Here is a 144,179-nt window from a genome sequence, read left to right as displayed (position 1 = left end):
ATTCAACATGGCTGCATCTAGGTCTTAACTTGATTCCTGATAGTATAGGCCTAAATCCACATCAAAGCAAAGCTCTATAATGGAAGGTAACAATGTAGGAGATGATTTGGGAGTAACCCAGAGTTAAGTAGAAGTAAACCAACTTCATTCTCTGCATGTCTGCAAAAGAGTACAAAAAATAATAATCATAACTATTAGACAGTCCCCATTGCCTAGATCAGGGGTGTCAAAATAATTTTGTGCAGATGTATTTACTGATTGCCGGAAACAGTGAACACAATTGAACACATGTATCTTCTGATGAAAACAATGTGTTAATACTCTGTGAACAAAACACTTAACAGGGAATTTTGTATTCACTGATGACATTTCAAACCAAATAAAATGTTATTAGTCACATGCGTCGAATACAACAGGTGTAGACCTTACTGTCATGCCCTGACCATAGAGAGCCCTTGTTTCTCTATGGTGTAGTAGGTCAGGGTGTGACTGGGGGGTATTCTAGTTTATTATTTCTATGTGGGGTTCTAGTTTATTATTTCTATGTTGGTGATTTGTATGATTCCCAATTAGAGGCAGCTGGGAGTTGTTGTCTCTAATTGAGGATCATATTTAGGTAGCATTTCTCCCAGCTGTGTTTGTGGGATATTATTTTGTGTTTTGTGTTTGTGCACCACTTAGGAACGTTTCGTTTGATCATTTATTGTTTTGTGCGGTTCACTTAAGTAAATTATGTGGAACCCAGATCACGCTGCACGTTGGTCCGAGTATGCTTCCAGTTCGTACGACGAGCGTGACACTTACAGTGAAATGTTTACTTACAAGCCCCTAACCAATAACGCTGTTTCTAAAAATACAGATAAGAGAAAAGTGACAAGTAATTAAAGAACAGCAGTGAAATAACAAAAGCGAGACTTTAAATAGGGGGATACTGATACAGAGTCAATGTGCGGGGGTACCGGTTATTTGAGTTAGTATGTACAGTTGAAGTCGGAAGTTTACATACACCTTAGCCAAATAAATTTAAACTCAGTTTATCACAATTCCTGAAATGTAATCAGAGTAAAAATTCCCTGTCTTAGGTCAGTTGGGATAACCACTTTATTTTAAGAATGTGAAATGTCAGAATAATAGTAGAGAGAATGACTTATTTCAGCTTTAATTTCTTTCATCACAATCCCAGTGGGTCAGAGGTTTACATACACTCAATTAGTATTTGCTAGCATTGCCTTTAAATTGTTTAACTTGGGTCAAACGTTTCGGGTAGCCTTCCACTAGCTTCCCACAATAAGTTGGGTGAATTTTGGCCCATTCCTCCTGACAGAGCTGGTGTAACCGAGTCAGGTTTGTAGGCCTCCTTGCTCGCACACGCTTTTTCAGTTCTGCCCACAAAATGTCTATAGGATTGAGGTCAGGGCTTTGTTATGGCCACTCCAATACCTTGACTTTGTTGTCCTTAAGCTCCTTAAGTTGTCCTTTATTGTATTTATGCCATTTTGAGACAACTTTGGAAGTATGCTTGGGGTCATTGTCCATTTGGAAGACCCATTTGCGACCAAGCTTTAACTTCCTGACTGATGTCTTGAGTTTGGTTGCTTCAATACAGCCACATAATTTTCTTTCCTCATGATGCCATCTATTTTGTGAAGTGCACCAGTCCTTCCTGCAGCAAAGCATCCCCACAACATGATTCTGCCACCCCCACGCTTCACAGTTGGGATGGTGTTCTTCGGCTTGTAAGCCTCCCCCTTTTTCCTCCAAACATAACGATGGTTATTACGGCCGGACAATTCTATTTTTGTTTCATCAGACCAGAGAACATTTCTCCAAAAAGTACGATCTTTGTCCCCATGTGAGATTGGAAACCGTAGTCTGGCTTTTTTATGGCGGTTTTGGAGCAGTGGCTTCTTCCTTGCTGAGGTGCCTTTCAGGTTATGTCGATATAGGACTCGTTTTACTGTGGATATAGATACGTTTGTACCTGTTTCCTCCAGCATCTTCACAAGGTCCTCTGCTGTTGTCATCTCTAGGAGACTTCCTGAGCGGTATGACGGCTGCGTGGTCCCATGGTGTTTATACTGGCATACTATTGTTTGTACAGATGAACGTGGTACCTTCAGACGTTTGGAAATTGCTCCCAAGGATGAACCAGACTTGTGGAGGTCTGCAATTTTTTTCTGAAGTCTTGGCTGATTTCTTTTGATTTTGCCATGATGTCAAGCAAAGAGGCACTGAGTTTGAAGGTAGGCCTTGAAATACATCCACATGTACACCTCCAATTGACTCAAACTATGTCAATTAGCCTATCAGAAGCTTCTAAAGCCAAGACATAATTTTCTGGAATTTTCCAAGCTGTTTAAAGGCACAGTCAACTTTATGTATGTAAACTTCTGACCCAGTGGAATTGTGATACAGTGAATTATAAGTGAAATAATCTGTATGTAAACAATTGTTGGAAAAATCACTTGTGTCATGCACAAAGTAGATGTCCTAACCGACTTGCCAAAACTATAGTTTGTTAACAAGAAATTTGTGGAGTGGTTGAAAAACGAGTTTTAATGACTCCAACCTAAGTGTATGTAAACTTCCGACATCATCTGTACATGTAGGTAGAGATATTAAAGTGACTATGCATAGATGACAACAGAGAGTAGCAGTGGTGTAAAGGGGGGGGGGCACTGCAAATAGTCTGGGTAGCCATTTGACTAGATGTTCAGGAGTCTTATGGTTTGGGGGTAGAAGCTGTTTAGAAGCCTTTTGGACCTAGACTTGGCACTCTGGTACCGCTTGCTGTGCGGTAGCAGAGAGAACAGTCCATGACTAGGTGGCTGGAGACTTTGACAATTTTTAGGGCCTTCCTCTGACACCGCCTGGTATAGAGGTCCTGGATGGCAGGAAGCTTGTCCCCAGTTATGTACTGGGCCGTTCGCACTACCCACTGTAGTGCCTTGCGGTTGGAGGCCTAGCATTTGCCATACCAGGCAGTGACGCAACCAGTCAGGATGCTCTCGATGGTGCAGCTGTAGAACCTTTTGAGGATCTGAGGACCCATGCCAAATCTTTTCAGTCTCCTGAGGGGGAATAGGTTTTTGTCATGCCCTCTTCACGACTTTATTGGTGTGCTTGGACCATGTTAGTTTGTTGGTGATACGGACACCAAGGAACTTGAAGCTCTCAACATGCTCCACTGCAGCTCCGTCGATGAGAATGGGGGCGTAATCGGTCCTCTTTTTCCTGCAGTCCACAATCATCTCCTTTGTCTTGATCACATTGAGGGAGAGGTTGTTGTCCTGGCACCACACGGCCAGGTCTCTGACCTCCTCCCTATAGGCTGTCTCATTGTTGTCGGTGATGAGGCCTACCACTGTTGTGTCATCAGAAAATGTAAAGATGGTGTTGGAGTCGTGCCTGGCCGTGCAGTCATGAGTGAACAGGGAGTAAAGGAGGGGACTAAGCACTCACCCCTGAGGGGCCCCTGTGTTGAGGATCAGCGTAGCAGATGTGTTGTTACCTACCCTTACCACCTGGGGGCGGCCCGTCAGGAAGTCCAGGATCCAGTTGCAGAGGGAGGTGTTTAGTCCCATGGTCCTTAGCTTATTGACGAGCTTTGAGGTCACTATGGTGTTGAACGCTGAGCTGTAGTCAATGAATAGCATTCTCACATAGGTGTTCCTTTTGTCCAGGTGGGAAAGGGCAGTGTGGAGTGCAATGGAGATTGCATCATCTGTGGATCTGTTGGGGCGGTATGCAAATTGGAGTGGGTCTAATGTTTCTGGGATAATGGTGTTGATGTGAGACATGACCAGCCTTTCAAGGCACTTCATGGTACAGACGTGAGTGCTACGGGTCGGTAGTCGTTTAGGTAGGTTACCTTAGTGTTATTTGGCACAGGGATTATGGCGGTCTGCTTAAAACATGTTGGTATTACAGACTCGGACAGGGAGAGGTTGAAAATGTCAGTGAAGACACTTGTCAGTTGGTCAGCGCATGCTCGCAGTACACGTCCTGGTAATCTGTTTGGCCCTGCGGCCTTGTGAATGTTGACCTGTTTAAAGGTCTTACTCACATCGGCTTTGGAGAGCGTGATCACACAGTCTTCCGTAACAGCTGGTGCTCTCATGCATGTTTCAGTGTTATTTGCCTCGAAGCAAGCATAGAAGTAGTTTAGCTCGTCTGGGAGGCTAGTGTCACTGGGCTGCTCTCGGCTGTGCTTCCCCTTGTAGTCTGTAATGGTTTGCAAGCCCTGCCACATCCGACGAGCGTCAGAGCCGGTGTAGTACGATTCGATCTTAGTCCTGTATTGATGCTTTGCCTGTTTGATGGTTCGTCAGAGGGCATAGCTGTAAGGAGTGACGGGGAGTCAAACATTTAATAGGGAACAGACATAGAACAGGACAGGAACAGCGTCAGAACACAGATAACACAGACATATGACAATCAATCCCGAAGCAGGGAACAGAGCTTGGGAACAGACAGATATAGGGAAGGTAATGACACAAGTAATTGAGTCCACGTGAGTCCAATGATCGCTGATGTACGTGACGGGGGGAAGGCAGGTGTGCGTACTGAGGGTGGCTTGAGTGCGTAATGCTGGGGAGTCTGGCGCCCTTGAGCACCAGAGGGAGGAAGAGTGGGAGCAGGCGTGACAATAGCGGGATTTCTTATAAGCTTCTGCTCCTTGAAAGCGGCAGCTCTAGCGTTTAGCTCAGTGCGGATGCTGCCTGTAATCAATGGCTTCTGGTTGGGGTATGTACGTATGGTCACTATGGGGACGACGCCATCGATGAACTTATTGACGAAGCCAATTGGAGTTTTTAGGGAATTTTTCCTAGCCACCGTGTTTCTACACCTGCATTGCTTGCTGTTTGGGGTTTTAGGCTGGGTTTCTGTACAGCACTTTGTGACATCAGCTGATGTAAGAAGGGCTTTATAAATACATTTGATTGATTGATTGAATGACTGATGTGGTGTACTCCTCAATGCCATTGGAGGAATCCCGGAACATATTCCAGTCTGTGCTAGCAAAATAATCCTGTAGCTTAGCATCTGCTTCACTTCCGCGTAACTCATCGATTTTATTGTCCAAAGATTGCACGTTTGATAGCAGAATGGAGGGAAGTGGAGGTTTATTCGATCGCCTGCGAATTCTCAGAAGGCAGCCGGACCTTCGGCCCCTCTTTCTCTGCCTCCTCTTCACGCAGATCATGGGGATCGGGGCCTGTTCCCGAGGAAGCAGCGTATCCGTCGCGTCGGGCTCATCAGAGTCGTGAAAGGAAAAAGAGGATTCTGCCAGTCCGTGGTGAGTAATCGCAGACCTGATGTCTAGAAGTTATTTGTGGTCATAAGAGATGGTAGCGGCAACATTATGTACAAAATAAGTAAAAAAATAAGTTACAAACAACGCAAATAAGTGAAGAAAATAACACAATCGGCTGGGGGCGTGTAAAACGTCTGCCATCTTCTCCGGCAACCTTTATTCCTCCTTACATCTGTATTTAAAGTTTTGCAAAAGGTGTTCTAAGATATGCAAGCCAGTTACTACGAAAATGTATTCACTCACAGAGTGTATGCTAAATTACTTAACTGTAAACTGTAGCAAGAAAATTATCAGAAGTTCTGTAAATGTATCTGAGCATATGATCACTGTTGTTCCTCTATCCATACATTTCAACACAGATCCCTCCCCAAAAATGTACACGATCGAGAAAAACTGTAACTCTTTCATTAATTCACTGGGTAATTCATTATTATTATCGACTCAGGCTTGGCTGAAAGTACCAACTTTGTCAGAAAATAGCATTTTGTTCCCAGGCAAAGTGCAATGTCACTTCTACCCTCCCCCCATCCCCCACCACCATTCTCTATTCTCTCTCTTTCAATCATCCCTTAGAGATTCAAATAGAGAGTTGCTGATGCTGATAATGTACAGTAGACCAAAAACATTTTTTTTTTGCTCCATGGTTTGTTTTTCTGCTCTCACACTCCTGGCCAGCCTATCACCTTTCCCCAGGGCTGTAGAAGGATACCATCAGCGAAATCTGGCTCCTGCTCCTCTCCTTACACTAACACCACCGTATCAGCCCTTTGATCCAGTGAAATCTCATTGTGGGAACACAACATTATACTTTTCTTTTACAATCCATTATCAAGCAGTGATATTCAACCTGGAAGAGAACAAGAGGATGAGAAAAATAGAAGACTATCTCAGACGAACTAACTCTTTTCCTATAATAGTCTATCTCTATCACCATCTCCTTGTGTTCAAAGTGCCTTTTTTTACACCAATTGTAGAAAACAGCTCATTGCCATTAAAGCAATGGGATCTGACATTTGGCCTGGGGAGAAAATGGCACTTGAGTGCTACTCTCACTGCCAAAGAGTAATCTGTAAGAAGAGTTGCCATGACTACCTTCACATCATTTCTGGCAAACAAAAGAGATTGAAGGCTTCTCAAATGAAGGGTTTGTGCACGCTCCACGCTTGAGTAGCAGTCGGAAAGCTTAACGAAACACTAGTCTAGATGTGAAGCGATCCTTCTATTTTTCTCTGTTTGTATGCAGTGCACTTGTGTTGTGTATCAAATTCAAATATGTGGTCTTAATATATGAACCTGAGAAAGCTGAGAAACCATTCATTCCCCAGCTCTCAATTAGTTAAGACTCTTTTTGAGAGCTCAATGCCGTCTTCTCCTGTCCCAGAAATCGATTTGATACCCAAGGAGAGGAGAGGAGACAGAAAATCTGTAGATGAAGGACTTCAGAACATGAGTGTGTAAGCGATGGAAGGTCAGAATCTAAATGTATGAGAGAGGAGCAAGGGAGCATGGGAGAAAAGAGAGGAGGATAAAAATACAAATCACCGTGACAAGGAGTCAGAGCTGTATCAGACTCCATTTACTATTCATGGCAACGTGACACATCGTCCCTGCTAAGCGCAATGGATGGCCCTCACTCCAAAACCCATTCCATCCACAACCACTAGCTGTTTAATGCTGAGTGGAATTGAATTTCTCAAAGTCGACCTGACTACAAAAGATCAGCTTTATATCACGTGTAAGTGTACTTTCTGTGTCTGCAGCAGGAAAACACACACAAGCACGCACGCACGTACGCACAGACAGATACAGACACACACACACACACATAAACTATGTCCATGTCGTATTATTTGAGACCTAGCCAAGATCTGTGTGTGTTTTCGATGTGGCTCTGGGCTATATGGCTATATGTGCACTACATAAGGAATAGGGTGTGATTTTAGAAGTGTCTCTGTGTCTTGTTGATGTCATGAAGCTGACTGGCTGGTGGTGTTCTGTTGGATGAATCATGATAGTGCAGCTCAGCCTGCTGAACATAATCCCTGACATGAAACCCAGTGCTGGAACAGAATGGTATTTAAATGGAGGAGCAGAGGTGATCCCACTGATACTTAATAGACATTGTGCAACCCACATATTGTACATAGTCAAAATCAAATGGGCTCAGCTTTTAAAGCATTAAAGACATTAAAAGATATTCAGACATTGACCTTGCTTATATTGGGCATTATATAAGGCTCAGTACTGAAGACATTACTTTAAATTCATGATAACGATAACTACGAGATTATACTGTCCAAATTCATTTGGTTCACAGTCCCATCTTCCATGCCTATACTGAATATCAAGGTTTTAGTGTAAGCCTCAGCTTATTTAGCCTGAAAGCTATTTCCAACTCTTTTCCCTGAACCCACTGCTCAAACCTCTTCAAAGCATGCATGTATTCAACAGAGACCCACACATACCCACACACACAAGAGTGTGTATGTAGAATCGAGCTGGGCAGGTATTAACAGTGCTTACATTAATGACATTCTTAGCAGAGGTGTGTGACTAGTGAGTACACACACACACACACACACACACACACACACGTATGCATGCAAGCACACAAACTCCCCGAGCCCTGCCTCTCTCAGCCACAGAGTTTGTAAACAACTGGACAGGTTGAAGTTTATACCCTCAGCTGATGTACCTCATGTATGACAGTGACGGGTACATTTAATTTGCCACATTTACTCTATTAGTCTCTCACATTTTAAAGTTCCATGGCTATCGCAAATGAAGAAACACTTTATAGATACAGGTAACTGCCAACATAATAGGGCGTTAGGCCACCACGAGCCAGAACAGCTTCAATGCACTTTGGTATAGATTCTACAAGTGTCTGGAACTCTATTGGAGGGATGCGACACCAATTATTCCATGAGAAATTCCCTAATTTGGTGTTTAGTGGATGGTGGTGGAAAATGCTGCCTCAGGAGCCGTTCCAAGTGTTGAATTGGGTTGAGGTCTGGTGACTGAGACGGCCATGCCATATGGTTTATATTGTTTTCATAATCATCAAACCATTCAGTGACCACTCGTGCCCTGTGGATGGGGGCATTGTCATAGCCATGGTAGCCAAAATAATGGGCAAAATAATGGTCTGCCCAGTATTTTTATATATGACCCTAAGCATGACGGGATGTTAATTGATTAATTAACTCAGGAACCACACCTTTGTGGAAGCACCTGCTTTCAATATACTTTGTATTTCTCATTTACTCAACTGTTTCCATTATTTTGGCAGTTACCTGTAAAAATCTCGACGGTATGCTGACTTGCACAAAACTTGACAATATTCTGCCTCACCATGACAAGTTTGAAATCATTGGGGGATGAGTATTGACTTGCCAAACTAACTTCACAGACCTATAAAATGTCAGCGAGAGCAGGTGTTGTGCTGAAGTGTGAAAACCAGTAAATTCCCGTGAGCCATGTAATCTCAGATTCTTATCATCAAAGACCATATCTGAATAATAATTATTCTAGAAAGTCCTTGCCCCTCCTAGGTATAAAGCATGAGTCAGAGAGCTTTTGGCTGTGTGAAACGGAACATATCACCAAAACAAGTAGTATTGGCTGATATGTTCCCAGGGTGTATCTTCCATAACAAAGCCACAAAGTCAGCCCATGGCAAACAGGTACACAACAGCAACCGAGATTCCGAAGAAAGGAGAAGAGAAGACAAGAGAAGTGTGGGGAAGAGAAGAAAGGTTTCACAGCTATGTGAAAAGGAGAAAGAAATGTCATGTGTGCTGACTATGTGTCTTTAGACATCTACATGAAGCATGTGCTGTTTACCTTCAGGCAGAATTCACAACTAGGAAAACATCACCACCTGAATGTCACAATGTTGTGAAAAATAAACACCAAGTAACAACTAAATAAACAGCCATTGTTTGGTGCACTATGTAGTGGTTCTTCGATGCTTTGATAAAGAAAGGCATTTTAGAGTATTTGGCCATCTCACTGCCTGAATGCTGCATTGTTGTGGGAATAAAACCAAATAACAACCAAATAAGACAATCATTTGTGGTATGTACTAATATACAGACGCTTGCAACGCCAAGGGTCGTGGGTTTGATTCCCGCTGTGGCCACCCATACGGAAAATGTATGCACACATGTCTGTAAATCGCTTTGGATGAAAGTGTCTGCTACATGGCTTATGTCATACACTATACGTACACATGTCATACACTATACGTATGTGGACACTCCTTTAAATGAGAGGATTTGGCTATTTCAGCCACACCCGTTGCTGGCAGGTGTATAAAATCAACTACACAGCCATGCAATCTCAATAGACAAACATTGGCAGTAGAATGACCTTACTGACTTTCAATGTGGCACTGTCATATGATGCCACCTTTCCAACAAGTCAGTTTGTCAAATTTCTGCCCTGCTAGAGCTGCCCGGTTAACTGTAATTGCTGTTATTGTGAAGTGGAAACGTCTAGGAGCAACAACAGTTCAGCCGTGAAGTGGTAGGCCATACAAGCTCACAGTACGGGACCGCCAAGTGCGGAAGCGTGTAGCACGTAAAAATTGCGTGTCCTCGGTTGCAACACTCACTACCGAGTTCCAAACTTCCTCTGGAAGCAATGTCAGCACAAAAACGGTTCTTTGGGAGCTTCATGAAATGGGTTTCCATGGCCGAGAAGTCGCATACATGCCTAAGATCACCATGCGCAATGCCAAGCATCGGCTGGAGGGGTGTAAAGCTCACCGTCATTGGACTCTGGAGCAGTGGAAACACATTCTCTGGAGTGATGAATCTCACTTCACCATCTGGCAGTCCGACTGACAAATCTGGGTTTGACGGATGCCAGGAGAACGCTACCTGCCCGAATGCGTAGTGCCAACTGTAAAATTTAGTGGAGGAGGAATAATGGTCTGGGGCTGTTTTTCATCGTATGGGCTAGGCCCCTTAGTCAAGTAAAAGGGAAATCTTAACGCTATAGCATACAATGACATGCTAGACAATTCTGTGCTTCCAACATTGTGGCAACAGTTTGGGGAAGGCCCTTTCCTGTTTCAGCAAGACAATGCATCCGTGCACAAAGCGAGGTCCATACAGAAATGGTTTGTCGAGATCGGTGTGGAAGAACTTGACTGGCCTGCACAAGGCCCTGGCCTAAACCCTATCAAACGCCTTTGGAATGAATTGGAACGCCGACTGTGAGCCAGGCCTAATCGCCCAACATCAGTGCCCAACCTCACTAATGCTCTTGTGGCTGACTGGAAGCAAGTCCCCGTAGCAATGTTCCAACATCTAGTGGAAAGCCTTCCCAGAAGAGTAGAGGATGTTATAGAAGCAAAGGGGGGACCAACTCCATATTTATGCCCATGATGTTGGAATGAGATGTTCGACGAGCAAGTGTCCACATACTTTTGTTTTTTTTGTAGTGTATATACTTTATACTGTAATTTGTAGCATACAGATAGCCTTGATTCAGTATTTGGTCAACTCACAACCTGAATGCAGCCATGTTGTGGGCAAACAAGAACAACAACAGTATTGGCCTTGGTCTGTGTCCAACGGCTCTTGCAGTGTCTCTTCGTGGCTTCATCACACAGGATCCTCCCTGGTGGGACTCATCTCTCACCCCTACAGAGACCCAATCTGGAGAGAGAGGGGCAGATAGGGGGAGGGAGAGCGAGAGAGAGATGGATAGAGAGAGACTGAAAAAACATCAAAACGTTTCCCTTTTTATCTACCCGAGTCCTTATACTCAAGTTGTTTGTTTTTTTGCCTGAGGCAGCAGAAAAACATGTTGCTGAAAAAACAGACACTCTACTATAAATTAATGTCAATCATATTATAATCAATTCTAATACTGTATTGAATCGACAGCATGCTGCTTTTCCCAGACTACTGTCTGCACTGCATTAACGTCCATCCCCTGAGTTGGACAGGCTGAACAAATCAAGCATTTCTGAAACATTCTGTCCCCTTTTGTCTGGGTATTTGGGGCAGGATATACTATTCAGTCTCAAATCTGTTCCCCTCTAAAACACACCCTCCCTCCCCTGAACCTCCCTTTCCCCAACTGTATAATTCATTCATGCGGTGTTGTGTTTATTGTGCAAACCTAGAGCTCTGGAGTCCATGTTAGGTAAGAGTGGGCTGTGACGTCAAACACCTTAGGTCTAGCAGAGAGAGAGAGAAATAGCTTAAGCTCGACACAGCTGCTTTGTAAGAGCACAGAGCCACAGACAGACAGACAGAACTGGGCCATTGTGCAACAAAACCACTCACACAGTCCCACAGACCATGACCTTAAAGCTAAGTTTCATCATAGGAAACGCTATAGCTGGTAGCCTAAGGAACTTTAGCCTACTGTTTTACAGTGAAAGGTTACACTCACACATAATATCCTATTTGCTAAGCAAGGACCCAATCTGCATCTTTTGCTCTAATATCCATTCATATCACAATATCCATTCCTCTCTTGCACTCCTAAGGCTTAGGAAAGAGAGTTCAGTATAACCCTGTAACTTCAGATAGGGGCGTATACAGTTCAGAGAGTGCTTCCCAATCAGTAGTCACAACAAGCCAAGGCATATCAAAATGTCATTGGAAAGCTCTACAGCCTGTACAGCCAATGATCCAAGTACATAAGTGAACCTCAGCCACCCGAGCCATGGATTGTTCACCTCACTACCATCTAGAAGGCGGAAACAGTACAGGTGCATCACAGCTGGGACAGAGAGATTGAAAAACAGCTTCTATCTCCAGGCCATCAGACTGTTAAATAGTCATAACTAGCCGGCCTCAGCCCAGTACCCTGCCCTGAACTTAGTCACTGTTACTAGCCGACTACCACCCGGTACTCTACCCTGCACCTTACAGATTGCTGCCCTCAGTGCATTCAGTATTCACACCCCTTGACTATTTACAGTGGATAAAATAAAAATAATTGTGTCACTGGTCTACACACAATATCCCATAAAGTCAAAGTGGAATTACGTTTTTAGAAATTTTTACAAATTAATTAAAAATCAAAAGCTGAAAAGTCGTGAGTCAATGAGTATTCAAACCCTTTGTTATAGCAAGCCTTGATAAGTTCAGGAGTAAAAATGAACATAACAAGTCACATAATAAGTTGCATGGACTAACTCTATGTGCAATAATGATTACCTCATCTCTATACCCCACACATACAATTATCTGTAAGGTCCCTCAGTCGAGCAGTGAATTTCAAAAACAGATTCAACCACAAAGACCAGGGAGGTTTTTACAATGCCTCGCAAAGAAGGACACCTATTGGTAGATGGGTAAAAATCTAAATAAATCTGACATTGAATATCCATTTGAGCATGGGGAATTTATTAATTACACTTTGGATGGTGTATCAATACACCCAGTCACTCCAAAGATACAAGCGTCCTTCCTAACTTAGTTGTCGGTGTGGAAGGAAACCGCTCAGGGATTTCACCATGAGGTCAATGGTGACTTTAAAACAGTTACAGAGTTGAATGGCTGCGATAGGAGAAAACTGAGGATGGATCAACAACATTGTAGTTACTCCACAATAGTAACCTAAATCACAGAGTGAAAAGAAGGTAGCCTGTACAGAATAGAAATATTCCAAAAACTTGCATCCTGTTTGCAACAAGGCACTAAAATAAAACTGCACAAAATGTGGCAAAGAAATGAACTTTATGTCCTGAATACAAAGTGTTATCTTTGAGGCAAATCCAACACATCACATCACTGAGTACCACTCTTCGTATTTTCAAGCATGGTGGTGGCTGCATCATGATATGGGTATGCTTGTCATCGGAAAGGACTAGGGGGTTTTTAGGATAAAAAGAAGCGGAACAGAGATATGCACAGGCAAAATCCTTGAGGAAAATCCTGGTTCAGTCTGCTTTCCAATTGACACTGGGAGACAAATTCACCTTTCAGCAGGACAATAACCTAAAACACAAGGCCAAATATACACTGGAGTTGCTTACCAAGATACCATTGACTGTTCCAGAGTGGCCTAGTTACAGTTTTCACTTAAATCGGCTTGAAAATCTATGGCAAGACTTGAAAATGGCTGTCTAGCAATGATCAACAACCAACTTGACAGAGCCTATATTATTCTGAAAAGAATAATGTGCAAATAGTGTACAATCCAGGTGTGCAAAACTCTTAGACTTACCCAGAACGACTCAAAGCTGTAATCACTGCCAAAGATGATTCTAACATGCATTGACTCAGGTGTGTGAATACTTATGTAAAATAGATATTTCTGTATTTCATTTATAATACATTTGCAAAAATGTCTAAAACCATGATTTTAGAAGTAACACAACAAAATGTTGAATAAGTCAAGGTGTATGAATACTTTCTGAAGACACTGCACATAGTCATTGAACACTGGTCACTTTAAATATGTTTACATACTGTTTTACCCACTTCATATATATATATATATATATATATATATATATATATATATATATATATATATATATATATATGTAGGCTGTAATATATATCATTTTTTATTTAACCTTTATTTAACTAGGCAAGTCAGTTAAGAACATATTCTTATTTACAATACTGCACAGGAGGTTGGCGCCACCTTAACTGGGGAGTACAGACTAGTGGTACTGGCTGGAGCAGTATGAGTGGAATGGTATCAAATACATCAAACACATGGTTCCCACGTGTCTGATGCCATTCCAATCGCACAGTTCTGGCTATTATTATGAGTGATCCTCCCCTTAGCAGCCTCCTGTGATATACTGTATTCTAGTCAAGGTTCATCCTATATAACTACTGCTGTACACACATTTTGCATTGTTAGGTATTACTTCACTGTTGGAGCTAGAAACATGAGCGTTTCGCAGCACCTGCGATAACATCTGCAAAATATGCGGCCGCGACCAAAACAACTTGATTTGAACAGAGCAAATTCCTACACGGTGACATATGTCCTTCCGCCAAACTGTCTGTGCACTACTTCTCCCTTTCTACATACTTTTTGGCACAACGTCTCACAACGCTTATTGAATTTCCGAAATAATCATACACGCGTAATCTTTGGCCATAATTAGAGCAACTACAACAAATCATTGTCTCTGATATTTGAGTCAATATATCTAACCCGTCTCAGTGTCAGTTGGTTTGCTATACAAATTAGGTTTCTTCGATTTACTACTTTCATTGTACATAAAGCACCAAATAAGTTATTTATGTTCAGTATCTCAACAATCTTCATTCAACATTATGACAACAATATGTAGTCCCAATGAACATGAAAAGCTTACCACTATCGTAACAGACCATTACTATTGACTGACTTGCAGAACCTACAATTGGAACGTAAGATGAAGTAGTTCACGAATGACGAAAGACGAGTTTGGCCAATAGAATAGCGCTATTTGGTGTTGACCTCTGAGAGCCATATCACCGCCTACTTTATGTCCGTGGCGGAGTACAACCTATATAAACAAGACAGTCCGCAATTTAAAGGGCAGAGTTGTAAAAACTCCCAGGCAGTAGGGAGTTAGCAATATCGCAGAGATAACAGATATATTCCAAAACTCCAATTGACCTCCACATAACTCTACTGGAATAATCATTTCAATTTATAGTTACAGCAGTAGAAGATTTTGTAGAAGAAGGAAGTAACCGTCTCGCTATTTTGTTACGTTAGCAAGTCATTCAATCGGTCTTCAGACAGTGCAAGGACCTGATGTGAATTTGTTTAACTTTAAATGTAAGTATAATCCTCTTCATCAGTACAATATAAGTCGTTAGTAAGGCAGTAATCAAGCATTAGCTTAGCTTGTCTCCAGAGATTTGACAACGTTAGACCGCATTCTCTGTCTTGTTTTGGTTGGGTAGCTAACGTTAGGTTGGTTAACGTGATAGCTACTAGCTAACGCGTTAACTTCTATAACTAACGACAGTGTGATATCTAGACGGCTAGCTAGAAACCCATAAATCAGTCTAATTCAGGCTAAAAACCAGAACCAGCGTTTTAGCTACCTTGGTGGTAATTGAACAACCGTAAAGGATATTCGGGGCACATTTGGGGCAAGCCAACACACCTTATCCGATGAGCGTGAATCCCCTTCACTGTATTTATCAGGCTAAAACCTCCGGTATGCCAGCTGCAGTTTAGCCTACATCCCCTTCACATCCTGGTTGCGTAGCTTTAACGAAATGGTTAGCAAGCTATCTAGCGACGTTATTGGTTGGATTCAAGTGATGATAAGGATTTGGATTGGACGTTTTGACTATTCGTATAATCTCAGATAGATATAGCTAGTATTACCAGTCATTTCTAATATAGGCATCTAGCTAGCTATGGTCGTGATTAGAAATTCAATGAGGATTACGTAACAAGGCTCTCTGCGATTGCAGCTAGTTCAGATCACCAGCTGCTCGCTTACATTCTTGCCAATGTTTGTGGCTGGTTTCTCCTGTTACCATCACTAACCAACGTTATTCTTCCATCTCATCATATCAAATGAATTGGGGACGTGAGTGTACAAATTGTTGCTCAAATAGATTATATCGGGTGAGGATACAATGTCTCGGATCATTGGCTAAATTGCGTTAAAAGGGGCCATGAGCCACCATTGTCCAGAGGTCAACTATGCTTGCCTTTAGTTGTCACTAATGCTAGAAAACCGCTGGGGAACACAGCCCTATTTATAACTGCTTATGTTGTACAGCCTACCTAGACACAGCAATGCAGTGTACAGGGAAGTGAATGGCTGAACTGTAAATGCAATCAAGCTTATAAGGCCAACAGCTTTCCAACTGAGCTAAAATAATATGCCATTTAGCAAACCATATCCAAGGTAACTTATTCATGCGCGCATACATGTTGTTGTTGTATGGGTGGACTCCTACATATTACTTGAATGAATATGCAGTTATACTACTGTACAGTAGATTTAGCTGTATAGCATATAATTTTTAAATGTTTAATGTCGCTTCCCTCTTATTCCAGGTTTAGGAACCCTACCCTGTGAAAGGAAGGATATCTTTTTCAGCAACCAGCACTTAATCAGTGTCCCTGTTTAGCCCAAACTGATTACCACTGCCTTGGAGGTTTTTGCAACACTCAGGAATACCAACTCAATAACGAAAAAACAACCTGCCGCAACCGTGAAGCAGCTATGCAGCTTGAAATCCAAGTAGCCCTCAACTTTATTATTTCCTATTTGTACAACAAACTCCCCAGAAGGCGTGTGAACATCTTCGGTGAGGAGCTCGAGAGGCAGCTGAAGAAGAAGTATGAAGGCCACTGGTACACTGATAAGCCATATAAGGGCTCTGGGTACAGGTGCATCCACGTAGGGGAGAAGGTGGACCCTGTGGTGGAGCAGGCAGCCAAGGAGAGTGGCCTAGACATTGACGATGTCCGGAATAACCTCCCTCAGGACCTTAGTGTGTGGATTGACCCCTTCGAGGTGTCCTACCAGATTGGGGAGAAGGGGCCGGTCAAGGTATTGTACGTGGACGATAACAATGAGAACAACGGGTCCGAGCTGGACAAGGAGATCAAGAACAGCTTCAACCCAGAGGCCCAGGTCTTCATGCCCATCAGTGACCCTATTGGGGCCTGTTCTGAGTCCAGCTCTCCCTCACCACCCTTTGGGCAGTCTGCGGCTGTCAGCCCCTCCTTCATGCCACGCTCCACCCAGCCTATAACCTTCACCACCGCCACCTTTGCAGCCACCAAGTTCGGCTCCACCAAGATGAAGAGCTCCGGCCGCAACAACGGTAATGGCGGCAACGGAGGAAACTGCAACAAGGTGGCCCGCACCTCCCCCACCAACAACCTCGGGCTGAATGTGAACACCCTGCTGAAGCAAAAAGCCATGTCCACCTCCATGCTCTCTCTGTACGGCCTGGGCCAGCAGCAGAAGGCCTCGGCACTCTCTCCTAATGCTAAGGAGTTTGTGTTTCCAAGCCTCCAGGGTCAGGGGAGCCCCAGTGGAGTGTTCCCCAGCGAGGGGGCACTCAGCCCGCTGCAGTACAACAATGCCTTTGATGTGTTCGCGGCCTACGGCGGACTCAATGACAAGTCCCTCATGGATGGGCTGAACTTCAGTCTTGGCAACATGCAGTATTCGAACCAGCAATTCCAGCCGGTGATGGCTAACTAAACCTGAAACGACGACGTGATGTTATTTATGAATGACGACGGTGGCTCGAAGAGAAGGAAAAACGCACACATTAAGAAGAACTGGACTTTCAAGGAAATCATGACGAGGGTCCTCTGAGGAGCTCTGTCTAGTCAGTGAAGCAGCATGTGCCCAAGGGTGTCTTTTTTTTTTATTTTTATTTTTATTTTTTTTTAACCCCCTTGAGTTTTTTGCTTAAAGCTTGTTGTACAAATGCGTCCAAGCTTGGTTACTTAAATTCAACATGCATTGTGTTTCTCTTTTCCTTTTTGCCAACCAAGCACAATTTTTTTACTATGTTGGGGAAAAACAAAAAATGCTCCATAACATGAGAAGAGAAAAAAAGAAAAAAAATTACAATCTTCAAGTTCAGGCCTCACAGTATTTTACAGGTGGTAAGACATGGCTGATTTTTATGAATTGGCACTACTACATGGGGTTACTTGGTCTTTTTCTAACTGTATAATTTAGTACAGAGTTTGTAAGATATCAGAGTATATTGTTTCTATGACATGGTATTGCATTTATATCTTTTTACTACTCCAGTGATCTGTGATGGCTGCAGCAGCTTTTCGTTATGTTTGTTTTTTTTAAAGATAAAGAAATCATCTTTAAAATGCATCAAATATTCTAAAGATTGTGTACATAGTATTCCTTAGTGTTGGAATTCAAAGTGTACGAGTTGTATTTTCTGTTAAGAGTTGAACAATTTTTGCTATATTATGGACAAATGTAATCGTATAAATTAATTTTGTACCAACATTGTGCAATACTTGATAAAAATACAGTATAAAAAAAAAGTATTTTGAGTCAGTGTCTTACATGTCAAGAGGGACTGAGAGTTTATATTAAGTTTGTATTAAAAATGCTTAAATTATATGCTTGTCTTTATTTTTTTTAATTTCATATTTGCACCCTGGTCTTTTTAATAAAATAAACTAGTCAATGTGATTTGTGGACATTGGATTTATTGATAAGGACAGGAAGCACGCTTGCATTTAGACTCAAAAGCTCATTGGTCACCTTGCTACAAATAACTTATTACATAATTAGGCTCAATCAGGGCAAGGTCTGACTCCTCACTATACCAGGGATGGTGTTGGTGTTTTCCATTGTAGTAGTCCATCAGTAAGGCTGATCATTTCACATCCACCTTCTGAATGAACAACCTTGGCTGTTGGGCAAGCCTTGGCCCTGGACAGATAAAGAAGGCTAATGATAACCATGTTAGTGTAGAACCATGTCTCATGCCCAATGGCAGTTTAAGATATAAAATGCACGAAGCCAATGGACAGAATTAATTGCCAGTTTATCTCTAAAACCATACCCAGAATCTACCCTTCATATGGCCACTACTCCCAATGTTGTGCATGTGAACTCGCAGTTATGATTATGGAATACCAGTTCCTTCAGAGGACCCAAAGTCCATGCCCATCACTGGGTAGCTTAGCATGTGATTTATGACAAACAGCTTGAGGGGCAATTTGTGTCACTTGTCAAATCAAGATTTGATTTCTTTCTCTCCCATCCAATCTAAGTTTACAAGGTTTGTTTTGGGGCTCTTGTGTTACTTGGACTTTTAAGGGGGAAGCCTATCTACCGATATGTTTACAAGTTCAGTGGAGTGAAGACGAGCTTTAAGCCCTGCACTATAAGCGTGTAGACAAGGCTACACAGTAACAACACCTGCCTGTGTGTTGGCCTGAGATCTCATTAGAGACTATGGGGAGTGTCACGTAAAGTGAATTGGAGCTCATTTAAGGCTAGAACAGGCCAAACATTCACCATGGTTTAGTGCTTCAACAGCTTTACTCGCCAAACAGATAATCACATTTGCAATTCTGTATGTGGAAAACGTAGCAGCAGGGGAATATCTTGTGTTAATGCTTCAAAGACCTCCTACTCCTCTCCCTGTGAAGGGTCTTATGGTCTATTAGGCATGTGGACAGGCCTGTAATCATATGGCTTGGGTATTTCAACTCCCAAAGTGTGCTTTGTTAATGCAGCTTAAGTGTAAAGCCCACTTGTGAGAGGGCTCTGTGGAGGATTGAGATTACATTTGGTGGCATTCACTGAGCATGTTTGTGTGAGTTTGATGTGTGTGCGTGTGTGCCTGTGTCCACGTTTGCAAAACTAGTACAGAACTGTATGAACGTGACACACACACACACACACATTTGAGTAAATAGAGCCACAGATGGTCCTGTGTCCCACCAGCTGGTCGTCTCCCAGGGTGTGTGATGTTGCCTTGCTGGGGCCCCATCTAGTCCAGGCCACAGTGTATTTTCAAGAAAGATACCTCTCTTATTTAATATACAGTGCATTCCGAAAGTATTTAGACCCCTTGACTTTTTCCACATTTTGTTACGTTACAGCCTTACTCTAAAATAGATTAAATATTTTTTTTCCCTCAACGATCTACACACAATACCCCATGATGACACAGCAAAAACAAAAAACTGAAATATCACATCCACATAAGTATTCAGACCCTTTATTCAGTACTTTTTGGAAGCACCTTTGGCAGTGATTACAGCCTCGAGTCTTCTTGGGTATGATGCTACAAACTTGGCACACCTGTATTTGGTGAGTTTATACCATTCTTCTCAGTCAGGTAGGATGGGGAGCATCGCTGCACAGCTATTTTCAGGTCTCTCCAGAGATGTTCGATCGGGTTCAAGTCCGGGCTCTGGTTGGGCCACTCAAGGACATTCAGAGACTTGTCCTGAAGCCACTCCTGCGTTTCCTTGGCTGTGTACTTAGGGTCATTGTCCTGTTGGAAGGTGAACCTTCATCCCAGTCTGAGATCCTGAGCACTCTGGAGCAGGTTTTCATCAAGGATCTCTCTGTACTTTGCTCCGTTCATCTTTCCCTCGATCCTGAATAGTCTCCCAGTCCCTGCCGCTGAAAAACATCCCTACAGCATAATGCTGCCACCACCATGCTTCACCGTAGGAATGGTGACAGGTTTCCTCCAGACGTGACGCTTGGCATTCAGTCCAAAGAGTTCAAATCTTGGATTCATCAGACCAGAGAATCTTGTTTCTCATGGTTTGAGAGTCCTTTCTAAAAACCTGTTTGCGCTTCGTCATTATGGGATTTTGTGTGTAGATTGATGAGGAACATTTTTTATTTGATCCTTTTTAGAAATAAGGCTCTAACCTAACAAAATGTGGAAAAAGTCAAGGGGTCTCAATACTTTCCGAATGCACTGTAGATGTAATATAAGTGTTCCACGATGCATAAAATGCAACCTGTTCCTCAGCCTCTTGTGGACTAGTGTTGGGTTATTGAAAATGGCAGAGATAGCACTGTTGATTCTATTTTTGCATATATCTCCTGCTTCTCAACCTTGATAGATGATAGTAGAGACAGTTCCATGGACTAGAATGTAATTGAATCACAGACCATAGAGAGAACACAGTATTCTGTATCTGGCCTTTGTTATGACTGTGTTGGCTTGACTTTGTGAATGAGAAGAGCAAGATGCAAGTTCCTTGTTATTACGTTTGGCCATTGCAGTGTGACCATTGACCAATTACATGTAAAGTGGCTTACAGTCCAAAGATACCATATGGCACATGCGTGCCATCACCAAACATCTTTCATTAAACATTACACAGTTTATTGGAAAAAGAAAGATGAGAGAGAGAAAAATACTCCAGTGTTATTGAATGTTAAATAAATCCATAGCCGAGGCTCTTAATAAAACAGTAATATCTACAGCCTGTGTTGTTTGGCTGAGATTGAACCTCACTCCATTTTCTGCTTTCAAGTGTTGCCAAGTCATTTCACTGCAGATCATCCTCTCAGACCCTGTTCTTATTCCACACCAGACAGTCATTCAACTTTTAAAAGCACCACAGCCCAGCAAAATTGGACAATAATCCATATTTCACGATGACTCAAGCTCAAGAAGAGCTGAGTTGAACACTAAATATGTTCTACCACAGCAGACTGTAGTCTCCCTCTCTTTCTCTCTGTCTCTCTGACTCGCTCTCTCTCTATCCATTCTCTCTCTTCCTTTATTTTGTTCTCTGTCTCTCTCATCCTCCGTCTCCCCCTCTCTCTCTATCTCTCCCTCTCTGTGTTTGTTTAGGTTTGCGTACTGTACATAGTTGAAGGTTATGGTAACGAATGGGTGTCTTTGCACACATCAATAGGTTTAAATATAGAATGTACAGGCTCTTCTGCGTCACCATCAGAGGAGAATCCTTTCTCTCCCTCATTCCATCCCTCTCTCTCCCTCTCTCTCCCTCTGTGCATCCCTCTCTCTTTGCTCTCCTTCCTTCCCTCCCTCCCTCCCTCCCTCCCTTGTGAGGGACTATCTGTATGCAAATACTGTAGATAGGAAACATTCTCCATGCACTTGCATATCACTCAGGACCAGATTTTACTTAACACCTCATCACAAATGGATGTCTATTGAGGTACAACATGACTTGAGACTGCCTCCAAGATGGACGCCCGTTTTCAACGTAATCTACTCAGGTTCGTATACACTGTTTCGTGGTCACTGCCTTCTCTTTTACAGAGCCGATAACGCCTGTGAACTGGAGCAAGCACGAGCAGCGACGACGTCATCAAGTCATCCAGAAGCATGGCAGACATTGGGTGAATATAACATTTTAATAGCTTTGGCTGTGAGTGATCAGAAAAAGATTGGCCTCGAATACAATTACTGGAAAAATTCTATGGCTATCTTTAGTACCCTAGCACTACACAGCTGATTCAAATAATCAAAGCTTGATGATGAGTTGGTTATTTTAAAGTAGGGTGGTTGGTCAGGTTGGATGGTTAGGCGTATACAGCGAACATCTAGCAACCCAAAGGTTGTGTGTTTGAATCTCATCACGGACAACTTTAGCAACTACTTACTACTTTTTAGGTTATCTTAACCCTAACATTAACCCATAACTCTAACCCCTAGCCTAGCTAACGTTAGCCACCTACAGTAGCTAACATTAACAACCAAGCCACCTAGCCACCTAGCTAACGTTAGCCACAGCAAATAGGAATTCGTAACATATCATACTTTTTTCAAATTCATATCATATGAATTGTAATACGTGACGTACAGTATCAATGAAATGGATGATGGATATCCACAAATGAATACATACCACACGAAACGTCTACCCCTGACTCCAGGTTGACAAAGGTGAGAATGAAAGTGCCTTTTTAGGAATTTTAAAATTTGAGTTCTCTATGAGAATTGTCCTTTTTGTCTCAGCTTCAGCTAAACTACAGTACTGAAAGTGTCCTCTGAGCACAGTGGAAAGCGTGCTTCCAGACCGGAACCCTGACCCCTGTGAGTGTCCATTCTGAGGCCTTGGGTGGGTCTGCTATGTCAGTGTTTCCCAAACTTGGTCCTGCCCCCCCGGGTGCACGCTTCGTTTTTGCCCTAGCACTACACAGCTGATTCAAATAATCATCATCAAGCTTTGAATCAGCTGTGTAGTGCAGGGGTAAAAACCAAAGCGTGCACTCATTTACATTTTAGTCATTTAGCAGACACTCTTATCCAGAGCGACTTACAGTTAGTGCATTCATCTCAAAGCTAGGTAGGACAACAACATTAATCAGTCATAGTAAGTACATATTCCTTCAATAAAGTAGTTATCATCTAACTATCAGATAGCTAGCCAGACAGGTAAGTCATGGAGAAAATATAGCGACCTGGTGGGTCAAAATGTGAACAGTTGATTGTCCCTCTAGTAGGCTACAGTTAAATGTCCTGAATAAGGCAGTATCTGGGCTTCCACTGTAGCATCTGTCAGACAAGACGGCCCTTATTATTTTCTGATTGCCTAGTCACTTTTACCCCTACCCACATGTACATACTTACCTCAATTACCTCAACTACCTCGTACCCCTGCATATTGACTCGGTACAGGTAGTCCTTGTATTTGGGCTTGTTATTGTTTTTTTTAATTTAGCAAATATTTGTATTTTTAGCTCGACACTGTTGGGATTGGGCTGTTGGGAGTAAGCATTTCACTGTAAAGTCTACGCCTGTCTTATTCTGCGCATGTGACCAATACAATTTTATTTTATTTGATGTGTGGAATAGAGGGAGAGAGGGAGAGAGGGAGAAAGGGAGGAGGGAGAGGGGATATTGAAAGGGGTTTGTTTACAGTTTTCAATCTGCTGTAGTCCCCTCTTCATCTCTCCACAGTCTATTTAGAGGACTATGCCTCTGCTCATCCTCTTCCCCACCACTCTCTCTCCCTCTGCCATTCTCTCTTTCCATACCAGAGTCTATCCCTCTCCCCAGGCATCTGAAACTTTCTCTTGTATTTGATGTTCTTAGTCTGCTGTGTAATTTAATCTGAGTGATTCCCTGCAGCCGCAGTATCTCTCCCTCCCTACCTCTCCTCTCCTCTCTCTCTCCCTCTCTCTCTTTCCAACCATTCAGCCTCAGCTCTAATAATAGGATACCCAGGCAGTCTCCCCTCAAATCTCCTTGCCAGTGTATGTGTATGCGTGCGTTTCTCCTTGCCTCTGCATTAAGGCTTTGTTTGTTTTGGCCACTCAAAGCGCAGGCTAACTTCCACTCTGCTAATTGTAATAGTTCAGTGATGTACAGTATAGGGAGACAGATATAACAGGAACCAGACCCCCTACACATTTTATGTTTAGTGTTACTTTAACACATTATATGGTCTATACTTGGCATGTAGGTTTGTCACTTATGGGTGGCACAAATTGGGATATGGGGGAGGGGAATGGGCAGGGTATATGCAAATTAAATAATGTCGTATTTACTATAGTTAAAAAGTGTTTTTGCGGACTGTAGTGGTTTTGCAGACATTAGTGCAGCATTTACTACAGTGCTTTTTTTGGGGTGGGGGGATAATACTGTAGTATTTACAATAGTATACTACAGTATTCAACAGGCTTTTCCGTTGTGCCGTCGCCAAAGATCCATCTGCTGGCCAGGGCCCGCTAGCTTTCTGAATCTCCGTGTCTCCAGCTCGCCTAGCGCAGTAGCGACTACCAAACGGCCCCCTGACTCACCTATTGCTGCTCATTGGACCCTATGATCACTCGGTTACTCATGCCTCTCCGTAATGTCAATATGCCTTGTCTACTGCTGTTTAGGTTAGCTATTATTGTTTTATTTCACTATAGAGTCCCCAGCCACGCCCTAAATGCCTTAGATAGTTCTTTTGTCGCACCCTCCACACATGCGGAGACCTCACCTGGCTTAACTGGTGCCTCCAGAGACGCAACCGCTCTCATCGTCACTCAACGCCTAGGTTTACCTCCACTGTACTCACATCCTACCATTCCCTTGTCTGTACATTATGCCCTGAATCTATTCTACCACGCCCAGAAATCTGCTACTTTTATTCTCTGTCCCTAACACACCAGACGACCAGTTCTTATAGCCTTTAGCCGTACCCTTACCCTATCCCTCCTCTGTTCCTCTGGTGATGTAGAGGTTAACCCAGGCCCTGTTGCCCCCAGCACCACACCTATTCCCAAGGTACTCTCATTTGTTGACTTCTGTAACCGTAAAAGCCTTGATTTCATGCATGTTAACATCAGAAGCCTCCTCCCTAAGTTTGTTTTATTCACTGCTTTAGCACACTCCTCCAACCCTAATGTCCTAGCCGTGTCTGTATCCTGGCTTAGAAAGGCCACCAACAATTAAAAAATGTCCATCCCCAACTACAACATTTTCTGACAAGATAGAGTTGCAATCTACTGCAGAGATAGTTCTGTCATACTATCCAGGTCCATGCCCAAAAAATTCGAGCTTCCACTGTTAAAAATCCACCTTTACAGAAATAAGTCTCTTACCGTTGCCGCTTGTTATAGATCACCCTCAGCCCCCAGCTGTGCCCTGGACACCATATGTGAATTGATTGACCCCCATCTATCTTCAGAGTTCGAACTGTTAGGTGACCTAAACTGGGATATGCTTAACACCCCGGCCGTCCTACAATCTAAGCTTGATGCCCTCAATCTCACACAAACTATCAAGGAACCTACCAGGTACAACCCTAAAACCATAACCATGGGCAACCTCATAGATATCATCCTGACCAACTTGCCCTCTAAATACACCTCTGCTGTCTTCAACCAGGATCTCAGCGATCACTGCCTCATTGCCTGCGTCCGTAATGGGTCTGCGGTCAAACGACCACCCCTCATCACTGTCAAACGCTCCCTTAAACACTTCTGCGAGCAGGCCTTTCTAATTGACCTGGCCTGGATATCCTGGAAGGATATTGACCTCATCCCGTCAGTAGAGGATGCCTGGATATTCTTTAAAAGGGCTTTCCTCACCATCTTAAATAAGCATGCTCCGTTCAAAAAATGTTGAACTAAGAAAAAATATAGCCCTTGGTTCACCAGACTTGACTGCCCTTGACCAGCACAAAAACATCCTGTGGCGTACTGTATTAGCATCGAATAGCCTCCGCGATATGCAACTTTTCAGGGAAGTCAGGAACCAATATACACAGTCAGTTAGGAAAGCAAAGGCTAGCTTTTTCAAACAGAAATTTGCATCCTGTAGCACTAATTCCCAAAAAATTGGGACACTGTAAAGTCCATTGAGAATAAGAGCACCTCCTCCCAGCTGCCCTCTACGATAATCGATCATTTCAATAAGCATTTTTCTACTGCTGGCCATGCTTTCCACCTGGCTACCCCTACCCCGGCCAACAGCTCTGCACCCCCCGCAGAAATTGGCCCAAGCCCCCCCCCCCCCCCCCCCCCACTTCTCCTTTACCCAAATCCAGACAGCTGATGTTCTGAAAGAGCTGCAAAATCTGGATCCCTACAAATCAGCTGGGCTAGACAATCTGGACCCTCTCTTTCTAAAATTATCCGCCGAAATTGTTGCAACCCCTATTACTAGCCTGTTCAACCTCGCTTTCGTATCGTCTGAGATCCCCAAAGATTGGTCATCCCCTTCTTCTAAGGGAGAGACAATCTAGACCCAAACTGTTATAGACCCATATCCATCTGGCCCTGCCTTTCTAAAATCTTCAAAAGCCAAGTTAACAAACAGATCACCGACCATTTCGAATCCCACCGTACCTTCTCCACTATGCAATCTGGTTTCCGAGCTGGTCATGGGTGCACCTCAGCCACGCTCAAGGTCCTAAATGATATCATAACCGCCATCGATAAAAGACAGTACTGTGCAGCCGTCTTCATCGACCTGGCCAAGGCTTTCGACTCAGTCAATCACCGCATTCTTATCGGCAGACACAACAGCCTTGGTTTCTCAAATGACTGCCCCGCCTTGTTCACCAACTACTTCTCAGATAGAGTTCAGTGTGTCAAATCAGAGGGCCTGTTGTCCGGACCTCTGGCAGTCTCTATTGGGGTGCCACAGGGTTCAATTCTTGGGCCGACTCTTTTCTCTGTATATATCAATGATGTTGCTCTTGCTGCGGGTGATTCTCTGATCCACCTCTACGCAGACAACACCATTTTGTATACATCTGGCCATTCTTTGGATACTGTGTTAACAAACCTCCCAACGAGCTTCACTGCCATACAACACTTCTTCCGTGGCCTCCAACTGCTTTCAAATGCTATTAAAACTAAATGCATGCTCTTCAACCAATTGCTGCCCGCACACGCCTGCCCGATAATGGTTGGTTCTGACTGGATGGTTCTGACTTAGAATATGTGAACAACTACAAATACCTAGGTGTCTGGTTAGACTGTAAACTCTCCTTCCAGACTCACATTAAGCATCTCCAATCAAAAATTACATTTAGAATTGGCTTCCTATTTCACAACAAAGCCTCCTTCACTCATGCTGCTAAATATACCCCCGTAAAACTGACTATCCTACCGATCCTTGACTTCGGCGATGTCATTTACAAAATAGCCTCCAACACTCTACTCAGCAAATTGGATGTATTCTATCACAGTGCCATCCGTTTTGTCACCAAAGCCCCATATACTACTCACCACTGCAACCTGTCTGCTCTCGTTGGCTGGCCCTCGCTACATATTCGTCGCCAAACCCACTGGCTCCAGGTCATCTACAAGTCTTTGCTAGGTAAAGCCCCGCCTTATCTCAGCTCACTGGTCACCATAGCAACACCCACCCGTAGCATGCGCTCCAGCAGGTATATTTCACCGGTGATCCCAACAGCCAAAACCAAGTGGCCGCCTTTCCTTCCAGTTCTCTGCTGCCAATGACTGGAACAAATTGCAAAAATCACTGAAGCTAGAGACTTATATCTCCCTCTCTAACTTTAAGCATCAGCTGTCAGAGCAGCTTACCGATCACTGTACCTGTACACAGCTCATCTGTAAATAGCACACCGAACTACCTCATCCCCATATTGTTATATATATTTTTTTGCTCTTTTGCACCCCCATATCTCTACTTGCACATCATCATCTCCACATCCATCACTCCAGTGTTATTGCTAAATTGTAATTATTTCGCCTCTATGGCCTATTTATTGCCTTAGAAAATAAAGGAAAGCCGCACACTCTAAGAGCTCAGATGCAAATTTTTTTTATTATTTCTATTTATTGCCTTACCTCCCTAATCTTACTACATTTGCACACACTGTACATATACTTTTTATATTGTGTTATTGACTGTACATTTGTTTATTCCATGTGTAACTCTGTGTTGTTTTTGTCGCACTGCTTTGCTTTATCTTGGCCAGGTCGCAGTTGTAAATGAGAACTTGTTCTCAACTGGCCTATCTGGTAAAATAAACAATAAAAAAATACTACACAATTCTACAGTAAGTATTACACAAGATTGAGGGATGCTATAGTGTGTAATATTTTACAGTATAATACAGTTTACTACAAAATTCTATAATAAATGCTGTAGTATTCTATAGTAAACTGTAGTAATTTGTCATGTGGGTTTCCTTGTCTCCTTCCCTTAATTTTGAGATAATTAGACAGACGAACGTAGGTGGCTCAGTGGTTCCCTCGACCTAGAGCAGACCAACGTCAGGAAAATTCCTCTCTGACTCATATACAGACCAGTGGAATTCCGGTCAGTCAGGTGCTACGAGGAATGTTAGGAAAACCATCCATCACCATCCATCTGTTTTTCGTCTCTTTCGCCCTCCCTCTCTTTCCCCCTCTCTTTTTATTGGCTGAGGTGGGAAGAGATATGAGTTCAGGCATACTGAGAAGTAGGTAGAAGAGGTTGAAGTTGCCCCAACCTCTGGTCAAGTGTCAGATTGTATATATCACCCCTTAATAGTTAAGGTACCAACTTAGTGGCCTTGTGGTTAGAGTGTCCGCCCTAAGGTTGGGGGTTTAATGCCCGGCCAAGTTATACCAAAGGCTCTCAGCATTAAGGAGATGGATTGGGGGTAAGGCCCTGCGACAGATTAGAGTTGTGTCTGGGGGGGGCGCTTGTACATCAAGCTGACTCACGCTAAAGAAACAGGAGATAGGCTCCTGCCATATGGACTGTTCTGGCTCAAACAAAGCTTACTTGTCCAAGGCGTACTTTATTACTGGTTAAGGTTAGGATTGGTACTAGGGCTATCCTACCACCTGATCCTAGATCCTACCTCGAGCTCTGAGAATTAGGTGTTTGAAGCATGAAAATACGTACTATTTTTGTCAGTGTCAAAGCAGTGTTGTTTCCCCATAGCCATGTTTCATTTATGGCTCAGATCAAAATAGAAACGGTGAGATGGTGAGTGCTGAGCTGAACTGTCATCCATCAACCTGCTGTGGCTGTGTGACTGTGTGCTGCTGCTGTTGTATTGTGTTCAGAGAAGGAAGAGAGGAAGAAGGGGGAATCAGTGGCGCTGCAGCACTTAGAGCAGCGTTGGTTTCTCCTGCATTTAAATATTTCAGCAGCACAGAGAGTAAATGGCAGTCTGATGTGCTGCTATACCATATTTACTAAAAAGTCAAGGTGGATGGAAAAATCCAACATCTGGGCTCGTTACCCACAACTCTAGGAGGAGAATCGGTCTATCTGCTGGATGGAATTAAGCCAGCCTCAGATGACTTTCAACTGTTAGTCCACAATAGTGGATCTTCTATTCCCAAGCGTTTTGTCGCCATTCATAGCAAGTAGCTCTCTCTGATACTCACATGTAGGCCTAGTACTGTATTTATAATGGGTGGTTCCTTAAAGATAACAAAGGAAAACAAACGTAGATGTCATCTATGGAATGTTGAAACTCCTAGCCTTAGCAAACATGACCAAATTGTTCTCTTTGTGACACCCTCATCTAGTACCTTTTATCGCGTTACAGGCATGCCTCTGGGACTATTTGTTCAGTGCCGAGGCACACCTATATTCTTCAGATTCCTTCTAGGGCCAGCAACATTATCTTCCATCTGATGGCGTCATTTTAACATGAAACGCGCTGCCAGGTCAGTGCAAATGGCCATCGTGCTGTCTGACGTAAGGCAATGGGGCCAGCAATAGAGAATACAATATGGCTCTGGTTTCGACACAGTCCTTGAAAGATGGATGTTTTTGGTTGCCATGGCTGCTGTTGTATTCTTAAACAGCATGTAAGTAATAATCAACATCATTCCGTGATCAGAATCAAGGTATTCCAATGCTAATCAGTTAAAATGATCAAATTGTCCAGGACTAATATCATGTTTGATATGAAGAGTACATGAACTTTCCAGCATTGATCCAACACATAACTTATAACCCAGTCGTGCAGACCCACAGTCTGTAGAGTATTGATGTGAAACTTCAGGAGGATTTGGTCCTCATAGCTCTCTGCTGTCAAAATTAGCTCAACATGGAGTATGAATCTGAGATTGAGTTGGTAGTGATGACCTAGAATGGCGAGCTCCTCTTAGACAAACAGATGTGTGGAATTTCAGATGGACCCGAGAAGGCACGGAACGGCTGAAATGTTTGGAACTGTAGTTGGCTCTTCTTCTCTGTCTCTCTCTCTCTTTTTTCTGTCGTTCTCTCTCTCATTACTCTCTCTCTCAATCTCTGCTCTCTCTTTCTCCCTCTCACCTCTCGGTGCTTCAAGGATGTACACTGTACACACACTAAATATAAACTGAGTTATGTGACAGAAATGTCACCCCATTTAATGAGCGTTCAAATTCAATGTTTATCACTTACAAGCTCAATTTAACATCCGTGTGAGTTGTTTGCTTCTATAATTTAAAAAAATATACGTGCTGGAGAAGCCTGCATGCAATACAGCCGCAACAACACTGAGTAACAGTCTGAAATTGCACGTTTAAATTGCACGTTTAAAATCAGCCCTAATGCAGCAGCGGAATTCCAAAACAGACCAGATCAGAAACGCAACTGTAAAGTCACTCTTCCAAAGCGTGTGAATTTGTCTGTCCTTCCAGCCTGTGTGCGTGTCCTTCAGCTCTGTGTCTGTGTGTGTGTGTATGCGTGTGTGCTCTTAATCGTTCCCCAGCGTTAAGATTCTCATTAGATCACCAAGTCTTTCAGCCCAGGGTTCAAATCACCGCCCAGACAGATAGACCCATCGACGGGGGGTGGAGAGGAGGAAACTGATGTCAGATGTCTCTCTCTCTCTCTCTCTCTCTCTGAGAATGTTTATCAGTGCACTGTTATTTTTTGTCTCCTGTCCGCATGCCTCATGTGCGTTGGCCTTTTCTCCAGCAGGTTATTTGCTCTGTGTAATGGAGGATAGTTCATGCTTTGAAATCAATACACCTTGTTGGCCACTGCATGGCTGCTAATGGTCTGTGTGCATATGTGTGTGTACTCCTACTCTGGACCTTGTCCTGAGCCAGAGGATTTGGGCTCTGCTCTCACCCATAGAATTAGGATTCTTCTCTTTCAACCTCTCTCCAGCTTCATCATTGTCATCTTTCTTTGTGACATGTGCAGTGGGAGTCAGGAGGTGTCACATTCAATTTGGTTCCAGGTAGAACCCCTTTTGGTTCCAAGTAGAACTATTTGGGGTTCCATGTAGAACCCTCTGTGTAAAGGGTTCTACATGGAACTCAAAAGGGTTCTACCTGGAACCAAAAAGGGTTCTTCAAAGGGTTATCCTATGGGGACAGCCGAAGAACCCTTTTAGGTTCTAGATAGCATCTTGTAGGACGATTTCCTCAAACTTTATTATCAAGAACAAAGAGGTCATTGAAACAGGATACAGAGACCTAGACCTAGAAACATGGCCTCTCTCTCTCTGACCAGGAACTGTGTTCCATTACTTTGTTTCCTACCCTAGGATTTGATCATAGGGAGAGCAATGTCTTTTAAAAGTTATCAAAAATCCCTCTCTTTCTTGTCTGACTGGTCTGGCATTACGTTATTGGTTTGTTTTGGTAACTACGGTTACGCAGTTCAGTCAATATATTTGTGTGACCATCTGGGTTTCAAACCTGGGTCTCCTGCACGCCACAAGTCTGTGTTATCGAACTGAACTAAAACCTAGGCCTTGGCACGGGTGCTAAAACAAGTTTTCAGGTCTCATTTGTCATCACAGATTTCCATATACAGTAAGACAATGTACACATGCAATGTGCACTCAACGGACCTTAGTTAAGCAGAGTGCATTTGCACCACCCAAGTCCACAATCCCTTTACATTATGTTGATTAACTGTTGTGTTTGTTTATGTGTGCTGGTTTTTATTGCACCGGTCTCGGTATAAAGTGACCTTGTTAGTTTATTGATGTAATGCTCTTCACGCTTTTATGGAGTGTAAAATGAATGAGCTGTCAGCTGCGTGTGTGTGTGTGTGTGTGTCTGTGTATGTGTGTGTGTTTCATGCGTGGGGGCCGTTGAGTGCGCTGCCCTGCATTCTAAAGTGATGTCACATGCTGTGCAGACCAGCATGCATTGGGCTCATGGAGTGGCTTGACGCCACAGATGGCATGACTAGCTGGGATCACCGTTTGGTAAAAACTCAAAAGACACAAAACTTCCAAAGGTTTACAAGGTTTAGATTAATAATGATTTATAAAATTCATATTCAGCAATATTATTCAACATCACTCAATTTTGTATGCATAATGTTAGTATTCAACGAAGTACATTTCATATGTTATATGGAAAAGTAAGAACTACATTATACTGATTTAAATGATTAACTCTGCTAGTTTACTGCTTGAGGAAATACCAAAATAAAATCATAAAAACATGATGTAATTGTAATTACAATAATTGCTGCCACAATGAAACTATGTCTTAAAGGCAAAACAATAAAATGCTGAATAGATTACGTACTCTGTAGAAAACCATGTTTAATGCAGGAGATTTGGTACCCGTATGAATTAAACATTAGTGCACCTTGTTTATTCCCATCCTTCAACCACAACTCACTTTTTACATAATTTAATTCAGTTCCATTGCAGACCGTGCATCTCAAAGCTTTTTAAATGAAGCCTTTTAAATTAAGGTTCTGGTGCATCTATAAAACAAAAGCAATTTAGGTCAAAAGAATCCATATTAACAAAGGAAATGGAAGGACTAACAGTACAGATAGATAGCAATACAAACTGTACCATAGAGGCTCAGAGTAAGTTAGAGGAAGAACAAAAAGAAATGGAGGAACTTATTCAAGAAATATATTATAAAAATAAAGCGAACTGGATGGAATATGGGGAAAAATGCATCAAATTATTTTTCAATCTTCAACATAGAAATGCTACCAACATTTTTTTATTGAAACCTGTTACAAATGATGGAGTCACTCATGATTCACCAAACGATATTTTGAAAGAGGAAGTAAAGCACTTTAACAATATGTTTTATTTTCAGTCTCCTCCATCTCCACTAACCAAAGCTAATTGTATGGATTTTTTCCTATCAATAATGTAAAATTAACATCTGTACAGGAAGCCTCATGTGGAGGCCAAATTACAGAGGAGGAACCTCTTGATGCAATTAAAGCCTTTACGTCCGGGAAAACTCCAGGGCTGGATGGCATACCAGTGGAAGTATACCAAACGTTTTTATATATACTCAGAGGACCATTATTAGCATGTTTTAACCACTCATATATAAACGGTAGATTATCGGACACACAACAAGAAGGTCTGATTTCATTATTACTGAAACAGGATCCAAGTAGTTTAAATAAAGATCCAGTCCTTTAAAAAAATTGGAGGTCTCTTACACTTCAGTGTTGTAATGCAAAAATTCTAGCTAAATGCTTGGCGCATAGAATTAAAAAGGTTTTGTCAGATATTATTCATCCTAATCAGACATTTTTTTTTACATGGACGATAAATTGGAGATAATATAAGACAAGTACTGGAAACAATAGAATACTATGAAATATCGAGGAAACCATGCCTGGTTTTCATAGCTGACTTTGAAAAGGCTTTTGATAAAGTACGACTGGAGTATATATATTAATGCCTGGAATATTTAAATTTTGGATAATCTCTTATAAAATGAGGGTAGGTGGCACCAAATCGTCCCACCTACGTAACAGCCAGTGGAATCCTGTGGCGCGTTATTCAAATACCTTAGAAATACTATTACTTCAATTTCTCAAACATATGACTATTTTACAGCATTTTAAAGACAAGACTCTCGTTAATCTAACCACACTGTCCGATTTCAAAAAGGCTTTACAACGAAAGCAAAACATTAGATTATGTCAGCAGAGTACCCAGCCAGAAATAATCAGACACCCATTTTTCACGCTAGCATATAATGTCACAAAAACCCAGAAGACAGCTAAATGCAGCACTAACCTTTGATGATCTTCATCAGATGACACACCTAGGACATTATGTTACACAATACATGCATGTTTTGTTCAATCAAGTTCCTATTTATATCAAAAACCAGCTTTTTACATTAGCATGTGACGTTCAGAACTAGCATACCCCCCGCAAACTTCCGGCGAATTTACTAACAATTTACTAAATTACTCACGATAAACGTTCACAAAAAGCATAACAATTATTTTAAGAATTATAGATACAGAACTCCTCTATGCACTCGATATGTCCGATTTTAAAATAGCTTTTTGGTGAAAGCACATTTTGCAATATTCTAAGTAGATAGCCCGGCATCACAGGGCTAGCTATTTAGACACCCAGCAAGTTTAGCCTTCACCAAACTCCGATTTACTATTAGAAAAGTTTGATTACCTTTGGTGTTCTTCGTCAGAATGCACTCCCAGGACTTCTACTTCAATAACAAATGTTGGTTTGGTCCCAAATAATCCATAGTTATGTTCCAACAGCGGCGTTTTGTTTGTGCGTTCAAGACACTATCCGAATGGTAAATAAGGGTTACGAGCACGGCGCATTTCGTGACAAAAAAATTCTAAATATTCCATTACCGTACTTCGAAGCATGTCAACCGCTGTTTAAAATCAATTTTTATGCAATTTTTCTCGTAAAAAAGCGATAATATTCCGACCGGGAATCTGCGTTTAGGTAAATAGACGACAGAAAATAAAGCACGGGATCGACTCGTGCACGCGCCTAAGCCCATTATCCTCTTATCGGCCACTTGCCAAAAGTGCAAATGTGTTTCAGCCTGGGGCTGGAATGACATCATTCAGCTTTTTCCCGGGCTCTGAGAGCCTATGGGAGCCATAGGAAGTGTCACGTTACAGCAAAGATCCTCAGTCTTCAATAAACAGAGACAAGAACAACAAGATCTTGTCAGAGAGGGCACTTCCTTTAAGGAATCTTCTCAGGTTTTTGCCTGCCATTTGAGTTCTGTTATACTCACAGACACCATTCAAACAGTTTTAGAAACTTTAGGGTGTTTTCTATCCAAAGCCAATTATATGCATATTCTAGTTACTGGGTAGGAGTAGTAACCAGATTAAATCGGGTACGTTTTTTATCCGGCCGTGTAAATACTGCCCCCTAGCCCTAACAGGTTGACCTCTTGAGGACCCCTTCGAGATACAATCCCGCTAAAGGGATTGGTTGGACAACAACCAGTGAGATAGCACAGCGCGAAATTCAAAAGAAAATCATCTCAAAATTAAAATTCAAGTATTATACGGCATTTTAAAGATACTCTACTCGTTAATCCAATCACATTGTCCGATTTCAAAAAGGCTTTACGGTGAAAGAAAAACATTAGATTATTTTAGCATAGCACCTTAGCAAAAAAAAAGTAAATTTCCAAGCACGGATAGCCATCACAAAACCAGATATACAGCTAAAATTAAGCACTAACCTTTGACAATCTTCATCAGATGACACTCCTAGGACATCATGTTAGACAATACATGCATTTTTTGTTCGATCAAGTTTATATTTATATCCAAAAACCCAATTTTTACATTGGCGCGTGACGTTCAGAAAATGTTTTCTCCCCATTACCTCCGGTGAATAGGCACATTTAATTCACAGAAGAACTCATAAACGTTGATAAAATTTATAACAATTATTTAAAGAATTAGAGATAATCTACTCCTTTATGCAACCACTTTGTCAGATTTCAAAATAACATTACGGAAAAAGCACATTGTTCAATATTCTGAGTACAGAACTTAGCCTTCAATGCTAAGCTATACAGTTAGCCTACAACCACGGCGTCGACAAATCTCTAACAATATGTTCGAAATATTTACTTACCTTTGCTGATCTTCGGCGGAAATTTTTATTTGTTCTGCAAAGTCCATCATTTATGTCCAAATACGTCCGTGTTGTTGACCCATCCAGAACACTTTACAATGCCATGTGGCGTGGACGCAAATCCATAGACGAAATGTTCAAAGTTCCATTACCGTTTGTAGAAACATGTCAAACGATGTTTACAATCAATCCTTTAGGGTATTTTTTAACGTAAAATTGCGATAATTTTACAACCGGGCAATAGGTATTCATCCCAGAAGAAAAAAAAAAACAACGAAGTCACGTGCACGCGCGTCATAAGACACCTCTCCTCAGACTGGCCAGTGATTGACTGAGCCATAATTGTCTGCCCGGTAACAGGTGACGGTTGAAACCAGTTCCTAAAGATTGTTGACAGCCAATGGAAGAGTTAGGAGGTGCAACGTAAATCCTATGTCACTGTAGTTTTTCAAGGGATTCAAAACAAAAACTACATTTCTAATTTCTCCCACTTCAATTTTTCTCAGGTTTTTTGCCTGCCATATGAGTTCTGTTATACTCACAGACACCATTCAAACAGTTTTAGAAACTTCAGAGTGGTTTCTATACAAATCTACTAATAATATGCATATTCTATTTTCTGGGCCAGAGTAGTAACCTGTTTAAATTGGGTACGTTTTTCATCAGGCCGTGAAAATACTGCCCCCTAGCCCCAACAGGTTTGGGATTAGAAATCCATGGCTTAAAAAAAGGTGTCATTGTACACTCCTGATTCATGTTTTCTTTTCAAACCACAATCTAGATACTTTTTCTAACCACTGGATTAAAACCAAATTATGATAACCAATATTACGTATTGGATCACAAAAAAATGCAACTTTTACATTACGTGTAGTTTACCAATAAAATGGTCTGACGGGATGTGGACATGCTCGGTATACATATCCCAAAAGAAAGAAATGATCTCACTCCAATAAATGTTTTTAGAAAGTTAGCAAAAATAGATAAGATCTCACTACCATGGAAAGGAAAATACCTGTCTATTTGTGGAAAAATCACCCTGATTAACTCTTTAGTCATATCACAGTTTACCTATTTGCTTATGGTTTTGTCTACACCTAGTGACCTGCTTTTTAAATTATATGAACACAAAATATTCAATTTCATTTGGAATGGCAAGCCAGACAAAATGAAAAGGGCCTATTTATATAATGAATATGAATTCGGAGGGCAGAAATGATTAAATATTAAAGCATTAGACCTCTCACTAAAGGCATCAGTCATACAAAAGTTATACTTAAACCCAAAATGGTTCTCTAGTAAATTAGTAAGTATGTCTCACCCCATGTTCAAGAATGGCCTTTTTCCCTTTATTGAAATTACAACTGCTCACTTTCGGTTATTTGAAAATGAAATCATCTCCAAAATATGATCTATTTTTTTAACAAGCCTTAGGAAGTTGGTTGCAATTTCAGTTTAATCCATCTGAAAATACAGAAAAAATAATACAACAAATACTGTGGTTAAACTCAAATATACTAATTGATAAAAAAACATTTAATCTATAAAGTGTTTTAAAAAGGTATAATCTTTGTAAATTATATCATAAATAGGACTGGTGGAGTTATGTCACACATGCAGCTAGCACAGACATATGGAAATGTCTGCTCTACCCAAAATTACAATCAACTAATTGCAGCATTACCACAAAAATGGAAGCGGCAAGTGGACGGGAGAAAAAGTAAGGAACTTGTCTGTCAGCCCTGCATTAAAGACCAAAAATGGTTAAAGAAAATTGTGATAAATAAATATATATACCAGTTTCATTTAAGGACCAAAGAATTGACAGCTGTGCCATATATATTGCAAAATAGTTGGGAAGAGATTTTTGATATACCGATTCTATGGCACATAGTTTATGAATTACACCCAAAATGACACTGGATTCAAAACTTTAAATCTTTCAATTGAAATTATACAAAATTCTTCCAACCAATAGAATGTTATATACAATCTTCCCAGCTCTGCAGATTCTGCTGCGAGGAGTCATTGGATCATTTATTTTGGTACTCTCCATATGTAGCTAATTTATTGTTCACAGGTCCAGGAATGGCTGAAGAATTGCAACATTATCTAGAACTAACGTCAATGTCAATCGATCAATAATGTCATAATTATTTTAGAATTTTTTTTAATCTTTAATTTACAATCTGTAGAAACTATAAGAATAGAAAGGTTCACTACTTTTGTGAAGCAACACAGCACATTTGAAAAATATATGGAAAATAAAAATCCAAACTGGATGTTGTTAAGAGATAGATGGGATGGGTTGAATGGAGCTGAAGGGTGGGACTAATAACAACAAGATAGCAAATGTAAAACATACGGGGTCTGAAATTGTATCACAATTCCAGTGGGTCAGAAGTTTACATACACTAAGTTGACTATGCCTTTAAACAGTTTGGAAAATTCCAGAAAATTATGTCATGCTTTAGAAGCTTCTGATAGGCTAATTGACATCATTTGAGTCAATTGGAGGTTTACCTGTGGATGTATTTCAAGGCCGACCTTCAAACTCAGTGCCTCTTTGCTTGACATCATGGGAAAATAAAAAGAAATCAGCCAAGACCTCAGAAAAAATTATAGACCTCCCCAGGTCTGGTCCATCCTGGGGAGCAATTTCCAAACAGATGATGGTACCACGTTCATCTGTACAAACAATAGTACGCAAGTATAAACACCATGGGACCATGCAGTCGTCATACCGCTCAGGAAGGAGATGCGTTCTGTCTCCTAGAGATGAACGTACTTTGGTGCGAAAAGTGCAAATCAATCCCAGAATAACAGGAAAGGACCTTGTGAAGATGCTGGAGGAAACAGGTACAAAGTATCTATATCCACAGTAAAACGAGTCCTATATCGACATAACCTGAAAGACCGCTCAGCAAGGAAGAAGCCACTGCTCCAAAACCACCATAAAAAAGCCAGACTACGGTTTTCAACTGCACATGGGGACAAAGATTGTACTTTTTGGAGAAATGTCCTCTGGTCTGATGAAACAAAAATAGAACTGTTTGGCCATAATGACCATCGTTATGTTTGGAGGAAAAAGGGGGATGCTTGCAAGCCGAAGAACACCATCCCAACCGTGAAGCGTGGGGGTGGCAGCATCATGTTGTGGGGGTGCTTTGCTGCAGGAGGGACTGGTGCACTTCACAAAATAGATGGCATCATGAGGTAGGAAAATTATGTGGATATATTGAAGCAACATCTCAAGACATCAGTCAGGAAGTTAAAGCTTGGTTGCAAATGGGTCTTCCAAATGGACAATGACCCCAAGCATGCTTCCAAAGTTGTGGCAAAATGGCTTAAGGACAGCAAAGTCAAGGTATTGGAGTGGCCATCACAAAGCCCTGAACTCAATCCTATAGAACATTTGTGGGCAGAACTGAAAAAGTGTGTGCGAGCAAGGAGGCCTACAAACATGACTCAGTTACACCAGCTCTGTCAGGAGGAATGGGCCAAAATTCAACCAACTTACTGTGGGAAGCTTGTGGAAGACTACCCGAAACGTTTGACCCAAGTTAAACAATTTAAAGGCAATGCTACCAAATACTAATTGAGTGTATGTAAACTTCTGACCCACTGGGAATGTGATGAAAGAAATAAAAGCTTAAATAAATCATTCTCTCTACTATTATTCTGACATTTCACATTCTTAAAATAAAGTGTTGATCCTAACTGACTTAAGACAGGGAATTTTTACTAAGATTAAATGTCAGGAATTGTGAAAACTGAGTTGAAATGTATTTTGCTAAGGTGTATGTAAACTTCCGACTTCAACTGTATGTACACTACTGTTCAAAAGTTTGGTGTCACTTAGAATTTTTTTGTTTTTGAAAGAAAAACACATTTTTTTGTCCTTTAAAATAACATGAAATTGATCAGAAATACAGTGTAGACGTTGTTAATTTTGTAAATGGCTATTGTAGCTGGAAACATCTGATTTTTAATGGAATATCCAGATACTCCAGATACTCAACCAGTCTAAAGAAGGACAGTTTTTTTGCTTCTTTAATCAGCACAACAGTTTTCAGCTGTGCTAACATAATTGCAAAAGGGTTTTCTAATGATCAATTAGCCTTTTCAAATGATAAACTTGGATTAGCTAACACAAAGTGCCATTGGAACACAGGAGTGATGGTTGCTGATAATGGGCCTCTGTACGCCTATGTAGATATTCCATTAAATAATCTGCCATTTCCAGCTACAATAGTCATTTACAACATTAACAATGTCTACACTGTATTTCTGATCAATTTGATGTTATTTTAATGGACAAAAAATGTGCTTTTCTATCAAAAACATGGACATTTCTAAGTGACCCCAAACTTTTGAACGGTAGTGTATGTATGTATATAGATGTATATATTTACCCCAAAAAATATATGGTGGATTGGAAATGATGCAGACAATTACATTGATGGAAGCAACAATCTATCCGCAATATTAAAGCTGATCCACCCCCGAAACCTTTTTAAATAATAATAACAAAAAAATAGATTCTGTTGCATCTCATTGTGAAGAAAAAGTAACATAGGCCCATTTCACTTCCTTGTTGTGGACCAATCGACAGGAGTCAGAACCCAATCTGACCCAGTCAGGGTCATGTTCTGTCTGTGGAAAACCAATTGAAACGGAATGAAACGGTGAGGTAGCCTACTATCTGAACTTGTCCATTGTGTTAAGTTGAGTTTGTAATTGAAATCACCTTTGTGGATGGAAAGTGCTGTATTTGCATCTTTTCTATCACGGCAAGATTGAGATGACCTATTCCCTTGCCCCTTTATTTCCCATACCCCCCTCTCTCTCTCGCATTCTCTCAAAGCCTCTCAGTCTCGCTCTCTTTCTCTGTGTGTGAGAAACTGGCTGTGTACCAGCTATTCAAGCTGGATGAATTACACAATAAAATGCACTATTCAACCCACACTCTTTTTTACCTCTCTCTCTTTCTCTCTCTCCATCCATCCCATGTGTGAGGGAGATTTGGTCCATTGTGCAGAGGTGCTTATACAAGGCCATGGCCTCTCCATATGGCAGCAGGCAGGCAATCTGACAGGCCATTAATGATTACATGGAGCCTCACGTCCGTTCTCTAACACAGAACAGGATACATTAGCATTCTTCTGTTCTAACATTAGTATTCCATCTGAACAGGAACATTTGTTCAGGGGCTCCTAGTGTTCAAAGGCCGTATAATGGATATTAGGTATGATGAAAACAGGTATGCGTCATCAACGACGAGGCCCATTTTTTTTTAGCGACGACCACTGTACACAACCCTATGACTTTAATCATTAAACCCTCACTAAACCCTCTCTCTGGCTAGGACATTATAGACAAACTCTGCGTGACTTTTACTGCTGAGGTAGGCCACCATCCCCCATCTCAGCCTGACCCCATTGTCCAGTGGCATAGGCCACTTCCCACCTCTATGTTAGGGACTAGGTTGCCAGGTTACTAAGTCAGCTGACCTGGTCAGCCAATCACAAGCCATATCCGGTGGAGTAACATATCCATATTCCTGCCTGTTCTTTAGTTGGAAACAGGGCTGCAGAGAGACATCCGGCTAGAAGAACTCTGCACCACCTCAACACAACTCACCACAGGACCCTTCCTACAAGGACAGGCCTCCACCCTGGACCTCCTAACCATGTGTAAGTGAGTGAATGCAAACAAACAAAAGGTGTAATGGGTCCGCACTCAAAAAGATGTTGCATAAAGCTTACTTCATTTTTGTTGTTTTACTGCATCAAGGATAGTGTACACAGACGTTTCGGCTTTGCAGCCTTCTTCAGCGTGTAGGTACAATTTTATTTTAATTAACTTCTCTGGGTTAGGTGGGATGTGACCGTCCCACACTATTCAACAGCCAGTGAAATAGCATGGCGCGAAATACAAAACAGCACTAATGTCATAATTTCATTTTCTCAAACAATCAACTATTTTACACCATTTTAAAGATAAGACTCTCGTTAATCTAACCACATTGTCCGATTTCAAAAAGGCTTTACGGCGAAAGCATAAAATTAGATTATGTTAGGACATAAACTTCACAAGAAAATCCACACAGCCATTTTTCAAGCAAGGACATGCATCACAAAAACCAAAGGTATAGCTAAAATATTCACTAACCTTTGATGATCTTCATCAGATGGCACTCAAAGGACTTCATGTTATACAATACATGTATGTTTTGCTCAATAAAGTTCATATTTATATCCAAAAACAGCATTTTACATTGGCGCGTGATGTTCAGAAAATGTATTCCCACCAAAACCACCGGTGAATGTGCACATCAATTTACAAAAATACTCATCATAAACGTTGATAAAATTTACAACAGTTATTGAAAGAATTATAGATACACTACTCCTTGACGCAACCGCTTTGTCAGATTTCAAAATAACTTTACGGAGAAAGCACATTGTTCAATATTCTGAGTACATAGCTCAGCCATCGAAGCAAGCTATACAGCTACCCGCCAAGTTCTGGCATCAACAAAACTCTGAATTAGTATTATAAATATTCTCTTACCTTTGCTGATCTTCGTCAGAATGCACTCCGAGGACTCCTACTTCCAGAAGAAATGTTTGTTTTGTTCGAAATACTCCATATTTATGTCCAAATACCTCCGTTTTGTTCGTGCGTTCAGATCACTATCCAAAGGCATAACGCGCGAGCGCAGTACCAGAGAGGAAAAGTCAAAATGTTCCATTACCGGTCATAGAAACATGTCAAACGTTGTTTACAATCAATCCTTAGGGTATTGTTAACATAAAACGTCGATAATATTCCAACCGGACATTAGCGTATTCATTCAAGAAGAAAAAGAAGGAGGGGTGCGCTGTCGGGCTCGCACATCATCAAGCCCTTTGTCCTCAGGCAGTCCACTCATTGACTGAGCTACTATTCTCTGCCCAGTAACAGGAGAATGATGGAAAAACTTTCTGAAGGCTGTTGACAGCCAATGGAAGCCTTAAGAAGTGCAACGTGACCCCACAGACACTGTAGTTTCGATAGGGATCCAAAAGAAGAACTACAATTCTCAGATTTCCACACTTCCTGGTTGGATTTTTCTCAGGTTTTACTCACAGACATCATTCAAACAGTTTTAGAAACTTCAGAGTGTGTTCTATCCAAATCTACTAATAATATGCAAATATTTGACTCTGGGCCCGAGTATTAGGCAGTTTACTCTGGGCACGCTTTTCATCCGAAATCGAAAATACTGCCCCCTATACCCTAACAGTGTATGCCTGTCTTGTGTGGCAATAAACGTGTTTTGTACTGTCACGCCCTGACCATAGAGAGCCATTGTTTCTCTATGGTGAAGTAGGTCAGGGTGTGACTGGGGGGGGGTATTCTAGTTTATTATTTCTATGTGGGGTTCTAGGCTATTATTTCTATGTTGGTGATTTGTATGATTCCCAATTAGAGGCAGCTGGTAAACGTTGTCTCTAATTGGGGATCATATTTAAGTAGTTATTTTTTCCCACCTGTGTTTGTGGGATCTTGTTTTTGTGTAGGTGCCTATTTGCACTTCACTGTCTTCACGTTTCGTTTGTTCATTTATTGTTTTTGTATTTTGCTAAGTTTCACATTATAATAAAGATGTGGAATGCTACTCACGCTGCGCCTTGGTCCAATTATTACGACAATCGTGACATGTACACCTGTCTCCTACTGGTCTTTTCCGTCCTCTTACCAGGATCCTGGGACAGTTGCTCCTATAATCTAAACCAGCACCTCTATCAGAGACCGCCACATGGTGGCGCTCTTTAAAAACTACTGGTGGCACTCTTTTAAAACCACTAAGGGTAAAGAAATCTTCAGAACGTTCACTTACATCACCGGCTGGCTAACGTTAGCTATGCATTATTTAACCAGGTAGGCCAGTTAAGAACAAGTTGTCATTTACTAATGCGACCTGGCCAAGATAAAGCAAAGCAGTGCGACAAAAACAACACTGAGTTACACATGGAATAAACAAACGTACAGTCAATAACACAATAAAAAAATCTGTATACAGTGTGAGCAAATGAGGTAAGGCAATAAATAGGCCAATAGAGGCGAAGAAATTACAATTTAGTAATTTACACTGGAGTGATATATGTGCAGATGAGGATGTGCAAGTAGAAATACTGGTGTGCAGAAAAACAAATACAAATATAGGGATGAGGTAGTTGGTTGGTTGGATGGGCTATTTACAGGTGAGCTGTGTACAGCTGCAGCGATCGGTAAGCTGCTCTGACAGCTGACGCTTAAAGTTAGTGAGGAAGATATAAGACTCCAACTTCAGTGATTTTTGCAATTCGTTCCAGTCATTGGCAGCAGAGAACTGGAAGGAAAGGCGGCCAAAGGAGGTGTTGGCTTTGGGGATGACCAGTGAAATATATCTGCTGGAGCGCGTGCTATGGGTGGGTGTTGCTATGGTGACCAGTGAGCTGAGATAAGGTGGAGCTTTACCTAGCAAAGACTTATAGATGACCTGGAGCCTGTGGGTTTGGCGACGACTATGTAGCAAGGACCAGCCAACGAGAGCATAAAGGTCGCAGTGGTGGGTAGTATATGGGGCTTTGGTGACAAAACATATGACACTGTGATAGACTGCATCTAATTTGCTGAGTAGAGTGTTGGAGGCTATTTTGTAAATGACATTGCTGAAGTCAAGGATCGGTAGGATAGTCAGTTTTACGAGGGCATGTTTGGCAGCATGAGTGAAGGTGGCTTTGTTGCGAAATAGGAAGCCAATTCTAGATTTAACTGTGGATTGGAGATGCTTAATAATGTGAGTCTGGAATTAGAGTTTACAGTCTAGTCAGACACCTAGGTATTTATAGTTGTCCACATATTCTAAGTCAGAACCGTCCAGAGTAGTGATGCTAGTCGGGCAGGCGGGTGCGGGCAGCGATCAGTTGAAGAGCATGCATTTCGTTTTACTAGCATTTAAGAGCAGTTGGAAGCCACGGAAGGAGTGTTGTATGGCATTGAAGCTTGTTTGGAGGTTTGTTAACACAGTGTCCAAAGAAGGGCCAGATGTGTCCAGAATGGTGTCGTCTGCGTAGAGGTGGATCAAAGAATCACCCTCAGCAAGAGCGACATCATTGATATATATATATATATATATATAGAGACTGCCAGAGATCAGTCAGGCCCTCCGATTTGACACACTGAACTCTATCTGAGAAGTAGTTGGTGAACCAGGCGAGGCAGTCATTAGAGAAACCAAGGCTGTTGAGTCTGCCGATAAGAATACAGTGATTGACTGAGTCGAAAGCCTTGGCCAGGTCGATGACTACGGCTGCACGGTACTGTCTTTTATCGATGGTGGTTATGATATCGTTTAGGACCTTGAGCGTGGCTGAGGTGCAGCCATGACCAGCTCGGAAACCAGATTGCATAGTGGAGAAGGTACGGTGGGTTTCGAAATGGTCGGTGATCTGTTTGTTCACTTGGCTTTTGAAGAATTTAGTTAGGCAGTGCAGGATGGATATAGGTCTATAACAGTTTGGGTCAAGAGTGTCTCCCCCTTTGAAGAGGGGGATGACCGTGGCCGCTTTCCAATCTTTAGGAATCTCAGACGATACGAAAGAGAGGGGTTGCAACAATGTCGGCGGATAATTTTAGGAAGAGAGGGTCCAGATTATCTAGCCCAGCTGATTTGTAGGGATCGAGATTTTACAGCTCTTTCAGAACATCAGCTGTTTGGATTTGGATGAAGGAGAAGCGGGGGGGGGGGCTTAGGCCAGTTTTTGTGGGGGGTGCAGAGCTGTTGGCCGGGGTAGGGGTAGCCAGGTGGAAAGCATGGCCAGCTGTAGAGAAATGCTTATTGAAATTCTCGATTATCATGGATTTATCAGTGGTGACAGTGCTCTTATTCTCCATGGACTTTACAGTGTCCCAAAACTTTTTGGAATTAGTGCTGCAGGATGCTAATTTCTGTTTGAAAAATCTAGCCTTTGCTTTCCTAACTGACTGTGTGTATTGGTTCCTGACTTCCCTGAAAAGTTGCATATCTCAGGGACTATTCGAAGCTAGTGCAGTACGCCACATGGTGTTTTTATGCTGGTCAAGGGCAGTCAAGTCTGGAGTGAACCAAGGGCTATATCTGTTCTTAGTTCTACATTTTTTGAAAGGGGAATGCTTATTTAAGATGTTGAGGAAAGCACTTTTAAAGAACAACCAGGCATCCTCTACTGACGAGATGAGGTCAATATCCTTCCAGGATACCCGGGCCAGGTCGACTAGGAAGGCCTGCTCGCAGAAGTGTTTTAGGGAGCGCTTGACAGTGATGAGGGGTGGTCGTTTGACCGCAGACCCATAACGGACGCAGGCAATGAGGCAGTGATCGCTGAGATCCTGGTTGAAGATAGCAGAGGTGTATTTAGAGGGCAGGTTGGTCAGGATGATACCTATGAGGGTGCCCATGTTTACGGATTTGGGGTTGTACCTGGTAGGTTCCTTGATAATTTGTGTGAGATTGTGGGCATCTAGCATCAGACACAGGTGGCAAAACAACAGCAGTAAATTGACCCATGCCATGGTGTGATGAGAGGAGAGGATACTGTGGAATGTAGGAGTCTAGCGTGACACACACAGTCACACACATGCACACACACACACACACACACACACACACACACACACACACACACACACACACACACACACACACACACACACACACACACACACACACACACACACACACACACTGGAGCGTGCTCTACTAACTCTCTTGAGTGCTAGCCCAGGCAGGTCAGGTGTCAGTAGGTGTCAGGTGAGGTAGGAAGTAACCAGAGAAGAGCAGGTTCAACAGACACCGGCTCAGGTCTCAGCTGTTTAGGTCAATGTTTCCACTCATGCCCCAGCCCTTCACTCAGACAGTACACCTGTTAGTATGTATTCAGGAACAGGTGAATTCAGGTTGTGAGCCCTGTGGTTCTGTCCCATGGTCAGTTTAGTATAACCTGAATGCAGCCGTTTTAACACGGAGATATTCTTTGTCTTTAGTGATACTAACATTTAACACAGCCTCCAGACCTGATAGACTGTTATTATTCTGGCTGTGACTGAAACATTTCACACCACAGTTCAACTGCAAGAGGCAATTAAGTACTAATTTATACTTGTTAATTTGAAAATCCAGAAGTCGCATCATGCGGAAAAAAACAACACACATACTGGCGCATGCACAAATATACGTGTGTGTGGGTGTCAATGCCTACGTGTGTGTCTGCCTGTGCGTGTGTGATGTAGTTGGGGGGCAGAGCATGTCACATGCGAGTCCTTCACATAACCCTGTGTACTTTTTCAGGCTCCCCAAAATAGAACTGTACTTGTGTCGCCCCTCAATGCCTCGTTATTTTAAGGGTAGAAGACATGGGCTGCAGGGAGGTTCACACACTATCTCAGAAGCCTCTATCCCTCAGTTCTTTCTTGCCTCGATTTACTCTTTCCTTCTCCTTTCCCTATCTATCAATCTCTCTCTCACTCCCTTACCCTTTCTTTTTTTAAATTCTCCTTCTCTCCCTTGCCCTTTTCCTCGCTCGCTCCATATTCGCTATAGCAGCTGTGATTTCTCTCTCTCTTTCTCCCTCCCTCCTCTCTCTCTCTCTGTAATATTAGCAGGCCAGTTGGCTGCAATGTGATTAATTGGTAGATAGACAGACAGGCTTCTGGTTGTAAACAGAGATGTTGTACCCTCCTGTTTGTTTCCTGCGTTGGGAGACCAGAACGAATCACAATGCAAACTGAACACTGAGCAGCAGGACACAGGACAGGTGCTTCAAGCCATACGCACAGATGGTTGGGGATTCAATCTGATTGCTCGTGATAGTCAATGCGCCATTTAAAGGGTTAAAGGTACTTTCCGATTGAGCTGACGTCTGCAGCCTTTTACCGTGAATGCAATCTCCACTAATGCGGTAACACTGCCTTTATGAGCCACGATCGGGTTAAATCCCATTCTAGGAACACTGGATATACAATAGAAACATTTCTCTATGAGAAAAATGATGGCTGTTAATCCTTTCTATTAAGATATACCAAAACAATAAAGGAGTACCTTTGAATCCAAAGAGCACCCTCTCTACTACCATCTAACATTATGAGCTAAGTAGCACTTCTACCACCAACAATTCTGTACAGAAACCAGCCACGCTCAGCTCCATGTACGACAGTCAGTTAGTGTATAATGTATTTTAGCCCTGGAGGTGGCCATTATAGACTGCTATCCCAGACTGCAGTGCCAGCAGGCCAGCGGTCGACACAGGTTGTTTTTATTCATGAATCATGGGCCTGAATATACTGTCAGTCCCATGACTGACTGACTGGCAGGTGGTGTGTGTATCCTGTTTCAAAGGGGATCCCATTTACACCAACACACACAGTACCTAGTCCGAAAACAATACAGTAAGTCAACTAGTAGCAGAAGGGATCCATAGTTTCCTATATATCCATATAAGGGCGTATCTTTACATGACACCTGATACTGTCAGAAATTTGATCATGTGATGTAACGGACACCGAGAAATGGCAGTAAAATCCTGAAAATATATATTCTGGTAAATATAGACAGTCATACTGTACATAGCCATATGTCTATTAGGGCAAGGTGTGAGAGGAGAGAGCGAGGAAGATCAGAAAGAGAGGGAAAGAGAGAAATATAGAGAGAGAGTAAATATGGAGTTTGTCTTCCTACTCTGATGGATCAGGGGTACACTGGATTACTGTTGTTGAGTTCCTCTGCGAACATTTGAAGATGTCCCCTCTAACCCCTCACACAATCCCCCCTCCTGAGGCTCAAGTTTGTGGTCCGCATGTGATGTGTGAGGAGTTTGAAATGGTGGTTGCGTGGGCCTGCCTGCTTGGCCAAAACGCCCTAGCAAGCCGCCGACCTAGTTGAAGGTAATGACTCTCACCCTTGACCCGAGTGCCGGTTTTGAATGCAATTCTAGACGTTGTTGGAACCTGGAAGGACGTCTAACTTTGACTTCAAACTAGAGTGATCTCCCTGGCATGGGGCATCAGCTCTTCACTGGCACCACAGCAGCTGTAAATGTGTGAGATGTGTGCTTGTTCTCTCTCTCTGTGTGTGTGTGTGTCTGTGTGCGTGTGTGCGTGTGTGTGTGTGTGTGTGTGTGTGTGTGTGTGTGTGTGTGTGTGTGTGTGTGTGTGTGTGTGTGTGTGTGTGTGTGTGTGTGTGTGTGTGCATGTTAATGTGAGAGAGGTACAGAAATAGAGTTGCTGTTGTTGACCAGAGATGTCCATGAATCACCCTCTGCTCTCCCTTCAGTTTTACATCAACTCTCTCTCTCTCTCTCTCTCTCTCTCGCTCTCTCTCTCTCTCTCTCTCTCTCAAACCCTCCCCTCTCTGTTTCTGTGTCTCTCTCTCTCTCTCTCTCTCTCTCTTTCTCTCCCTGGAAAAAAGAACCTAAGACACCACTTCACTGCATCATCACATGACGGGTAAAATAAGAAGTTGCTGCAGTAGACTGGTCTAGGGTATGGCCATGATTGTGTCAGTAGCAACCCTACACCTCTAAAGACACAAACTCCACATAATTCTCCCTCAGGCACATTGGTTTCTATATGGTTTACAAGCCTGAAAAGATTGTCTTTGAATTCTTTCAGTGTAGCTCATTTAGTGAAATGGGATTCCAGCCCAGCTGAAAAACAAGTAGAGTCAATCAACTATAAACACACAATCTTTCCATAAATTGTATTTCCGTTCTGCTGAGCCCAGGGTTCCATGGTTAATTCGCCCAAACAAGATGGAAGTATCAGTGGCGTTCACTGTATTGATTAAACTGTCTGATAATTACAGCCAAGGACTCTGTGTTTCTGTAGTGCAACTCTATGTATTTCTTATAGTCCAATTTATAGCATGGCTTTACCGCAATACCACTTACCAGCACAAACTGTGGATGGTAACAACATAGTTTACCGACGCAGTACGCAGGTGAGGAACTATGCATCTTTCTCTTTGATGCTACAGCTCCCATATGCTTCACATACTGTATGTTTATATACCGTACTGTAGCCTGAGACTCCATTTAACCACTGTGATTGGAAGATTAAGTGTGTGTCAGTGTAGTGTTCTGTTGTATACCATCTCCTTTGCTTTACTCTGTACAGAAGGTGGCCATAGGTCACTACAGAGTACAGACTCTGTCTTGAGGAAACACTGGCTAATTATATCACCACACAATACAAGCTCAATCAAGCGTTAATATCAAACACACACGCACACGCACACACACACACACGCGTACGCAAACACACACAGACACATACAAGGACACACACGCACAGCCTTATCCATTGCGGGAACTGGAAATTAAGCCTGATTTGACCCTACATTTCTGGAGGGGTTCTATAAAAGGGAACACTCCTCCTGGAGTTGCTGATGAGATTGCGTAATGTCTGTGATGTCAGCACTGTGCTCGTCACGGTAACCAGTGACGTTGAATGGCAAGAAAAAGCAGAGAGTGAAACACACACTCAGATGGAGAGACAGAGAGAGAGAGCGAGAGTGCCTGTGAGGTAGATCAGTGAGTTGTATATAGTCAGTAATCTGTATGGGTTAATGAGCTAAGCTGAGCGTGGTTAGCCATGGCTGCTGTTCAGTCTGACTGGCCACTGACACCACAGAGGAAATCTTCTATAAGAATGTGAACATCACTGACTCAGCATTCATTATGAACTCTGTCTCTCATTCTCTACAACTGTGTTGAAACGATAGTGTCATATACTACATTAAAACCGACAACTTATCTGTGTCGTATAAATTTATTGCTGTTATATTAGGCAAAGTCAAAGTGCATACATGTTTGAACTCAGTGAAATTTAGACTGAAGTTGTGAAATTGTGTAAGGTCATTTAGATTGTTTGAGTGCTGTGGAGATCAACATTGGGTCTTATTAAGAAAACAGCTTTTTTTTTGTCGACTGGTTTTGCACCAGATAAATAATCAAATTCTCACTGTGTCAGGAGAGACAAAGCATGCAGACACGCATAAAGAAAAAAAGAACATATCATCATTCTGATATGTTGCTAGTCATCATTAAAAAACTTCTGACCACAGCCAAGTTACAAGAAACTTGCAGAACATGTTTCATATACAGATGTAGGATCTTAATTTGAGCCAGTTTGCTACAGCAGGAAAGTAATCCTGCCTCAACAGGAAATGTGAATTGTTATGTGGATTATACTTAATGGACATTTTTGTAGGGGTTGATACATTTCAAGTCTGAATTTTCAAAGTGGAAATGACTAACTTCAGAAGCATTTTTAAACCTCAAATACACTACAAGTTTTAAATGTCCTACAATGTTCTCTTGCAACAAGGTTATTGAATTAAGATCCTACATTTGTGCTTATATGACAAATCGTGTGTATGTACCAGTATGTCACAATCCCCTGGTGACACAAACAGTAGAACTAATCCTTTTTATGATAACTATGCATCCAATATAACCACACAAAAAAAGCCAGACAAATATCTAAACCAAGTAGCATTGTCATGAAGTGCTTTGTGCCAAACAAGTGACGTAATCACTGGATTGAACACCCTGATGACAGCTGGTTGAGTAAAATGCCTATTTTCCCTGTGTACGCTCAGTAATCTCTCCATCTCTATACCTCTCCACTCCTCTCCTCTTCCCAATTTGAATGTTTGACTGAAAGCCTAGAGATAAATCCCAAAATAGAAGGGCAGGAGAGAGGGATGAGTGAGTCATCCAAATCATCTGCACTGATGTGTGTGTGTGTGTGTGTGTGTGTGTGTGTGTGTGTGTGTGTGTGTGTGTGTGTGTGTGTGTGTGTGTGTGTGTGTGTGTGTGTGTGTGTGTGTGTGTGTGTCAGGGGGGAGAACATGGTGTACCCTGATAGTTTTCCTGGCCCGTGTTCAGCTACAGGAGTCTGCATGCAGCTATGTGCCTCGGGGTCACCGACACTCACGTCCTCACCCCTCTCCCCCATCTCTCCCCCTTCCTCTGCCATCCTCCCCATCATTTCCCCTTTCAACCCCCTGCTCCCTCTCTCCACCTCTAATTTTTCCATCCCCCCTCTACTTACCCCTACTACTTATCTCGCCTTCTCTCTCCCTCTTTGTCTCTCTATCTCCTTCTCTCTCCGCCGTGTCCTCTAGTATCTGAGTGGTGTAGTGGAATAGGTCATGTGAGGAGAATGTCGTTTGCTGTGCCAAGCTTGCAGGCTGGCGCTGGTAGCACAGAAACAATGCTTAAAACTTTTCCACCAGAACACCACGCACGCATGTGCGCACGCACAAACACAATTATGTGAAGACCTGGCATAACCTAAACACTCTCTCTCTCTCTCTCTCTCTCACACGCACGCACGCACGCACGCACACACACACACACACACAACTTCCACCAGCCAAGGACTCTGTGGGAAGGGAACACACTGTTGTAGTCTAACCAGACTCTAACATGGGAGCATGAGGTGTGTTGGTGAGTACAATCTGTGTACCTTCTGTTATGGCCTTATGAAGCTGTATGGAGGCCAGTATTAACACTTATGAAGCTATATGGAGGCCAGTAGTAACACTTATGAAGCTATATGGAGGCCAGTAGTAACACTTATGAAGCTATATGGAGGCCAGTAGTAACACTTATGAAGCTATATGGAGGCCAGTAGTAACACTTATGAAGCTATATGGAGGCCAGTATTAACACTTATGAAGCTATATGGAGGCCAGTATTAACACTTAAGGTCCAATTCTATGAAACTAGAAGGGTGGTCAATTGTTTGAATAAAGCATCTTTATATTGTATTAAATTACCTGACAGTCCCAAATTGCCCCTTTTAAATGAACTGACAATCCCCAAAATAAACTCGGTTAAAAAGGGAAAGAAAATCCATGAAACAACTTGGATGGAACCTCTAAGCGACGCCTCAAGTTTTTGGTCCATTTTCAGCCCCATTCCACAGTCATGCTTCTGATTCCTCTAAAGTCTCCCACTCTCTGTTCTTCAAAGCCGGCAATACCCTCCTCAGTGTGTGTGTGTGTGTGTGTGTGTGTGTGTGTGTGTGTGTGCGTGCGTGCGTGCGTGCGTGCGTGCGTGCGTGCGTGCGTGCGTCTCTGCTCAGTGTGATCACTCAGAAAGAGGCTGTTCACCTGTTCAGAATTCTTATGTAATTCTACTTCAAAGCTTCTGATCCGAATGCTTCTCCCTCCTCTGAGCCCACTCTCTGGTCCCTAGACAAGACTAATAGGGAGGGAGGGAGACAGAGGGGTAGGGTAGTGAGTGATATAGAAAGATAGAGGGGGGAGAGGATGAATGATGGATGAACAAGGGAAATCAGGGTTTAAGAGCTTTGCTGTTCTTTAAAGGGAGCAAATTATATGTAGCCTCAAAACAGAGAGAGAGAGAGAGAGAGAGAGAGAGAGAGAGAGAGAGAGAGAGAGAGAGAGAGAGAGAGAGTCAGTCAGTCAGCCGAGAGTCAGCCGAGATGTGACCATGTAGGAATTAATGAAGTTCTTAGACAGACGATACACCAGTGAGGGATTTTACAGGCTAAGAGCCGAGCCTGAGCCCCACTCCTATAATTGTATTTGGATAAAAATGTCATATTCCTTTGCCTCAGATCTATTTTGCTATTATAATTACTGATTATAAATAATGATTTTTGTCATGTAATTATAACTGTGGAAGTCCATAAAAGTTGACTTATTTAGTTACCTAGGTACTAAGACTCAATTTGTATTATTTATTCATACTTCATTCACACAGCCTCGAATCAGACCCTATGACACTAGACCAAAGATAGCAAATACGCTATGTTATACTGTATACCGCTATTCACATTCATTGCCATCACCCAAAAAGAAGAAAAATCAAGAGGAAACAAGAGGGTCAGTTGATACATACGGTATGCCTGTGCTTCATACATATCAATTAACTTCAGATCTCAAGGAGTCCCTGGAGGTGACATTGTAAACACATAAAAACATAAAACACAAAAAAGCGTTAGGAGATTATTGTTGTGGTAGCTAGGATATGTTAGATTTCTCTCCATTCTAAGGCTTGACTGACAGATAATCAACATAATGAAAATGTTCTAGTCTGAAGAGACAAACAAAACAACACATCTGTGAATTCCAAGGAAAGTGATACAGAAGCAATAGAACTGTAAGTAGAGGAAAATTGGTCTGTATTAGACTGAGCAGGACCTACAACAGGACAGATAGATTACTGTGTATTAATTGTATCCTCTGTCTCTCTCTCTCTCTCTCTGTGTCCCCCTCCCTCTCTTTATCTTGTGCATCAACACCAACAACTGATAAAGCAGATTGCATAATGCATGGAACAGGAACAGGGGCAGTGGAGATTTAGAGCAAATCTCTCTCTCTTTCCCTCCATCCCCGCTTCTCTCTCTCTTTGTTTGTGATGGAAAGATTACATAAGAGAGGAGTAGAGATGGATTCAGGTCGAGGGGTGGAGTGCTGGTGTGACTGATTAGACCAGACACCCAAATGGACAGGCTCCGGCTATGGGAGAAGGGAGCGAGATTAACCTTGTCCTGCCCAGGGCCAGAGGCACTGCTGGTTGTACGAGCTGTTCGGTCCATTCCACTCTACTGGACTGTTCTATCCTAACCCCTGTGCTGCTCCAAAAATAAACACCGTAAAGGAGAGCGAGAGTAATCACATATGCACCCACACACACACACACATATGCATGCACACAGGAACACACATATGCATGCATACAGGAACACACACACACACACACACACATATGCATGCACACAGGAACATACACACACACACACACACATATGCATGCACACAGGAACATATACACACACACACACATATGCACACACACAGATACATACACACACACACACACACGCATATGCACGCACGCAGGTACATACATATACACACACACACATATGCATGCACACAGGAACACACACACACACACACACACACATGCATGCACACAGGAACATACACACACATATGCACGCACACAGATACATACACACACACACACACCACACACACACGCATATGCACGCACGCAGGTACATACACACACACACACACACACACACACATATGCACGCACGCAGGTACATACATACACACACACACACACACACACACACACACACACACACACACACACACGCATATGCACGCACGCAGGTACATACATATACACACACACACATATGCATGCACACAGGAACACACACACACACACACACACACACACATGCATGCACACAGGAACATACACACACACATATGCACGCACACAGATACACACACACACACACACACACGCATATGCACGCACGCAGGTACATACACACACACACACACACATATGCACGCACACAGGAACATACACACACACACACACATGCACGCACGCAGGTACATACACACACACACACACACACACACATATGCACGCACGCAGGAACATACACACACGTTGTGTTCTATTGAAACGGTCTCTTTTGAGGTAGCATCTTAGAGCAAAACTTAAAGCAAAAAATCCCACTAAGAGCCACACTCACACTCTAATTTCTACTGCTCTCATAAACACCCATACTTAAATATTTCCCTGGTACTTCTGTGATGTGTTTATGTAATAGAGCTTACTGTAGCAGCTTTGTTGATGTAGTCCTTGACTGTTCAGTGGATCACCACGCATGCAAGGCCTGCTTCATGATTCACTCATGCTTGAAAATGCTCTTCAGATGTTGATGAAACGTCACAACTATGAATTTTGACATGCGATTTTAATGCCTTGGTGTTGCTTTATTAAGCTAGTAGCTTAACTACATAAGTTAAACCAAATGTCTTACATGTATTTTAATTCACTGCTTTAGTTGTAATCCTTTTCTGGTTAACTAATGTGGTTGTACAGTAACTAAATGGCATAGGATCATGTTAAAGTGATGTCCAAATCTCGGACTAAGTTTCCCCCAGTCATTGTTTCTAGTACTAAAGGTCGAGGGCAGTTGTGTGTGTGTGTGTGTGTGTGTGTGTGTCTCCGTAAATGCGTTAGCGTATGTGTCAAGCGTGTGCGCCGTGTGCGTGTGTGTATGTACGTGTGAGACAGAGAGTGTTGTTTAGGTTATGCCAGGTCAACACATAATTCCATAATAAGGACAACACCAGTGAAGTGGAAGTGACCAAGGGCTCATTAACTTAAAGGGCTTAAATAGTGAGGTCCTTAGGCTGTGTTTACAAAGGCATCCCCATTCTGATTATTTTTCCATTAAGAATTGGGCTGACTGTGTAAACGAAGCCTTATGGTGTCATCTATCGTCTGCGTACACAGAATACATCAGAATACATCAGTCCTACACTGACACCTAGTGGAGAAAAATCCTCATTGCATCACTCTACTGTACGTCAGAAAGTTCTGCGTTGTAGCTCGATTGAAATGTGAAGGCAATGTTCGCCCGTTCGCGGAGACGTTCACAGTAAACCCTACATATGTCCGCTCAATCTTGAAATTACCTCTACAGTTTAACGAGGATCTTCCGCGATACGGATTGAATCCCAGCACTTAGTTGACTTAGGTAGTACTGTTAAAATATTCTAAATCATGTTTGATTGTTAATTAAATATACACAACAAATAAGAGGAATTGTATGAGTATTTATGGTGAGGGGGGGGAGTTCTCTACAAACCAAACTCTTTAGGAGCCTCTCCAACAATCACTAGAGCAGGGGTCGCTAACCTTTTCTAACATGAGAGCTACTTTTTAAAAAATGAAACATGTTGTGAACTACTCTTTTTTTTCTAGCTTTTAAATAAAAATCTGTGATTTTTTTCTTCTTCTAGCTTTCAAATAAAAATCTGTAATTTTTTTTTTCTTCTCAAATTAGGTTTTACATTTCCCAAAGATGTATTTTTCCTGATCTTGATTTTTTGTTTTTCACTCCCCAAATTACAATTGTTCATAGAGAACAACGAGACTGGATATTCTGAGTCCATGTCAATAGTTAAATAAATCACATCAGAAGGCCTGTTTTTTGTTGGTCTGGAGGAAAACTAACAAATATATATTTCATTGTAATTCCCCTTTAATTGTGCATCTGGCCCTTAATTGCGTGAGAAATGTGCCGTCTAATGTTGATTCTGTACTACTGCTGCTCATTTCATGGCAAAGTTTCCAAACAACAAATAATAGATACATATTATATACTTACTCATGGTTGCAGTTAAAATGTCATTGAGAAGGTTTTGGGGAAAGTATTTCTGTCAACCCACAAGACGGTCATCACATCAACTGGCTGCACACAGAGTGGTTGACAAACGCGCCCACCACATAGACATACAGAGTGGTTGACAAACGCGCCCACCACACAGACAGACAGAGGCAATATTGCTGGAAATGAATAGGCAGATATTGTGTTAGGTTTGTCTTTTTAAGCCAGTAGTGGCTAACCAGGGGTGGGATAATGTCAATGTTGCATTGATTATAGTAGCTGGGACCTTGCGGTGTTGGATACTTGTGAGATTTGTTTTAGACAGTTTGCAATGGAACACATGAAAAATTGCATGTACTTTCGGAATTGTTTGGCGAGCTACTTGTAGAGCTACTGGTAGCTTGCGATCGACCTGCTGGAGACCCCTGCACTAGAGGATGCTGTGGAACCAACTCTCTCTATAGTCAGACGACAGCACCAGCAATACATTATACTTAAGCAAAAAGGCCCGAGGGGGTGTGGTATATGGCCAATATACCATGGCTAGGGCTGTTCTTAAGCACGACGCAACGCGGAGTGCCTGGACACAACCCGTAGCCATGGTATATTGGCCATATATCACAACCCCCTGAAATGCCTTATTGCTGTTATAAACTGGTTGCCAACATAATTAGAGCAGTAAAAATACATGTTTTGTCATACCCATGGTATACGGTCTGATATACCATGGCTGTCAGCCAATCAGCATTCAGGGCTCGAACCACCCAGTTTATAATTAAGCATAACCCTAACCCTTTCTTTTGTTCTTCATTGTTCCACCAAATAGGATTAGAAATGGATCCAATTTGAATCTAATTTAAACTGTACCTGAGTAACATTAGCTACTGTACAGTATATTCTCAGTAGACATCATTTTTCTGTACCTTTTCAATATTTCCTAATATGGCCATACCAGAGGAGTTAACTACAGTATCTTTTCAACAGAACTTGTCAGTAATATGGCCATACCAGATGTAGATGATGAATCTTGGGGGCCAAAACCACCCTGCTAGTTGATCTGTTCTGCAGACACTAACATATCCCAGTGGAGAATGCAGAGGCAGATAGAAATATACAGGTCAGAGAGGACATGGCTATCAAATCTTCATGACAGCCAATCATGTACATTTTGTTTCATCTTTATCTGTGATGTGCCTCATTAAATTAGAATACAATACAAGTTTATTAATATCCTGGGGGTAGTGTTCTGTTCTTTCATCTTGGTCCTGTAAACCCACACAGGGTGTGCAGGCTTTTGTACCAGCCCGCACTAACTAATCTAATTCAGATAGCCTCCACACCCTAGAACTTGGCTGGAACAAAAGCCTCCCTGTGGATCCCCAGGACCACAATTGAAGATTACTGCTTTAGAAATGTTTGTTTCAGGGCAGGAGCATCTTTTACAGCCACATGGCTATGCACAGATACTTGCAACAACATTGGCTGCGTTTACATATGCAGCTTAATTCAGATCTTTTCCCTAATTTGTAAACAGAGTAAAACCCATGGAATCTGATATTTTGACTTCCGATTTATACCGATCTGAATCTTGATACAAACCTGATCCTCCATATGTGACCTCTGTCTGGACACTCAGATCAGATTTTTTGTTCTGTGTTTTTTTGTTGTTGTTGCACATGACCTGTTGTTACCATGACAACCACCCCAAAAGGAACAGTGACAGAAAATGAGCATTGCGTCTGTGTGCTACTTCAGAGGCTACATCAATGTGAATGCGCAAATCTGATAAAGGTCCCATTTAAAACAGTGTGGACAGTCAGAAAAAAAGATTGGATATAGATTTGGGTTCTAAGGGTGGCTGTGTAAACGCTGCCAGTGTGCCTATGTCTGAGTTGCAGTGGGCTTTTGAACCCAATCAACCCAATAGGAGTTGCTAATGATTATTACAATGAGACCACTTCAAACCTAGCATACCAAAACATAACAATAACTAAATCAGATGTAGAACAAATCACCTGCAGAGAAAATAGTAAAAACAAGGCACTATAAAAACAAGGTTCACACGTGTTCCTCATATGCCGTCCTTTAATTGGAAATAAATAGTGCTATTGTAGATCCAAACTATGCATTTTTGTTTTTGAAAGTGTTGTTTTAACTGACGATTTGGAAAGAGAGAAGGATAAAAACATAATTGGTGGTGGTTTTACAATTGTTCTTTCTGGCTCACTGGCTACATTGAACTGGTTTACCCTTCAATAGGTTCCCACAGTGCACACACTGGATAAATCAACGTTGTTTCCACGTCACTTCAATGAAATTATGTTGAACCAACGTGGAATAGATGTTCAATTCACATCTGTTCCCAGTGGGTTGTTCCCTACATGTTCTCCAAAATTCCCATAAATGCTATATAATTAATTATTTGGTGTCGATCCAACAAAGTGTGGCTTGTTAGGAGATGAAGTATATACACAATAAGTGGTTTCTATAGAATGGTATGTATCCTTAAAGAGGTTGCATTTGGGGGAAGGTGGGCGGTGGGGAGGAGGGGGGGGCAGGAAGGAGGGTTGCTCAATCGATGCTCTAAGTATGGCAGGTGGGGGAGAAAGAAACTTGTAATGGTGGGAGGGAGGATAGGTGGTTGGCGGTAGAGGTGAGGGAGGGTGAGTGGTAGGGGGACAGCCAGGAGGGATCTCATTATCTTCCTGGCGGGTGGAAGCTGGGGAGTGGGGGTTGGGTTGGAATGGGAAGGGAAGGAAGGTGTTCTTATGGTCTTCCAAAATGTTTTTCTTTTTCACGCATGCTATGACTAAATTGTACCATTTGTAACATAAAACAATGTACCAAACTGTGCCTTTGTACAGTACCAGTCAAAAGTTTGGACACACCTACACATTCAAGGGTTTTTCTTTTCTTTTTACTATTTTCTACAAATACCAAGTCCATATTATGGCAAGAACAGCTCAAATAGGCAATGAGAAATGACAGTACATCATTACTTAAAGACTTTCAGTCAATCTGAAAAATTTCAAGAACTTTGATGGTTTTTGCGACTGCACTTGAAGAAACTATCAAGCGTTAGGATGAAACTGGCTCTCATGAGGACCGCCACAGGAAAGGAAGACACAGAATTACCTCTGCTGCACAGGATAAATTCATTAGAGTTAACTGCACCTCAGATTGCAGCCAAAATAAGTGCTTCATAGAGTTCAAGTAACAGACACATCTCAACATCAACTGTTCAGAGGAGACTGCGTGAATCAGACATTCATGGTCGAATTGCTGCAAAGAAACTCCTCCTAAAGGACACCAATAAGAAGAGACTTGCTTGGGCCAAGAAACATGAGCAATGGACATTCGATCGGTGGAAATCTGTCCTTTGGTCTGATGAGTCCAAATTTGAGACTGTTGGTTCCAACCGCTGTGTCTTTGTGAGACGCAGAGTAGGTGAACGGATGATCTCCGCATGTGTAGTTGCCACCGTGAAGCATGGAGGAGGTGTGTTGGTGCTTTGCTGGTGACACTGTCTGTGATTTATTTAGAATTCAAGGCACTCTTAGCCAGCATGGCTACCACAGCATTCTGCAGCGATACGCCATCCCATCTGGTTTGTCCTTAGTAGGACTACAATTTATTTTTCAACAGGACAATGACCCAACACACCTCCAGGCTTTGGAAGGGCTATTTTACCAAGAAGGAGAGTGATGGAGTGCTGCACCAGATGACCTGGCCTCCCCAATCACCCGACCTCAACCCAGTTTGAGATGGTTTGGGGTGAGTTGGACTGCAGAGTGAAGGAAAAGCAGCCAACAAGTGTTCAGCAGATGTGGGAACTCCTTCAAGACAGTTGGAAAAGCATTCCAGGTGAAGCTGGTTGAGAGAATGCCAAGAGTGTGCAAAGCTGCCATCAAGGCAAAGGTTGGCTACTTTGAACAATTTAAAATGTGTTTTAACACTTTTTGGTTACTACATGATTCCATATGTGTTATTTCATATTTTTGATGTCTTCATTATTTTCTACATTGTAAAATAATAGTAAAAATAAAGATAAGCCCTTGAATGAGTAGGTGTGTCCAAACTTTTGACTGGTACTGTATACTCTGATGTTTCTCATGATTGGTATCAATAAAATATTTAAACACAAAAGAATTACTGAGGTAAGGAGACAGTATATCTTTCAAACATAAGCTGTCAGACTATTATTATATGTAACTTGTACATTTCTCCCTTGGGGAACATGGAATTGTGTCTGCCAAGACATTCCTCAATGTATAGGCTATCCTTTTGCTGGTTTTGCTGATGGAATTGAGAGATATTTGCCAGAGGGGGGACATTATCATCAAGTAAGTGGTATTTATATTGTCATCTAGATCCAGGTGCTTCTGTAAACTGTGTTTTCAGTGCTACTGTAGCATCCCTATATACCCCACACAGATTGGGTTGTGAAATTCGGATGTACATGCATTGTAATACCAACGCATATCCCAACGGTAGAGAGGACACTATTCTCAACATCCGTTGTAATAATTCCATACACACACAGAGAGAGATTTGTTAGGGCAGTCTTTCCCAACTCCGGTCCTCGAGTACCCTCAACAGTACATATTTTAGTTGTGGCCCCTGACAAGCACACCTGATTCTAATTGTAATTTAATCATCAAGCCCTTGACCATTTGAATCAGGTGTTTTTGTCACTAAAACTAAAATGTGTGCTGTTGGGGGTATTCAAGGACCAGAGTTGGGAAACACTGGCCTAGTGGTTAGAGTGTTGGGCCAGTAACCAAAAGGTCACTGGTTCAAATCCCCAAGCTGAAAAGGTAAAAATCTGTACAGTAGATGTGCCCTTGAGTAAGGAACTGAGCACTGTACAGAAAGCTGCTGTAGGTCACTACAGAGTACTGACTCTCTCGAGGAAGCAATGGCTAATTATGTTGAGTTCCAAAAGTATTGGGACAGTCACACATTGTTTGGGCTCTGTACTCCAGCACTTTCAATTTGAAATTACACAGAAAGTGCAGACTGACAGCTTTAATTTGAGGGTATTTTCATCCATATCGAGTGAACCGTTTAGAAATTACAACACTTTTTGTACATAGTCCCCCCCCCCCCCCCATTTTAGGGGATCAAAAGTATTGGGACAAATTCACTTGTGTATTAAAGTAGTCAAAAGTTTAGTATTTGGTCCCATATTCATAGCACTCAATGATTACATCAAGTTTGTGACTCTACAAACGTTTTGGTTGCATTTGTTGTTTGTTTTGGTTGTGTTTCAGATTATTTTGTGCCCAATAGAAATGAATGGTAAATAATGTATTGTGTCCTTTTTGGAGTCACTTTTATGTAAATAAGAATATAATAGTTTTCTAAAGACTTCTACATTAATGTGGATGCTACCATGATTATGGATAGTCCTGAATGAATCGTGAGTAATGGTGAGTGAGAAAGTTACAGCTGCACAAATATCATACCCCCCCCCCCAAAAAAATGCAGGACAAAGTAAAAAATAAATAACAATAATCCCTGTCCCAATACTTTTGGTGCTCACTGTATATCACCACATACACAAGCTCAGTCAAGGGTGAAAATCACACACATATACACACACACACACACACACACACAAAAATCAACAAGCAAAAGTTTGTTTCTTTGTGACATTTGGTAAAATAGTTTAGTTTTGCCAGAACCATTGCACATCTGTTTTTGAGCAAACACACTCATCAAAACATTGGTTGTCCAGTTCTGTGGTAAATCCGAATTCCAACACCAATGTGTACGAACGGGGTCTATGGAAGTGTACCACAGCCTTTGCAGAGAGGTCTGGACCTTTATGGCACAGAACATCAGGTAAAGTGCTTGTCCTGCCGTACTGCTGGTTCAATCTCAGCTCTTTGAGTGGGCTGTGAATAGTGTGCAGAACAACCACAGTACATCTCAAATCATATCAATGTTTTATTATGTCAATGGTGAGAATGAAAGAAGGCAACAGCTAATAGATCCTGCATATATCTTCCTGATAGATCGCTCTAAAGCTCACCATCTACTTGTCCTTCTCTAAACCAACAAAAGCAGTTACACAGTAGGCCTGAGGTCCCAGGTGATTCAGCCTGTAATGGAACACCCTACCTGGGGATATCTACTGCTTCCCTCCCTCTCTGGGCTCAGAGCTGAGATGGGAGAACCAGAGGAAGGCAGGAGTGGAGGAACACCCTTGTCGAACCCCAGGCCCAGAACAGGCTTCTGGCAGACCTTGAAAGACATCACTCCTGAATGGGAGTGGACCTGAGGTTTACGGCTTAGCTGCTCTACCCAATTACACAGGAATTGGAGAGGCTAAACAAAACACAGTGGAGTTTTTACTATGCCACTGGGGGCTGTGTGTGTGTGTTTGAGGGGGAGGGTGGGAGTCGAGGAAAGAGGGCGGAAAGAGGGGCGAAGGAGAGGAGCGAGGGGAGCGACCAGGGTGGGCTGGGGACACGCTATTCCCCTCTCTCTTTCATCACTCCTGTCAGACAAACCACCCAGGTACAGCACTTTTACTGTACAGACGCACGCATGGTCTCTGTTACTTTACAGTCTGAGTGGCTCATGGTGGTGGAGAAAAAAACAACTGGAGAAATGCTGTATCAGGGTCTAACTGCTACCTCGTTTCACCTTTACAATGTATACATGTGGCGGTATATATAGAGTACAAGTCAAAAGTTTGGACACACCTACTCATTCAAGGGTTTTTATTTATTTTTACTATTTTCTACATTGTAGAGTAATAGTGAACACATCAAAACTATTAAACAACACTTACGGAATCATGTACTAACCAAAAAAATGTTAAACAAATCAAAATATATTTTATATTCTTCAAAGTAGCCACCCTTTGCCTCGATGACAGCTTTGCACACTCATGGCATTCTCTCAACCAACTTTATGAGGAATGCTTTTCCAACCATCTTGAAGGAGTTCCCACATATGCTGAGCACTTGTTGGCTGCTTTTCCTTCACTCTGCCGTCCAACCCATCCCAAACCATCTCAATTGGGTGGTTTGGGATGTGTTTTGAAGGTGTGTTTTGGGTCATTCTCCAATTGAAAAATAAATGATAGTCCCGCTAAGCGCAAACCAGATGGGATGGTGTATCGCTGCAGAATGCTGTGGTAGCCATGCTGGTTAAGTGTGCCTTGAATTCTAAATATATCACAGAGTGTCACCAGCAAAGCATCCCTACACCATCACACCTCCTCCTCCATGCTTCATGGTGGGAAACGTCATGCGGAGATCATCCGTTCACATACTCTGCGTCTCACAAAGACACAGCGGTTGGAACCAAAAATCTCAAATTTGGACTCATCAGACCAAAGGACATATTTCCACCGGTCTAATGTCCATTGCTCCCGTGTTTCTTGGCCCAAGCAAGTCTCTTCTTCTTATTAGTGTTCTTCAGGAGTGGTTTCTTTGCAGGAATTTGACCATGAAGGCCTGATTCACGCACTCGTCTGAACAGTTGATGTTGAGATGTGTCTGTTACTTGAACTCTGTGAAGCATTTATTTGGGCTGCAATTTCTAAGGCTGGTAACTCTAACTTATACTCTGGGTCTTCCTTTCATGTGTTGGCCCTCATGAGAGCCAGTTTCATCATAGCGCTTGATGGTTTGTGTGACTGCACTTGAAGAAACCTTCAAAGCTCTTGAAATGTTCCGCATTGACTTGCCTTCATGTCTTAAAAGTAACGATGGACTGTCATTTCTCTTAGCTTATTTGAGCTATTCTTGACATAATATGGACTTGGTCTTTTACCAAATAGGGCTATCTTCTGTATGCCACCCCTACCTTGTCACAACACAACTGATTGTCTCAAACGCATTAAGAAGGAAAGAAATTCCACAAATTAACTTTTAACAAGGCACACCTGTTGATTGAAATGCATTCCAGGTGACTACCCCATAGAAGCTGGTTGAGAGAATGCCAAGAGTGTGCAAAGCTGTCATCAAGGCAAAGGGTGGCTGCTTTGAGGAATCTCAAATATATTTAGATTTGTTTGACACTTTTTTGGTTACTACATGATTCCATATGTGCTATTTTATAGTTTTGATGTCTTTACTATTCTTCTACAATGTAGAAAAGAGTGAGAAAAAAAAGAAAAACCCTTGAATGAGTAGGTGTGTCCAAACTTTTGACTGGTACTGTATACTGAACAAAAATATAAACACAACTTGCAACAATTTAAAAGATTTTACTGTGTCAAAGTTCATAGATGGAATCAGTCAATTGAAATAAATTAATTCGGCCCTAATCTATGGATTTCACATGACTGGGCAGTGGCGCACCCACTTGGGGGGCCATGCCCAGCCAATCAGAGTGAGTTTTTCCCCACAAAAGGGTTTCATTACAGACAGAAATACATCATTGTGTTGTGTGAGAAAACTGCAAATTTTACAGTGGCCTTTTGTCCCCAGCACAAGGTGCACTTGTGTAATGATCATGCTGTTAAATCAGCTTCTTGATATGCCACACCTGTCAGGTGGATGGATTATCTTGGCAAAGGAAAAATGCTCACTAACAGGGATGTCAACAAATTTGTGCACAAAATTTGAGAGAAATAAGCTTTTTGTGTGTATGGAACATTTCTGGAATATTTTTTTCAGCTCATGAAACATGCGACCAACACTTTACATGTTGCGTTTATATTTTTATTCAGTATAATTATAGCTGAAATGTGTGAAGGTATTTCCTCATTCTCTCCTGTCATTTTCCCCTTTACTTCCTGCGGTATATTCCAATAATTTCTTTCATTTTATGAAACAGTAAAATATCAAAGTAGAGACAGAATCTAATATTTTATTATATATTTACATTACAACGCAGGGATATGGATATCCCCGTTTGATCTTATACAAAACATAAAATATTACACAAAAGACAAATAAGGAACATATGTTCCAACAAGAAAACAAATGAAGAGAATGTGCTTTGGGAATAAGTATAAAAGCAAGTCAACAGCAGAGCAAAAAGATGACGGTACAATAAATAGCAACATATCAAAAGGAAGCATTAACGTGCCTTATTGTTAATAGATCATTCTGATTCTTGGAAAATGTAGCAATCGACCATTGAGAGAATATATTACAACTTAATCAGGTGACAAATCTTAATCATACAGTATATTACACAGACACACTGTCGTCGGTTCTACCAGAGAGGTAAGGAAAAAGCTTTATCATCCACAGTGAAAGATCAATAACACGAAAACAAACATTAAAACAACAACAACAACCTTAAAGTAAAGTATATACTACAAACATTAGAACATTGTGTTTCTGTGCAGTGCTTCCAAAGAGCAAAGTCTGCTTGGTCGATTTCCAGATGCACCAGGAGAGGCGGAGGGGGAAAAGGCCCGAGTCTATAGGGAATTAGACAACTAGAGGGTTTGATGAATGTCTCCTCTGTTCTGATACATGGTTTTTCAATTAGAAGCCAACAGTCAGACCACAACAGAGAGCATTGGGCTAAACAGACAGGTTGGCAGGGCGCTTTAAGAATGTTTTGTTCAAGTGAAACTCTCAGAGCAAGGTACATTATGTACAGAGCTGTGTTAAATGTTTCTGTTTTTATTTACTTTCTGCTTTGAACTTTGGCGTCTTGCGTTGAATGCAATCTTTTGGGGAGGAAAAAGGATAAAACATTTCAATTAAAAATAAATGTATGTGTGTGTGTATGTTCAATTGTCATCAAAGCACCCCCATCCCTCTCCCCCTGGTCTACTGAATGGCGGGGAACTCTTTGAGAATGTCACAGGTGTTCTTAGTGATGACCTCTCTGAGCTTCCGTACCCGGCGTGTGTTCGACGCTCCCACATAGCTGTCCGCCTGCAGCACGGCCATGCCGTCCCTCACATCTCCCATGACGATGACCTGACCTTCGCTGATGTTGGGACATTGGCAGTTCCAGTCCATGTTGGTGAAGGTCACCTCCAGAGGCTCCTTGCCGAAGAACCGGAGGCCCATCTTCTCATCCTTTAGGATCTCCTCCACTGTGACTAGGGCTTGGCCCGAGTCCCTCTCCTCCATCAGTCCAGACAAACTCCCCAGGATCACAAAGTCACTCTTACAGAAGCTGGTCACCATCTTGCCTCTGGGTTTACAAGTTTTACAGTGGTGGTTCTTAGGGAAGGGGCACATCTCCTCACAGGCCTCTCTGGACTCAAAGTTGTTGTCGTTGCCACTGCAGCCTCCGTAGATGAAGGACTGGCACTGCCTCTGGGTGCTGCTGTAGGCCCAGCGGGGCTCGTAGGCCTTACAGGGACCCTGCAGGCTGGGCAGGCCACAGGGGGCAGACACCTCCGGACCACAGCACAACATACACGCCTCATACGTCTCAAATGGTTTCCTGTTGCTGTTACAGCTGCCATGGGTGAAGGAGAAGCAGCTGTTCCTTTTGGGCTCATAGTACCAGCTCACCCTCTCCTTCCCACCACACTCCTCCACTGTGTCAGGGGGCCTCTGGCACTCCTCGGCCGGGCAGCGGGTCATGTTCCTGGGCTCTTCTCTCCTCAAGGGATCCCTGGGCACCACGGTGAGGGCATGGTGGGCATGGGCCGAGCCAGAGGGGTTGTTTGCAGTACAGGTGTAGACACCAGAGTCCTGAGGCTGGGCGTTGTAGATCACCAGCTGGCCAATGTTGGTGACTACCACATTCCCCCTCACGTGATTGGGTCTCATCACAACCCTCTCCCTTCCATCTCCCTCCACCTGGTGCTTTTGCCAGCTAATCTCGGGCCGCGGGTGCCCCGTGACGTCACACAGGAAGCTGGCCGTGTCTCCCACGGTAACCAACTGTTGTGATGAGCTGCTGGCCATGACTGGCGGCTGGGGTTCCGTCGGGAGTGGGGGCGTCTCCTGGAGGGGGGCTGTGGTTGGTCGGAGGGTGGTCTCCAGGGGCAACGGGGGGCTGGTGTTGGGCCAGGTGAGGTGGAAGCGACAGGTGACCACAGAGAGGGCGATGCCCTTGGAGCAGGCCTCAGCATCCATGTAGCACTTGTTGTAGTAGGTCATGCCGTCGGAGGCGCAGGTGAAGTGAGGTTCTCTCTCACAGCGGTCCCTGCACTTACACACAGGCTGGCCTTCCCAGATGTCACACTGAGAGCCCTGCTGGGTGCACATGAAGCTGGCACAGGTAGCTTCTTTGGGCATGCCCACTGGACCCTTTTTCCCATTAACGTCCATGTAGCGTGCCGCCACGCAGCTCTGGTTCCCACATACGTTGGGACAACACTTCTCAAACTTCTCACACTCCTGTAGGAGAGGGAGGGATTAAAATGATTGGTTACTGTAGAATTGTAAGTGTTAGAGAAGCAATTGTAAAAATATGTATTAAAATTATTAGAATAATAATAATAATGTTTATTCTCATTTAATACAAAAGCAGGTGTTGAGTGACAAATTGCAATGCACTTTTTGAATTATACATCATATAGAATTACAAATGACTCATATTCCATCATGAATTAATTATTTTAAAAACAATAATTTAACAACTTGAATTAAAACAATAATATGTTATTTCTCACTGAGTAGAGTAGGACGTGATGACAGGGAACACTCACCTGGTCAGATTCGCACTCCCGCATGCAGGTACTCATGGCGTCTACCCAAAGGTTGGGGTTCATCTCGTTGGGGCAGATGCCGGCATGGGAGTAGGCTACTCCGGCTACAGACATGGCCCTGACCCGCTGGTCCAACCACAGAACCAGGCACTGCCCCAACAAGAACCAGATCCACCGGGGAAACAGCATCCACCACATCGCCAGCGTGTACCAGTTTCAAAGAAAATTTAGAGAGAAAAATGGATGTAGCCTATTTATTGATACAAAAATTATAGATTTTTCAATGTCTCCGCCGATTATTGAGATTTGAAATTCAAAGTTCAAAAGATTCAAAGTAAACAAGTCTCCAGTAACCTACAAGTTCAATTGAGTGAAATTAATCTGTCGAGTTCCTGTCGATCAGGTATCTGAAGTCTTGAGAGATGAAGATGCTCTATTTATACTTCAGAACTTTGCTCCAAAATATCCAATCGGCTTCTTCCCCGGCGATCTCCTGACCACATAACTCGCCCTTGCTCGCAAGTGACAGTTATGAATTGCTTGTGAGATGTTGAAAGAGTGGTAAAGCTGGGCTGGGACTGGCGGGGCACCTGTCTGTTAGAAGGATTGAGCTGGTATCCCCATTTAACCCAGTATGCGCCTTGTATGCACCGGGATACAGACTTGCGCACTGGAGGAAAAAAGACGCACGAGTTACTTGAAGAGATTGAAACTGTAGGCCTACTTCTATAATCTTAACAAATGTCCACTCTGTGAATAATTTATTTTCTAAATAAAATACATTTTGCTGATAAGACTATTTGTTCCTTGCGTGTGACTGCTTTTGCTAGTTTTGATGACAGGTAGCCTAAGTCTACATGAAACTACCGTCATCCCCTCTAACCGTTAATGCCAATACTTCTGCGATATTTGAATAGTCAATTATTTTGTATAAAACTTTTAGTGGTCGAATTCGTTTACATTCATTTGACTAACAATTACTGTCAATGCGAAATTATGACCTTTGTGTAAATGATCCATTTGAATACAGAACAAATGGACATACTTTTTGCATTTCTTGAATCCATTTTAATGCATCGACTAGGCCTACTGTGATTTATTTTGGCGAGAGAAGAAGGACTACTAGTGCTTGTCATTTCTCTATGAGGAACCTGAGTGCTTTTCACAGTCATCTCCATCTCCAAGCCCAGAAGTATGAGGCTGGTGGATATCAGCACTCAAATGTGTGTGGATCAGGTATAGCACTAGGAGCTGGCATTATTAGTGCAGACACACACACACCTAAAATGTATTTCGATTCAAAATTTCCCTAACCCCTAACCCCTAAACCAACCTTACCTCAATTCTAACCCTAAAATAGACTATCCTTAGACCTGGGAAATGTCCCCATGAGGGATAATTGTCCTCCTTCTGAGGACTAGTGGAGTGTTCCGGTACACACAACGATAGTAAAACAAGCCAGGTGGAGTAATACAGGCAAAGTTCTGCTGAGGACACTGGATGGTGCCCATACTTGTTACTCATGGATATTTTTTACTCTCCTTTTGAAAGGGATTACATGTGCTTTGTACACCATGTCTGTCCTGTCTGTTGCTTTATTGATGGATTGTTTATGATATCCAATCTATGACCTTATAAGGTAATATTGAATGTTTTGTAACTGATGTTTAGCCATGAAAATGATTATGTTCTCCTACAACCTTGATGCCTTAAGTGTCTTATGTGTGAATTAGAATGAATTATCATGATCATTTGAGGGGTTTAATTGGAGATGCGGCTGTGTACCGTTAAATAGCACTTGTTGTACTGGGTTGTGGGTTTAGTGTCCGAGCCAGATCGTACGTGACTCACATTGCCTAGCCGTTTGAGATGAAACTCCCTCAAGAACATTGTGCTCCCTCCAGTTTACAGTACACACAATACATCCTCCGAAACCTGCCTTTTGTGCCGTGGATCAGGCGTGCTTCTAGATAACACCATCCGTCCCTGTTACAGGGCTTCCTGGAACATGACTTGTCCTTAACACCTTTCTGAAAAACAGCTAACTGTACTTCTGAGAGAGAAAATATAAACTTCTGATCTGTGATGCTCAGAGTTGACACGTGGACAGTGGCAGCCCAACAGAGGTGTTACTATAATCCTATCAGGCAGTCTGGTGTCTGCATAATACAGATTATCATTCTTACTGTCGGAGTCTAGGTAGAATAGCACTTTGGTAATGTGATTGCCATCAGGTGAGGCTGGAAATACGATGGACTACTTGCTGAGTTGGATGAACCTCTTGTCAGGACAGCTTGATTCACAAACAGAAAGATACGGGGACAATGTTTCTGTCTCTCTCAGGGGAGGAAGTCACAACACAGATATAGATGACCCACAAACCAACAAATGCTCGTCACCAACAATGGCATTGATGTAAAATAAATGTTCTAGGAATGCACATTCAATTCCCTTAGAAGTGTCAACTATTCAGGCTGAGTTTCTACACAGTCATGCTAATAAGAATACAGGGGCCACATGAGTGCATTTTACTGCAACAAAAGTCAGCCCTAATGTGTATTTAATCAAGCCTTAGCTGCGTGCCAGTAAGAAGAATTATAGTAGGTCTAACCATTGTAATCCTCTAAAATAGATTGTAGTGTTTACAACCAACAAACATATTTTGTTTTTCCCCAATTCAGCAATTAACAATTATAATCTACAGTCTGATGTTCTGAATGAGAAATCTAGGCTGGTCACATATCATTTCAATGAGTTTGGCCACAGGTACTGTGAACAAGGTTCAAGTTCAGGCCAGAATGGCCTAAAGCAGTGATCTGGCACATTTCTGAAGCAAGAGGGTGTGTGTGTGTGTGTGTGTGTTTGGATGGGGGGATAGATGTGCTGAAACACCCACTTTCACCAGTCAAAGCAACTCAAAGTGTGATTGATGGATAAAGAGGAAGCAACAACATAGTACAATCTGTCACGTACCACACATAGGAAAGATCTCTTACCTTACATGCCCTCCTCTACTCCATCTGTCAGTGACAAATGCAATGTTTCATTTGGAGCCGAAATTAATAAACTCCTGTCATACAGGTGAGGATGGATGGATCTTGAGGCTAAAACAGGTATATAGGGTGATTCTTTATAAGATATGAAAAAGTCAACACAGGCAGCTTTAAATGGAATGAAACTCTAAATAGAATAAAATCATTAGACATCGCTCTAGCAGCTAGAAGAGGTTATTTAAGGTGCTCAGAACTGTGCATTCGGAAAGTATTCAGACCCCTTCACTTTTTCACATTTTGTTACGTTAAAGCCTTATTCTAAAATAGATTTTTTTTTAAGTCTCATCAATCTACACACAATACCCCATAATGTCAAAGCAAAAACAGGTTTTAGACATTTCTGCAAATGTATTCAAACTAAGAAACAGATACCTTAGTTACATAAGTATTCAGACCCTTTGCTATGAGACTCAAAATTGAGCTCAGGTGCATCCTGTTTCCATTAATCATCCTTGAAAAGTTTCTTCAACTTGATTGTAGTCCACCAGTGGTAAATTCAAGTGATTGGACATGATTTGGAAAGGCACACACCTGTCTATTTAAGGTCCCACAGTTGACAGTGCATGTCAGAGCAAAAACCAAGCCATGAGGTCAAAGGAATTGTCTGTAGAGCTCCAAGACAAGATTGTGTCGAGGCACAGGGAAGTGTACCAAAACATTTCTGCAGCATTGAAGGTCCCTGAGAACAAAGTGGCCACCACCATTCTTAAATTAAAGAAGTTTGGAACCACCAAGACTCTTCCTAGAGCTGGCTGCCCAGCCAAACTGAGAAATCAGAGAAGGGATTTGGTCAGGGAGGTGACCAAGAACCGATGGTCACTCTGACAGAGCTCCTCTATGTGAGAATCTTCCAGAAGGACAACCATTTCTGCAGCACTCCACCAATCAGACCTTTATAGTAGAGTGGCCAGACGGAAGCCACTCCTCAGTAAAAGGCACATGACAGCCGACGTGGAGTTTGCCAAAAGGCACCTAAAGGACTCCGGTCAAGATTCTCTAGTCTGATGAGACAAATATTGAACTCTTTGCCCTGAATGCCAGGCATCACATTTGGTGGAATGCTTGCACCATCCCTATGGTGAAGCATGGTGGTGGCAGCATCATGCTGTGGGAGACTAGTCAGGTATACCTGGACTTGAACCAGATTATACATCTCTGGAGAGACCTGAAAATAGCTGTGCAGTGACATTCTCCATCCAACCTGACAGCACTTGAGAGGATCTGCAGAGAAGAATGGGGGAAATTCCCCAAATACAGCTGTGCCAAGCTTGTAGTGTCATACTCAAGAACACTCAAGGCTGTAATCACTGCAAAATGTGCTTCACCAAAGTACTGAGTAAAGGGTCTGAATACTTAAGCAAATGTGATATTTCAGTGTTTTTTTTATCTTTATAACTTTTGCTAAAATTAAAATAAAAACATTTAAAAAAAGTTTTTGCTTTGTCATTATGGGGTATTGTGTGTAGATTGATGAGAAAAAAAACAATTTAATCAATTTTAGAATAAGGCTGTAACGTAACAAAATGTGGAAAAAGTCAATAGGTCTGAATACTTTCTGAATGCACTGTACACTCACTTCCATTTGGACAGTGAGGCTATACTTAAATGTGGCTCTATATTCCAGTAAAATTAGGATTGTTCTTAATCATGCCATTATTAGGATTCATTTAGAGGTGTTGAGAAACATCTTATCCACTCAAAGAAAATTACTCCAGTCATCATTCACCATTCAGTTCCTATTGGGCAAAAAATAACCCAAAACACAATCAAAATAAACTGCAAATACATCCAACAAGTTTGTAGAGTCACAAGCTTGATGAAGTGATTTCTAGGAATATTGGACCAAATACTAAACTTTTGCCTACTTTAATACACTATAGGCATAGGTGAATTTGTCTAAATACTTAGGACTTTTCAAATGGGGAGAGAACATGCATAAAGTTATTTTATTTCTAAACGGTAAAACAGATATGTTTAACAATAGGACATTCTGTACTGTTGCCTCATATCAAACATTTGATTTAAAATCCAAAATGCAATCCTGCCAATTTTTGTTTCTCCCTAAACTAAATTGATCGATGAATGACAGATTGCCTAGACTAGAGCGTGCATATACCTGGTTTACTAAGTCTCTCAATAAAAGAAAATATCAAAATCCAGACACTGACTGCGTCCCATGACAGCGAGAGTTCTACACAGTACACGTGTGAGCTATACTTGGAACACCTGATTAAGTTATCACAGACAATGGTGCACAATTCACTCAATTGTCAAGCTTCTGATAAATACTTTAATCCATCAACTTCCCCTGTGGCAATATATGTCCTATCAATATCAGATCCTGCTAAAGCAATATGTCTGCAACTGTCAGTGTCCTTACACCACCACCTCCACCTGGGAGGCTTTCAGAAAGCAGCTCTTTGATCCAAAAGCAGCCCAGAAACTATCTACTGTGCCAAAAGCTGACATATTGGCATTTCTCTGCTACCACAGACATCCTATATTTGGCAATACACTGACAAAGCAGAGAAATCAAGGCCTTAGAAAAACAAGCTTGGCTTTGTTCGATCCCAGATAAACTTCTTGCTTTGTCACCACTTCACTTGAGTTGTTTTCAATCTTGATCTCACTTCTGACTCTAGTGCCTGAGGTGTAATCTCTGTGGTGGGTAGCGAGGAGTGGAGTTCCAAACCAGCTTCTCTCTCATGTGGTTTTGCCCTATAGGCTGAGACGTTACTCAGCATCCTGATTCCTGGCACCCTGAGCTCATCCATCGTCAGCTAAACCAATCACCTGTCAGCGTTTGGTGCGGCTTTTCTGCCCTTAGGCACAGATCTAGGATCAGTTTACTCTCCCCAAATCTTTAGCATAACAATTAGTGGGAGAAGCTCTGGAAGCAACTTCATCCTGAGTGACCACATCAACCATCCATCACACTGCAGCAGTCATGACTAAGGTTAATTATAAAAGAGTAAAAATAGCAGCTGAGCTCTCAGGATGATTGTGGGGCAGATTCAATTTCATTGCGCAAATATACTTAATGAAATGCTTGACATTTCAAATGACTGTTTATGTTTATTGGGTTATTTTCTGCATTCAAGACAATACTGCTGCGGAGTCTTTAAAGGGTAAATGTGGTCCTTTGTGGCTCAGTTGGTTTGCACGTGACACTAGCAACGCCAAGGGGGAACATTTCAGTTGAATGCACTCAGTTGTACAACTGACTAGGTATCCCCAATTCCCTTACTCAGACAACACCAGCTCCCATCAGTACTGAAGCCTGAGTCTGAGGAATGATGTAGCGTGATTTAAGATCCCCCTCTAGTGCTTAGATGCAGTAACTTTAGCATGAATGTATTTACCTCACTGGTCGCCAACCCTGGTTCCGGAGAGTTACAAGGTGAGAAGGCTTGGATAATACCTTTTGACGCTAAAATTAATCAAACTATCAATTATTATGGTGGTTTTGGCACCACTACTTCACCTTTGAGTGACAACAGCCTCTCACTTTGCTTGTAACAAGGAGTCCATTGTACTAGTCAGTGAGATATTCCATGCAGAAGGCTTGTAGGTTCGCTAAAATTTCTATGTTAATCTAGGCCAGGGCTATTCAACTGGCAGCCCGCAGCCAGATCCGCCCCGTCTTATTAATTTAGACTGGCCTTTTGATCAATTCTGAACATTAATAAAATATCTGCAAAAAAATCCCCGCCAAAATCCTAAATTCAGGGCCAAAATGATAAGCACTTTGGTGGTTGTCTATACTGTTGTCTATATGTAGCTTAGTGTTTTGCGTTTTCTAGAGCACATGTGGCATGTTGACTATTTTTCCTTCATATAAATTTGGCTCTAGCGTTTGAACGGTGTAAGCTACAACATATTAGGACCCCATTTCTGAAAGCTATGACTCTCAGGAACATGTACCTGCCTTCTGTTCCCTTCTCTGATGCTCACACAGACTCTTTAGAAGGGAGGTTGACAAAAAAAATGCACCTAATGACTGAGGGAGATGAAATCAAAGCATACTCCCTTAAGACTGGACTTTGGCATTACCTGATTTAACATACCTTTGTTATTTATTGAGATGCTTAGTTTTCAGATGATTTTAAAATGACCTAATTACTTTTAAGAAACTTTTAATAGTTGTTGAATTAATAAATAAAACGCAAGCTTTGCGCCTTTTTCTTTTTCAATTATGATAAAATTCAGATTTTCGTAAGAACATTCAGCAACATTTAATTTGTAGAAAAGTGCTTTATTGGTGTGTTGCTTTTTTATACAGTTCTTCCATAATAATAATAATAATACTCTCTGGTCCACGTAAGAATATAGTTGAATAGATGTAGACCATACGTTCTATGTATGTATGCTCTGTTGTGTTGACAGGCCATATTTATCAAACCTTAATCCACACCGCGAGTCCTGTTAATTCCTATCTTTCAGCTAAATGTTCTACATACTTAATATTGTTTACCTCCTACATTGCTAACTATGTTTCGGTTGTAGCGTAGGCTATACCAGAGTAGTTAACATGTACTATGATCATAAATGTATATAATAAATTAAATGCTTCACAAAAACATCTAGAAGGCAGTCTTAATGTCTTTCTTTTTTTAATAAAGGCATTACCATCTCTCATATTTTGGTAGTACAGAATTCAAGTTTTTACAGATTTGGTTCACAAAGGAATCACACATCGAACAGAGCAAACTTCCCAATCAGACAACTCTTAATAAAAAAAAGTATAGCTTAAATAATAAAAATGATACAGTACAAAAATAGCTGGATTCATCCTGAAACTCACTTGTGGAAATTACAGTGACACAGTTTTTCTGTCTTTTCTTTTTTAGAAAAAGTAACATTTAAAAAAAAAAAAAAAGTTTTTATCCTGGTTTTGCAGCGGACTGCAGAGTATAAAAGGATACATTCACTGGCGCTCTGTGTTCTGACACAAGGCACTATAGGTTTTATGTAGGTACAGGGCTGTGTGTGTAGAGGAGAGGAAGTGCTATTGTGCCAGTCCTGCATCTTTAGCCATACCATAGAAGATTCCTCTCCGGAATAAGAGGTTTGTAGGAGTGTCAAATTCAGCAATCTGTCCCTTGTCCAAGACCAGCACTCTGCAAAGAGGTGAAGAGGGGTTAGTAGAATGTTTCATAACTTTATTAGGCTTCTGGAGAGAATAAGACCAAACACAATAACATGTCATCTTAGATCAAAATATGTATTTCTATGTCTGTCTGTTGGTATATGTGTGTGTGCATGTGTTATGTATTGTTCATTACCTAGTATAGTCCATGATGGTGTTGAGTCTGTGAGCGATGGTGAAGACGGTGCAGTCCTCAAACTGTGTCCTGATGGTTGACTGGATGAGGTCGTCGGTCTCTAGGTCGATGGCAGCTGTAGCTTCATCCAGGATCAGGATCCTCGTCTTCCTCAGAAGAGCCCTGGCTAAACACACCAGCTGCCTCTGGCCCACACTGAACACACACAAAGGCATTACATTATTTTTCAGAAGAGTAAAATATGAAAGATATAAAAAGCTAAAAGAAATATTCAGAGAAGGAATACGTTGTTAAGAGAAAATTCTAATAAAGACATGTTGGTATTCCACATGTTTTCAGTGTTTAATTCCCACCTGAATATACAGGTAAAGGCCTTGTACAGGTGCAAACATGTGTGAATGCAAATAGGTATCAAAGCATGCAGTTGTTAAGTGGTTAGGATTAGGTTACCTAAGGTTCTCTCCTCCCTCTGAACACTCCAGCTCCAGTTTAGCCGGCTGGTTGCTGACAAACTTGTTGAGGTGGGATAGTTCCAGAGCCTTCCATACCTCACCGTCACTGTACTTCTCAAAGGGGTCCAGGTTCATCCTAAGACTGCCAGAGAACAGCACAGGCTCCTGGGGAGGGAGAGAGGGTAGTGAAGGTGGAGGTGAGGACGGTGTAGGGTGTGTGTGTGTTGTGTGTGTGTTTACCTGTGGTATAATGGTGAGTTTAGATCTCAGGTCATGCAGTCCTATCTCTGATATCTTGACCCCGTCGATGGTGATCTCTCCCCCTGCCGCCTCCAGAAGTCGAAACAGGCACAGTGTCATAGAGGACTTACCAGCCCCAGTACGACCCACAATACCTATCTGTAAGGCACACACAAGGCAACTGTTAAATGGGTAATAACTACTGTCCCCCCTCACACCTACGCTGCTGCTATAATGATTATTGATGAGATGTATTACTACTGCTATGCTGCTGTCCATTTCTTTCCATTACCATTAGTATATATTTATCCTGCTACTGGTCACTATTACTCCCGTTTACATGTATGCAGTGCATTCAGAACGTATTCAGACCTCTTTACTTTTTCGACATTTTGTTACGTTACAGCCTTATTCTAGAATTTATTAAATTGTTTTTTCCCCCTCATCAATCTACACAAAAAACGGAAACATGACATTTATATAAGTATTCAGACCCTTTACTCAGTACTTTGTTGAAGCACCTTTGGCAGTGATTACAGCCTCGAGTCTTCTTGGGTATGACGCTACAAGCTTGGCACACCTGTATTTGGATAGTTTCTCCCATTCTTCTCTGCAGATCCTCTCAAGCTCTGTCAGGTTGGATGGGGAGCATCGCTGCACAGCTATTTTGCCCAGTATATCCGTCTATCATATCTACACTGTCACTCTTGCACACATACTCACCCACCCACCACTTATGCTGCAGCCATACTGTTTACTATTATTTATCCTGATACCGGTCACTTTCTCATAATCCCTGCCTACACGTATATAGCCTCCTCTCTTATTTTTTGTGTTTTCTTTATTATATGAATTTTGTATTTTGTTTGTTACACTATTTTGATATGTATTACTGCAATGTTGGGTAGAGCTGACAAGTTAAGCATTTCACTGTACTTGTGCATGTGACAATAAAACGTGAACATTTCCTGCCTTTCTAGGGAGTTTTTCCTAGCCACTGTACTTCTACATCTGCATTGCTTGCTCTTTGGGGTTGTAGGCTGGGTTTCTGTATAAGCACTTTGTGACATCTGCGGATGTAAAAAGGGCTTTATAAATACATTTGATTTGAATGAAACCCTGCAAAAAAACTGCACGCTGGAGACGCACCCATACTCAGTGTAGTTCATCGTAGTTCACCAGTCTCAATTCAAATACTGCTTCCAGATAAATAAAGGTTAAATCATTTTTTTCTGGATATCTGCATGCTCGATACACACATCAGTGCCAGCTCTGATAAAGTTAATAGAACTTTATCCGTGTATAAAATGTGTATGAAATGTGATGGCAGGAGTACAGCGTTCTTTCATGGGGGTACATTCTATAAAATAGTGTGTTAAACAAGCATTTAACTTGTTCTGATTGCTTCATATGCCAATGTTTTTCACCCCAAAATAAACATCTGCCAGGTGTTTGTGGTGTCAAGTTTCTCTGTTCGTTTGTGACTAAAATGAAAGCCTTATTGCAGCATCTGCAGTACCAGTCCAAAATTTGGACACACCTACTCATTCCAGGGTTTTTCTTTATTTCTTTTATTATTTTCTACATTGTAAATATGGAATCATGTGGTAACCAAAAAAGTGTTAAACAAAATCAGAATATATTTTACATTTGAGATTCTTCAAAGTAACCACCCTTTGCCTTGATGACAGCTTTGCACACTCTTGGCATTCTCTCAACCAGCTTCATGAGGTAGTCACCTGGAATGCATTACAATTAACAGGTGTGCCTTGTTAAAAGTCAATTTGTGTCCTTCTTAATGCGTTTGAGCCAATCAATTGTGTTGTGACAAGGTAGGGGTGGCATACAGAAGATAGCCCTATTTGGTAAAAGACCAAGTCCATATTATGGCAAGAACAGCTAAAATAAGCAAATAGAACTGACAGCCCATCAATACTTCAAGACATGACGGTCGGTCATTCTGGAAAATTTCAAGAGCTTTGAAAGTTTCTTCAAGTGCTGTCGCAAAAACCATAAGGTACTATGATGAAACTGGCTCTCAGGAAGATCGTCACAGGAAAGGAAGATCCAGAGTTACCTCTGCTGCAGATGATAAGTTCGTTAGAGTTACCAGCCTCAGAAATTGCAGCCCAAAAAAGTGCTTGAGTTCAAGTAACAGACATCTCAACATCAATTGTTCAGAGGAGACTGCGTGAATCAGGCATTCATGGTCGAATTTCTGCAAAGAAACCACTACTAAAGGACACCCATTAGAAGAAGAGACTTGCTTGGGCGAAGAAACACGAGTAATGGACATTAGACTGGTGGAAATCTGTCCTTTGGTCTGATGAGTCCAAATTTGAGATTTTTGGTTGTTTCAACCGCTATGTCTTTGTGAGACGCAGAGTAGGTGAACGGATGATATCCGCATGAGTGGTCCCCACCGTGAAGCATGGAGGTGAAATGGTGTGGCTTTGGTGACACGGTCAGTGATTTATTTACAATTCAAGGCACACTTAACCAGCATGGCTATTACAACATTCTGCAGCGATACGCCATCCCATCTAGTTTGCACTTAGTGGGACTATCATTTGTTTTTCAACACACCTCCAAGGTGTGAAAGGGCTGTTTTACCAAGAAGGAGAGTGATGGAGTGCTGCATCAGATGACCTGGCCTCCACAATCACCTGACCTCAACCCAATTGAGATGGTTTGGGATGAGTTGGACCGCAGAGTGAAGGAAAAGCAGCCAACAAGTGTTCAGCATGTGTGGGATCTCCTTCAAGACTATTGGAAAAGCATTCCTCATGAAGCTGGTTGAGAGAATGCTAAGAGTGTGCAAAGCTGTCATCAAGGGAAAGAGGGGCTACTTTGAAGAATCTCAAATAAAACATTTTTTTTTAAATTTGTTTAACACTTTTTTGGTTACTACATGATTCCATATGTGTTATTTCATAGTTTTGATGTCTTCACTAATATTCTACAATGTAGAAAATAGTAAAAAATTAAGAAAAACCCTTGAACGAGTAGGTATGTCCAAACTTTTGACTGGTACTGTATGTCATGTTTAATGTGCTTGTTTTCCCTCATCAGTCTACAGAATCAAGGCCTATATGTCAGTTGTGCTCACCTTCTCTCCTCCTTTGACACTGAGGGTGAGGTTCTTAAGGACCAGCTCCAGTCCCTCTCTGTACCTCACGCTGTAGTCACTGAACTCTACGTTCCCCTGGGACGGCCAATCAGACGAAGGCTTCTTGTCCTCCACCTCCCATGGGGCCTAGCAACATACACATTTATACACAACAATAAGCTTGATACACACTTGAAATTCTGTCCACATCTGCAGAGGTTAAGACAGCCATATTTCATAAACAAACACACATACTGTAGCATAGAGTAACACTATAAACTCAATCACATGATCAGTAAAGAGGGTAGCATATTTGTTGTGTGTAATAAACAAAGTGGTCTGAAATGTACAGTATACTAGTGCCCAGCCGCCCAACATCAAAGGTAGGCCTTATATGGCACATAATAGCCAAGTTATAGATGTAGTTATACTTTTACTAGTCTTTTATGGTTGTGATTGTGAGTTTAACTTGGCAGCCAAACAGTCAAAGGAATGTGTAAATTCCAGATTTTTTATGGATTATTTTCCTGGAAAACAGCATGAACAATGTTTCTCTAATAAGAGCAAATAAAACACACTTCAAGTGCTGAGAGAAAAAAAAGGTGGTCAGTAAATAACAAACAGCAGGCCACAACAACACTTCCACTGTCGCTTTGCCTTGTACTTATGAGCGATTAGACCTGGTTCATTTCCATATGTAATGTACCATTCTAGTAAGCATCGTGTGTATGTATTTTTTTGTACCTCAGTCTTGGTCTCGGAGTACTCCTTGACTCTCTCCACGGCTACGATGTTGCTCTCCAGATCTGACGTCATCCTCACCATCCAGTTCAGTGACATGGTCACCTGTTACAAGGAAAACATAGTAGCATGAGAGATGCTTATGGGACAAAACACATGCCCGCCATTAAGCCATCAGTCTGAAGTGTCCCCACTTGCGTTGCTGAATAGCTACCTTTCGGGGGGTTCGAGCCTCGGTATAAGCTGAATTAGGAAGAAGCAGTAGTCGCCAAGCAGGCAGCGTGACGTCCTTAACACTACAGAATCACAGTGGCGAGCAACGGGCACCATTTGCAGCAGACCGTTAAACGGACAGTAGATATGTTGTACTGTACCAGTAGAGCGTAGGACACAGAGAGTCCCACCAGTCCAGGGTTGAGCTTGTCTTTCCCAATCACAGCAAACAGAGCAGCAAACAGTACGATGCAGTTCCCAATGAACTCTATACGCACCCCTAACCACCTACACACACACACACACACAAGACACAGTTAGAGCATCGCTGACGCACAGTGTGTTTCTACACAGTAGTTACACTCAACCTGCCCATGTAACTATACTGAAAAAAAATATGAAACGCAACATGTAAAGCTCAGGAGGTTGGTGGAACCTTAATTGGGGAGGATGGGCTCATGGTAATGGCTGGAGCAGAATCGGTGGAATGGTATCAAATACATCAAACATGGTTTCCATGTGTTTGGTGCCAATCCATTCGTGCCATTCCAGCCATTATTATGAGCCGTCCTCCCCTCAGCATCCTCCACTGATGAAAAGTGTTGGTCCCATATTTATGAGCTGAAATAAAATATAATTTTCCATATGCACAAAAAGCTTATTTCTGTTAAATTGTTTACATCCCTGTTAGTTAGCATTTCTCCTTTGCCAGGTGTACCTTGTGCTTGGGACAATAAAAAGCCACTCTAAAATGTGCAGTTTTGTCACAAAACACCACAGATGTCTCAAGTTGAGGGAGCGTGCAATTGGCATGCTGAGTGCAGGAATGTCCACTAAAGCTGTTTCCAGACAATTTAATGTTCATGTCTCTACTATAAGCCGCCTCCAATGTCTTTTTGAGTATTTGGCAGTACGTGTCCAACCAGCCTCACAACTGCAGACCATGTGTAACCACACCAGCCCAGGACCTCCAGATCCGGCTTCTTCACCTGCGGGATCATCTGAGACCAGCCACTCGGACAACTGATGAAACTAAAAAATATTTTGGTCTGTAATAAAGCCCTTTAGTGGATAAAAAGTCATTCTGATTGGCTGGGCCTGGCTCCCCAGTGGGTGGGCCTATGCCCTCCCAGGCCCACCCTTGGCTGCACTCCTGCCCAGTCATGTGAATTCCATAGATTAGGACCTAATGAATTTATTCCAATTGACTGATTTCCTTCTATGAACTGTAGCTCAGTAAAATCATTGAAACTGTTACATGTAGCGTTTATATCTTTGTTCAGTATACATTACCATGCAACTACATCGATTAGATACAGTATTAGGAGCACTTATTGTGAAGTGGGACACTCATGTTTTATGTACTTTGCGATGGAACGTGTATGTGTGCCTGTTGATCATGCTTTCAACATGAGCACCAGTCAGTGGCTATGTTCCAATCCTCAAAATCCAATGGACAAACACTGTACACTGAATGAAACAGTCATTTTGAAGAGAGAATCCTAGCACCCTTGGGATTATTACCAAGACCCTTCAGATCAGAGCAGTAGCCAAAATAATGGAGCGAGGAAAGGAAGCAAATTAAGAATTTTACATTGGAGTCATTTAGCAGACGCTCTTATCCAGAGAGACGTACAGGAGCAATTAGGGTTAAGTGCCTTGCTCAAGGGCACATCAACATATTTTCCACCTAGTCAGCTCGGGGATTCAAACCAGCGCACTTTCGGTTACTGACCCAACACTCTTAAGGCTAGGCAACCTGCCGCCCCAAAGGTAATTGAAACACAGCCACTGTCCTCCAGAGTCCATAGTGAATGTACAATAAGAGATAGACACCACCTACCTGTTGGACACTATACCAGGGTAGTAACTCTTTTGGTTCTCATCCACCTTCATGTCACTCATTAGTACAAAGGCATTGTGTCTGCCGTAGGCTCTGATAATACTTGTGCCAGTGACGGTCTCAGAGAAATGGGAGTATATGGGAGACCTGCTGACCGACTCCAGACGCTTTAACTGCCGAGATGTGGCCACATAAAATCTCTACAGCCGTGGGGAAGACAGACGAACAACGCATTATATAGTAACTGAACACTGGGATACAAGCTGTGACAGTAAGCAACTAGGAAGCGCACACTGCAGTAACACACTATATATAGTAAGGTCAGGGTTCACAAAACATCTGCAGAGTTCCTTTGGACAGACTAATAGAGTAATAGATTCATTTCATAGTGATAGATATATTTAATATTCATATTTAGCTAGCGTTTACATTAATTATCATAATGCCAGTTCTTGATCTCTGCGGATGCTCTTTCCACCCGGCCCATTCTACGAAATAAGGTATATTTAATTTGATTATCAAATCAATTTATAAATCATCCAGTACTAAACATATTTGATTCCATTTTATAAATCAACACTTCAATTTCCATTAGTGCTTAAATGCCATCATAATATTGGCTTTTAAACACTAACACATTATTAAGGTCAAACTCATACATATAGAATAATTAAAGTCCCAGTGAGTAAGAAATACCCCTTTTTTCAGTGATTGAGAGACACATGGAGAAGGTAAATAAAAGACAATGCAGATAAATCAAAAAGGAGAAGGAATATATGCGAATGTTAGATGATGGCGACCCAGTTAACAGCATTGCAGTTCCAGTTAGCAGGCGTCTCAGAGGCACATGTGAACACACAGAACCCTGCTTACATTCACCGTAAAGAGCTAGTTTCAAATGTCTCCCCGACAGAAACATATAGAGCCCGACCAATGTTTTTTTGGGGTCATATTCTGATTTATTAGGGGACAAAACATACCGATCTGTCTGCCGATCACATTTTTACTCACTGAATTTGCATAAATTGCCATTCAAAAGTGCAATTGTCCAATAACTATGCTTCAAATGTTGATTTCACACATCGTGACAAGAATGTATACAAATATGTCCCCTCGTTCTGAGAATGGCCGCATTTGTTCAGAAAAGCACGAGATTTAAAAATCCTTTTTACTGACTATCGGTTAACGGTTGAATTATCGTCTGATAACGATATAGCGGTAAAAGGCCAATATCGGCCGATAATATCGGTGAACTGATATATCGGTCGGGCTCTAGAAATATATCAGTTTTCCAACTTCTGGAAACTGCTAGCTACTGTACAATCGTTAAAGGAAATGATGACCAAGCACAAGCCCCAATAGCCCTCAGCGAAACATCCAAATGCAGATACTACAAAGTAAACTATTTTTCGGTCGGATCACGTAATCTCTTTAGACCTTCTCAATCAAACTGATTGGAAGGTTGAAAGGAGGTGATTGCTTGTCGATTTCTTGAAATGAAATCGGTGTGCTGCAGGTGCGTGGAAGCCAGGACATGGTGCATTTCAAACGGATGAAAATCAGATCAAGAGCAGTCTTGTCAATTGATGCTCAACACATTCTATCATTGACCAGCAATTTGAAGAAGCCTTGTGGCTCCTATCAAGTGTCGTAATTTTGTGGGCGAAATCTCCAGACGCAGAAAAAACACACACATTACAAAGCCATAGGGACCTTAATAAGCCAAACCATCTTAGTGAGTTAGGAGTAGATAACATGATAGCCAAAACAGTTATTCACAACAAATGGATGCTGGATGATTTGAAGTTTAACTGATTAGGATGAGTTATAAAAACGGCGGAATGAACATTCAGCAACCATGATGACACGATACTGCCTATTCCCCCCACACACACACTACAGTATTCACTACAGATACCGAACGGCTGCTCACCATCTACCCACAGTTGTTTGCCGGCACTGATTCAGTCAAATTCAAAGTTCTGTGCATCGAATGATCACAGTGAAGCCAAGTCAATGGAATAGCAACAATGTTGGTTCTAATGCCATATGTTGAAGTTCCACATCCATATACCCTGGGGTGGTGTGGACTAGAAGAACAGCCGTTCCACACAAACCAAACAACTAGAGATTGGAGCCTTAGCCGACAGACTAAACCTCCACTCGCTAGTCTGCTACTGTATCTACCCACCAAGCAAACCCCACTGCCACTATAACACTAAGACAACGAGAATGATGGTCACATCTACCACAGCAAACTGCACACACACAACAGCAGCAATCTACCAGCACACACACACACACACACACTGTATTAGAGTTATTAATGAGTTGTGTCCTATTTACCTGGACCCACCAATAGAACACCGTTAACGGCACTACGACTAGTAGGAACAGAGGGGTGAGGGCAGAGCATACGATCAGCACATTCACTGTGTACCAGAAAGTGCGCATCCATATGTCAATATTGTCTGGGATGTGCGAGTCTATAATGTCCACGTCTTTGCTGAAGCGGTTTAGTACGCGCCCTGTGGGGGTGCTCTCGAAGAAGCCCTGGGGTGCCCTCAGCACCCCCTGGAGCATGTAGAGGTGCATGAGTTTGGCTGCCCGCAGCATGCTGTAGGCCTTGGACAGCAGACAGTTGGCCAGCAACAGCACACCTGGGAGAGGGGGGAGGGGCACAGGTGACAACCACACTACTGTTAATTGGATCTCTCTCTCTCTCCCTCTCTCTCCCTCCCACTGGTATAGAAGCCTTTGGTAGTATAGAGTAATGACCCAAAAATTAACTTCCTGGGTCAAACACTAAAGGCACGGCATGGAAACCCTGCATACCAATACCCTGTTGAGTCGGACAAGAAACAAAAGACCTCAAACTCTCTAATGTGCGGATTGATACCTGTAGCATCAGACTACTACTTGCCTTTCCATTCATTCACCACCAGAGGGCAGCAGCACACCAGAGTTCTCATCTTTCCTGTAAGAACAAACCTAAAACCCTCACCTTTAGATCAGGTCTAGGGGCAACTTCATCCTACGCCACTCTAGTCTAAATCTATGTTCTCCAGCTACAATGCATTCTCCACTGTGTCCCTGAGAAGGATGTTGGGTGGTAAAGAAAGCACAGTAGTGTTCTGAGCTCTCAGCTTGATCGCCTCAAGAGGACCAGAGTAAACAAACACAAGATCAGCTGAACTGACGCCTCCTTCACTACTGTGTGTACACAGCACCGGCTGTGGGTGAACCAACCCTGCTGTGTGTGTCTGCGCGTGTGGGTAAACAGGCTGCAGGCAGGGCAGGAAGTGCTATAGGGCCGCTGAGAGGGAGAGAGAGGATGTGAATGCATAGTTAGGGGAGAGGAGACAGGGAGGAGAGCAAATGCTCAACAGATAACAGGAACACAAAAAGCTGCAGAGAAACAAAAAGCCAAAGGTCACAGAAACTGCTCCACCAATCAGGGTGCTGCATGCTGCATTCAGGAACGTAAGCAACCCACTTTGGCACAAATTCAAATGAAAAGGAGGGGGAAAAAAGAAGTATTACGTGACACCATAAACTCCTGCCCTAGAGAGTAGAGCAACCAACCATTAGCTCTTCAGAACAGAACCAATACCTGGACAAAGATGTATATGAAAGCCAGCGGGGCTATGACCACGGCGAAGATGGGGGTGCTGGTCACTATGACTATCATGGTGGAGAGAGAGGAGAAGAAGGTCCCGAGGAACATGAGAACGGTAGAGGGCAGGGCCTCGTCGATGACGTAGATGTCCTTAGAGAAGCGGTTGATGACCCTGCCTATGGGGGTGGTGTCAAAGAAAGACTGGGGTGTGTGAAACTTGTTGTCCAGGAGGGCATAGTGGAGCTTCCTGGCTGCTCCGATGTTTCCCATGGCCAGGGTGAAGGAGGAGACCATGACCAGGAGCCCTGAGAGGAAGGGAGGAGGAAGAGAGGGAGGGAGCGGGGAGAGGAGGGTTGAGGAGGCAGTGGGTTCTGTATGTGTCCGCTCTCGTGAATGCAGAGACCCTTTTCAATTTCATTCAAATCAAGCTCCCAGTGTTACTGGAAAAGGACCTGAGGTGTTGAGGAGAAGGTCCTCACACAAGACCAACCACTCATAGTTAGCGTCATACAGTAATAAAGTAAAACATACAATTGTCATATACACAGCAAAATCTACAACAACAAAACCTCTTTGGCACAAATGACCCAAACACCACAGACAAATTGTATTATTGAATACTTTCAGTCATCTTAAGGTGGATAGGTATCCTTATCCTAAAGGTACTGAACAGCAGGTCTCCTCACCTTGTGCCATGCCCAAAGCAGCATACACCCCCACCCTCATGCTGACATTCTCCTGGGTCACGTTCTGAGCTGCGTCATTGGTCCACTGGCTCAGCCAGACGTTGGCTCCGATGGCGGCAGCACTCTGGCAGCCGTACAGGAAACAGATGAAGAGGGACAGCAGAGGCCCTACTGCCTTGGCATACTCCCAGAACACCTTGCTCTTCACCTGAGGACAGGGGGGATAGGGCAGTTAGAGGTCAGGGGTTAGAGATCAGCGGCTCTAAAGCTTTGGAATACTCCCAGAACACCTTAATCTTCACCTGAGGAGAGGGAGGAGACAGAGGTTAAAGGTCAGGGGTAAGAGGTTAGACGTCAGAGGCCGTACTCTCTCGGAATACACCCGGAACAACTTCACCTGGGGGTAGGAGAGAGTAGAAGTCTACATCTTCAATCAAGTTTACTAAACTATGTATCCCCATAGCTCTACTCACCCTGCCTGTCTCAGCGGTCTCTGCCTGGATGAGTTTCTCCACCTTGGGTAGTTTCTTCTCTGGGTCAGACTCGGCATGCTTCCTCTCGCTGCACAGACGCTTCCGGACAGACCTGCTCTTTGGGTTCTCCAGGTCCCCTGAGATGATGCTGATCTGCCTGTAGGGAGGGAGGAAATGATTGATCAGTCAATCAATCGTTGTGTATATCATACATTTGAAAAAAGTGCTCAAGTCCAAAGCCCCATAAAATATGGCATTTATCTATTAAAGAGGTGGTAAAGCATACCGTAGAACTTTTAGCTAAATAAACAATCCCCTGCATATTAAGCGATGGGCTTGCAATTTGAAACACTGCATTTTTACCAGATAAAATGGTTCAATCAAACAACACTTCAACAAACCTTTCCCCCTGTCAGCTAGGGTGACCACATACTCCGGATTGTACGGGACAGTCCTGCATTTTGGCCCTTTGTCCCACAACCAAACAATCATGTCCTGCATTTTATGAACAAATTAAAACGCCAGTAATTTATAAAAAAAAGGTTGATTTGTCCCATATTTCAGTCATACTTCCCATTCATTTGATAAGAATTGACATTCCAACCTGCCTCTTTTGCAGTCACATTGCACTTATGACAAGATATATACCATAAGGATGTGGTACTGATGATTACTTCTCCAGTCAGTGTTGAGATCTGATATTCTGCGCAGTGCAAGATGAGACGCCAATGTCATATCGTCAACCAATCACATTTGTCAAATCTTTTCAGGCTAAATTCCAGCGGACAGTTATAACTACTTACAAAAAGTGTGCCTCTAACAAAGAGCTAAAAAAGTAAGTCAATAGCTGTATTAGACAGAAAGATATAAGTTAACTTGTGAGGCTCTCCATGCTCATTAGTTGCTCATTTAACATATTTGCTGCTACTTCACTCAATCCCGTTTTAAAAGTCTCCCTTCCTAATTGTTGTACATTCCCTGAGACCAACCAGAAACATTTCCTTGGACAAATATTCCTAGATTTTCATAACAACCACACGTGGTCTCTCATTTCTGCATCACCACATTTTAGATGAGTCAAAATAGGTACGCTTCAATTCATTCGCTTAGTGCAGCGGGAGGGGGATTTTTTTGTCCGGGGGAGGTGCCCCCGTTGACCCGCATTTGGGTTTTTTAAACAACCCTACTGACACATTTTATAAAAACATTGCAAATTGGCATGCAAAATGTCCGAATTGCCGCAGCAAAATCAGGCATTTTGGCCCGCAACTATCACAAAAAAACTCAGAAGAATCCTGGAGGGACTGCCTTATGAACTGTTACAGAGACTTATAAGTACCTTATGAACTGTCTCTTTGCCTCATTGACCACTGGTTCGTTGTCCACCATGTCTGTATGGTTGCTAAGGGCGTCGTCAGGGAAGTCTTCTTCATCGTCAATCAAAGCCTCTGTGGGTGTTGAGTCACAGTGTTACCGTGGTAATTATGTAGCAGGTGTACACACTCCTATAGGTGTAGGGCAGGGACAGCCAACTCTCCTCCTAGAGAGTTACTGGGTATTTAGGGTTTTGTTCCAACCCTACTCTAACAAACCTGAATCAGCTAGTAGCTTGCACACCCAGTAGCCTTCAAGGACACATGTTGGCACGCACTGGTGTAGGGGAACAGTGGAACCCCAAGGGCATTAACGTCAATAGCATCTGCCCTTCTGCTTTAGCCCTCGAATTCAAATCTGGACCTTGAAGCCAGTTCCACTGCTTTTCTTCATTCTTCCCCTCTAATCAGAGACCAATTTAAACGTGGGACCGCTTACGGAAGCCTGTCGGAGCGGGGACAGGTCGCTGACTAGTGGTGGCAATTCAGCATGATACATGTCCATTGGGGTGGGGGCAGGGTAAAAATGTTCATTGAGGTGGGGGGGGATGTTAATATGATAACATACAACTACACATAAGAAAACATTTGAATACATGTGAAGTATTCCAAAGACATGTTCTCACATGACCAAAAATGTACGCGGTTTTTCTTTAAGGGACACTAAGTGGGTGCAATTAATTACCAGATGGAAGTAGAACGGAAAACCAGCAGTGCTACAGACATCGTAGGGTAAGATTCAAATACCCCTGTGCTATAGTAACAGGTAGTTGTACCTGTTGCCTCGTCCTCCTCGATGATGTCCTCCAGGGAATAGTTCCTGAGGAACTCAGCGAACGCTCCATTCTGTTTGAGCAGCTCTTGGTATGAGCCCATCTCCGACACCCTGCCCTCCACCATCACCACTATGTTGTCCACCTGCGGCAGGAAGCTGATGCCGTGCGTCACCAGGATCCGCGTCTTGAGAGAAAAGAGGATCTGTCATTAAGGCTGGGAATTGCCAGGGACCTCATGATACTTTATTATCACGATACTTAGGTGCCGATATGTGTTGCGATTCTATACGTTTCACTATTCTATATGTGTTGCGATTCTAGACGTTTCACTATTCTATATGTGTTGCGATTCTAGACGTTTCACTATTCTATATGTGTTGCGATTCTATACGTTTCACTATTCTATATGTGTTGCGATTCTATACGTTTCACTATTCTATGTGTGTTGCGATTCTATACGTTTCACTATTCTGTGTGTTGCGATTCTATACGTTTCACTATTCTATATGTGTGGCGATTCTAGACGTTTCACTATTCTATATTGCTATTGCTATTCGATACTGAGATTTTATTTCAATTCGATGTTCTAATAAATCTGCTTAAAACATGTTGACTCACCATTTAAAAAGAAGACGGAGAACAAACTATAGAAGGAGAAATACCTGAGCTAGAGAATTTATATTTGGAGTCATAGAACCTATACAACATCTTTAAAAATAATAGTGATACTATACTGTATTCATTTTTCCCCCATCACTTACTGTCATGTCAGTTCAAGTATTCTTAGTGTTGCATATGCAGCAGGACAGTGAACATTCAAATATAGGAAGTGACACACTATAATAATGAAACAACCACAAACACATTGCACATGAAAGCCCCACCGAAGACAATGTGTATTACACATACTGAATTTACACACTCAAGTCTGTACATGAGTTTCTTATCAGCGCAATAAAGTCGTACATTTGATACTAAACCAACAAGTAGAGGGTTGAAAACAATAAACCACAGATAAGAGCTACCATTTCCTCTATTGTAGGCGAGGACTCTTTAAAATGGGGTTTTACTATGCGAACTAGACAGAATATAGCTCATGTACTTGTCAGTTATGAGGAGATTCCCACTGGTGTCCTTTTTAACATGGCCATGTAGTGCCATAACACCAAATATTGTTGATAATGGACAAGATATCTAACCAGTTAATGTCTCTCTGCGATCACTCAGAATGTGTCTCTCTCCTTCTGTGGTGTATGGAGAACAGAGCAGAGTGACTCTTCTACTCACTTTGCCCTGCAGTGCCCCCTCTGGGCCAATGACGTGGTCGAAGATGTGTTTGGCCACGTGGGCGTCCACAGCAGAGAGAGGGTCGTCCAGCAGGTAGACGTCTGCCTCGTTGTACAGAGCTCTGGCCAGACTGACCCTCTGTCTCTGACCACCTGATAGGTTGATTCCCTGAGAGAGCGAGAGAGCGAGAAAGGAGAAATGGAGAACGAGAAATAGAGAGAGAGGAGAGAAAGAGAGAGAGAGGAGAGAAAGCCAGAGAGAGGAGAGAAAGTGAAAGAGGAGAGGAGCGAAAGAGAGGAGAGAGAGAGTAGAGAGAAAGAGAGACAAAGAAGAAAGAGGAGAGAGAGAGAAAGAGAGGAGAGAATGAGAGAAAGAGAATGAGAGAAAGAGGAGAGAGGAGAGAAAGAGGAGAGAGAGAGAGTAGAGAAAGAGACAGACACAAGCAAATCACTGATCTCAAAATAAGTTGCTTTGTTTGAGACTCATCTTAGCTCCCAGAACTGATGCCTTTAGTTGTGGGCTAACATGACCTTTAGCCCCAAAAAGCAAACCAGGTTAGATTCTATTCCATCTCCCTACCTTCTCTCCGATCTCAGTCAGGTCTCCTCCAGGTAGTACTTCCAGGTCCTGGGTCAGAGCACAGGCCTCCAGACAACAGCGGTACTTCTGCTCGTTGTAGGCCTTGCCAAATAGGATGTTGTCTCTCAGAGTGGCATTCTGGATCCAGGCTTGCTGCGGGACGTAGGCCACCGAACCCTGAAAGGAGAGGAGGAGGAAAACTCAGTACAGCTGGGAGAGGAGGGAGAAAACTCAGTACAGCTGAAAACTACAACTGGACCCAAACAATCAGTCTATCAATCGTTCAATCAATCAATAAAGCAATTGACCCACTAATCAATTACTCAATCGAGCAAATGCCCCAGTAAAATCAAATCAACCAACCAACCTTCAGTTAGCATAATTGAATTCAGTGGACATACCCGTATAGAGATGTCTCCCTCCATTTTCTCCATCTCTCCCAGAAGAGCTGACACCAGAGAAGACTTTCCACAGCCGACATGTCCTACCACCGCTAGCAGTGAGCCCTGGGGCACCATCAGATTTATACTGGGACACACACACACACACACACACACACACACACACACACACACACACACACACACACACACACACACACACACACACACACACACACACACACACACACACACACACACACACACAGTCAGTGCATTCTTTCCCTTGAATAGTTATTGTCCTTTACATGATGCAACTTGCCAACATACTTGTGTAGAGCAGGAGGATCTTGTTTTGCCCAGGTGAACTTCCCATTGACAACAGACACTGAGCTATCTGAAGGGGAGAATGCATTGCAGTTACAAAAACAGGAACCATGACACAGCATTACCAAAGTGGCAAAAACAGTGAGTTACAGAAGGAAAAGCAATGACTGTGGAATCCGTCCATCTAAATCCCTTAAGTCACCTCAACTTAAGAGTCTAAAATGTTATTATTACAAAAGCCAAGAGTAATGACGATGCAAAACTGAAATTGATTACATAATCCCTCATAGTTTCTATTGAAAACCTAACCGCCTACAGTAATGGCAGGCAGTGGTGCCATGGTAACGGCCCATGTGAGCATGACTCTGCAGTAACCATAGAAATAGGAATTAGAATAGTAATTTAATAGGATCTCTATGGCAGAAACATAGACAATTAGAATGCCTCAGAGGCCCCGTTCCATTAGCTTTCTTCTATACCACCCCTTCATGTCAGTGAAAACCTAAGGGGTATCAGAAGGGCCTAGGGGGTGAAATTAAACCAGCCCAGCCAAGTTTGGGGTGGATCCTTCTTCAGCTGGTTCAATGTTCACCTGTGGCAGTGTTATTCCGGTCCACAGACTCTGGGTCCAGCTCATCATGACTCAGGAAGTCCTGGATACGCTTCAGGGACACGCTGGCCTTGGAGTAGCAACAGAGTCAACACAGGCACACAACGCAAAAGCATGCACAGCATCCACAGGAGGAATGAGAGAAGGAATAAGAGGAGGAGTGAGGGAAAGAGGAATGAGAGAAGTAGGGGGAAAAGAAAGAGCGACATATTGAAAAAATTGAGAGGAGTGAGACAAGGAGAGAAAAGAAGGAGTAAGAGAATGATAGAGGAGGAGAAGAGCCTACCTGTATGATACTGCTGATGACTTGGGGAAACATATTGAGAGGGAACCGTAAGATGTTGAACAGAGACAAAGATACAAAGGCTTTCTCCGCGTCCAAAATGTTATTTTTATCCACAGTCACATACACTGCAAACGTTGTCAAGGCAACCTGAGGAGACAGAAAAAAAAGAAACGCTTGGAAATAGATCGTCTGGACAGCTCATTGATCTGCAGCTTCCAGTTGTATTCTGTCCATCTAAAATAGCTAGCTAATAGTCAGAGTTAACCTTCCTTCCTCCATGCAAAGTGATATAGCGCGTACAACAAGGATAATATAGGTGTGTGTGTGTGTGTGTGCCGTACTAGGAATGGTGCGCTGGTCCAGGCCATGGTAGACAGAGCACCGAGGTAGGCCGTCTTGCGGAGCACATTGAGCTCTTTCTGTCTGATCTCCAGAACCTTGTCTTTAAAGGAGCTCTCCCAGGCGTACAGCTTCAACACTTTGATCCCGTTCAGAATCTCGTTCATCAGTTTGATGCGAGCGTCCTTGTACTGCATCTGCTCCACCTTAAGAGACAACAGGAGGGGGGGGGGGGGGGGGGGGGGGGGGGGGGTGGAGAGAGGGAGGGGGGAGAGGGAGGTGGGAGATATCCTCTGTCCATGTCAAAACAATGCTACTTTAGAGATGTAGACCGCTTGGCTGTCGAAACGTTGGTAAATAAATAAATAAATGCGTCAGATCTAACAGTGTGTGCGGCTTTTCCTTTTCTTTTAAAATACTGTATTTTAACACTTGTTAAAAGAGGCTTTGATAGATGCTCAAAGACAAAAAAGCACAAACATTTCAGAGCAAACTGACACACCACAAACAGAGTTTTTGAAGTACAGAGGTGCAAAAAACGTATAGAACACTTCACTCATCTTTCCACCCACAAGCCAACTAGTTTAAAGAGCAGCCTGCTCACTACAGTACAAACTCACAGGAGATCTTTACAGTGCTTTGGTGTTTGATCACGAGCATTTTTGTGGTAAAAAGTTGCACGTTTCTACTTTGACGAGAAGCCGTTTGTTCAACCTATGAGACTTCATCTTAATTACAATCATCACACCATTCTTCTAATCGTGATCGTCACCATGACTTCCACTCCATATCAAACAATAAGCAGAGGGAGGTGTGTATACCTGGTAGGCTCGTGTCTTCACAGCGATGGCGGCATTTAAGGGGATCAGCAGGATCATCACAGCAACACCAGCCAGCACTGACGGACCCAGATTCTACCACACAGAGATAAGGCATGACCAAACAACACAGACACTGACCAAGGTTCTAGAAGAGAGAGGCAAGGTATTAGCAATCAAAATAAAAACAAGGCAGGATCAATCAACACAACAGAGATGGACCGCCAGAAAGACCACGTATGACTAATCAACACAGAGAGCAGGGGTGTAATTATTAGTCGGATTAAGTTGCAAAACTTTTAGTTTGTTACAAAATGTTTTGCGTCGGAAAAACGTTTACCGTTAACTTTAGGAACTAAACGGAAGCAAACGGAATGAAATGAAACAGGGGGGGACCTAGAAACTCGTTTTTGTTGCTAACTGTTTTCCGTTTTGAAGTAAACGGTTTCCCTTGCAAAACATTTTCTGTTGCAAACGGAATCCCACTAATGAATACGCTCCAGGCACAATCATTCTGGATCTCATCTCATTAGATCTATTCCCCATACAGTGCACTACTTTGGCTATGGTGGACTAATAAACCCACCGCCATGGAAAGAACCCACCCACCTGCCACAGGAAGTATAGTGCCAGTATGATCTGAAGTGGGGCGGACCACAGCATGTTGAGAAAGGTGGTGAGATCCATGAAGCGCTGAGCGTCCACTGACATCAGGTTGACTATCTCTCCCACTGTAGATTTACGTTTGGCCGCGTTAGTGATAATCAGAGACTAGGGAGAGAGAAAGGACAGAAAAGAAAGACAAAAATACTATTTTCACCACTGTAGTGTGTGTGTGTGTGTGTGTGTGTATGTGTGTGTGTGCATGCTTCTGCTTGTGTGTACCTTCCTGTAGATGGCTCCTATGATGGAGGTGCGGAGCCTCATCCCAGTGACGAAGCAGTACTGGAAGTGTTGGTGCAGAATGAGAGTCTGGAGGAAGGCTGCGAAGAACATGAGGAAGGCCAGGGCATATCCCCACCAGGTGGGAGCTCCCTTCTGCTTCGTGAATGAGATCAATAACCTGGAAGGAGGAGAGAGGAAGATGGGGGGCGGGACAGGAGGAGAGAAAAAGATGGGAGTAGGTGTGTCCAAACTTTTGACTGGTACTGTATATATAAAATACATAGAGTACAAGTCAAAAGTTTGGACACATCTACTCATTCAAGGGTTTTTATTTTTACTATTTTCAAAATTGTAGAATAATGGTGAAAAAATAAAAACGAATCAAATAGCACATATGGAATAATGTAGTAACCAAAACAATGTTAGACAAATGAAATATATTTTATATTTGATATTCTTCAAAGTAGCCACCCTTTGCCTTGATGACAGCTTTGCACACTCTTAGCATTCTCTCAACCAGCTTCACCTGGAATGCTTTTCCAATAGTCTTGAAGGAGTTCCCACATATGCAGAGAACTTGTTGGCTGATTTTCCTTCCCTTCACTCTGCAGTCCAACTCATTCCAAACCATCTCAATTGGGTTGAGGTCAGGTGATTGTGGAGGCCAGGTCATCTGATGCAGCACTCCCTCACTCTACTTCTTGGTCAAATAGCCCTTACACGGCCTGGAGATGTGTTGGGTCATTGTCCTGTTGAAAAACAAATGATAGTGGGACTAAGCGCAAACCAGATGGGATGCCGTATCGCTGCAGAATGCGGTGGTAGCCATGCTGGTTAAGTGTGCATTGAATTCTAAATAAATCACAGTGTCACCAGCAAAGTACCCCCACACCTCCATGTTTCACGGTGGGAAGCACACATAAGGATATCATCCGTTCACCTACTCTGCGTCTCACAAAGACACGCCGGTTGGAACCAAAAATTTGGACTCATCAGACCAAAAGGACAGATTTCCACTGGTCTAATGTCCATTGCTTGTGTTTCGTGGCCCAAGCAAGTCTCTTCTTATTGGTGTCCTTTAGTAGTGTTTTCTTTGCAGCAATTCGACTATGAAGGCCTGATTCACGCAGTCTCCTCTGAACAGTTGATGTTGAGATGTGTCTGTAACTTGAACTCTGTCAAGCATTTATTTGGGCTGCAATTTCTGAGGCTGGTAACTTTAATGAACCAATCCTCTGCAGCAAAGGTAACTCTGGGTCTTCCATTCCTGTGGCGGTCCTCATGAGAGCCAGTTTCATCATAGTGCTTGATGGTTTTTGCGACAGCACTTGAAGAAACTTTCTAAGTTCTTGAAAGGTTCCGGATTGACTGATCTTCATGTCTTAAAATAATGATGGATTGTCATTTCTCTTTGCTTATTTGAGCTGTTCTTGCCATAACATGGACTTGGTCTTTTACCAAATAGATGGGGGGGGGGCGGGACAGGAAGAGTTTGTATACCACCCCTACCATGTCACAACACAACTGATTGGCTCAAACACATTAAGAAGGAAAGACATTTCACAAATTAACTTTTATCAAGGTACACCTGTTAATTGAAATGCATTCTAGGTGACTACCTCATGTAGCTGGTTGAGAGAATGCCAAGAGTTTGCAAAGCTGTCATCAAGGCAAAGGGTGGCTACTTAGAAGATTCTAAAATATAAACACTTTTTGGGTTACTACATTCCATATGTGTTATTTCATAGTTTTGATGTCTTCACTATTATTCTACAATGTAGAAAATAGTAAAAAATAAATGAGTATGTGTGCCCAAACTTTTGGCTGGTAGTGTGGATGGGTTTATGCTTCACAGAAAGCCTTCCATCATTCAAACACACACTTTCATGACAGCCTACACAGGGAACACATTTGCAAATCGGCTTTACATCGCAAACAAATAAAACAACTCGACAGCCGATGAGGACCATAAGGACGTAGACCAATCAACATGCAAATAATATTTTTCCTGGAAATAAGAGACCATGACACATCGTTAATGTAGGTAGATTTTGTCCTTCCATAAACCACATAGGTAAATACTGTCCAGGTGAATCCTCTCCAGTGGAAACACTGGGGTAGTGAGAATATTTGTTTAAACATTTGAGTCATTTAGCAGACGCTCTTATCCAGAGCGACTTACAGGTGCAATTAGGGTTAAGTGCCTTGCTCAAGGGCATACCAAGAGATTTCAACTAGACAGCTCTGGGTTACTGGCCCAACAGCTTAATCGCTAGACTACTACCCTGCCCACGTTGGTAAAAAGATTATTACATCGGAGCTACTAGACTGTGCAGCTTTTCCTTTTCTTTTAAAACACTCGTTAAAAGGGGCTTAGATAGCTGCGCACTCTGTAAAGCTACAAGGAAACAAAACACCCACCCCTATGATGGGTGTGATACAGGAAATACTGCTGCTGTACTAAATCAGCTTATATTCTTATCTTCTTCTTTTCTCAGAACTTTATCTTTATTCAGACCACATTCAGCATGTTCATCTGCATTTGACATATAGACTTGGTAAGGCTTCATAAGGGTTTATAATGCTGCGTAGTGCTCTATTTACTTGAGGAGCTGTGGGTTGACGAAGGTGATGAGGTCCTGTAGGAGTTTAAATGCAGATCCGATGAGGAAGTAGGGTCCAAAGGCCTTGATGAGGGAACGGAGGAAGGAGGGCTTCTTGGGGTCTTTTTGTTTGGACAGCAACACCTCCACCTCCTCAGGACTGCTCTCCCCCCCCTACATGGTTGGACTCTCCCGCTGGCGGAGGTTTGGAGTACAGAGCCTGGGTGGACTGGTCCTCAGCACTGTGGAGAGAAGGGGTGGAAATAGGTTCGAAGTAGAAGAAGCATTCATCAAATCCAGTTTCTACCCTTGAACATGAAGTTAGCAGATATACTGTATATTTACGCATGATTTTCTCACACAATCGGAATGTGGAGGGGTTGGATTCCTACAGTCAATGAAACACAGCCCTCCCTCACACCTCTAAACAGGTTTGAGCAATTACAGGCTTAGGTCTCTCTTTCATATCACTTTACTGGTTCTTCTGTTCACTGAAGGAAAACCAGACAGAACTTGGCAGAGAAACTGAAGAGTAGTGAAAGAGCGAGCGAACATGAGAGCGAGCGAGAGCCAAAGAGAATGTTTGGAACAATGATGGAGGTTAGAGTTCAGCATTCAGCAGACACTCCCAAGCTGGTGTCAAGTGTGTTTGGACAAGATTTATATTTACATTTTTGTCATTTCCCAGACGCTCTTACAGTTAGTGTATTCACCTTAAGGTAGCTACGTACAACAACCACATCTCACAGTTTTCAAAACTTTCCTCAATAAAGCAGCTTTCTGCAAAGTCAGTGCAGTTAAGAAACATTTTAAAGTTGAATTCCATTAGTTCTGGAATGCCCTGTACTTTCCAGTTATGGGCCCAACTGAATAAAAAAAATTGCCGTTTCCAGCTACAATAGTCATTTACAACATTAACAATGTCTACACTGTATTTCTGATGAATTTTATGTTATTTAAAAATCAAAATTTTTTAAAAACTTTTCTTTCAAAAACAAGGAAATTACTAGTGACAGCAAACTGTTTAATAAGCTGAAGCAGATAGCAGTTTCAGCTAATAGTATTTTGCTCTTGAAAGCGTGTTTGACAAGTTTAAGCAGAAAGCTTTCTAGTTAAGGTTTTTGTGGTAGCCACCTGCTTTGATAAGTTAAAGTGGAAGACAAGACCTTTTCAAAGAAAAACTTTATATAAATCCAATCAATTATTAATATCGTAGGATTGGGATGAATTATAGCAATTGTTGTCTTTTATCAGAGAAAAAGCAGGTAATCTGTGCTCGGAGCAGAAAGCAGGCTTAATATGGCTACCAGCCAGGCTATACCAGCCAGATTTTCACTCCACTGCTTTCCAGTCACATTCCAGTTTTTTTAATTCACTGCAGCAGCCTGTTGGAATTCTCTGTATGATGTAAACACACAATGTTCCATTTCTCTCCAACTCATCTTACTGATCTGTGGTGCTATTTCTGTCTTTGATACTAGCATGTTTGCTTTACTACTGTGTTTTCCACCCAAGACCAGAGATGCAGAGACACTGACTCAACATATTAAATGCTCAAAGTTGCCGCACAATCCAGTGGTTACTATCCTAACAAGTTTAACAGATATGAGCGATACTGGCTGGCGCCACATGAAGAACACACTTTATCTTTCTCACACATACGTGCACATGTACAAACACAAGCATGCACACTCAGATCCCATAAAGACAACTTCCTCCTACAGCTCTCCACAGTACTGGGAATGATGTGAAAGGGCAAACTACTGTTGACTTAGGCTGTGTCATTTGGCTGTGTAACCTTAAACAAGAGAAACCCTTCTCTACACAGTCATACTGCTGGGTCAATGTTGTTGTAACAAGTAAAATAAGGATATAAGGGTACTGATTTTCAAACTGTGAAAAAATGAATTAAAACAAAAAAAGTTGTGAAAACATTGGAAGCCTTTGAGATAAGAATCACCAAATAGAATATGTCCATTACAGGAAAGATTAAAGGAAATTTGGATGATGGTCTCAAATCTACATTTCTTAGAAATACACACTGAACAAAAATATAAAACGCAACATGTAAAGTGTTAATGAGCTGAAATAAAAGATCCCAGAAATGCTTATTTCGCTAAAATGTTATGCACAAATGTGTTTACATCCGTGTTAGTGAGCATTTCTCATTTGCCAAGATAATCCATCCACCTGACAGGTGTGGAATATCAAGAAGTTGATTAAACAGCATGATCATTACACAGGTGCACCTTGTGCTGGGGACAATACAAGGCCACTCTAAAATGTGCAGATTTAGACCTGCCACCCAAACAGCTGATGAAACTGTGGGTTTGCACAAACTAAGGATTTCTGCACAAACTGTCAGAAACCGTTTCAGGGAAGCTCATCTGCGTGCTCGTCATCCTCACCAGAGTCTTGACCTGACTGCAGTTCAGCGTCGTAACCGACTTCAGTGGGCAAATGCACACCTTCGATGGCCACTGGCATGCTGGAGAAGTGTGCTCTTTACGGATGAATCCCGGTTTCAACTGTACCAGGCAGATGACGTTGTGTAGGCGAGCTGTTTGCTGATGTCAACGTTGTGAACAGAATGCCCTTTGGTGGCGGTGGGGTTATTGTATGGGCAGGTATAAGCTACGGACAACGAACACAACTGCATTTTATCAATGGCAATTTGAATGCACAGAGATACCGTGACAAGATCCTGAGGCCCATTGTCGTGCCATTCATCCGCCTCCATCACCTCATGTTTCAGCATGATAATGCACGGCCCCATGTTGCAAGGATCTGTACACAATTCCTAGAAGCTGAAAATGTGCCAGTTCTTCCATGGCCTGCATTCCCACCAGACATGTCACCCATTGAGCATTATTGGGATGCTCTGAATCGACGTGTACGACAGCGTGTTCCAATTCCGCCCATATCCATCAGATTCGCAGAGCCATTGAAGAGGAGTGGGACAACATTCCACAACCAACAGCCTGATCAACTCTATGCGAAGGTGATGTGTCGATCTGCATAAGGCAAATTGTGGTCACACAAGATACTGACTGGTTTTTTGAACCACGCCCCTACCTTTTAAAAAAAAAGGTGTCTATGACCAACAGATGCATATCTGTATTCCCAGTCATGTGAAATCCATAGATTAGGGCCGAATTAATTTATTTCAATTGACTGATTTCCTTATATGAACTGTAACTCAGTAAAAACATTGAAATTGTTGCATGTTGCATTTATATTTCTGTTCAGCATAATAATAGTTTTTCAGTTTCCCATTCTACCCCCACCCTCCTTTGCTCCCTCCCTACCTGTGAGCCTTGGCTTGCTCCACCTCCCACTCCCGCAGTAGCTTGGGGACGACCACCTCTGAGCTGTCCCTCTTGTTCAGTGACCACAGGTCTTTGGCTTCCAGAGGGTTCTTATAGCCCTTAATGGCCATGCTGGGACAGAGAGGGACACAACACATTAGTGGAACTTCATGAAGTGCAAGATCCTGGAAAAGGCTTTATCCGTGTCCAGGAAACCAGGGCACAGAGAGAAGACTTGTTGGCGGTTCCATTGATTATTGATCAAATGTACTGATTACTTGTGGGAATAACATACATTGAACATGAAATAGCTACAAGCCATACAAATGTATAGGATAAGACAATCCTGCACCAAGGCATAATTGTTGTACAGTATGTGTTGTATGGGGGAAATCATGTTACCTAGTGAACCACCAGAAGGTCATAGTGGAGAGGAAACCAGCAGTTGATTGAGGACAAGGATTCTGAGGAGAAAATGGCAGAATAAGGTCACAGTGTGTGTGTGTGTGTGTGTGTGTGTGTGTGTGTGTGTGTGTGTGTGTGTGTGTGTGTGTGTATTGTTGACTCACGGGGTCTGTGTCTATGTTGGAGAAAAGTGGAGGTTTCTCATTGAAGCAAGAGAGGATAAGCTCGGCTACGATCAGGCTGAAGTAGAAATAGAATGTGGTGAAGCGCAACTTGTCTGAAATTTCACTCTGAAACACAAGAACAGAGAAAGACTGTATTGACCTGTTGGAGGACATTTTGTTATGAAAGCCATTTCTTAAGGAAGCTGACAGACAATACACTAACTGTCCTAGTCTCCTAAAACGCTATCTTACATATCGATGATCAGTCCCCCCAAACCCTGCTGAGCTAAAAACAACTAAGTCATCCAAAATCATTATTTTGTCTCCCTGACCACAAGCCATTCAGTCATTTTAAATAAAATATATAAAACACAACTAGGGGCTAATTGGTAGGATCAATGGGATTGTAAATAGCCAGAGCAGACCACAGGACTGATGTTAGCATGGTTTGACCTGGTTTGGCCCCAGTGTAGCTCTGGCTAGCTGTTAGGGCATTAGATTATGTTAGAGTATTAGACAGCCCTCAGTAGGTTAGGTTAGATAAGACGGCTAAGGCCCTGCAGGTCGCTAGGACAACAGACCTACTATTTCTCCTCTCTCGCTCTCTTGCTCACTCTCTCCACCCAACCTCGGCCCTGCCTAACCCCCAAAACAACCAACCGTAAGTTCTTTAGCCAGGGAAGGAGAGGGAGGGAAGGAAGGAGGAGGAAGAGGGGGGTGGTAACCATGTTTTGAGAGAGGGAAAAGAAGAAGGAGAAAGCTGAGGGAGATGGAGACATCTATACATTTTAAACATCTCCTTCACCAGAGCCTATACAGTAGACATTAGGGGAAACCCTGATCTCACCTGATATTTGGCCTGTAGGATCTTGGAGCGGAAAGGCACTATGGCACACAGCACCGACAGGAACCAGAATATAAATAAAATCCCTGAAGACTGGACCCCCTTCAACCTCTCAAACTGTATCAGAAACAAAGCTAGCAGCTGAGAAAGAGAGGAGGGAGAATGGGAGAGTGAGGGAGCGAGGCGTTGAGTGAACACGATTTAGATAAGCACAGAAACACACAGGGCATGTAAAGGTGAACATGCATCTAAGCTCTACTCTCTCCTTCGCTCACTCATGCATAGGGCATGAGAGACAGAAATGTGAGATAGAAGAAAAAACTTGTGAACCAGCATAGCAACTGCCTGTGAATAACAGCATGTTCACTAGGCTTATTCTACACCTCAGAGCGCGCAACATACTGTAAAGGCTAATGGAATACAATGACAATCTAATCATCTACAAACACAACAATCAGGCTGGTCTCATAGACTAGACGTAACATAGTAAACAAAAATCTGGGACACTCAACTTAGTATGATGATATGTTATCTTTGGTATGGTTACATAAGAGGGAAGGTTACTTAAGGCAAAAACAGTGGTTGTTCGTTATGGATGGATAAGCGTATAAAGCGAACGTCTAGCAACCCAAAGGTTGCGCGTTCGAATCTCATCACGGACAACTTTAGCATTTTAGCTGATTAGCAACTACTTACTACTTTTTTATCTACTTTACAACTACTTAGCATTTTAGCTTCCCCTTCCCAACAATCCTTTAACATAACTCCTAACCTTAACCCCAACTTAGCTAATGTTAGCCACCTAGTTAACATTAGCGTTCGCCTCCTAGCTAATGCTAGCTACAACAAATTAGAATTTGTAACATATCATACATATTGCAAATTTGTAACATATTGTATTAATTGCAATTCGTAACATGTGATACGAATTGGGACTGTGCTTCCACCCATCCAGTACATCTACTCGAAACGTGGTCGTCACGGAGGCTGAGCTTCCATCCATCCGGGACGTTACACAAAATGGTGCCGAGGAAGGCACGCAGCATCATCAAGGACCCCACACAACCCAGCCACGAGCTGTTCTCTCCCTTACCGTCTAGCAGACGGTATCAGAGCATGAGGTCTGACACCAAAAGGCTCAGAAACAGTTTCTATCTTCAAGCCATCAGACTGCTGAACAGTTGAACTGGACTGACCACCTGCTCTGATTCTCTGATTCTCTGCACCTTAGCACACATTACAACTGCTGCTACCAGACTCTTATTATAGTGCTCTAGTTAAACACTTGCTCTCCATCCCCCCTTCCCCAAAACACATGTAAATATTTTACTATAAATTGTGCCTTCCTGTATTATATGTATACTAAAATTGTTAATCTATTCTACTGCCATTTACTTCATGTTCGTATTCTTATTTTGTACTATTTTTTATGGTTGTTGCATTGTCGGGAAGGAACCTGCAAGTAAGCATTTCATTGGACAATGTATACCATGCGTATCCCGCACGACTAATAAAACTTGAATTGTAAATCTTAACTTATCATACAAAATGGATGATGGACATCCATAAATTAATACATACCATACCAAACATATTATACTAATTTGAGTGTCCCAGATTTCCGGTTACTATGTTACGTCTACCCCTGAGTCCAGGTTGCAACAATACATACATGATTGATTGACAACTTATGGATTCAAAATACTGGTCACTAAGCAACAAGACCCCAAAAATAAGGTATTTTTCAGGAAGTGAGTTGAGCACTGTAGGACTGTACTGCATGTTTACAACGCCACGCCCTGTTTGTTGTGTACAAGTACCATCGTCATGCCGACCACCAGCGGAGTGACGAAGTAGATGGGTGGCTTTGTGTCCCCCTGCCGCAGCTCATGGAAGGTGCTGAAAAGATCTGTCCAACACACGATCCACAACACCAACCCAAAGACCTAGAGGAGGAAAGGGGAAGGGCGAGAAAGAGAGAAAGAAATAAACCCAAAACTGAGCAGGAGTAATTTGATCAAAACCCATCTAAACTGTCTGAACAAGCTTGAATGTCTGGTACGTTTCCCAGTACTGGTCATTAGCCTGTCTGATAACCAGTTCTACTATTCCCCTATCGCGCATCAACTAAATAATCTAATAAGGGCCACGAAACAGGGTATGAATCTCTGGCAACAAACAGTATTGCATCGAGAGAGAGACGGAGACAGAGAGACGGAGAGAAAGACAGCGTATGCATGTCCGCATACAGCAGCCCAGTGCGTGGTGTGGTCCCTCACCGTTTTCACTCTGTTAAGGATGGACATCATGATGTAACCCTTGTTGTTCCTCTGGAGGTAGAAGAGGTAGGGGGGGCAAGCAAGCCACAGGTACACACAAGGCAGCCATGACAGCACTGACAGCTGGAAACATTCCGGCAGGTCTGGGCTGTCTGTGTGGAGCGTCTGATTGGCTACCTAGAATCAAAGATGGAGACCAATGGGATGAGACCAATACACTTTAAAATGTCAAATCATCAAACATATCCAGTGGGACCTATCTGAAATTGCGCCCTATAGTCCCTGTACAGTGCTTTACTTTTGGACAGAACCCATGACATCAATATGGCCCGAAGTAGTGTCCTATATAGGCCTAGGGAATAGTGTGTCATTATGAACATACCCAAGTCTAGTGTTTGTTCTCACAGAACACCAGCACTGTATATAAATCAGTACTGAACATTAGCAGTAGTCAAGCCGCTTGCTCCTGTCTGACCCCAGGTCATTTTGGGGCCGTCTAACTGTGTGGAATGTCGCATGACATCAGCTGGCTTAGGGGCCGAGAGAGGGACACGCACACCATAGGTTGTTGCTGTACTTAGCCTAGTTACGTAGAAGGGACAGTGTTCATAACTGTAAACTTCCAATGCAAATGTAGAGGGGAAAACCACAGCTTGGGGGCTGAGTTGAATCACAGACACTAAGAACTGAGTAGTGAAACTCGAGAGAGTGGGAAGCATCTTGTGATACAGAAACAAACTGCACTACTCTCAAACATCATATTTCATAATAAGAATAATTACATTTTTAAAGCACTTCCTTATACAAGAATAATCTCAAAGTGCATTAAAGATCAAATAGAAAGTTAAAAAATAAAACAAATATACTGAGCATACAAAATATTAAGAACACCTGCGCCGGAGAAGGCAGCAGACGTTTTACGTGTCCCCAACCGATTGTGTTTTTTGTTTGTTTATTTGCGTTGTTTGTAACTTGTTTTTTTTACTTATTTTGTACATAATGTTGCCGCTACCGTCTGTTATGACCAAAAATAACTTCTGGACATCAGGACTGCGATTACTCACCACGGACTGGCAGAATCCTTTTTTTCCCTTTAACGAGTCTGACGACCCCGACGCGAACGATATACTGCTTTCTCGGGAACAGGCCCAGATCCCTGTGATTTGCGTGAAGAGGAGGCGGAGAAAAAGGGGCCGGAAGGCAGGCTGCATTTTGAGAATTCGTAGGCGATCGAATAAACCCCCACTTCCTTCCATTCTGCTAGCAAACATGCAATCTTTGGAGAATAAATCTATAACCGACGCGGAAGATTAAATACTAAAGGGACATTCAAAACTGTAATATCTTATGCTTCACGGAGTCGTGGCTGAATGACGACACTATCAACATACAGCTGGCTGGTTATACGCTGTATCGGCAGGACAGAACAGCGGCATCTGGTAAGACAAGGGGCGGATGACTATGGATTTTTGTAAATAACAGCTGGTGCACGATATCTAAGGAAGTCTCGAGGTATTGCTCGCCTGAGATAAACTGTAGACCACACAATCTACCTAGAGAGTTAATCTGTATTTTTCATAGCTGTTTACATACCACCACAGTCAGAGGCTGGCACGAAGACAGCATTGAATGAGCTGTATTTTGTCATAAGCAAACAAGAAAATGCTCACCCAGAGGTGGCGCGCCTAGTAGATGGGGACTGTAATGCAGGGAAACTTAAATCCAAATGTCTATTAGCATGTTAAATGTGCAACCAGAGAGAGAGAGAAAAACAACTCTGGACCACATTTACTCCACACACAGAGATGCATACAAAGCTCTCCCTCGCCCTCCATTTGGCAAATATGACCAAAATGATATCCTCCTGATTCCTGCTTACAAGCAAAAATTAAAGCAGGAAGCACTAGTGACTAGATCAATAAAAAAAATGGTCAGATGAAGCAGATGCTAAGCTACAGGACTGTTTTGCTAGCACAGACTGGAATATGTTCCGGGATTCCTCCGATGGCATTGAAGTACACATCAGTCATTGGCTTCATCAATAAGTGCATCGATGATGTCATCCTCACAGTGACAGTACGTACATACCCCAACCAGAAGCCATGGATTACAGGCAACATCCGCACTGAGCTAAAGGCTAGAGCTGCCGCTTTCAAAGAGCAGGACTCTAACCCTGAAGCTTATAAGAAATCCCGCTATGCCCGCCGACGAACCATGAAACAGGCAAAGCATCAATACAGGACTAAGATCGAATCGTACTACACCGGCTCTGATGCTCGTCAGATGTGGTAGGGCTTGCAAACCATTACAGACGACAAAAGGGAAGCACAGCCGAGAGCTGCCCAGTGACACGAGCCTGCCAGACGAGCTAAACTACTTCTGTGCTCGCTTCGAGGCAAATAACACTGAAACATGCATGAGAGCACCAGCTGTTCCAGAAGACTGTGTGATCACGCTCTCCGCAGCCGATGTGAGTAAGACCTTTAAACAGGTCAACATTCACAAGGCCGCAGGGCCAGACGGATTACCAGGACGTGTACTACGAGCATGCGCTAACCAACTGGCAAATGTCTTCATTGACATTTTCAACCTCTCCCTGTCCGAGTCTGTAATACCAACATGTTTTAAGCAGACCACCATAGTGCCTGTGCCCAAGAACACTAAGGTAACCTGCCTAAATGACTACCGACCCATAGCACTCACATCTGTAGCCATGAAGCGCTTTGAAAGGCTGGTCATGGCTCACATCAACACCATTATCCCAGAAACCTTAGACCCACTCCAATTTGCATACCGCCCAAACAGATCCACAGATGACGCAATCTCTATTACACTCCACACTGCCCTTTCCCACCTGGACAAAGGGAGCACCTATGTGAGAATGCTATTCAATGACTACAGCTCAGCGTTCAACACCATAGTGCTATCAAAGCTCATCAATAAGCTAAGGACTCTGGGACTAAACACTTCCCTCTGCAACTGGATCCTGGACTTCCTGATGGGCCGTCCCCAGGTGGTAAGGGTAGGTAACAACACATCCGCCATGCTGATCCTCAACACAGGATCAACTCAGTCCCCTCCTGTACTCCCTGTTCACTCATGACTACATGGCCAGGCACGACTCCAACACCATTAAGTTTGCCGACAATGATGAGACAGCCTATTAGGGAGGAGGTCAGACAACAACCTCTCCCTCAATGTGATCAAGACAAAGTAGATGACTGTCCACTAAAGGAAAAAGAGGACCGAGCACGCCCCCATTCTCATCGACGGGGCTGCAGTGGAGCAGGTTGAGAGCTTCAAGTTCCTTGGTGTCCACATCACCAACATGGTCCAAGCACACCAAGACAGTCGTGAAGAGGGCATGACAAAAACTATTCCCCCTAAGGAGACTGAAAAGATTTGGCATGGGTCCTCAGTTCCTCAAAAGGTTCTACAGCTGCACCATCGAGAGCATCCTGACTGGTTGCATCACTGCCTGGTATGGCAACTGCTCGGCCTCCGACCGCAAGGCGCTACAGAGGGTAGTGCATATGGCCCAGTACATAACTGGGGCCAAGCTTCCTGCCATCCAGGACCTCTATACCAGGCGGTGTTCGAGGAAGGCCCTAAAAATTGTCAAAGACTCCAGCCACCCTAGTCATATATCTCTCTCTGCTACCGCACGGCAAGCGGTACCAGAGTGCCAAGTCTAGGTCCAAGAGGCTTCTAAACAGCTTCCACCCTCAAGCCATAAGACTCCTGAACACCTAATCAAAACGGCTACCCAGACTATTTGCATTGCCCCCCATTTTACACCGCTGCTACTCTGTTGTTATCATCTATGCATAGTCACTTTAATAACTCTACCTACATGTACATATTACCTCAACTAACCGGTGCCCCTGCACATTGACTCTGTACCTGTACCCCCCTGTATATAGTATCGCTATTGTTATTTTACTTCTGTTCTTTAATTACTTGTTACTTTTTTTCCTTATCCATATTTTTTAAAACTGCGTTGTACGTTAGGGGCTCATAAGTAAGTATTTCACCTGTTGTACTCGGCGCACGTGAGTAATAAAAAATGTATTTGATCTTTCCATGAGATAGCTTTCACCTGGATTCACCTGGTCAGTCTATGATCCCTTATTGATGACACTTGTTAAATCCACTTCAAATCAATGTAGATTAAGGGGAGGAGACAGGTTAAAGAAGGATTTTTAAACAATGACACAATTCAGACATGGATTGTGTATGTGTGCCATCCATAGGGTGAATGGGCAAGACAAAAGATTTAAGTGCCTTAGAACGGGGTATGGTAGTAGGTGCCAGCCACAGCGGTCTGTGTCAAGAGTTTGTGTGTATCAAGAATGGTCCACCACCCAACTTGACACAACTGTGGGAAGCATTGGAATCAACATGGACCAGCATCCCTGTGGAATGCTTTCGACACATTGTAGAGTCCACACCCCGACAAATTGAGGCTGTTCTGAGGGGAAAAAAATGGGGGTGCAACTCAATATTAGGAAGGTGTTCCTAATGTTTGGTATACTCAGTGTATATGCCATTTAGCATATATTTATAGCTTATGGTCATAGCTTTATTGATGTAGAATGGAGAAAACTAAGTTAAAGGTCCAATGCAGCTCAATATCAAAATAGCTTCTTAGCAAAGAGCCATTTCTCAAGCAAGAATTTGATAGGACTGTCTGGGAGTGGTCTGAGTGGGAGGGGAGAACTGAAAACTAGCTGTTATTGGCAGAGAGGTTTGGAACTCTTTCTTATTGGTGTATTAATTAATTTACCGCCTGATGTTACCAGGCAGGCTAAAACTCCATCCCACCAAAACAGACTGAAATTATTTCAGCCAGTCTTTTCAAACAGCTCTTACACTAAAATGGCATTATCATAATTTTCACAATATTATTCCAACATCATACAGTAGTGTGGAAATATATACAAAATACAGGACAATCTCATTTATGACTGCACTGGGCCTTTAATTTAAAACAGCCAGTGAGACTGGACAGCAAGGCAGTGACTCAATGAAGAGAAATGACTGCCAATTACATTTATCTTAGGGCATACTTCTTTTTAATCATTTTAGGGCTCAAAAGAGAATATATAATATTCCAGGTTAGCATATGTACAGTATGCAAATAAGGTTATTTCCCAGTAAAGTTACCGGACCGGGTAAGTCATAACAGTCATAAACAGACATTAGCTGTTATAACTCCTAATGACAGCTGCTATGACAGTCTTATGACAGTTAGTGCTATAATGCCTACATAGCACTAACACCACTAAAATGCTATCGGTTTTGTGAGGCACGATAACAATCCCAAAAGCCAGTGAGAGTATCTATGGAAGCGTTTACCATGAATAGCTAAAGGATATGCAGCCATATCTCAAAGACAAGAGAGGAAAGAATATCGTATCAAACTTCCTATCGGCGGGGTGGCAGGCAGCCAGTGGTGAATGTGCTTTTAAGGACCGGACCAGGCAGTGGTAGAACAGAGTAGAAGAGGCCCAACCCCAGATACTTGGCTAGATAAACACAGCTGCCTATGTTTCTGCCTGTCGGCACCCATCAGGGCAGTATGTGTGGACGTGTGTGCATGCCTTGTGTCTGTATGATGTGTGTGTGTGTGTGTGTGTGGGGGGGGGGGGGCTGATCCAGACTGATCCATCCCATCTGTCAGTTTCCATTTCTGTAATGTATGTGCATAAACATCCCAGGTGTCCTCTTAATAGTCTTCAGAACAACATGGAAAATGTGAGACCACAGCTGGACAGCGAAATGTATAAAAATGTGTGAATATGATAAGCAAGACATCATTTATTTGTACATATTCACGTTGCCGGACTTGATTAAGGTTAATTTGTTCAGATGCCCTTTTAAAGCCTAAGAACTGACATACAGTTAGACACATGAACCATACCATTCCTTCCAATTAAACCAGTATAAATCAGTTGACAACAATGGATGTGGCACTTTGGTCTTCAGTAGGCCTATAGTTATACATAGAATGACTGGCCTTTACATTTGGCCCATCTGCTTAATGGCCAGGATGAAAGGGCAGACCATGACTGAATCATATTAGTATGACGGGACAGGAATACACAGTATGGTTGTGTAAATCAAAAAGGGACTGAACTGAATGAAGTGTGACTAAATAAAGTGAAGGTTTGCCCCTAGCCTGGCTAACAACCCAAACTCTGTATAACTAGGTTACTCGTTTTCCATTGTACCACGTGGTATGTTGCGTCAGGCTAGGTGCCTCCCCAGTGTGGTCATTATTTAGCTGCATCACTACAGTAGCTGAAATAAATATCACACTAGGGAACAGCCACACACCCTGAGCATTAGAAAACAAAAAAACGCATTGACTTTGCTCTCAGTGAGTCACAAAGCGTGGCCTTTGCCTTTCCGCTCTGCGTGATGAGAACAATGGCCAGGTCTGCAGGTAGGTTGTGGTGTGTAGAGTAGAAGCTACGGTTGGATGGTAGGTTGTGGTGTGTAACCGGCTGGTACATGTGTGATACACCCCAGCCATTCCTTTCTGTAGAGTCTTCCTGTCTCATCAACCTTCAGTACAGATGGAGGATGGTTAGCAGCACTAATCAGTATTTACTGTATGTTTTGCATCTAAAGGCCTGCTGGGTTGTGTTAACCAGTTTGAGGGAGGTAGCTAGCAGCCATCGCTCTGCTAACGACTTTAGTGTCCCTGTCCAGGAGAACAAATATTACATTACGGGGGTGATACTGAATTATGTAAATAAATAGCTGTTTGTCCAAGGAAGGTCACCTTTCTTTGATGCCAGTGACGAGGCTGATTTGAGAATGAATGCAAATGTTTGGCCTGTCATTGTTGCTCACTTTATCATTGGGACCATTTCTGGAATCAAACTCTTTACATTTTTTGTGTAGTAATTAATGTTAATAGTCCTTTGACATCAACACATCACAATGTCGAGAGTTATAGCTTGGCAGTGTCATGGTGAGTCTATAAGCTAGCTTTTTTTCTCCCATCCCCCTCAGTTGAAATGAATGTATGCAACACCCTCTGTGAGCATGATTGATAACTTTGCATTGTAAAGGCAGTGTATGCAAATAAATCATGGGCTGACAAGTAAAGCAAAGGTGATAGGGAGGAAAAAAAGGGTAGCGGGTAGCATTGCATTTGCGGAGCACGAGTCCCATCTCCCAAATGGCTAGAATGGCGGAAACAGATAAGAGTAGTATGCACTCACTATTGTAAGTCACTCTGGACAAGAGTATGTGCTAAATATCTCAAATGTGAGAGAGATGGGGAAAATAATCCTGCAGCAACAGCAAATGTGAATGACTATGTGGATTATTTAAGTGATAATGCCTGAGAAGCTGCTGTTTGGAGGATATTGGCACAGGTGTTGTTAGGCCCAGCTGAAGTCAAGGGCCAGCAAACCGTGCCAATATATCCTCCAAACACCGGCTTCAAGGGCATTATCACTTTTATACAACGGGTTACCAACATTTTCAAATAATGGTTGACATATTTTCATTAAAAACATTATTTTGATGAATTTATTCATACCATTTCATCCTTCCACAAGATATAGCCCCGACACAAATCTAGGTTTGGCTGGTCGTTCGTTGCCAGAGACACGACCCAGTCGTTCAGTCTTTTTGTTCTGTATCTATGGAAGCAACCCAGTCATTCTAAATGTTCTATTGCCATACTGGCTGGCAACGTTCTTATCCCTTGCTTACTAGCTAGCCAACTATGGCTAACTTACAGTCACGTCAAACAGTGCAGACAGAATAATAAAGTAGCTGCATTTGCATTTGTTTAGACATTTATTCGGACGCATCCATAAGAATGAACTAATGAGGAGCGATTTTTCCAGCCGTAGAAAATGTGCTCTCTCATCAGGACACGGTTGTTCAGAGGAGCTAGCCAACAACACAGCTAACACAATCACTGCAAACTGAAGCTGGAAAGACTGCAAACTAGCTGCACTTCGATTCGTTGTACCTTTTTTCAGTTGACATTTCTTTGTATATATATCCCTAAAAATTATGATTCATGATTTTGACTGTCTGAGAAACGCTGCCTTCCTATCTGTCTCGTTCTGACTCCAGAGACTGTCATTACTATGGGACAGCTGGAGATCGAATTTGAATGTTAAAACAATGTTGAAAATGTCAGAGAGACAGCAAGGTTTAAACAAATCCCCGCTGTTGAAAACTAAATGTTAGTCTAAAAAAAAAAGTGAGATAATGTCTAGATGCTTTTTATAGTGGAGATCAAGTTTATAAATTGCCTGGCTGGGCTGATAAGACAGTGGATTGCGCAGTCAGATGGAAAAGAGTAAATAGGCATTTTAACATCATAGATTTAGCCGGTGGACACCGGCTGGAATGTGGTTTTAACCAATCAGCATTCAGGATTAGACCCACTCGTTGTATAACATTTTATTTACATTGTTGTAAGGATTAATAAATGTTTTATTAGGGCAAATCAAGTCTGACATTGTTAAGTAACTGTCCAGTGTTTCCAGATTTCTATGAAATATGACCTATGACTGTAATAGTTTTCCTTCAATCAAGTACAGGCCTAACTGAATGACAACAGAGACAGAATGCAATTTTACTGAATAGTTTGGGGGAGGCCTTGTCTCCTAGATGCTGATGACAGATTTGCCCCCCCCCCCCCTCTTCTTGTTGGAATGTTGTTGGCGTACCCCAACAACAGAATGGTGTGGGTGTATACCGTGGGGGGGGGGGGGGGTCTCCTATTTATGCTTTGGCCACAAATATGAGTATAGGATCAACAGCATTAGTGAGATTTTGAAATGGACAGTTACTTTAAAACTTTAGAAGACTTTAAACCTCAAATACACTACAATTTGCATTTAATGCCGTGCAGGAAAATTCTCTGTAACAGAGTGATCAAATTAAGATATTATATTTGTAGTTAATTTGTCCCCAAGCAGATTTCCTAATACTAAGGTAGGCCTTTATGAAGCAGATTTCAATAGACTTCAGTAGATTTCTCCCAACAGGTTAATCGTGTCATGGGATGATGAATAGAGATACAGTAGACTAGTTCTAGAAAGGAAGGAATATATGAATGAGTATTCTGTTCTCTGTTGGGCCCATGACTGGAAAGTACAGGGCATTCCAGAACTAATGAATTTCAACTTTAAAATCTAAAAACACACAAGCCATCTATATGGAATGTCTAACTTCACTCTCCCAAAGCTTTTATCTACGATATTCACTGTGTAGTTTCAACACCAAATCAAAACCCCACATAGGGCGGTGCACAATTGGCCCAGTGTCGTCCGGGTTAGGATTTGGCCGGGCTAGGCCGTCATTGTATATGAGAATTTGTTCTTAACTGACTTGCCTAGTAAAATAAAAGGTAAAAAAATGTTTTTGCCAAATACAACAGGTGTAGAGTTTGTTGTGAAATGCTTGCAGAGTAACACACACACACACCTGTTCAAAAGTTTGGGGGTCACTTAGAAATGTCCTTGTTTTCTAAAGAAAAGCACATTTTTTGTCCATTAAAATAACAACAAATTGATCAAATACAGAGTAGACATTGTTAATGTTGTAAATTACTAGTGTAGCTGGAAACGGCAGATTTTTTATGGAATATCTACATAGGCGTACAGAGGCCCATTATGAGCAATCATCACTCCTGTGTTCCAATGGCACGTTGCGTTAGCTAATCCAAGTTTAGCATTTTAAAAGGCTAACACAACGTGCCATTGGAACACAGAAGTGATGGTTGCTGACAATGGGCCTTTGATAAGTACACTAAAGGTGTTTCATGGGGAGATAAAATGTATTTGAACCTCACAATGACATAACAATCTTCAAAACATGACAATAAGTAAAGCATACTGTAAATGCCCAGAAGAAATAGCTATGACCACTGAGCTTCTCATGTGAACATCCTGAATGAGACCACTTATCATGGGTAGCTGTTTCACATCTATGAAGTGGAAAATACATTCAGGACACAACCCCAGTTCTTTGAAAAGAGCTTAAAATTGATAGCTGATTCAAATATCCAACTCATCATCAAGCTTTGACTATTTGAATCCTCTGTGTAGCGCTAGGGCAAAAAACTAAATGTGCTCCATTGGGGGCCCTAGGACCAAGTTCGGGAGTGTACGTGCCAAAACCAGAGTAGGCCCATGTTATATTTAATGCAACAGTTTTTGTGACAAAACTATTAGTATATTTGAAAATGTGATGGAAAAACAGTGAACTTTAGATTTTTTTTTCAGTACATGAAAACTTAAGCGAAGAAGTTAATTACGTCATAACCCACTGACTTTGGTAGAAATACACTACTGGTTGGGAAATGCGTATATTTTCCTCATGCGCATATTCTAAAATCCGCATTAAGATTAGGGCTGGGCGACATATACACACACACACAAAAGTATGTGGACACCCCTTCAATTTAGTGGATTCAGCTATTTCAGCCACACCCGTTGCTGACAGGTGTATCAAATCGGGCACACAGCTATGCAATCACCATAGACAAACATTGGCAGTAGAATGGCCTTAATGAAGAGTTCAGTGACTTTCAACACGGCACCATCATAGGATGGCACTTTTCCAACAAGTCAGTTCAAATTTCTGCCCTGCTATAGCTGCCCTGTCAACTGTAAGCGCTGTTATTGTGAAGTGGAAACGTCTAGGAGCAACAACAGCTTAGCCGCAAAGTAGAAGGCCACACAAGTTCACAGAACGAGACCGCAAGTGCTAAAGCTGGTAACAAATCGTCTGTCCTCAGTTGCAACACTCACTACAGAGTTCCAAACTGCTTCTGAAAGCAACGTCAGCACAAGAACTGATCCTTCGGAGCTTCATGAAATGGGTTTACATGGCCGAGCAGCTGCACACAAACCTAAGATCACCATGTGCAATGCCAAGCGTCGGCTGGAGTGGTGTAAAGCTTTCGGTCATTGGACTCTGGAGCATTGGAAACGCGTTCTCTGGAGTGATTAATCCCCCTTTACCATCTGGCAGTTCGACGGACAAATCTGGGTTTGGCAAAAGCCAGGAAAACGCTACCTGACCTAATGCATAGTGCCAACTGTAAAGTTTGGTGGAGGAGGAATAATGGTCTGGGCCTGTTTTTCATGGTTCGAGCTAGGCCCCTTAGTTCCAGTGAAGGGAAATCTTAATGCTACAGCATACAATGACATTCTAGACGATTGTGTGCTTCCAACTTTGTGGCAACAGTTTGGGGGAAGGCTCTTTCATGTTTCAGCATGACAATGCCCCCGTGAGCAAAGCGAGATCCATACAGAAAGGGTTTGTTGAGATCAGTGTGAAAGAACTTGACAGGCCTGCACAGAGGCTTGACCTCAACCCAATTGAACACCTTAGGGATTGGACCGCCCGCCGACTGCGAGCCAGGCCTAATCCCTCAACATCAGTGCCCGACCTCACTAATGCATGTGTCTGAATGGAAGCAAGTCCCCTCAGCAATGTTCTAACATTTAATGGAAAGCCTTCCCAGAAGAGTGGAGGCTGTTATAGCAGCAAAGGGGGGACCAACTCCATATTAATGCCCATGATTTTGGAATGAGATGTTTGACAAGCAGGTGTCCACATACATTTGGCCATGTAGTGTATATCTCAAATTTTTTTTTTATGTTCTCTCTAAATAAGCATTGTTGTACAATTAAAGGTCACATACACTGCATTTCAAACAGACAGCAATAATCTAATGAATTCAGGGCTTGTGAAGTTACACCTAGGCTAAATATAAGCATTCCACAACCATAAGACCCAATAATAATTAAATTATGTTATCCAAATAGGTTTAACCTGCGTTTCTTTTGTTGCAATAATCACTGATCTGGCTTTCAAGTCTGTCTATGAAAATGCGCTTTTGTCTTATAAATTTAACTAGAACCATGCGTAATGCACATTCACAAATGATAACTTCTTGTAGCAAGCATTAGGCTATAGAAAATGAACACAGGTTTCATCAACAATCTCTCAAGCCCATGTGCTAGTGATTAGCCAGTTAATCCAAGTTTAGCCAACTTGGATCTACAGTATTTTCTAGCTAACAAGGTTGAACAGTTGAATTGTTATGAACACACCCTTCTGTCTGGCTACGACTGTTTGAAAAGCATGTTAGCCTGTCCACTTTGTTCAGATGTTGAAACGAGTTGCCAATTGAAAACAAGTTGCCAATTCCTTATACAATTGTGTTTTATGCTTATTGCACATTTATAAAACACAGACATGACTGCTAGTATAACAGTATTTGGTTAAAATGCTGCTAGCAGTTCGTAGTATCTCAATGGCCCGCGCGACAAACTGAACATTCATTTTCATTGATACTCTTGTTTTAGTAGTGTCTGCTCTGTGTGCAATTTGAGTAGTTGACACATAAAAGGGTATCATTGAAAAGGTTAACTTCTCCTCCATTACAGTAAAATAATGTCTCAATGTGTTTTGGTGTCCATTTGACTGATTCTGTTGGACCAAACCTCAAATGCAAATAGCGAGTTGAAACCACTTGTCAGAGAGGAAGATGTGATCCCTCTCAACTTTGTTGGCGAGAGAGACAGGGGCTTGGTGTGTGTGTAAACCATAGAAGAAGAGGCGAAGACCTAAAAGAGCTCAAATCTGTCCAAAATATAAGGCCAATGCGTTTCTATGGGCTTATTTTGGACGTAAACTCATTGCCCGTCTTCACGCTTTTGGGACAACGACTCCTATTGTTAGGGAGGAGACGTGCATCTCATCATTATATACAGATCTCTGCTGTAAAATGGGAAGGTGCACACAGCAGACGAGTGAAGGAGATGACACCACAAATAGAACATGAGAACAAGCGGACATAAACGCTCATAAAAAGGAAAAATAACAAAAACTTGATTCTTGCGATACAGGTATTTTGAATATCTCGCAAAAACATCCATTCAAATTAATCAAATTAATCTGATATATCGTCCAGCCCTAATGAAGATCTGGTTGCCAATTGGATGGAAACCTAGCTACTGATCAAAATGATTTTTCTCATAGCTATCTCTTATCCCTCTTCACCAGACATATGGTGAGCAATATTTTTGGAACATCGAATCACAATAAAATCACAGTATCGAATTGCAATACATGTGGTGCCGACACTTAAGTATTTTGATAATATCATATTGTGAAATGCCTGGCAATTCCTGCAGTCAAGTTGTGGCAAGTTCCCTACTGTTACTCAATAGCCAATCTGTCACGACAGGCATTGCCCACTAACTGCCTACTAATTGGTTGATGACGTCATTGGAATGGAAACACTTATCTTCCCCTATCTTTTTTACTACAAAATATAGAAACGAGACATTTTCACACATGTCGATGTTGGGGTGGAGCTGGAGATAATGAATATGAAGTTGAACAATTTAGAAATGTCCCTTTAACAGTAGCTGATTTGGTTCTGGGTGTCAAGATGAATGAGTGGTTATGGTGAGTGTGCAATTTTCCCATGGTGCTTCGAAAAGTAATGAGCCATCTACACCGAGTGTACACAAAACATTAGGAACACATTCCTGATATTGAGTTGCTCTCCCTTTTGCCCTCAGAACAACCTCAATTATTTGGGCATGGACTCTACAAGGTGTCAAAAGCGTTCCACAGGAATGTTGGCCCATGTTGACTCCAATGCTTCCCACAGTTGTGTCAAGTTGGCTGGATGGCCTTTGAGTGGTGGACCATTCTTAATATGGGAAACTGTTGAGTGTGAAAAACCTAGCAGTGTTGCCGGTCTTGACAAACGCAAACAGGTGCGCCTGGCACCTAATACCATACCCTGTTCAAAGGCACTTAAATCTCATCTTGTCCATTCACCCTCTGGATGTCACACATACACAATCCATGTCTCAATTGTGTCAAGGCTTAAAAAAATCCTTCTTTAACCCGTCTCCTCCCCTTCATCTACACTGATTGAAGTGGATTTAACAAGTGACATCAATAAGCTTTCGCCTGGATTCACCTGGTCAGTCTCATGCAAGTAGCATGTTTTGTACACTCAGTGTATTTGTTTTGTTGGCATTGGAAGAAAACATTGATTTGTCTGATACGTGTGTGATTGGAATCTGATATGAAGTACAGTAAAACGCTGCCTTGTTATCTCGGTCTCAACTCAAGTTAAATGTGCCCCTTATGAGTTCCGTCACTCAGAGGGATTGTCTCTGCAGCATCTAATGAGCATTCAACATACGTTATGAACAATAGACATCTAATTACTTAGTATGATGTTGCATGAACTTAATGTTGGCATAAAAGTTATCTAGAGGAGCCAGCTTGTCTGTACGGACTATACTCACTCTCCCCCCTCCATACATTATAACCAGATAGTAAGTAATCGGAGGCGTTTTGTTAATCAGATGTGTTGTATGGGGGTTCTGTAAGCCCTACCAGATGGTTAGCGCTACACCGTAAACACTGACAATCCCGGTCAGGTGGAGTTCACAGATGATGTTTTCAGAGTTTAGAATCAAAGAACGTTGAATCGTGTCTTTAAAGCTCACTTTTCTACTTAAAGTAGAACACTCCAGTGGATGTTGTACTCTGGTTACTTACAGAATTCATCTGAAGTCATTCATCTGAAAGTGGAAGTTTTCAATAATAATAATAATAATAATAATAATAATAATAATAAAGTAATCAAAGAAATGTGAATCATCTCTGAAAGTTCAGTTCTCTACTCGTGAGTAAGTGGTGTTAGGGGCAACATTCTTTAGGCTGGATGTTATGAAATCGTCTGAGGTGCACAGCACCATCTGTTCCGTGTTAGACCAGAGAGCTCTATTAACTACTGTACCGAGAGGTGCCCTTAGACACTGACCTAAGGTCAGTTTTACATTCCACCCCTTAATGGTTTAAGGGTAAGACTTGGCTAGGGTAAATTGATCCTAGATCTACAGTTGAAGTCGGAAGTTTACATACACTTAGGTTGGAGTCATTAAAACTCGTTTTTCAACCACTCCACAAATTTCTTGTTAACAAACTATAGTTTTGGCAAGTCGGTTAGGGCATCTACTTTGTGCATGACAAGTAATTCTCCAACAATTGTTTACTTACAGTGAATTATAAGTGAAATAATCTTTATCACAATTCCAGTGGGTCAGAAGTTCACATACACTAAGTTGACTGTGCCTTTCAACAGAAAATGATGTCATGGCTTTAGAAGCTTCTGATAGGCTAATTGACATCATTTGAGTCAATTGGAGGTGTACCTGTGGATGTATTTCAAGGCCTACCTTCAAACTCATTGCCTCTTTTCTTTTGATTTTCCCATGATGTCAAGCAATCAGCCAAGACCTCAGGAAAAAAATGGTAGACCTCCACAAGTCTGGTTCATCCTTGGGAGCAATTTCCAAAAACGCCTGAAGGTACCACGTTCATCTGTACAAACAATAGTACGCAAGTATAAACACCATGGGACCATGCAGCCGTCATACCGCTCTTTAATTCCAGAGATAAACGTACTTTTGTGCGAAAAGTGCAAATCAATCCCAGAACAACAGCAAAGGACCTTGTGAAGATGCTGGAGGAAACAGGTTCAAAAGTATCCATATCCACAGTAAAATGAGTCCTATATCGACATAACCTGAAAGGCCACTCAGTAAGGAAGAAGCAACTGCTCCAAAACCACCATAAAAAAGCCAGACTACGGTTTGCAACTGCACATGGGGACAAAGATTGTACTTTTTGGAGAAATGTCTTCTGGTCTGATGAAACAAAAAATAGTTTGGCCATAATGACCATCATTATGTTTGGAGGAAAAAGGGGGAGGCTTGCAAGCCGAAGAACACCATCCCAATCGTGAAACACGGGAGTGGCAGCTTCATGTTGTGGGCGTGCTTTGCTGCAGGAGGGACTGGTGCACTTCACAAACTAGATGGCATCATGAGGGAGGAAAATTATGTGGGTATATTGAAGCAATATCTCAACACATCTTTAGTTTACTTTATGGCTTAAGGACAACAAAGTCAAGGTATTGGAGTGGCCATCGCAAAGCCCTGACCTCAATCCTATAGAAGATTTGTGGGCAGAACTGAAAAAGCATATGCGAGCAAGGAAGCCTACAAACCTGCCTCAGTTACACCAGCTCTGTCAGGAGGAATGGGCCAAAATTCACCCAACATATTGTGGGAAGCTTATGGAAGGCTACCCGAAATGTTTGACCCAAGTTAAACAATTTAAAGGCAATGCTACCAAATATTAATTGAGTGTATGTAAACTTCTGACCCACTGGGAATGTGACGAAAGAAATAAAAGCTGAAATAAATCATTCTCTCTACTATTATTCTGACATTTCACATTCTTAAAATAAAAGTGGTGATCCTAACTAACCTAAGACAGGGAATTTTTACTCTGATTTAATGTCAGGAATTGTGAAAAACTGAGTTTAACCTGTCTGGGCTAGGGGGCAGTATTGAGAATTTTGGAAAAATATGTTCCCATTTTTAACTGCCTCCTACACCAACTCAGAAGCTAGAATATGCATATTATTGTTCAGGTTTGGATAGAAAACACTCTGAATTTTCTAAAACTGTTTGAATGGTGTCTGTGAGTATAACAGAACTCCTATGGCAGGCAAAAACCTGACAAGGTTTCAAGCAGGAAGTACCCTGTCTGACAAGGAGTTGTGCGTCTTGCATCTTTTTATTGAAAAGTAAGGATCTTAGCTGTAACGTGACAATTCCCAGGGCTCCAATAGGCTCTCAGAGCCCGCGAAATAACTGAAGGTTTACGAGGGAGCCTCAGGTTGAAACATATTATCGCCTTTTGTAAGTGGATGCTCCGAGGACCTTTGAATGATGCGCGTGCATGAGTCGCTTCTGAGGAGAAATTTTATTCGGCTGTTTAGGCTCAATGCATACTCCCGGTCGGAATATTATCACTTCTCTACGACATAAATGGCATAAAAATTGGTTTTAAACAGCGGTTGACATGCTTCGAAGTACGGTAATGGAATATTTAGACATTTTTGACACGCCAATGCGCCATGCGCGAAACCGGGAAGAAGCATTCTAGAACTCACGAACAAAACGTCGCTGTTTGGATATAACGATGGATTATTTGGGACCAAACCAACATTTGTTATTGAAGTAGAAGTCCTGGCAGTGTATTCTGATGAAGAACAAGCAAGGTAAGAACATTTTTCTTATAGGAAATGTGATTTTGGTGGATGCTGACCTGGGTGGGTATCTAAATAGCTAGCCCTGTAATGCCGGGCTATGTACTTAGATTATTGCAAAATGTGCTTCATCCGAAAAGCTATTTTAAAATCGGACATATCGAGTGCATAGAGGAGTAATGTATCTATAATTCTTAAAATAATTGTTATGCTTTTTGTGAACGTTTATCGTGAGTAATTTAGCAAACTGTTAGTAAATTCAACGGAAGTTTGCCGGGGGTTATGCGTTTTCTGAACGTCACATGCTAATGCAAAAAGCTGTTTTTTGATATAAATATGAACTTGATTGAACAGACATGCATGTATTGTATAACACAATGTCCTAGGTGTGTCATCTGATGAAGATCATCAAAGGTTAGTGCTGCATTTAGCTGTGGTTTGGGTTTATGTGACATGATATGCTAGCTTGAAAAATGGCTGTCTGATTTTTTCTGGCTGGGCACTCTGCTGACATAATCTAAATGTTTTGCTTTCGTTGTAAAGCCTTTTTGAAATCGGACAGTGGGGTTAGATTAACGAGATTCTTGTCTTTAAATAGCTGTAAAATAGTCATATGTTTGAGAAATTGAAGTAATAGTATTTCTAACGATTCAAAAATCGCGCCACTGGAATATCAGTAGCTGTTACGTAGGTGGGACGAAATCGTCCCACATACCCCAGACAGGTTAAATGTATTTGGCTAAGGTGTAAGTAAACTTCCGACTTCAACTGTATGTCTAAGGAGGACCACTATACATAGGCCCTGATAAAATAGAGGAAGTGCCCGTCGCCATGCTGGCTGTTTGTATGGTTTGGGTCTGAGAGTTGGCTGCAGGCATACAGTAGGGGTCAGGGAGAAGAGGCACAACTGCTAGAAGGGCAATTAGGGTTAGACTTAGGGTTAGGGAAAATAGGATTTTGAATGGGAATCAACTGTTTGGTCCCCACAAGGATAGTAAAACGTATGTACGTGTGTTTCATATTTCATTTCATGAGAAGATGACCCAGTGAGACTGTGGTCATTCTAGAGGTATGAGTATGACTGTACAGTCAGCAAATCTCATTTCCTGATGTTTTTCAGATCAGCAGAATCTCAAGAGTTCAGAAAACGTTGCTATTGAGGAAAAGAAAATAAGCCACGGTGAGGAAGTGTGTTCATAAACTGATTTAAACTGAGGGGGTAAAAAAAGTTACATTTCAGAAACAGCAAGACTGAAAAGTCGACATTTCTCAACAATAGAAAATACATGTGAAAATATAATTATAGACAACATTAGCGTTTGGACATCAATAGATGACAAAGGAAAAATAGCACAGTTACGTTACATACAGTGACTGAATGATAATAAGATCCACAATAAGGGAAAGGTTAAGAACATGGAGCTGGCAGTTATTAGATGAGTCACTGAGCTAACTCAGCACAGGGCTGATTTCCTTTCTAGAAAACGTCCTTTGTTCGTTTATTATCAGTGCTTTGCCTCCCTCACAAGACAGAAACGATGAATGAATGAATGAATGAAAATAACACAAATAAAATATAGATGTGAGTGTGACAGGTTAAAGGAAATACTCATAGCCTGTTATACATTAAAAAGTATTAGTAAGTTCATAGTATGTGAGGATCTTAAAACATCTAAGGTTAAAAAGATCATGCATTCTGTATTAGTTGATAGAGATCGATAACATTCATAATTGTGTTAAAAAGTTAAAATCCATCAAACGTACAAAGGGTAAGAATTGTAAAAGGAATGTGTAAATGTTATATTGATTACTTTATTTTGTGGTGCCTAATTGAAGGGGAAAAGTGTTAATCTGTGATCTACTAAATGCTCTTAATCTATGAGCCTGAGATCGATTGCTCTGGTCTCCACCCAAGTTCGCGGGGAAATCGCGGTCTTTTCCTTATTGCAGTAAAAGTTCTCAGTGACGAAACAATACCGTATCACACTCGTGATTATTTCTCCCCTTTTTCAGGTACGTTATTGATGATAAAACAGAGTCATTTAAATGTAATAACTCGCTAACATGTCAAGAGTGTTTAAGGTGTGTCTTAGTAACATCTTGAGGAAGTTAGAGTTAAGTTTGCTGAGAGTAATATGAGCCCTGCTCGGTTGCAGCGAAGGCTAGCTTCGTACTGAGAGTAGCTGCCATTTTATGTCGATCGTGAATGAACATGTGCGTTGTTAATAAGATATTTTGTGGTGTTATTTGTATAATGGTTTTTCAAACACTTTATTGACTGTTGATAAATTGAGTTATGGTTTACTGAGTTAAAGCTTTGTGCTTGACAGTTATATTGAAATTAGTGTATGTTTCAGTGAATTACAGAGTATACTGTTGTGACTTGAATAAGCCTTGTACCCTACAACACTAGCTCTTTCCTGTAGATCTGTTGTTCTGTAAAATGTGTTACTTTTGTAAAATGATTGCAGTAAAAGTTCAGTGAGGAAACAATACCGTATCACTCTCGTGATTATTTCTCCCCTTTTTCAGGGGCGTAACATTTTTGGAGGCTCCGTTGAGATTGCTGCTCAGATGTCCAGTTTCCACATCCTGGTCGCTGAATTCCGAGCCAGCTAAATCCCCACATAACAACTCAGGCAGGCTGCAGTGAGGAAAGTGTTGCTGTTCGAGGAGAGCTGGAAGTTGGTGGTTAAGTACGTGTCAGCTGAGGCCATTGATCGACCATCAGAGACAGTAAAGGACCATCTAATTCAGAGTCAACTCCTGCACAGTAAAAGTTCCTCCTGTTCTGTCATCATGACGACCGCCTTGGAAGAACTACAGGAAGAGGTAGTAGGAGAATTGCACACCCTGACTAAAGACAAGTTACTAGAGATATGTGATTTCCTTGACATCTCAGGCGAACAGAGAAGCGATGTTCAAGACAAATCCCGCATATCATTGATGACTCACATTATGATGTTCCTTGAAAGAGAGGAAGTTGCAGAGTTAGAAGATGGCGGCATGTCGGAATTTTTGCTACTTAAAGACAAAATGACAGAGATGATCAGTGGCATAGATAACAAAACAGGGCAAACTGACCATGATATTGAAACAGCCGGAACACATCACAGAATAGAGGAACTGAGAACTGCAACCCCACAACAAGGGGTGGGAACTGAGCAGATTTCTGCAGCCAAAGCCAGTGATTCTCTGCGTCAGCCCCAACCCCATGCTAATCTTCAGGTGAGCGTGCCGCTCTCACCCAGTGCACAGCCCAGCTGATGCTGGTGCAAAGAGTTTAACATTTCTGGTCAGATAGGTGAACCCGGCCAGAAAGATAAACTGATTTTTTCCAGCCTTGCCCATCAGATCGAGAATGGACTTAACAGAGGCTATCCTAAGGTAGAAATAGTAGACGCAGTAGTCAGGGCTATTTCTCCAGGCTCACAGCTACGCAGCTACTTGGAAGGTAAACCCCAGCTAACTCTTCCCACACTTAGATGTATCCTGCGTTCCCACTTCCAAGAGAAGAGTGCAACAGAGCTTTACAAACAGCTAGCTTCAGAAGCACAGCATAGCAAGGAGACCCCTCAAAGCTTCCTAATGTGCGTCTTAGATTTGAGGCAGAAAGTACTGTTTGCATCCCAGGAGTCAGAATCAGGGCTTAAGTATGACCCTGCTCTAGTCCAGCGCATGTGTTTACACACAGTCCTTACAGGTCTCCAGAGTGACAGTATCAGGATAGACATGCAGCCTCTCCTGCTAGATAGCAAAACATCAGATGAAGTTTTGAAGAGAAGCTTAATATTGCTTGTGCTAATGAGATAGAAAGACGAAACAAAAAGTGGTTTAATGCCCCACAGCCTGCTACAACTGCAAGTGTAGTCCAGTTAGAAGATACGCTATCTGCAAAGTGTCCTGTGAAGGAAGCCAAAGCTAAGATACCCGCAGAACTGTTAACCTGTTTGGTATAGGGGGCAGTATTGAGAATTTTGGAAAAAATATGTTCCCATTTTTAACTGCCTCCTACACCAACTCAGAAGCTAGAATATGCATATTATTGTTCAGGTTTGGATAGAAAACACTCTGAATTTTCTAAAACTGTTTGAATGGTGTCTGTGAGTATAACAGAACTCCTATGGCAGGCAAAAACCTGACAAGGCTTCAAGCAGGAAGTACCCTGTCTGACAAGGAGTCGTGCGTCTTACCTCTTTTTATTGAAAAGTAAGGATCTTAGCTGTAACGTGACAATTCCCAGGGCTCCAATAGGCTCTCAGAGCCCGCGAAAACCCTGAAGGTTTACGAGGGAGCCTCAGGTTGAAACATATTATCGCCTTTTGTAAGTGGCTGCTCGGAGGACCTTTCAATGATGCGCGTGCATGAGTCGCTTCTGAGGAGAAATTTTATTCGGCTGTTTAGGCTCAATGCATACTCCCGGTCGGAATATTATCACTTCTCTACGACATAAATGGCATAAAAATTGGTTTTAAACAGCGGTTGACATGCTTCGAAGTACGGTAATGGAATATTTAGACATTTTTGACAAGCCAACGCGCCATGCGCGGGACCGTGAGGAAGCATTCTGATAGTGTCTAGAACTCACGAACAAAACGTCGCTGTTGGAATATAACGATGGATTATTTGGGACCAAATCAACATTTGTTATTGAAGTAGAAGTCCTGGCAGTGTATTCTGATGAAGAACAAGCAAGGTAAGAACATTTTTCTTATAGGAAATGTGATTTTGGTGGAGGCTGAACTGGGTGGGTATCTAAATAGCTAGCCCTGTAATGCCGGGCTATGTACTTAGATTATTGCAAAATGTGCTTCATCCGAAAAGCTATTTTAAAATCGGACATATCGAGTGCATAGAGGGGTAATGTATCTATAATTCTTAAAATAATTGTTATGCTTTTTGTGAACGTTTATCGTGAGTAATTTAGCAAACTGTTAGTAAATTCACCGGAAGTTTGCGGTGGTTATGCTTTTTCTGAACGTCACATGCTAATGTAAAAAGCTGGTTTTTGATATAAATATGAACTTGATTGAACAGACATGCATGTATTGTATAACACAATGTCCTAGGTGTGTCATCTGATGAAGATCATAAAAGGTTAGTGCTGCATTTAGCTGTGGTTTGGGTTTATGTGACATGATATGCTAGCTTGAAAAATGGGTGTCAGATTTTTTCTGGCTGGGTACTCTGCTAACATAATCTAATGTTTTGCTTTTGTTGTAAAGCCTTTTTGAAATCGGACAGTGGGGTTAGATTAACGAGATTCTTGTCTTTAAATAGCTGTGAAATAGTCATATGTTTGAGAAATTGAAGTTATAGCATTTCTAACGATTCAAAAATCGCGCCACTGGATTGAAGTGGCTGTTACGTAGGTGGGACGAAATCGTCCCACATACCCCAGAGAGGTTAACAGAGTTAGCTGAACTTAAGACAGGTGTAGCTTCTCTAAAAGGTCTCAGTGCAGAGATTGCTCAGATTAAGGAGACATTACAGCAGCCTGTTTCAGTCACTGCCTTGTGCCTATGCCCCACCTCCAGTTAGGAGGCCAGATAGGGACCCCCAGCCACCTGTTTCCCAGCAGCACTATTACAGCAACTACAGTCAGCCCCAAGCACCTGACCCTGCGCAGCATCAATATGCACCTAAACTGTATACCAACCGCTCTGCTCAAGCTCCAAGGAGGTGTTTTGTCTGCCAGCAGGCCAGAACAGATGGACACACTGCTTCCGATGTGGGAGTGGCGAACATTTTCAAGCTGGATGTAAAATCCAGGGAGTCAGACCATCAAGAGAGGCCCCTTTAAACGGGGAAGGGTTACCGCTGAGGGACGAGTGTTAACCGTAGCTACCAAAAAGTCCCAGAAATGTGCAAATTGTGCCAGAGAAGATTCATTTGAGAACCTGAAACAATGTTCATCATGTAAAGAGACACTGTACTGTTCCAAAGTATGTCAAAACCAACATTGGACTAAACATAAGGAAAAATGCACTCACCTGAAAATTGACTCTACCAGTGAAAGGTTTTCCTGCACAGAGGAAAATGCCCACTCTTTACCATCCCTAGCTCAAGGTTGCCACCCCCGTAAGGTCACCTCGCTAGTCGGCAGACAGTGCCTTATTGAGCGTCACCTGAATCGCCACCACCTCCAAGCTTTATGGGACACAGGCTCTCAGGTATCGTTGATTGATGAACGATGGAAAGAGGAATCTCTCCCAAACGCAAGGCTGAGATGTTTCAGAAATCCTGGACTCACCTGATGATCTAAGGTTGACTGCAGCAAATGGGACTGAAATGCCGTACCTGGGATGGATTGAAACAACTTTTCGGCTAGCCTCTGAAACTGACCAAACAAAGGAACTGATCATCCCAGTGCTGGTAATGAAAGGCTGTCACCCATCTCATCCCATCATAGGTTTCAATGTTATCGAGCACATCCTGACAATGACTGAAAAGACTAAACGATACAGTACAGTAAAAATAGTTTTCCCAAGCCTCAAAAGAAACAAGGTGAGAGCTTTTATACAGGCTGTTAGTGCAGAACTGACAGATGAATATGCAGTGAAAACCAAGAAAGAGAAGGTTGCTGTACCAAAACACAGTAGCATTCAGATTGAGTGCCGTGTAGCTTCCCAGCCTTTCAAAGAGGACATGACAATGCTTTTCCAGCCAGACCTGAACCCGCAGTGGCCAGACGACCTTGAGTTCTTTGACAAACTAGTCAGAGTCAGGAAAGGTGTTTTTCCAGTTGTCATGCTTGATGTCTCTAACCCCACTGACCACGACATTGCCCTGCTAGGACGCACAATAAAATCGGTACAGTACAAACCATTATGACTGTGTTACCTGCCCAAGTCTTTGAAAAAACTGCCACCCCAGCCACAGTGAATCACACCAGCATTCGAACCCCATGTACTGCTACTGAACAGTGGGATCCACCAGTAGGTTTAAATCACCTAACCGAAGAGCAGAGAGAGGTTGTTAGGCAAATGCTTAGAGAAGAGTGTCACTCCTTCTCCAGATCAGACAATGACATTGGCTGTATTGAACAACTGAAAATGACTATTTCTCTAAAGGACTCTGAACCAGTCAAGCGCACATACATGTCAGTGCCCAGGCCACTGTATCAGGAGATGAAGGGTTACCTTTATGACCTCATAGCCCAGGGCTGGGTTAGGAAGTCAAACTCTTCATATTCTTCACCTGTCGTGTGCGTTCGGAAGAAGGACGGACCCTCCGGTTGTGTATAGTTTACAGAGACCTGAACAGAAAGACACATCCCGACCGCCAGCCCATCCCTCGGGTCCAAGACATCATGGACAGTTTAGGTGGTAATTCCTTGTTCTCCCTCTTAGATCAGGGAAAAGCGTATCACCAGGGGTTCATCTCTGAAGAAAGCAGACCACTGACAGCATTTGTGACCCCATGGGGACTCTATGAGTGGATACGTATGCCATTCGGCCTCATGAACGCTCCTGCAGCTTTTCAGCGGTGTATGGAGGAGTGTTTGGAAGGGCTCCGGGATAACATCTGCATTCCTTATCTGGACGACACGCTAGTTTTCAGTAAAACATTCGACAGCCATGTGAATGATGTGCGAAACGTTTTGCAGCGTCTCAGAGAGTATGGCATTAAACTCAAACCAAGTAAGTGTGATCTCTTTAAACCCCAGGTCCGTTATTTGGGCAGAATAGTGTCTGCAGAGGGCAGCCGAGTTGACCCAGCCGATTTTGAAGCAGTAAGAGCATTGAAAGAAATCAAACCAGAGACTGTGGGCCAGCTCAGAAAAATGCTTGGTTTACTCACTTACTACAGACAGTACATCAAATACTTTTCTAGGAGGGCCAGCTGCCTGTATGACCTCCTGAAAGCAGATTCAGAGAAATTACCTCACCACCCACGGAAAACAAAAACAAAGAAAGTAAGTAATGTGGTGCCCTCAAACAAGCCAATCCTGTGGACTGACCAGCATCAACAGGCACTTGAACAGCTGATTGAGTGTTTGCTTCACCCACCAGTCTTAGGTTTCCCTGATTTCACTCAGCCATATTTTGTACACACTGATGCTTCACACCAAGGCTTGGGAGCAGTTCTGTATCAAAAGCAAGATGGGAAGCTTAGGGTCATTGCTTATGGCTCTTGAACCTTAACAGCCGCTGAGAAGAACTATCACTACCACTCGGGCAAGCTAGAATTTCTAGCTCTGAAATGGGCAATCACTGATAAGTTCCGTGATTATTTGTACTATGCTCCGACCTTCACTGTATACAGCGATAACAACCCGCTCAGCTAAATTCTGTCTACTGCAAAACTGAACGCAACCACTTCCAGGTGGGTTGCAGAATTGGCTGATTTCCACTTTACAATAAAGTACAGGCCAGGCAGAGAGAACGGTGATGCCGATGCTTTGTCAAGGATGCCACTGGATGTAGAGTCACTGATGGAAGAATGTTCTGAGGAGTTTCCACCAGACACCATTGCCGCCACGATACAAGCAGTTGAGGTACAGAAAGAGGCTGTTGTACCTTGGTCACTTTCAGCTGCATCTATGTCAGTATCAGCTGAAGGTGAGACAACCACTGCAACAAATCAGCTCGATCCCAAAAGATGGGATAAGAGAAGCACAAGAATCTGATCCGGTCATCCGTCCTGTGCTCAATTTCAAACTGTCTGGTTCCAAACCGCCAGTTAAAGAGCAAAAGGAATGCAGTCCAAAGACAAAATGCCTATTCAGGGAATGGGACAAATTGACAATAGACAGTGATGGCATTCAGTACAGAATCACTACAGCCCGCAAGCAGTTAGTTCTACCAGAGCAGTACAAAGGTAAAGTGATGGAAGAGTTGCACAATAACATGGGACACCAAGGTACTGTCCGCACTGTATCACTAGTACGTGACCGCTTCTTCTGGCCATATATGCAATCTGACATCGAGCACTATGTGACTAAAACTTGTAGCTGTGTCAAGCAGAAAAAGCCAGCCCATGAAACAAGAGCTCCTCTGACAAACATTGTGACAACACAGCCATTTGAACTGGTATGTATAGACTTCCTTCATCTCGACAGATGGAAAGGGGGATGTGAGTACATCCTCGTGATTGTTGATCATTTTACACGTTTCACTCAAGCCTACGCCACCACATCAAAGTCAGGTAAAACTGCTGCAAATCTCATCTTCAATGACTTTGCCCTGAAGTTCGGGTTCCCGTCACGCATCCACCATGACCAAGGGGGAGAATTTGAAAACCAGTTGTTCCATCAGTTAAAGAAACTCAGTGGCATGGCGGGGTCCAGAACAACACCCTACCACCCGATGGGGAACGGTCAAGTGGAACGCATGAACAGAACAGTGTTGCAAATGTTAAAGACACTAACTGAGACACAAAAGTCAAATTGGAAGGAGTCTCTGAACAAACTGGTTTATGCCTATAACTGCACCCGTTGCGAAGTGACTGGCTATTCACCATTTTATCTTCTGTTTGGGAGATCACCCAGGCTTCCAGTTGAAATGCTCTTTGGATTGTGCACAGAGGCAGGTTCCAGTAACCAGCGAGACTACGTGGAGAACTGGAAACGAGGGATGGAAGAAGCATACGCCATTGCAAATGAAAATGCTCAGAAAGCCGCTGAAAGAAGTAAGAAGTGCCATGACACTAAAGTTAGGAGTTCAGTGCTACAGCCTGGCGAGCGAGTTCTGATTAAAAACCTGACACCAAGAGGAGAACCAGGAAAACTCCGTAACTATTGGGAAGATACAATTCACACAGTAGTGAGACAAATGGGTTCAGACCTGCCGATTTATGAATTGAGACCAGAAAAGGGTAGGGGACGCTCCAGGGTCCTGCACAGAAACCTGCTCATGTCCTGTGACCACTTACCTTTTGAGACAACCAGAAATTACCAAAGATGGCAAAAGTCAGAAAAAAAGGAGCCATCAGCCTGAATCAGAGCCTCTAGATTCTGATGAAGACAACAGGGATGAATATGACCTTCATCATGAGCCGCTACAGGTTCCCACATCTCCTACAGTACCTGAGGAGAGGGATGCTGAACCAGCGAGAGAGTGGGAACACAGGCCCCCACCAGTGAAACAGACAGTTGCAGTGCCAGTCCCTGATACACTACCAGCACAGCCTCTTGTTGAAAAGCGGCTGGAGGAGACAACAACATTTAAAGACCTGCCTGCTGAGGAGATGAACTTGCCTGCTGAAAATGTGCCTGATGATCGTCCACCAAGTGCCTTTCCTTAATTAACCTCTTACATCTAGATGTTCCGCTAGCGGAACGTCTGCTCCAATATCCAATGATGGGCGGGGCGCGAAATACAAACTCCTCTAAAATCCGAAAACTTCCACTTTTCAAACATATGACTATTTTACAGCTATTTAAAGACAAGACTCTCGTTAATCTAACCACACTGTCCGATTTCAAAAAGGCTTTACAGCGAAAGCAAAACATTAGATTATGTCAGCAGAGTACCCAGCCAGAAATAATCAGACACCCATTTTTCAAGCTAGCATATAATGTCACAAAAAACAAAACCACAGCTAAATGCAGCACTAACCTTTTATGATCTTCATCAGATGACACACCTAGGACATTATGTTATACAATACATGCATGTCTGTTCAATCAAGTTCATATTTATATCAAAAACCAGCTTTTTACATTAGCATGTGACGTTCAGAACTAGCATTCCCACCGAACACTTCCGGTGAATTTACTAAATTACTCACGATAAACGTTCACAAAAAGCATAACAATTATTTTAAGAATTATAGATACAGAACTCCTCTATGCACTCGATATGTCCGATTTTAAAATAGCTTTTCGGATGAAGCACATTTTGCAATATTCTAAGTACAAAGCCCGGCATCACAGGGCTAGCTATTTAGACACCCAACCAGTTTAGCCTTCACCAAAATCACATTTCCTATAAGAAAAATGGTATTACCTTTCCTGTTCTTCGTCAGAATGCACTCCCAGGACTTCTACTTCAATAACAAATGTTGGTTTGGTCCCAAATAATCCATCGTTATGTTCCATCAACGACGTTTTGTTCGTGCGTTCTAGACACTATCCCAATGGTATATCACGGTCACGAGCATGGCGCAGAAAGTGACAAAAAATTTCTAAATATTCCATTACCGTACTTCGAAGCATGTCAACCGCTGTTTAAAACCAATTTTTATGCAATTTATCTCGTACAAAAGCGATAATATTCCGACCGGGAATCTGCTTGTCTGTAAACTGAGGGAAAAACCGAAAGCCGGGGGCGGGGCAGGTCGCGAGCGTAAGGCTTACTCCACTGATTGACCACTTAGCTTTTGCTCTCCTTTGTTTCAGCCAGGGCTTTGAATTACGTCATTCCTGTTTTTCCCGGGCTCTGAGAGCCCATTGGAGACGTGGGTATTGTCACGTAACAGCAGAGATCCTTAGTTTTTGGAAGAGATGTCAAAGAAAGCAAATAAAATGGTCAGACAGGGTACTTCCTGAACAGAACCTTCTCAGGTTTTTGCCTGCCATAGGAGTTCTGTTATACTCACAGACACCATTCAAACAGTTTTAGAAACTTTGGAGTGTTTTCTCTCCAAAGCTAATAATTATATGCATATTCTACTTTCTGGGCAGGACTAATAATCAGATTAAATCGGGTACGTTTTTTATCCAGCCGTGAAAATACTGCCCCCTAGCCATAAGAGGTTAACTGCTGCTGCTGAACCTGAGGAACCAGCCTACCAGCTGCCACAAAGAGAGAGACACCCTCCAAGACGTATCACCTATGATCAGCTTGGTATCCCTTCCTGCTATAGTTTCCAGCCACAGCGACAGTTGTTCCCTGTCTACTCTGCACCAGAAATGGTTCCATGGCTGCCATCACTACAGCAATGTTACTTTCAGCCACCTTACATGTATGGGCTTCAGCAAACATGAGGCTACAGAGTTGACATGTTTGACCATGGACTACTGACTGATTTCACAGACTGTCACAAGAGACAATTTGCAGACTATGCATATAGATCATTAAAATGGATGGACTGTTGATCAATATTATGAGAAAAGACTGCTTAGGGACTGTTTATACAGCTGGTCAACAGATATGGACTGTGAAAATAACTTGTTAGTTATATTAGAACTGTGACCCTTGACCTCTGCTCAAGTACTACCTTAGAGAAGAGGATTTCCTAGGTCCAGTGCATACAGACTGTTGAAGAAGACAATGTTGGTAATGTTGGGGCAACATTTATTTTGTCGGGGAGAGTGACAGGTTAAAGGAAATACTCATAGCCTGTTATACATTAAAAAGTATTAGTAAGTTCATAGTATGTGAGGATCTTAAAACATCTAAGGTTAAAAAGATCATGCATTCTGTATTAGTTGATAGAGATCGATAACATTCATAATTGTGTTAAAAAGTTAAAATCCATCAAACGTACAAAGGGTAAGAATTGTAAAAGGAATGTGTAAACGTTATATTGATTACTTTATTTTGTGGTGCCTAATTGAAGGGGAAATGTGTTAGTCTGTGATCTACTAAATGCTCTTAATCTATGAGCCTGAGATCGATTGCTCTGGTCTCCACCCAAGTTCACGGGGAAATCGCGGTCTTTTCCTTATTGCAGTAAAAGTTCTCAGTGAGGAAACAATACCATATCACACTCGTGATTATTTCTCCCCTTTTTCAGGTACGTTATTGATGATAAAACAGAGTCATTTAAATGTAATAACTCGCTAACATGTCAAGAGTGTTTAAGGTGTGTCTTAGTAACATCTTGAGGAAGTTAGAGTTAAGTTTGCTGAGAGTAATATGAGCCCTGCTCGGTTGCAGCGAAGGCTAGCTTTGTACTGAGAGTAGCTGCCATTTTATGTCGATCGTGAATGAACATGTGCGTTGTTATTTGTATAATGGTTTTTCAAACACTTTATTGACTGTTGATAAATTGAGTTATGGTTTACTGAGTTAAAGCTTTGTGCTTGACAGTTATATTGAAATTAGTGTATGTTTCAGTGAATTACAGAGTATACTGTTGTGACTTGAATAAGCCTTGTACCCTACAACACTAGCTCTTTCCTGTAGATCTGTTTTTCTGTAAAATGTGTTACTTTTGTAAAATGATTGCAGTAAAAGTTCTCAGTGAGGAAACAATACCGTATCACACTCGTGATTATTTCTCCCCTTTTTCAGGGGCGTAACATGAGCAACACTAACAGGGTCCTAGCAATAGAAATAGTACCACTTGGTCCCCCATTGTGTAATAAAGGCCAGGTTCACTGGACACAGCCATGGATGTTTCACTGGTCATTAATTAACTAAAGAAACGTCTATGGTGTACTCAACATGACAAGATGCATCCTTTACAAAATACTTTCATCAAAGTAAGGTGAACATTTGCAAAAAATCTCAACAAATGACCAATTAAAACATCCATGGTGTACTCTTCGGGCCGGTTTCCCGGACACAGATTAAGCCTCTATTTATGGACTAAAAACCATGCTCCGTGGTGTCTGAGAAACACTAACACTCATGACACTATTTATTTAATAACTCCAACAACTACAAATTGCCAGTCAGGACTGAATAAGTGGGTCACTTTAGAATTACAAAAGATTACAGTAAGATTGCGGTTATACATAATCTCAATAGAGCAGCAGTCTTGCTATACCTGATGAAATGGATGAGTGTTGTAGAAAGAAGGTAAATGTAGTATTATTTGCTGCTCGGAAAACCATTTCCCTTAAATACATTACAAAGTCAATGGAGCTGAAAGTGTATGGCCTTAAAGTAACTGTACAGTGTTTTCTGATTTCTATTAAATATGACCTATAATTTAAGGTCCAATGCAACCGTTTTTATCTCAAATTTAAAGAGTTTCTGGGTAACAATTAAGTGCCTTACTGTGATTTTTTTTTCTTCAATTAAAATGGTCAAACAAAAATAGCTTCTTAGCAAAAAGCAATTTCTCAATCAAGAATTTTGCTTGGACTGTTGGAGTTGTCTGAGTGGGGAGGGGAAAACTGAAAATTAGCTGTTATTGGAAGAGAGGTTTGAAATTCTCCTTCTTATTGGTCTATTAACTAATTTACCCCCTGGTGATGTCACCAGGCAGGCCAAAACTCCATCCCACTATCATTATTTTCACAATATTATTACAACCTCAGTGTAGACAGACAGACAGACAAGACAGACAGAGAGACAAAAATGTGACTACATTGGGCCTTTAATTACAATAAGAGTGAAATTGTTATCCTTCCAAAAACGTTTTATTAAGTATGGATGTTGTGAACTACTTTTTCAAAGTTACTTTAGTAAACTGTATTTTTCTTAAGGGTAACTTTAGTGCAGCTTAACTTATTCCAGTGTGAAGTAATTGGTAGCTTGGTAAATTATATTTTCAGAAAAGCTTCCCCAACGCTTATGTTAAAAGGCTGATTTTCTGTGTTGGAATCAGGGTTTCCGTGAGCCGGTAATAGCCGTCTTTTGTCCCCCCCAAAAATAGAGAAGTCAGATTTCCGAGTTCCCGGTTGTTCTGAACACGGCATCAAACCGCAATAGAAGGCAGGCTTCATCAACACGTCCCAGAACACTTTACAATGAGCTGGAGGCAGTATGCATTTTGAAAGGCATAATTAATTGGTTGAAACCTGGACGTTTTAATACATACGAGGCCTTACCTTGCTTCAAAGTTGCCTAATAGATCTCCTCTCTTTCTACATTTCTAACGGATATTTTTATCTCTGTCACATGAAACCGCTCGCATGAGCCGTGCCCTTTTGACAACAGTGTTTTCCGCTAAGTGCATTATGGAATGAACATTTGCACGTAGCCTACTGCCTTGTGCACATTGCTGAGCTTATAATATGAAGAAATAATCGTTTATCAACATTAGAAGCTAAACTTTCTCATCTGTTGCATCAGACTCATTGCATTAGAATTATATATTTTTTTTAATGTAGCCTAGGCCTACTAGTTTTATGAAGGTGGGATCTATCATCCCACAACTGTCCCTGAGCCTGTTCGGAATAGGCCATTTCTTTTTTGACAAGCTGATCCATATAACTTTTTTTACATTAGTAGACTGACATAGGCTAGTGATTTTTCTGTTTGTTACTTGTCTTGTTGGCTGATGAAAGAATAACTGTGCAAAGTTACTTAAGTTATTCTAACACGTTCACCACTGGTTGGTCACCCTAATCATTCATTCCTTTACACTTGTGTGTATAAGGTAGTTGTGAAGTTGTTAGATATTACTGCATGGTCGGAACTAGAAGCACAAGCATTTCCCTACACTCGCATTAACATCTGCTAACCATGTGTATGTGACCAATAAAATTCGATTTTATCAGGTTACGCACCCAATGCATATCTGTCTGGTAAATTTCTCAAATTTCCGGTAAATTAAAATGTTGCCAGTCAAAACCCTGGTTGGAATGGTGTGGGCGTATACCGGTCATTAAAAATATTAATGTGAGTATACCGCTGATTGGCCAGCTCAGGAGGATGACATCTTCTGAGGAAATAGCAAACATTTTTTAACGGTATGTTTGATATACAAGTTTGAGATGGGTTTAAAAACAAAAAAAAAAAATCCCTCAAATACAAGTATAGGATGAGTCAACAACATTATCTGGGTATGAGTTAACAAAATATGAACTTTTAAAAGTGAGATTTTCACTGGACAGTTACTTTAACGCTCAGTTGTGAATTGTGAGATGAGTGAACCAAAGGATTAGCTTTACCGCATGTCAACAGTACACCTGTTGCAGCATATAGGGAATTAAAGTGGTGAAAAACTGAAACCATACTATGTAGCTGTAAAATAAAGCTTTAGGTGTGGAGTTACACGCTGTCCTCCTGTGTCAGACATTACTGTAATCCTTCCTAGCCTACGAGCCTAAAACCACCTTGAACTCGTTTCAAATTAGGCCTTAGCAGCCACTACTGCACTGCACTAAAGCCCTTCAGCTCTCCCTCTCACACACATGCACTCTATTTATCTTTCTCTCCTCTCCGTCTGTCTGTTCTCACAGCATAAGGTTTAAGAACTAGGTTAGTCTACTGAATAAAGGCGGTAACGTACTGTATATTGACTTTACACACACACACACACACACACACACACACACACACACACACACACACACACACACACACACACACACACACACACACACACACACACACACACACAGAGAAAGAGAGAGAACAGGAGAGTGGGGGGAGAGAAAGAGAGACAGACATGCTCTGGTCAGACATCATACTTGTTTGTTTGCTGAGAACATCATTGGTATGATGAGCACATGCCACACACTCTGCAGGACTCCATCTAAGATCTGAGATCGATAGAGAGCGAGTGAGAGCAGAGAATGCCGAGAGAAGGAAGGTGGGGGGGGGGGAGCACAGGACAGGGGGAACCTTATATGCCCTGTGTGTTTCTGTGTTAATCTAACGCCTCAAACACACCTACAGCATTATTGGCCAAAATGGTACGCAGCATCATCTGGATATGTGTGCAAAAAAAGTTCAACATTCACCTTCTGGTACCATTTCTGTGAAGCCGTCTACGCATACAATTTGACGCATACCTTCGATTTATCCATTCTGAAAGTATTCAGACTCCTTGACTTTTTCCACATTTTGTTACACTTCAGCCTTATTCTAAAATTGATTAAAATTTTTGTTTTCCTCATCAATCTACACACAATACCCCATAATGACAAAGCAAAAACAGGTTTAGAAATCTTTGCAAATATAAAAAACAATAATCACATTTACATAAGTATTGAGACCATTTACTCAGTACTTTGTTTAAGAACCTTTGGCAGCGATTACAGCCTCGCGTCTTCTTGGGTATGAAGCTACAAGCTTGGCACACCTGCATTTGGGGAGTTTCTCTCATTCTTCTCTGTAGATCCTCTCAAGCGCTGTCCGGTTGAATGGGGAGCGTCGCTGCACAGATATTTTCAGGCCTCTCCAGAGATGTTCAATCGGGTTCAAGTTCAGGCTTTGGCTGGGCCACTCAAGAACATTCAGAGACTTGTCCCAAAGTTGCTCCTGCGCTGTCTTGGCTGTGTGCTTAGGGTCAGCCTTCCTGTTGGAAAGTGAACCTTCACCCCAGGTCCTGAGCGCTCTGGAGCAGGTTTTCATCAAGGATCTCTCTGTACTTTGCTCCGTCAATCTTTCCCTCAATCCTGACTAGTCTCCCAGTCCCTGTCGCTGAAAAACATCCCCACAGCATGATGCTGCCACCACCATGATTCACCATAGGGATGGTGCCAGGTTTCCTCCAGACGTGACACTTGGCATTCAGGCCAAAGAGTTCAATCTTGGTTTCATCACACCAGAGAATCTTGCTTCTCATGGTCTGAGAGTCCTTTAAGTGCCATTTGGCAAATTCCAAGCGGCCTTTTACCGAGTGGCTAACAAAGGCCATTCTTCCCCGATTGCTCAGTTTGACTGGGCGGCCAGCTTCTGCTCGAATCTTGGTGGTTCCAAACTTCTTCCATTTAAGAATGATGGAGGCCACTGTGTTCTTGGGGACTTTCAATGCTGCAGACATTTTTTTTTTGGTACACTTCCCCAGATCTGTGCCTTGACATAATCCTGTCTCTGAGCTCTACGGACAATTTTCTTCGACCTCGTGGCTTGGTTTTTGCTCTGACTTGCACTCAGGTGTGTGCCTTTCCAAATCATGTCCAATTAATTGGAGGCCACCTGTGGTAAATTCAATCAAGTTGTAGAAACACCTCAAGGATAATCAATGGGAACAGGATGCGCCTGAGCTCATTTCGAGTAACGTAGCAAAGGGTGTGAATACGTATGTAAATAAAGTATCTGTTTTTTTATTTTTAATACATCTGCAAAAATGTCTTAACCTGTTTTTTTGTGTCATTATGGGGTATTGTGTGTAGATTGATGAGGAAAAAACAATTGAATCCATTTTAGAACAAGGCTGTAAAGTAACAAAATGGGGAAAAGGTGAAGCGGTCTGAATACTTCCTAAATGCCCTGTATGCGCCACACTGAACGCTCTGCAATGCTGCAAGGCAAACGCAGCGTTCCATTGGAAATTAATGTTCATCTGGTGTACTTAAACGCAATGATGCTGTAGGTGTGACCGAGGCCGAAATCATGTTCTCTAAATCCCTCTCTCTCACTTCCCAGCCAACCCCATCCCCTTTCACTCTCCTTCTCCCTGACTGTCAATTCAATTCAAGGGCTTTATTGGCATGTTAACATTGCCAAAGCAAGTGGAGTAGATAATAAACAAAAGTCTGTCTCTCTCTTACTCCTATAAAGCATAACCCAGCTGAGGGGTATAATGAATTGAGTTGTGTGAAAGAGGCAATCAAGGTATTTAAAAACAGCCTTTTGAGAGCATTCCCAATATATGCAAAAACTGTCCCTCAGCACAGTAGTCCAAGAAATGTCAATGCCACTGTCTGTCAGACACACACAGACCAAGAAAGAGTCTAAATAGGCTGGGGGTATTTAGGTTGAACTAGTAAGGTACAGTATTAGAGTCCTAACCTTGACTGAGACCTCTAAAGTCAACAATCTCTGGACCAGAAATGTGATGGCCTGTTCTCCTGTTGACTTTGGGGAGCAGAACACTGGCAACCAACTGCCAAGACCCAAAACAATTTAAGGAACCAAATGTAAGATGGATGTGTCCTTGAATGTGAAGATCTGTTAGTGATGTGTGGCTCTCATACCATGAGAGCTAGACCCTGAGTCCAGGGGGATTACCAGGCATTTTTCAGTAATCTAGACCAAGCAAAGGCAGACAGCACAAACACTTGACGTCTTCACCTCTCGTGACCTCATAAACAAGGCGTTTTTGTGGAATACGCACCAGAGTGAGGGAAATCAGGTGCCTAGTCTAATACCAAAACAGACAAGCACAATTGACCTATATGTGCTCATGCGCTGTGAACTTTAAAAAGGTCAGGTTGACTGAGGTCACTGTGTGGTTTCACACAGAGATTAATGGATTTAAAAGGGTAGGTTACATGTTCATCAACATTGTAACAATTACATTTTGATATTCTGCTTTTTGGTCCGCTCTGGACAGGCCTTGGTATGGACCTAACATAGACATCTATAATTGGTCCAAATATGTTTGGTTCAAATTTGGTCTTGTTTGGGGGCGGATCCAATTTAAATAATACCCAGTGTGCTTTGCAAGTGTTCATTTTTACATTTTGGTCATTTAGCAGACGCTTTTATTCAGACTGATTTACAGTCAGTGGATTTAATTCTGGTAGACAAACAACTACATAGAAGTAAAACATTTCTGTAACCATTACTGAGAATGTTGTTGTAGTTAAAGTGCTCTGTTTGTGTCAGCAAACTTGGAACATTAACTCAATGTTGCTATTTAAATAGGAAATAAAACTGTTGAACGTGAAATAATGCTCTCTTCATTGACATGTTCATTAAAGTGAAATTATTTACTGTTGACATTTGGCCCTAGAAACGACCAAAGCAAATGTCTTCTCAATGTCTGCAAAATACGTATTTTCAACTAATTTTCAAAATACTTTTGCTTACTGGGTAGGCTCCAGGTTGAGTTTATGAAAGCCTCCAGGACCGAATGTTTATTTCCTTGTCTTATAATATATCTTTTTTTCAGCTGCGCTCGTTGTCATGTTTAAATCGCCAACACGGGGTTATTATACTCTAACTGTAGGCTAAAAACCAAAGAACCATGAAACGTTGCTATAATAGTCAACTATACATAGGTGTTGTTAAAGCGAAACAAATATACTTATATCTGAGGTGAGGAACACAGAGAAAACACTGAGGCCAAGGCAATGGCCTTGTTTCAGATCCTTGTGATATGCACGAGGTGATCACAACCGCGAAATCAACTGACTGCCACCCGACAAGCCCTACTTACCCAGAACGGGAGCTTTGGTCCACATAAGCGCTCCATGTCCACCGGGCTTCTGTACAACGAACGAATGATCTTTTCCCGGCGTTAACAGGTCGCTCCCTCTCTTTTATCTTCTTTTGTTATTGCACATACAGAGACTTTCAACAAACACACTAGTGGAGCTCGTAGTTGATTTAATCTGGATTAGTAGTTTGTCCCTGCTTTCGAAGAACCCTCTCTCTCCTCTTCTGCCTCCAGAGAGTTGTAAGAGAGAGAAAAATCATAAGGAGGTTGTTATGATGATATGACGAGTCCGCCCACTCCCTGGCTGTAGCCTAGGTCCCTCCCATCACACACACACACGCGCGCGCGCACACACGGTGGTGGAAAAAGTACTTGCATAAAAGTAAAGATACCTTAATAGAAAATGACTCAAGTAAAAGTCAACCAGTAAAATCTTACTTGAGTAAAAGTCTTAAAATATTTGATTTGAAATATACTTAAGTATGAAAAGTAAAAGGAATTGCTCAAATGTAAAGTAAAATTACAAGTATAAACCATTACAAATTCCTTATATTAAGCAAACCAGACAGCACCATTTTTTATTTATTTTATTGATGGATAGCCAGGGGCACACTCCAACACTCAGACATAATTTACAAACGAAGCATTTGTGTTTAGTGAGTCCACCAGATCAAAGGCAGACCAGGGATGTTCTCTTGATAAGTGTGTGAATTGGACCATTTTCCTGTCAAACAGGGGCGAAAATCTGATATCAACTTTGGAGGGGACAATTACATGAAATTTTCTCAAGAGCAATTCCTGAGGGGGACACCAAAAGTAGTGCTGTAACACATAGCCTACATTGTAATATGGTAAATGTATATTGAGGAACCAAAGAAATAAGATGTTTGCCGTACTCCTAACTACCGGTACCCAAAACTACCCAACTAATCACAACAGCAATACCATTGCCTTTAACAAATCTTAGTTCAGTCACCAGTTTAAGTTGAGAGTGGGGGTATCCATGGCATTTTCCAATTATGTTCCTATTTTACAAGTAAAAAAAATGGAGAACCTTTCATAATGATGCCAAACAAAGACTCAACAAACTTACCTGAGACTCCCTGTCTCTGCCAGTCTGTCCCTGCATATCTGTCCCCAACTCTGCTGTCTTTGTGCCATCTGTTGCCTGCTCTGCCTAATGACATCATTGTGAAACATTTCCATTAGAATTTCATTTCTTTCTTATGAACATTTTATCAACTAGTCTTTGAGATATTAGGCTACTAGGGTTCTTACTTTGCGTTT

At 42.2% G+C, this 144,179-nt stretch overlaps 3 protein-coding genes across 3 annotated transcripts; 1 reads left to right on the top strand and 2 right to left on the bottom strand.

The window, feature by feature from the left end:
- The first annotated feature begins 14,816 nt into the window (after nt 1-14,816).
- LOC115201299 (protein Tob1) lies at nt 14,817-18,453 on the top strand. The gene is made up of 2 exons (XM_029764810.1): nt 14,817-15,082; nt 16,328-18,453. The coding sequence occupies exon 2, from the start codon at nt 16,497-16,499 to the stop codon at nt 17,487-17,489; it is 993 nt and encodes a 330-aa protein (XP_029620670.1). The 5' UTR covers nt 14,817-15,082; nt 16,328-16,496; the 3' UTR covers nt 17,490-18,453.
- A 47,488-nt stretch (nt 18,454-65,941) lies between these two features.
- LOC115201298 (WAP, Kazal, immunoglobulin, Kunitz and NTR domain-containing protein 2) lies at nt 65,942-69,457 on the bottom strand. The gene is made up of 2 exons (XM_029764809.1): nt 68,868-69,457; nt 65,942-68,556 (listed from the first exon to the last, which is right to left on the bottom strand). The coding sequence occupies exons 1-2, from the start codon at nt 69,063-69,065 to the stop codon at nt 67,024-67,026; spliced, it is 1,731 nt and encodes a 576-aa protein (XP_029620669.1). The 5' UTR covers nt 69,066-69,457; the 3' UTR covers nt 65,942-67,023.
- Nucleotides 69,458-76,159: 6,702 nt separating this feature from the next.
- On the bottom strand, nt 76,160-143,171 carry abcc3 (ATP-binding cassette, sub-family C (CFTR/MRP), member 3). The gene is given in 32 exon segments (XM_029764808.1): nt 76,160-77,040; nt 77,206-77,400; nt 77,656-77,822; nt 77,898-78,056; nt 81,007-81,153; nt 81,751-81,852; nt 82,122-82,248; nt 83,804-84,003; nt 87,417-87,727; nt 88,109-88,316; nt 88,582-88,738; nt 89,921-90,029; nt 90,731-90,914; nt 92,018-92,185; nt 92,597-92,773; nt 92,998-93,124; nt 93,307-93,373; nt 93,896-93,983; nt 94,200-94,346; nt 94,541-94,744; nt 95,360-95,452; nt 95,966-96,127; nt 96,242-96,419; nt 98,846-99,019; nt 99,021-99,086; nt 102,153-102,284; nt 102,555-102,616; nt 102,722-102,847; nt 103,569-103,706; nt 105,386-105,511; nt 105,845-106,021; nt 142,893-143,171. Coding segments are annotated over 32 exon segments (4,626 nt in total). The 5' UTR covers nt 142,929-143,171; the 3' UTR covers nt 76,160-76,928.
- Between the last annotated feature and the right edge of the window lie 1,008 nt (nt 143,172-144,179).

Source organism: Salmo trutta, chromosome 10 (assembly GCF_901001165.1).
Source record: "Salmo trutta chromosome 10, fSalTru1.1, whole genome shotgun sequence".
Lineage (NCBI taxonomy): Eukaryota > Metazoa > Chordata > Actinopteri > Salmoniformes > Salmonidae > Salmo > Salmo trutta.
This window is presented reverse-complemented; position numbering and strand designations above follow the sequence as displayed.

Bases quoted from the DNA above. Each gene is read 5' to 3' on its own strand.
- LOC115201299 (XM_029764810.1), top strand. From the start codon at position 16,497: ATGCAGCTTGAAATCCAAGTAGCCCTCAACTTTATTATTTCCTATTTG.
- LOC115201298 (XM_029764809.1), bottom strand. From the start codon at position 69,065: ATGTGGTGGATGCTGTTTCCCCGGTGGATCTGGTTCTTGTTGGGGCAG. The intron at 68,557-68,867 runs GTGAGTGTTCCC...CCTCTCCTACAG, and splicing joins GGGAGTGCGAATCTGACCAG to GAGTGTGAGAAGTTTGAGAA.